Source organism: Coptis chinensis, chromosome 1 (assembly GCF_015680905.1).
Source record: "Coptis chinensis isolate HL-2020 chromosome 1, ASM1568090v1, whole genome shotgun sequence".
In the NCBI taxonomy this organism is placed as follows: Eukaryota; Viridiplantae; Streptophyta; class Magnoliopsida; order Ranunculales; family Ranunculaceae; genus Coptis; species Coptis chinensis.
In genome coordinates, this window is record NC_141456.1 from 86,386,927 (window position 1) to 86,531,105 (window position 144,179).

Sequence of the window (144,179 nt, forward strand, 5' to 3'; positions counted from 1 at the left end):
CAAATCCATCTAGATTGTGAACGATTACTTATACTTTATAAGGTATGATGATATGATCTTCTGTGTGTTCACACCATATCATCTACAACATAAAGTATTAGACACATGCATATAACTAATAACATATATAATATGCATAATATTTGCCCATATGATTCTCATTCAAAATATAAAGAATTAGAGTTAATACAAAAGTAATGCTTTTAGTATATAACCCTATCAAGTGTAATAGTAAATGGCAGATGTGTTTGATCGACTCCGGCTTCTTTGTGTGTCATTGAGATTGTAAGGTAAAGTGTGTCCATTGCACACTGGAGTAGCGAAACTTGAGCGGAAAAATCAGAGTGGTTTTTGTCTTGACATTTATGTGAGGAGCTACTTAAGGAAGCTATTCCGAGTTTTCATAAACGAACCTACTAGTACATTTCATAGTATTACTCATTGTATATATGTTTATTCATAGATGATTGATTATTATGCATATATTAGCTTAGATTTCGATTTGATTATTCTGTATCCATTGCTAGTGAGATGTATAGATAATTGAGACATAAATAAGGAAACAATAGTTTTATTTTTTAGTCATTGTAGTATAGATGAAGTTTATGAGTACCTTCACTGGAAAACTCTCACGAGGCTATAACTCGTCCACTAGGGAATTCCTAGTGGTTTAAGGCCTTGTTGCATATGGTCAATGCGATCTCACTCGGCGAAACGAGACTAGTTAGAACTCCATTTTTGGTCACTTATTCTAATTTCTTATATCTGCTTGAGGACAAGCAAAATGCTGTTTGGGGGTGGTTTGATAAGAGTCCAAAACTGTAGTTTTAACCCTTTAACAATATTGTTGTTAGACCAATTATGTAATTAATAATATAGGTTTATCACTAATTACGTGCTTTTGAGTATTTCAGGCTTTAAAGTTGAATAAATGTAAATTCGTTACTAATTAGGCGCTAAAAGGAGCTAAAGGGATTGCTATGAAAGTTCTATGAAGAAAGCCCAAGTTTCATGGAGAAAAAGCCCTTAAAGAGCCAAAGTCAAAGCTGTTAAGTGAAAGTCAAACCGGATTAGAAAGCTGAAGAAAAGTCAATATAACTTCAAAATGCCATATCTTTGGACTTAGACCTCGGATTTGGGCCCATTTTATATCAAAATGACCGGCTCAGAATGCTCTTTCCAATGGTCTAGACCTTGTCTGGATCAGAGTAGTATAAGTTGGTGAAAAATTGTGCTATAGTAATATGACCAGAATAGGAAGTCTTGGATTCAACAAATTGGGTTTTGGGCTCGATTTTTCGGCCCAAAACATGACTCCTCAACCCTTGCACGAATTTGAGGATCTAGCTCTTCTATATCAAGAGACAAAAGCTTAGCTCTTAAGCTATCTAGATCTAAACCTAGTTCTAGTTCATAAAATTTAGTTTTGTAATATAGAATTTGTTTTAATTCATTAAATTAGTTTTTATAGATTAATCTAGTTAGTTGTCAATTTTATTAGTTGTTAGAACAAGAATGAATATTATTTATATTAGCTAGACCTAGATTAGAAAATAAATTAGGTTAAACTCCAATAATTAGTTTTATTACCTTGTTTTTAATTTAGTTATTGAATCATTGATAATTATTCATTAGATTAATAAAAGTCAAGTTATTATTTTTCATTATGTTTTCTTATTATTCATATGTTAATGATAGTCTAATGAACTCTAGCTAAACCTCCATTAGAAGGGTTTGATGAAGTTTGGATGAAGACTTGATGTGTTAGTTAGAATTATTGTATTTAAGAGTTCACTGTAGTAGGTTAGTTGATTCGCCATGAGAATGGGTTGAACTTCCTCACATGCTAATTATTAGTTGGCTGAGATTGCCATGAATAATTAGGAATCACAATTAATCTTAATTGGTTATGATTGCAATAATCTACACTAGCATATTAGGAATTTATTTAAGTGAAATCAAATCCCCCTAATCTTTTCTCCATATTCTTCTCTATATTTTATTCAATTCATATTCAATTTCTTAGTTAAATTATTATAAGTAAATTCATATAATTAGTTTCATAGTGTAAATTCATCTCTATAAATATTGCTCTCACCATTGTTCCCTTTTGTTGATTAATTGATTTCTTTATATCTTGGTAGTTTAGGAGTGGAACGATTCCGTACTCTATATATTACATAAATCTATATGTGAGAGTAGGAAATAAATAATTGATACCGTAAGAATAAGGTTAAAGTAATCTAGTCGTGTTTTTACGAGTTATCAGCTGGAGGTTCAGCAATGGGTTGATGAGTGCAGGAGGCTGCGCTCCATTGCTGAACGAGCTGAGACTGCATCCAATGGTGGAGAGTGGCAATGTGTACGTGTTGTTGGATGATTATGTTGGGGCATTGGATAAGTATGATCGCCTTAAGATATCTATTGAAAGTGGGGCTACTGCAATGTGTCTGCTGCCGCGGATCTTTGCCGTAGATGCTAATAGACCATCCGATCGCCATCCCGACCAAGTCGTTGTGCCAATTTGTTTGCTCCAAAATTGTTCCTTCATTATTTCTGAAGTTGTTATTGATCAGGCTACCAGTTCGGGTGTTGCAGAGGGCGTTGATCTGGACCCTTTGAATGTTGATACTCTCTTTGTGTGAATTGATTCTGAACGTCTTGTGCTTGTCTTTGGGTTGGGAGGTCTTTGAACGTCTTGTGCTCATCTTGTTCTTGGGTTGGGGGGTCTTTGAGTAATACTTAAACAACTTTTGTTCTTGATACAGATACAATATTATTTTTTGATGGGGATACTCAAGTCGTTTTCCTGGGATAACCTGGGGGCCTTGGTATCTAACCGATTTTGTATTGAAGTAGAAATATTTAAATTACTTACTTGTTGAAGTTGGTTTGAAGTATGCATGTGATTGCTTTTGTTGCTACTGATTTATTGTTTGACGACCTGTGCTGCATTGTGCTAGTTCTGATGTACTGCTTGATTTTGCTAGGTTGTCTTTAAGGTACAGGTCGTAGAGCGCTTGAGTACGACCCGATGTCTTTGCATAGTTGGCACCTAGGCTTCGTTTTGTGTCAGGTATACGCCCTGATTCGTTCCTTTTAGGGGAACTTCTGATTGATATAATTAGCCTTTGAGTGGCCATTATATTTGAGTCTATCTTAAACCCTTTGTGAGGTCGTAAGTTAACTTAGGGTCCTTTTGGGGGTCCCCTAGATTGAATTTGTCTGATAATTGGCCTTTGAGTGGCAACTACAATTGAACCATACCTAACCCTGGCGTTGGTGTTAGGTTGGTTTAGGGTCCTTTTGGGGGACCTTGATTTGAATTGATTGGAGATTAACCACTGCGTGGCTGTTGTTGTTGAGTCGTTTAGAACTCCGTCTTTGACATCCGACCTGACATTGTGATGTCTTAGGTCGGGCTGTGTAGTGTGAAATGCAAGGTGTTTATGTCATGCATAAATGATAGTTGCACTCAAAATGTTGATGAGATCTCATTCATATTGACTAATGTACTTGGAGGAAAAAAAAGAAAAAAAAAAACTTATTGATAAAAGCGCTTGAGGAGAGCTGTATTCCAAGGTCGGGGAAGCCTATCACCGAGCTGGGTTTTGATCTAATATGCGCCATTTCCAACAACTTTGTCAACAATGTAGGGGCCCTCCCATGTTGGGTCGATCTTGGCTGGTGCTAAAGTCTTTTTGAGGACTAGGTCGCCAGCTTGGAAAGATCTTGGGATGACCTTCTTGTTGTAAGAACGTTGGATTGTTTGGTGATACCGAGCTAGGGATATTACAGCAGTTTCTCTACGTTCTTTTAGGAGATCAACTTCTTTTGCCAAGATGTTGTCATTGACTCCTGATTCAACAATGTCAGAACGTGTAGTTGTGATTGTGAGTTCTGATGGTATCACTGCCTCCGTTCCGAAGCAAAGTGTGAAAGGAGACTCATTTGTACTGGATCTAGCTGTTGTCCTGTATGCCCATAGAATGTTTTCTAGTTGCTCTGGCCATTGGTTTTTCTTGCTCTCTAGCTTCTTTTGGAGGTTTTCTTTGATGCCCTTGTTGGTGGCCTCTGCTTGGCCATTGCTTTGTGCATATCTAGGTGTAGAAAATGCTTGAGTGATGCGCCTTTTTTGTAGAAAATCCTTGACTTGAGTACCAGCAAATTGCGTTATGTTGTCCATGACTAGGGTGTGGGGTAGACCAAATCTAGTGATGATATTAGTCCAGATGAAGTTGATTACGTTTACTTCCTTGACTTGGACTAGTGGGATTGCTTCAACCCACTTGGTGAAGTAATATGTGGCTGCTAGGACGTATTTAAGCCCTGATTTCTTTTGTGGGATGAATGGTCCCATGATGTCTAGCCCCACATGTGGAACGGCCATGGGCTGGCTATGTTGATCAATTCCCTTGTTGGACTTAGGTGATTGTGGCCAAAAGTTTGACATTTGAGGCATTTAAGAACGTACCTTTTTGCCTCTATATGCATGCCTGGCCAATAATATCCTTAGGCAATTGATTTGTGTGCCAGTGATCTTGCTCCTGCGTGGTTGCCACATTCACCTTTGTGGATTTTGTCGAAATGAGTTGTCCCTCCCTTGGAGTTATGCACCTTAGGAGAGGTCCTCCAGCAGATTTGCGGACAGTCTTCCTTTAATAACTGTGTATTTTGGGGCTCAGAGTTGTATTGCACAGGCATGCTTTGTTTATGATAGGACCTCACCATGTAAGATAAACTTAAAGAATGGACCCATCCAAGATTGACTGATTTCTTCTTCATATGAGGGCTGGAAATCTGTGAGGCTGTTGATATTTTCTTTCTGGTAAGCAGGTAGTTCCAGAATGTCAATGTAGACTGTGGTCGGACATGCCTCTTGTGTTTTGGAGGCTAGGAAAGCCAAGCTGTCTGCATGTCTGTTGTCTTCTCGAGGAATATGGTCTAAGGAGAATGTCTTGAACGAGCTGATTATGTCATAAACGACTTGAGCATACTTTGCCATGTTTGCTCCGTTCGTGACATATTCTTTGGTGATCTGCTTGACAATTAGCTGGGAATCGTTGTAAGCTTTAAGTTTTGAGACTTGTAGTTGTTGTGCCATTTGGAGGCCTGTGATCAATGTTTCGTATTCTACTTCGTTGTTGGACGTTGCGAAATTGATTTTGATTGATTTCTGTAGCTGGGCTCCCTCTGGTGAAGTTAATACAGCCCCCAGTCCACTACCACTGCTATTGTATGCGCCATCTACGTGGAGGTGCCATGTGTCTGGGTTGGCTTGTTGATGGAGTGAAGTGATTGGCTCGGGTTCCCAATTGATGTCTTCGATGGGGAAATCTGCCAAGAAATCAGCAACGACCTGGCCTTTGCGAGACGTTCTGGGAACGAACTCGATGTGATGTTCTCCGAGTTCTTCGGCCCATTTGGCCATACGGGCTATCTTGTTGTTAGAACTCAATACCTGTTTGATAGGTACATCAGTGATGACCTTGATGCTGTGAGATTGGAAGTAAGGCCGGAACTTCCGAGCTGAGTAGAGTAAAGAAAGCATTGTTTTTTTCCATCGGAGAGTAGTGCTTTTCTGCATCTGCCAGCGTCTTGTTGGTGAAGTAGACCGGCTTTTCGATTCCATCGTGCTCGCGAAAGAGAATTGAGCTGATCGTGAAGTCGGTAGTTGTAAGGTACAACCTTAGTGTTTCTCCTTTTTCTGGTTTAGACAGGACGGGTGGACTTGATAAATAGGCTTTCAGGTCGGTGAAGGCTTTGTGGCATTCGTCTGTCCAAGTGAAAGTTGCTCCCTTTTTGAGTATTTGCAGGAATGGTCTGCATTTGTCAGATGCTCTTGAGATGAACATGTTGAGGATTGAAACCATGCCAGATAACTTGTAGATTTGTTGTTTTGTGGTTGGTTCTGCCATTTCAAGGATAGCTCGTATCTGTTCTGGGTTTGCTTCAATGCGTCTTTGTGAGACGAGGTAATCTAAGAATTTCCCGGCTATTCCAAATACGCATTTGGCTGGGTTGAGCTTCATCTTGTTTTGACTGAGTCGTTCAAAGGCTTCTTGTAGGTGGGAGATGTGATCACCTGCCTTTTCGCTTTTGACCACAATGTCGTCTATGTAGACCTCCATAGTGTCTCCTAGCAAGTCTTTGAACATTTTTGTGACAATTCTTTGATAGGTCGCTCCTGCGTTCTTCAAGCCGAAAGGTAGGACGTTATAGCAAAACATACCTTGCTCGGTTATGAAGGACGTCTTTTCCTAATCTTCTTTTGCAAGTGGTATTTGGTTGTACCCACTATATGCGTCCATGAATGACAAAAGCTCGTGGCCGCAAGTTTGATCTACCAATATGTCGATTCTTGGTAGGGGGAAGCTGTCTTTTGGGCAGTGCTTGTTGACGTTGGTGAAATCTATGCAGAGTCGTACCTGACCGTTCTTCTTTGGAAAGGCTACTATGTTAGTAAGCCAGGTCGGGTACTCGACTTCTCTGATGAATCCCACATTTTTTAGCTTTTCTATCTCTTCGTTGATGGCTTTTTGAAACTTGAGTGCTAGCTTCCTAGGTCGTTGTTTGATAGGCTTGATAATTGGATCTACATTTAACTTGTGGCTAGCGACCTGAGGGTCGATTCCTGGCATATCGATATACGACCAAGCAAAAACATCTTTATTGAGAGATAGAAATTTGACAAGTTTCTCCTTGAGCTTGGGGTCTAAGTCAGCCCCTACATATACAAATTTTGGGTCATCAGTTGTGCCCAAATTGACTTTTTCTCCTGGTTCTATTTGAGTTTGTTTTCCTTTGAGCTTTTCTGATGCCGCTGCTGGAGGGCTGGATGTTTGAGGATCCTGCCTCTTTGGAACGTCCTTGGCTTCGATGACTTGAGGCTTGGGTGAGGTCGTAGTGCTAACCTGATTGCATCAGTGAGCTTTTAGTTGGTTGCTTCTGAGCTCCATGATGCCTCTGGGACCAGGGTATCGTAGGACCTGGTGTAGGGTTGATGGAATTGCTTGGATTTTATGAATCCAATGGCGTCCTAGAATGGCTGTGTAAGATGACCTGATATCGATCACACTGAAGCGTGTTGAAGTTTTGACCATGTCCTCTTTTTCGCCAATGGAGACTGGTAGGATTACGTCTCTGATGGCATCTGTACGATCTTCGTTGAACCTATAGAGTGATGAATTGGACTCTATCATCACCGAGTCCGGTTGGTGCATGTCCTTGTATGTTTGATAGAATAGTATGTCGCATGAGCTCCCTAGATCGATGAGGACTCGTTTGACTATCCAACCGTTAATTTTGACATGCACTACCAAGGCATCATTGTGAGGTAGGCACACCTTGTCTAAATCCTCTTTTGTGAATGAAATTGTTATTGTCTTTTTAGGATCGGTGGGGTTGATCATCTCGGCTTTGTGTGAAAGGTGGTAGATTTCTTGGATTGCTCCCACTTTTCTGTGCTTCTCCCGACCTGAGGTTCCGTCGTTTGAGGTGTCTGTAATCATGTTGATTACTTTGTCCTCATCTTGGTCGGAGGAGTGTTGTCTCCTGTTGTGCCTTGACCGACCTGGAGACTTAGATCGTCGAGTTGATCTGCTCCTGCCTTTGTTTCTGTTGTTGGCAAGTCGTTCATTGCTGCAGCTCCTGCTTCTGTGGCGTTTGGCATCCAGCTTGTGCCTCAAATCGCTTTCTGGCAAGAACTCTTTTAATTTGCCTTCCTCCACTAGGTCTTGGAGGTAGTGTTTGAGGCTCCAACAATCATTGGTGTCGTGGTAGTGGAGTTTGTGGAAATGGCAGTATAGACGCTCTGGTATGGCTATCACCTTGTTGATGTTTGGTTTGAAGTACGGCGATGTATATATCTTCTTCAGGATTTGACTTGGCGTCTTGGAGAAGTTGGAGAATTCCCCTCTTTGTGTATGAGGGTTTGCTGGCATTGGATCTCTTGTTGTTATTGTTGTTGTTGTTGCTGTTTGAATATTGCTTGCTTTCCTTAGGGTTTGGCTCGTTGCTAACTGTGAGGACCTCTTTGCCTTTGCGCTTGGCCATCCACTCTTCGTACTTGATATATTTGTCGACTCTGTGATACAGGTCGGCTGAGGTGTCTGGCTTGTTGCGCATGAGGGACCCTGCTAGGTCGGAGTCGTCCAAGAGGGCGTTTGTGAACGCAGAAATTGTGAAACCGTCACTGAGTCCTAATTCCAGCTAGAGGAGGTCCTTCTTAAAACGTCCTAGGAAGGCTCGGATCATTTCGCTATGAGCTTGCTTGAGCTGGAACAAGGAGTCCAGGTCGGCCCGCTTTTTTCATTGTGGGCCATCGATTTTACAAAACGTCTCGCAAAAGGTCGCCGGGTTGTTAATCGAATATGGAGGGAGTGTGTAAAACTAGTCTATTGCTCCGTCCTTTAAACTGGCTGGAAAAAGTTTGCACTTCAGGTAGTCATAGTCAGGATGGCTGTATAGTGCTAGGATTTGGCTAAGCGGGCTACGTGCTCGCCTGGCAGGAGGTACCGTCGTATAACGGGAACTTTGGTTGAATGAACTCTGAAGGAGGTGATAGGGTTATATACTAAAAGCATTACTTTTGTATTAGCTCTAATTCTTCATTTTTTTAATGAGAATTATATGGGCAAATGTTATGCATATTATATATGTTATTAGTTATATGCATGTGTCTAATACTTTATGTTGTAGATGATATGGTGTGAACACACAGAAGATCATATCATCAGTACCTTATAAAGTATAAGTAATCGTTCACAACCTAGATGGATTTGGACAAACTATTAGTACGGTTGTATTATAATCTGGTATTAGTCTATCTTGACTATAGGATTACACTAGTACACTTTGTATGTATTGAACAGGACCAAGTGAGGTTGTTTCTCCTTATACTGACTATATAAGAGAACAAACGCCTCTGTTATTATGGATGCTTGTCCTCCTAATCCGGATATAATAATGGGCACTTACGTGCATTGTACATTACTTTAAATCATCAATGAGTGAGATTCATTTGTGAATCAACAAACTCGATGGATTGGGTAATGACATTGTATGTAAGGTGTGCTGTTGATTATAGAAGGAATCTGTGACCCGCAAGAAGTCGGGTTGATGATGTCCCCTTGAGAAGCTCAAAAAGATTGTCATGTAAACCCTGTAGGTGGATTTATTCCGACATGACAATGAGGTTGATTGGTACTACTCAAGGACATAAGAAGTTGATTAATGTAGTTGTCAGTAACTTGACTTAATCAACGGACATTCGATATCTTAAACATGGGGAGATCAACGAGCATATAATATGGAGCCCATAAACGCTGACACGTAATTTGGGATTAGGGCGGTAGTGCAACAATGGCCTTTAGTGGAATAAGCCATTTGTTGACGGACTTGGGCCGTGTGTTCTGGGCGAACATGGGAAGCCCAAGCCTATCAGGAGGCCTAACCCTAATTTCTCCTCATGGTCCCTATTGTAGCCTATAAATAGAATACTCTCTCTCTGGCTGAAATTAACCTATTCACTATTCATTGTTCTGAAAAAGAGGCAAGAAAAGTATATCTGAATTCGTTTCTGATCTTGAGAGAAAGAAGGGGGTTGGTAGATCGTTGTCCACACAACGTCCAATCTATTTTAAAGGAATACAACCGAAGATCAAGAGGTTGATTTCGGATTTCATAAAGCTTGGATTCTTAGAGTTATCTAAACCGATTCTCAAATGTATGTTTTCCAATCACAAATCGTGAGAACCCATTGATTTCGCTGCACGTGGTTCTCGCGGTTTGTAGAAATATTCATTCTGAAATAATGGTTCCTACAGGAGGTTGTTTGTCTCTGATATCTTGGATGAATGGTGATGCTTTGTATGTCTCCAGCATCTTCTGAGCGATCTAGATCGCGCTGGCTCTTTCACTTGACTTCTCTAGTTTTTTAGCGAAGTCTTCTAAACATTGATTGGTGGTGTTGGCTAGGGCTGCAACAATGTTGTGCTCCCCTGCTTCTGTGGTGCCATTATTGGTGTTGGAGTTGGCATTCTCTCGCACTGTCTGGTTTTCCTGTTGCAAAGTAATGAAGGCTTCTTGGAGTGTCTTCATCTGGTCTGCCAATGCTTGTAGGTTGGGCTCCATTGTGGTTTTGCTGACCAGCTTCGTGGGCTTAAGAAAAGAGTGGTTGTTCTTTTCTTAAGGAAACGAACCGGCAGATGGCGCCAATGTAGATGTTGGTTATTTTGGGACTACGACCTGATGATTTGTTGGATAGGAAGTGGCTACACTCTTCATGGGATAAGAGTTGCCTACATATCAAGTTTCTCGGGGTAAACTTGAATCCAGCCTTACGTAGTTCATCTCTCTCTATTTGTAGATGTGTGTCTTAACCGTTATGGATTGTAGATCCACCTTGTATGCTATCTTGATGATTTGTCATTACTCTGATGTTACAAAGTAAATGACTCCTTGATTGTTGCGTTGACTGAGCTCCAAGATTGCGCTAGTTGATATCTTTCCATGCATGGCTGTAACTGTTGCTGGTAACGACCTAGGTGTTGGGTCGTTGGTACGATCTGATGTTGTGGGATGAGCTGGAGTAAGACGTCCTGCCTTCTGGACACGTGCTCTGTAGTGTAGAATGGAGGGTACTTATAGTAACCATATATATTTCCCATTTTCCAACACTGACCTTCTCTTTTTCTTCTAACTTCGTCTTCTCCAATCCAGATAGTGCTAATAGAAAATTCATTATAGGGTACGAATCGACATATTGATTCTTTTTCAAATATTATCTAATCTACTATTTCTCTTCATCCTTTTATAATGATAACCAAATAAGGTGATAAATTCAAATTGTTACTAGTCGTCTTCATCAATATAAGTTTTATCAAGTTTCTTTTGCATACCTCATTTACAGACTATTCAGAATTTATAATTGCTTTGGTAACGTTTGGACTTTCTGTTCAAGATCCATTTTGCTTCTTCATACATGTAAATTTTTTGCCTTTGCAGATATAATTTCTTCTTCGCCTTCTACTGTTAGATCTAAAAAACGATTATTATCTCTATTATGTTTATACTTTAGGGTCATGGTTAGGGTATCGACTTTAATTTTAGTTTTTATAATTGAACTTTTTGGTTTTTGGTTTTGTTTTTGAGGTTTAATTAGGGTTTTGATTTTAGGGTTTAAGGTTTTGATATTTTGAAATATTATTAATTTTCTGTTTCAGAAAAAATGGCTAGACAAAAAATGAAAGGTCATTTTAAAGCAACAAATTAAGAGTGTGTTTGGTAAATGAAGCTGGAAAATAATTTGGAATGGAATGGATCGGAATTGGAAACCATTGGAATATATATCTTCTAAGCTATGAAATGTAAACACTAAAGAAACTAAGAAGAGAAGATTGAAAAGAATAAGTTTTATTGCTTTGGAAAGGACTCCATTAGAGAGTTTACAAGCTTGCTTACAAAAAATATCAATTAAACATGAACTAGGAATGGAATAATGCTAACTATGTGAATGAATGAATTCTTATATATTTTCCAAACAAAAAAAAATGGCATTTGCATTGTATGTGCACAAAAGTCTCCATTATTTATTCTAATGAAGACTTTTGCTTCCATTATTTTCACCATTTACTCATGTTAGGTCCTTGTTTTGTGGCATGCTGTCTTGTGCCAATAATTTCTTTGACTTTCTTCACTTGTTCAATAATGGAGAAACTCAATTGTGTGGGCTCGCGTGGTGGGCTCCACATGTTTTGACGAGTGGTGGGTCTGGATGTTGATTTTTTACAAAGTCTCATCTTTGCGTAGAGCTCGTCGTACTAATCGTTTTGACAGTTTACTTGCCGAAATCGGAGTCTAGGTTCAAAAGACATGAACGTTGGAAGTTTAATGATTTTTCTGCATGTTAATCCTGTTCTGACCTAGAAATGTCATGTTTGAGTCCCCGGGCTTTGGTCAAGCTTTGTTGAGCTTCATATGTGCTAAGTAGGAATATTTCAGGTACAAACACTATTCTGTTCTTAAATATTGGTTTTATCATCATTTTTTACGTTGACTGTGAAAACCTGTAGTGAAAACACGAAAATATAATTATTTCACGAGTATTAAACACATAATTAACTAAAATGTTATGTTTTTACGGGATTTTATATTACAATTTTGGGTATTTATGACATATCAAAATTTGTATATTTTTCTTGGTACCAGCCTACACTAGCTTTTTCAATTTTCGATATTCTCAACACTTACCTTTTGTTCATGTTGCTCCAAATTATTACTTCTCTTGTGCAACTTATATTTCATCAAATTCGTAGAGCCCACCATTAACTTTTCCCTTGTCACCTTGACTTTTGTATTAATACGTACTCAACGTGTTCGGGTTATTATTTTTCGAACGACACGCCCATAGTTCGAGAAGAATTGAAGCATATAAGAAAGAGAGAAGATCGAGGAGAACATTGTAAATCAGTCTAACCAATTCATATTAACCATTTCTTTGTCCTTGTGCAAACCCCGCTTACACTTCACGTTACTCGATTCGAACATTGAATTTTTGTTCCTTGCAGCATCTTGACTTGTCGCACCAGTTGTAGTTCTTTCTCTTCAATTGAATTCTCAAAATTTTGTCACGTTTCTTCACTGTTTATCGTTTTTTGTATTTCCTTAAACTTTAATTTGTTCTTCCATACACACTTCGCGCGGTTTCACCTAATATAAACACCCACCCCTTTTAGTTCTCCTAATTCATATTACACTTGTGATAGTCTGTTATCTCATTCCTTAGACAATTCTAATTCCAAGACCAAGTTAAGGTGGGATACATAATACTAGGTTATAGCTATATCTATATATTAATATTAAAGCTTCCACAAGGAGTATTTTTCTAGTTCTTTTAAAATTTCACGTCATCAATTTCTATTAAAACGGGAATTCTTCTTTTATTGAAAAAAAAAATTATATCACTTTTAATTTAAACGGGAATCATTCTCCTATTATAATGGGAATTCCTCTCATTTTGAAAAAATAAATCTAACACTTCTAATTAAAATGGGAATCATTTTCCTATTAAAAACGGAAATCACGCTTCTAAATTAAAATGGGATCCCTCCCCTAATTAAAAAATGGGTTTTTAAAACTTAATTAAAACAATTTGTTGAGAAATTATAACTGGTTTTTAAGACTTGATTAAACCAATTTGTCAGGAAATTAAAACGGGTTAACAACAAAAACAGAAATCACGATTTGTTATAAAATTTATATATGTATAGTTATAATTGTTGAGCAAGTTTTTAAAAGAGTATGTGCGTATGCACGGGTCTACTTCTAGTCAATTTACTAGATTTTGGACCCGGGCATACGCTCGGGATCTATTAAATATTTTGTGTGCTGAAAAGGCTTTACAAAATGTCTCACACAAATTTTCGAATCAGAATATATTTTTATTAAAAATAAATAGAAATACGTTAATGACCAGTGATTATGGTGCATAAGTACTTGGAAACTAAGGGATCAAATTGAGATAGCCTCTTCACTTTGTGGTTTAGGATATTAATCCGTAATTTTCAAATAGAATTATCTTAAACTCTATCTAGCTTGTATAATAGTTTTCTTAGATTTATGGTGATTTAGCGGCACATTTTCGAATAAGAATATATTTTTATTTAAAATAAACCGAAATACGTTAATGAGCAACGATTATAGTGCATAAGTACTTGAAAACTAAGGGATCAAATTGAGATAGCCTCTTCACATTGTGGTTTAGAATATTAATCCGTAATTTTCAAATAAAATTATTTTAAACTCGATCTAGCTTGTATAATAGTTTTATTAGATTTATGGTGATTTCGCGGTAAATGATCACCATTCGGCTTACGTAATGTGTACAAATCACTAAAACAGATTGATTGTTTCCATATCCTCAAAGAATACACTACTCCCACTTGAAAAGATTTTTCACATGAACGTGTCCTACGAACGGGTGTCATTATATTAAATTATTCTAAAAAATATTAGCAACTATGCATAGCTATGAGATATGAAAATTATACTAATTACTCATTTAAATTTCTTGACCACTCTCTATAAAAAGGAAGCACCAAACATTGATAAAATTCATCGACTTCTTTTTATTGTTAGGTTTAATAATAGAAGTTTGATTGAAGCTTTGTGAGAATGCCCAATATGACGAAGATAATATTGAAGCTACTTGAATAGCAAGACATTCCCAATTACAATAAAAGAATTATAATAAACACTATTTAAAATGCAAAACTATATTTGTTGAGACATTTATTCCCCCTACATATAATACAGATATGTTTTAGGATTATTAGTTCAATGCATTTGCATCCAGTTTTTTATTTTCCATTAATTATTCTTTGAGGTTAGTTTAATTGAGTACGTTGCATCCAGTTTCCAATTTCTCATTAATTATTCTTTGAGGTTAGTTCAATGCAATTGCATCAAGTTTCCAATTTTCCATTAATTATTATTTGAGGTTAGTTTAGTGCAATTGCATCTACTTATTTATGATTTCCCGTTAGTTATCCATTAAGGTTAATTCAGTACAGTTGCATCAAGTTTTCGATGTTTCGTTAATTAGTCTTTGAGATTAGTTTATTGCATTTGCATCCAGGTTCCAATCTCCCGTTAATTACTCTTTGAGGTTAGTTCAATACATCTACATCCAGTTTCTGATTTCCCGTTAATTGCTTTCCTAGGTTAGTTCGATAGTTTATAATTTGTTTGCATACATGTAAGAGTCTGTTTTTATAAACTCACTTTCGTTTTGGGTTCCTAATTACTCGTAATTGCTAATGTGAGAAGGCTAAAAAAGTGGACATTTATGCTTTGAGGTCGGTCGCGATCTTGATTACATCCGACTTCCGATTTTTAGTTAACAATTTTTTTAGATTATTTCAATGCATTTGCATCCAATTTCTGATTTCCCATTAGTTAATTTCTGATTTTAGTTTAATGCAGTTGCATCCAGTTTTTGGTTTTCCGTTAATTATTTTTTGAGGTTAGTTCAATGCAGTTGCATCCAGTTTCCGATTTTATGTTAATTGTTCTTTGAGGTTAGTTCAATGCATTTGTATCAAGTTTTTGATTTCTCGTTAATTATTTTTTGAGGTTAGTTCAATGCAGTTACATCAAATTTATAATTTACCGTTAATTATTCATTTAGGTTAGTTCAGTGCAGTTTCATCCATTTTTCAATGTTTCATTAATTAGTCTTTGAGATTAGTTCATTGCATTTAGATCTAGTTTCCAATTTCCTGTTAATAACTCTTTAAGGTTAGTCCAATACATCTGCATCTAGTTTCTAATTATTTATGCTTTGAGGTTAGTTCGATACAATTATATTCGGTTTCTGATTTTCCGCTAACTATTCTTTAAAGTTATTTCAATGCATTTGCATTTAGTTTCCGATTTCCCACCAATTATTCTATGAGGTTAGTTTAATGCAGTTGCATTCAGTTTTTTATTTTATGTTAATTATTTTTTGAGTTAAGTTCAATGCATTTGCATCCAGTTTTCGGTTTCCCATTACTTATTATTTGAGGTTTGTTTGATGTATTTGCATACCGTTTCCGATTTTCCGTTAAATATTTTTCAAAGATTTACATCCAATTTATAATTTCCCGTTAGTTATTCTCTGTCATTAGTTTAATACAATTTGCATAAAGTTTCCGATTTCCCATTAATTACTCATTGAGCTCAGTTATGTATTTGAATCCAGTTTTCGATTTTCTTATAATTATCCAATGTGGTGTGTAATACAAACTTCTACTGATCCATCTGTAGTATCCTTGCAAACATGACATAAAAAATAAATTATGCTTAATTTACTATGTGGGATCATCGAAGATTATCCAGTTTCCGATTTCCCGTTAATTATTCTTTAAATTATGCATGACTCATTATGTGAAATCTTCAAAGATTATCTACGAACGGGTGCTGTTATATTAATTATTCTGAAAAATATTTGCAAATATATAAAACTATTATATATTGATATTATATTGATCACTCAACCAAAATTTTTATAACGTGAAAATCTCACTCTCCATTAAAAAAAACATAACTCGCCTTTGATAAAACCCTTCAACTTCATTTTGTTGTTTAATAATAGAAGTTTGATTGAAGTTTTATGAGATTGCCTAATAAGAAGAAGTTCATATATATTGAAGCTACTCGAATAGAAAGGAGTTCTCAATCATACGGAAAGACATAATATAAACATCATTTTAAATGCAAAACTATACTTATCGAGACATTCCCATAATATATAACTCAACTATTTTTTGAGGTTAGTTCAATGCATTTGCATACAGTTTCTGATTTCTCGTTAATTATTCTTTTCGGTTAGTTCAATACATTTGCATCCAATTTCCTGTTAATTGTTCTTTGAGGTCAGTTCAATGCATTTGCATCCAATTTCTGATTTTTCGTTAATTATTCTGTGAGATTAGTTTAATGCATTTGCATCCAGTTTCTAATTTTTCGTTTATTATTTGATAAAGTTGTATTTGTATATAGTTTCTAATTTCCTGTTAATTATTGTTTGAGGTTAGTTCAATGAATTTGCAACCAGTTTCTGATTTCCCGTTAATTATTTATTGAGGTTTTGCATCAAGTGTATTTTTTGAGATTAGTTCAATGCAATTGCATCCGGTTTCCGATTTCCCGTTAATTATTTTTTAAGATTAGTTCCACACATTTGCATTATGTTTCCAATTTATAATTAATTTTTCTTTGAGGTTAGTTTAATGCAGTTGCATCTAGTTTCCGATTTCTCGTTAATTTAATCTTTGAGGGTTAGCTCAATGCATTTGCATCCAGTTTACGATTTTCCGACAATTATTTTTTGATGTTAGTTTGATATATTTGCATCCAAGTTTTGATTTTCCATTAATTATTATTTGAGGTTAGTTTAATGCAGTTGTATCCATATTTAGATTTTCTATTAATTACTTTTTAAGATTTGTTTAATAATTGCATTTGCATTAAGTTTCCGATTTTTCGTTAAATATTATTTGAGGTTAGTTCGATATATTTGCATCCAGTTTTCGGTTCCCCATTAATTGTTTTTTGACGTTAGTTTTATTCAGTATTATACATATTTTAAAATATTTGTCATTATTGTTTTGCCGTTATTATTATTATTATTTTCATTTTCTATTATATATTTTGTGATGTTATTTTTTGTATAATTGTTTTTAACTATGTTTTGATGTTGTGTTAAGGATATATTTGAAATAAATCAGTGCTTTATCATAGACACTAAAATTGTATGATTTGTAATAGGGAATTAGTTTTTACAAATCACCTATATTTTAGCAATTTTTTTTATTTGATCAAATATATAAGAATTGGAACACTAAAAGTGTTTGATTCGTAATAGGAAATTATTTTCTACAAATCATTTATTTTTTAGCAATTTTTTTTTTATTTGATCAGATATATAAGAATTGGAAATACACTCAAACTCTCCAAATATAAGAATTAGAAATACACTCAAACTCTCCAAATATAAGAATTAAAAATATACTCAAACTCTCCAAAGAGATTCCATGTACATGGAATTGTAGGCTATTAGAAAATACTATCTTTCATATTGCCACAGAGGATGGAGAAAAGGCTAACTCTCATATTAGAGTGCCACATAGGAGAGAGAAAATCCTCTTTTAAAGGTTCTTTATTTTATTTCTATATTTCCCTCTCTTTTCTTTTTACTCCCTTCATTGGCGCCAAACGTGAGGGAATGCTATACGGTTGGTACTTTCTCCTCCGACCAGGATTAAAGATCCCATTGAAGCGGCTAATCCCATGCATATTGTATGTACATCTGGTGGCACAAATTGCATAGTATCATAAATGGATACTCGGGGGTTATCCACCAGCAGGAGAGTTTATAAACAAATAAAGATTCTTGGTCTCATCCTCTATCTTGAGGTATACCGTGAGACCAATAATTTGGTTTGAAATCTCGCTATTAACCACTTGGCCTAAAAAAATTAATCTTTCTCGATAAAGTCAGTTGATTAGGACAAAATTTTATCCCTTAGGAACCGTACACGCACCTTTTTCTAAGCTTTTATTGCCTCTCGTTTTACGTGAAACAATCGGGAGACAGACCTAAACTATTCTTGCAAGGGGTTGTGGATATCTGGCATGATTTAACATCGATCTTTGGATACCTCACGCGCAGACTTGTTGAAGTAGTTCAACACATTGTTGTACGTAGAACAGATTGTGGCACCGCCCAAGGTATTTCTGTGAGTCCTCGAAATGGGATGATAATAGAAAGAATTTTTATCCAAACATTAATTGGTCGTGTAATAGGGAATTAGTTTTTACAAATCACCTATTTTTTAGTAATTTTTTTTATTTGATCAAATATATAAGAATTTGAACACTAAAAGTGTTTGATTCGTAATAGGAAATTATTTTCTACAAATCATTTATTTTTTAGCAATTTTTTTTTATTTGATCAGATATATAAGAATTGGAAATACACTCAAACTCTCCAAATATAAGAATTAGAAATACACTCAGACTCTCCAAAGAGGTTCCATGTACGTGGAATTAGAAGATACTATCTTTCATATTGCCACATAGGATAGAGAAAAGGCTAACTCTCATATTAGAGTGCCACATAGGAGAGAGAAAATTCTCTTTTAAAGGCCTCTTCTTTAGTATATAGATAGTAGATATATATATATATTTTTATTGAGTGCACATGTCCTAACATTTTTGTCCTGAATGCTTTACTAATTCCTTTTCCAGCACCAATTCTAGACACGGGTCCTTTTCCATTCCAAGTACAATTACTATTCCAATTCCAACTTAACTTGGACACTAGCTATATCGTTTTCGAAATCAAAACTATGGTTACTCACTTTCCTATTCCTGATCATGTTGGTTATGACTTTTGAACTTACCTTCCATTTCTCGCATCCAATTTACCTTTATTAGTCCAATTTCTTTTTTCTAATTTCTCTCCGCCACCAATTCCAAATTAGTTTGCAACCCTTTCTTTATTCATCATTCGTTCTTTATGTCAATATGTTTTCATCTCATTGCCACGTTAATTTTGCATTTCACACCAATATTTCGTTTACGGCCTTGCAAATCATTTTTATTCAGTATTTTCTTACGATTTTCCCGTAATTACCTTTTTCATTTCTTTGCCATATGGACTTCGTCCACATGCCAAAGAGGGGTCGATATTTCGACCTCGACCCCCACATATATACATGGCAAAGTTACATGTTTTCTCCCTTTATTCGCTTAATCGATAGGGATAAGACCCAAATTTACAATATCATAAATCAATGTACAATCTCATTAACTCATATGTCTAGGGATGAACATAAGCCACATGCATGACTTGCTATTTATGTACATTAATTTATATCCAGATTCGTTGCTTATTAAAGAGATAATTATCAAAAGTCATATTCAATTACAATTACTTTAGCTTCAAGAAATCTCTACTCTACACATATAAATATCAAACTATTTTTCATAGATAACTACATTCTTGAGACTTTATCCTATCTGATATTTAGGTACGTAGGCAACCAAAATGTACAGTCTCATCATTTTCTCGATCACAATCACTTTTCTCACTACTTTTATGCAATATTCATATCTTTCGTCATCACTTTGTGTTTTGATCATATTTGGTCGAAATAGTAATTGAAGCTGAAAAATAATTTGGAATAGAATGGAGTTGGAAACCATTAGAATGTAACCAGTAGAATAGAATTCAATTTCAACTTACAAAATGTGTTTGGCAAACTTTTGGAAATAATCGGAATTCGATTCCTACTTAAAATTTTGTGTTTGGCTGCCATGTAGAATCCTCTAACACTACCTTATCAGTAGAGAAATTAGCTTCTTGCCATGTTGATGTTATTATGCAATGACTTAACTTCATCTTTGCTTTGTTCCATCTCTTTGACATGCTCCATGGCACCTTGTTATTACCAAAGGTGATCACCGCTACTTGACTATCTGATTCGACCCACATACTTTTCCATTCCCTTTGTGTTGTCATATGTTCTATGGCTTCTAGTATAGCCCTCAGCATAGAAGTTGGTATTCACACCTAGTTTCCTCCACATGACAAGAAGGAAGTCACCTCCATCACTTCTGTAAGCGGCTCCAATACCAGTTGTACCCAGATTCACCTTCGACGTGGCATCACTATTGATCTTGATAAAACTGAAAGGCGGCAGATCCCAATTACAAGCTTTGATTAATGGTGCTTTCCTGAGTTTGCACAGCAGACCCCAACTTCTCAATAGTTGTAAATCTTCTATTGAGTTACTCATAACTCCTTTAGAAAGATGCCTAGTCTGATGTATAATCTTGATGACTTCCCTTTTGTAGATATTCAGATTAGGTGCTTCATTGTCAAAGACAATCTTGCTTCTGTGTCTCCACAACACAGTGATTCCACCGATGATTGCCCCAACCCATATATGCATGATATAACTACTTCTAGCCATGTTTAGTCTCATTACCAATGCCAAGTTGTCAAAATCTCTACTACATCTAAATTTCTCTACAATCCATGCCCAGAAAACCTTCGATAACTCACAAGACCACAAGAGGTGCTTCAAGTCTTTCGTTGTTTTGTGACAACAATAACTCTAAGAAATAAGTCTCACCCATCTAGTTTGTACCTCCTTGTCTGTTGCCGCATTTCTATTTCATAACTTCCAAGCATTTGCAGCCACTCAGGGATGAATGTAGTGGTTCCAAACTAACTTGTGCCAGGTAACAATAGGATTCTTACCTCGGATGTGTTCTGATAAGGACCCACAAATGTAATATAAAACCTCGTAGAGACATAGCATTTTGGTTAATTATGTGTTTAATATTCATGAATTAATTGTATTTTCATGCTTTTACAGGTTTTTGCAATAAACGTAAAAATGAGGATAAAAGCTAGTATTTAAGTACGGAATAGTGTGTCAGCATGAAAAATTCCAATTTAGCTTATGTGAAGCTCCATGAAGCCTGACCAAATCCCGGGACTCAAACAAGACATTTCCAGGTCAGAATAGGGTTAACTTGCCAAAAAAATATCAAACTTCCGACAAGCATATCTTATGAACTTGGACTCTAACTCCGACAAGTGAACCATCAGAACGATCAGTGCGACAAGCTAATGCCAGATTTTGCAGAAAATCAACTTTCAGACTCACCACTGGATAAAGTATGTGGGCCCACTATGCGGACCCACATAATTTGGTTGCTCATGACCAAGCTCACACGTCAAGCTATTATCATGTGTGCCCACGTAAATCAAGCTCTCAAAGTCAAGCTTCATTAAAATGATGGAGGAATTTTGTACACTTTTGAAATCAAAAGCCTTGATTAGTGATAAGCACCCAAAACTGTATTATAAAACCCCGTAGAAACGTAATATTTCGGTTAATTATGTGCTTAATTAATAATCATGAAATAATCGTATTTTCATGCTTTTGCAAGTTTGTGCAACCAACGTAAAAATGAGGATAAAGCCAATATTTAAGTACAGAATAATATGTCTATGTAAAGCTTTCCGAGTTAGCTCATGCAAAGCTCAAAAAAACCCGCCTAAAGCCCAGGAACTCCAACAGGACGATTCCAAGTCAGAAAGGGATTGCGTGCACATAAGCATCAGACTTCTGAAGCTCATATCTTTTTAACCGGGACTCCAATTTCGGCGAGTGAGCTGCTCAAACGATCAGTGTGACGAACTCTACGCAAAGGTAGAAAGTTGTAAAAATGCCAAAAGACTGGCTCGCCACTGGACACAGCGCGTGGACCCACTATGCGGGCCCACAAGATTGGATGAGTCATCATGCAAGTCAAGACAAAATGTGCAAATAATTGACACAAATTGACACCTTACATGACATTAATGAAGTTAAATAGATTTAGGTGCTAATAGTATAAAAAAAAAATGCAAGGTGTAAATTTGTTTTGATTTGGAGATAAGATAGAAGTTAATGTTATTAATGGTAGGAGTTGGTTCACATGGGTGAAAAGGGAGAAAGCTTGAAATGGGCTTATTGGTATTTCATTTTGGACACTCCATTCATTCCATGTTCATGTATGTTATTTTTCTAAGTTAAGTGTAATAGTGTTAATGGAAGCTAAGATAGTTTTCTTAATAAAATTTCTTCCTTTCTAGCTTTAAAATTCATCTCTTGCATTCTTCTTCTTCTTGAATTCAGCATACATCCAACATATCTTTGCATCTCTTTTCTAGGATCATGAGCTAAAACCCTCCCAAGGGGAAGGTTAATGATGCTCATGTGAGGATCAGTGCACGTTTTAGTAGTCCAGAATCACTACTTAGGAAAATAGGTTTTTTTGTGCATCCGGACCCAAAATGACTGAGTCTGATAAAGTTTGGAGTGCTGAGATTTTTTTGGAGACCCAGTTAACACTAGGTCAAGTCTCGTGAGAGATCCTATGGTAGCCGTCAGCCTGCTAGTTTGCCCAGCTGGTGTATATTTGAACTAGGAGTTGAAATGATATTCCAAATATGGAATGTCAATTCAACCCCTCATGCTAGCAAGATGAACTCAGAGATAAGTACATCTTACTAGGAATCGATACTCGACGCCGTTTTGAGTTTGTCTATGAGCTCAAGACAGATTAGAGATGTAGTGATAAGGTGCTCTAAAAGTTTGTAACTGATCTTGCATGAGTAAGTTAATCCTCTCCTTATCTTTCTCTCTTTATTTTAAGAAACAACTTGCAAATTTTAGATAACTTGTGTAGTAAGTAATTGTTAGGAAAAAGAAATATTCAAAATACCAAAATAAAAATCTTTCTCACTTAGTTCTCTAAGGTGCTAGATTTCAGTTGTTATATCATTCTTGTCTTAAGGTTGGAACGAAACCCTTACTCTAAACATACCGACAAAAACACGTGAGTAAGAAAAACTTGAGTTTTAACACGTAGTAGGTTTTGAAAATTTAATTTCATAAGATACTTAAAAGTGTTAGCATCAAATGTCGTCGCTGCCATCCTAAAGACGCAAGGACCATACGTTACAAACTGGAATAGCTCCAAGGGGAACCCCCCCTCCAATGTTTTTTTTTCGTTTTTCTTATTTCGTTTGCTTTTGTTTTTATTTTCTTTGCGTTTTGCTACTGATCACGTATTGTTATTTTGTTTCACATACCTTTGACTTGGACCTGAAACAGCAACTACAAAACTATATAAGCTCACTGCAAAAAAAATTTAAAAAAAAATCAGAGCTTTATAAGTGCGGATTTTAGTAAAAGAACAACCTATTCTTTGTCACTCTAGTATTGGGTTGAGTCCAGGCTCTGTGTTTTGAATTAGTCCAGTAACTTTAGGAGTTCAGGACATTCACGGAGTTGAACCGACGATTTCTTTTCTTTGGCGGACTTGCGGGACTCTTACAGGTTCTAATTTTAATATAATTCTGCATGATTCACATGTGTTTATCTATTATGTTGTAGGTAATGGACTATTATATTTGCGTCTTAGATTAGAAATATATATGAATCATATGAATACGCCTGTTAATATATATTTAATGTATATATACATGCCAGTGATAATGTTTAGCATATATATTACTTTATGAGTGGTTTAATATTGCCTAATACCATCTCTATACATATAAGTAGTATATCTTTGCCTATTAACATATTCATATCTATCAATGGACTATATTTGCATGTTGGCATATATACATTTTAAGTTATACACATAATAATTGCAATCTTTGGCTACGGTTGTCTGAATCACGCGTGAGCACAACGTGCACGTGAACAAGGCACTTGAATTAGTCGTACGTGTTTGAGCGTGTGTATGATCTAAACATTGTATACATACAAAAGAGCGAAGATTATGTTCATAGGCTGATGATACCCTAAATTCACCTTTAAGATCAGGTTTCCAAACCATATAGTCAGCCTCTTCAGGGCATATCTCAGGTAAGGGAGTGTGTTGGAGTTCAGCTGCATTAATGGTGTTCTGGACTTGGGCATGAATTGTTAAGTGCCATGTGAGATCAGTGCACTGACTTTAGCCCCACAACCCTTCAATTCATCAGTAGACAAGTTGAGTTTTTGTTTAAGAGATGACATAGAACCTACCCAATTGTCTCGCGAAAAGTCCACTCGATTGCCATTGCAAATTAATTAAACCACCCATTCAGCTCATCCTTCAACTCAATTAGTGTCCATTTAATACCTCCCCAAATAGAGGAGTTCACATGGTACTTGATCATCTCATTATCTCTTGTGAAGTATTTATGCCTCATGAACTGTGCGAAGTCATCTCACTGATTTAAAACGTGCCATCCCAATTTCATAAGAAGTGCTAAGTTTAGATCCTTGAGTCTTATAATAAACATCAACCCCCACCGCCCCGGTACTCTATCCCATGCAACAATGATTTTCTTCTTGGTAGTAGCTGTATTTCCTGTCCAAAGAAAGTTTCGAAGGAGCAACTCACACTCTTTAATGGAATTAGAAGGCCATTTATAGATGCTGAAGTTATAAATTGGAATGCTGCTGAGAACAGATTTAATGAGTATCACCCTTCCTTGGAAAGACAAGAGTTTCCCTCTCCAAATGGAAATTTTGTTCTTACTTTTTCAATGAGACATGCTACATGATTTTATTATTATTATTATTCTGCCTTGTATCAAGGGAACACCTAAATATTTCTCAGGGTAGAAACCTTGTTACATACCAAGAACGTCATTCACGCGTTGAATTCTCACCTCAGTAAGTCCTCCAAAAAAGAATCTGCTCTTGTTCATGTTCATGTTTTGGCCTTACGACCTTTAATAAACTGTAAGCAGTTGTGCTACCATCTTGATCCCATTTATTTCACCATTTAAGAAGATGAAAATATCATCTGCAAAGAGCAATTGAGATGGAGCATCAAAACCTTTAGCTGAAGCCATTGTCTGTATCAAACCCTTGTCCCTCAAATTCTTCAAACCTCTACTCAGTGAATCCTCCACAAGGGCAAAAAGAAGGGGAGATATGATCTCTTTGTCTGAGTCCCCTACCTACATTCATGGGCACAAATAAGTCATTTTTTGTTTGAAGGTAAACCTCAATGGCTCAAATCATGGGAGGTACCGAACAGGAGCTACTATAGATTTGTAAACTAGGTCCATTTATGTTGGGAGGTTATTTTGTACTCATGAACATACTCTTTGTAACCTTTTTTCTTCACATTAATACAAATTGCTCACCTTAGCTAAAAAAATGAATCCCCTAACATAATCCAACTTTTGGTTTATTTCATTTCATTTTATTTTTCCCTCCATTTTGTTACTTTTATATAGCTAAGAAACATATGCAGTTCTTTGTATCCCTAACACACACTTCTGTCAGAAGATTTACTGTCTATGATGTATTAAAAGCATGGAATTAGGTACATAATGGTTTATGTCACTATCTTCTTGTTCTGGATTTTTGGTAAGCTGCTAAGGCACATAATCTTCATTTACTTTGCAACTTGTCTCAGTTGACTGTTTTATTCCACTTATTTGCCTTTGCATATGCATCCAATACCACAATACATCCGGAAGCATCATTTGAATCGGTCAAGTTCTTATTAAAAATTCATTTTACCTGAGGGAAATTTTCATCCTTCTTCCAGTCTGCTAAGAAGCAACCTTCAATGAGGTATTGAGGTGTTACCTCAATGATATACACTTAACACTTGAGAAACAACAACCATTATTTTCAAAAATAACAAAAAATTAAAGGAAACAACAGCCATTATTATCTAAATGCATTTCATGCAAATCTAGGAAGAGTGACCGAACGCAACTTCACGGGCATGAAACACCATTGGACTCTCATTCAAGCTAATATCAACAAATTCCATGCTATTTTTTCTAAGATTCCAACATCTCCTCCAAATGGCTATAATGAAAATATGATTGTAATTATTATTTACTTTATATTTGTTATTTTGATTCACAAATACAATTTTCAATTCTAATTTAGTTTTTTCTTAATTGGTAGGTTGAGAAAGCAATAAATGCATATGGATGCATAATGGGGTTTGGAAGTGGATGCAATGCTACAATATGATGAAAGACTCACCCAAATGGAAGAGGCTACAATTGAGAAATGAAATGCGACGCACCAAAAAGTCGAAGTCAAACAGTGGGGAAGGAGGTTCATCATTTCCAATATTAATTGCGACAACTCAACCAATGGATTATGATCCACACCAAGTTGATGGGCTTGTGGATAGGCCTCTTGGAAATAAAGAAGAAAAGAGAAAAAAGCAAAAAGAGAAAGAAGAAGGTGATTCTAAAGTGGAGGAATCCGCTAAGAAACTTAATGATTTTCTTGTGGAACTTTCTAAAACCACCAAAGAAGGCAATGAATTGGAAGCTCAAAGACAATTGAAGAAGATGAGATGGAATCCGAAAAACTTCAATTGAAGAAAAATGCGATGGATTGGAAGCTCCAAATCCAAAAAGATAAACTTTAATTGAAGAAAGATGTGCTCCGAGTTCGAGAAGATGAAAATGATGTTAAAATACTAGGAAGGAAATTAGAAGGATTACATGAAGATGAACATGAAATTTAGCAACTCAACTCAAAAAGGCAAAAATTTTACAAAAAATGAATAATCGAGTTGCCAATATCACTGGTAGTAGTCAAAGTAATGCAAAGTCTAAATGATTTACTTCCTATTTATGTCTTTTAATTTATGACGTACTTTAATTTGAGTTTGTATCTTGATTTTAATTAGAATATACTTTAATTAAATATTTTCTTTTAATTTGAGTTACCTTAATTTAAAATTGATATTTTTTATCATTCTAAAAAAAATTTGGCAGAGTCTACTTTGTATTTTCAAAATTCTCATATACACAAATCCTTTCATAAAACCACAAATACATAGAAATAAACTTGGAACACAGATACATAGAAATTGAAACGATAAATAAAAACAAAGTCCAAATGAAGTCCAAATAGAAATACAAATAGAAACCAACGCCGACCACACCTACTCCACAAATGCATGCTTGACCAAGTCATTCTTCAATCTATCATGAACAACTTGTGAACGAACCCTCTCGACGCCAAATGCCCAACAAGATAGAACAAAGTCGCGTTCATCTTCAGATGCACCTTCTCTACTTGGCCTTTCATAGTCAGGAATATATTGCGGGATATCCATTTCACATTCATTTTCCACAATCATATTGTGTAAAATGATGCAAGCCCTTATAATAGTAGCCATGGTCTCCAAATACCATAACCTGCACAGATTCGCTAAAATAGCCTAACGCGATTGCAATATACCAAACGCCCGCTCTATGTCTTTTCTAGCAACTTCTTGCTTCTTTGCAAAATATTTGTTTTATGCAACAGTCGGCTTAGAAATCGTTTGAATCAAGGTGACATAATTAGGATATATATCATCAGCCAAGTAATAGCCCGTATCATTATGATACCCATTCACAGTGTAGTTACAAGGAATAGCTTCATCATTAACTATATCATCATATATTGGTGAGCGATCAAGCACATTAAGATCATTGTGTGAGAACCTGCCATTCCAAAAAAAAACATGCCAAATCCACGTGTCACGAGAAGCAACTGCCTCTAGAATCACTGTTTGTTTATGCACATGGCCAGTGTGAGACCTTTGCCGCGCGGATGGGCAATTCTTCCATTGCCAGTGCATGCAATCAATGCTTCCTAGCATTCCAGGCCATCCGCGTTCCTCAGACTCTTCAAGTAAACGTTGAATATCTGCAGCATTTGGTTTGCGCAAATATTCACTTCCAAAAATTCTAATAATTCCATCACAGAAATAGCGCATGCTTTCATGAACAGTTGGCTCAGCAATATGTATCATCATTAACTATATCATCATATATTGGTGAGCGATCAAGCACATTAAGATCATTGTGTGAGAACCTGCCATTCCAAAAAAAAACATGTCAAATCCACGTGTCACGAGAAACAACTGCCTCCAGAATCACTGTTTGTTTATGCACATGGCCAGTGTGAGACCTTTGCCACGCGAATGGGCAATTATTCCATTGCCAGTGCATGAAATCAATGCTTCCTAGCATTCCGGGCCATCCATGTTCCTCAGACTCTTCAAGTAAACATTGAATATCTGCAACATTTGGTTTGCGCAAGTATTCACCTCCAAAAATTCTAATAATTCCATCACAGAAATAGCGCATGCTTTCATAAACAGTTGGCTCAGCAATATGTAACATATCATCTACTAAATCAGCTGGAGACCCATAAGCAAGCATTCATATAACACCAATTACTTTGATTTTTGGGTGAATCCCAAACTTACCCGCATTATTAACTTTTTGTTGAAAATATGGTACATGATAGTTAAGATGATTGAAAATACGAATAAGCAATGACACCCCCATGAAATTGGCGTCGAAAGTCGTGGTCAGGGAATATAGAATTTGCACCGAAGTAGTTAGCATTTACATGAGCCATTGTTGCCTCATACTGACGATTCTTGCATATTCTTCCTTTCTTCAAACCACCATGTGGTTTATAAGAAGACTCCGCTTCTTGCTGACACAATAAACCCAGACGATGTCGGACTAAAGATAGAGCAATAGCCACTAATTTTTTACAACACTTAATTGCAGTGTTATCATTTGAAGAGCTCGAGCTCGATGAAGAAGAAGAAGATGAATGATCAATTGAAAAATCGTCAAGAGTTTCGGTACTTTTTTTTTTTTTTTTGCTAAGGAGATGAGTTTAGGATTAAAGGGAACATGAAAAATGAAGAGAGCCACGCAAGAAACACAGGGTTAAAAGATGATAGCACGCGGTGTGCGACACACCGCGCACGCAGTTTCTGGAAAACAACGTGGGCTTGGGCTTCTATGGTGGACGTCTATTACGCGGTTTTGTGAAAGCATCATGGACTATATGGTGCGGTTTATCCAAAACCGTGGCATTTGACGTCAACTTTTTGATATCACTCTTGAAATTGGTTAGTGTAAGTTTGGTTTGGTATCGCTCCTAAAGATGCTCTAATAATGGGTGATATGTAATAGTTGTCTTTATTTATTTATTTATTTTTATTTTATGTTTTTGCAATCATGTATTAGTTGTATTAGTTGTCGTTCTATTAATAAAAATTGTAATTAATTTGCTAAATCAAATTGATCAAAAGAAGTAAATTATAACTTATTAAAATGATCAAATGAACAATTCTAAATCACACAACATAATAATAATCGTCATACAAACTTAATATTATAAATCATCAAGTCCCCACTTCCTACATACGCCTCCTCTGCCATGAACTCCTCCTCGACTGTCTTTATTCTGAACTATCATGATGTACCGTAGTGTGATCAAGCTGAGCCTGTAACTCATTAACTTGGCATTGCAAATTGTCATAATCCACATGAGCCTGGGAAAGAAGTCTCTATCTCTCTCAGCATTGTAAGCGAATACTAAGAAACACGTGCCATCATTTACACGAATACTTGTCTCATATCTCCTGCGCAGCTCATCCTGAAATAATTATTCATTAATAATTTATGACATTTTCATAATAAACAAAAATAAACCAAGGCCAATAAAAATAATTACCAGAGGTAGATGTCCAATGTCAGGCTCTAACTGTACGACGTGAGTGTCATAAATAGAAGGAATAAGATGGTAAATCGTCTGGCAACTCGGATCACTCAAACTGAAAACGCAAGGCCATTCTGACTGAGGGGGATCTGGTGCTGGAACAAATGTGTGTACAGGTCCCTACTGAAACGTCGGCTGTGACGGCTGGCCAATCTAATATTCACGCCTGACACCCATTCTATTAACCGTATGAATGTTGCATGTACGACCCACAACTGGGAGCAAATGACCAATAGATATCTTAAACCAGTAACGGCAATACTGCTCATAAGTCTGCAATGTAACTAGGTAAGAAGCTACTGGCCAACTCCAATCAACGTTTCTTTTGATGACTTTATGTAAGGTCATGTCTTTAGCCTCTGATACATGGACAGGAGGATCAGGGGGGATACCAAAGCATGGTGTGAGCTGCCTGTAACATATATCCCCTAAATACCACTCTATATCGCTCTCGCAAGTGAATACCATCCTTCTATGAGAAATGAACAATGCATATCTGCAGTCATTCGCGTCGACGTGCACAGATGTCTGCCAAGGCCTCTAAACAATAGAAGCCTGTGTGCTAAGCTTTATCTGGGTTTAGACAGAAGTTATGTTATGACTGATCTCACTGGTCAAACGAGCTCGACGAAGTCTGTGCGAAGCCCTGAGCCTAGGCCTCTCATCGGTGTACTCTATGAGGATAGGATTTGCAGCACAGAAATACTCATAAAACCATACCTCTAAGAGAATGACAAACCCTCCAACCTGGGGACTAACTAGTGATAGCACCAATTTGCCGAGAAACCCTATCTAAACAACGCAACTAATTACAGTATATGGCTCCACCAAAATCAATACCGCCCAACTCATGCAAGTGCTCAAAATTGGCTAGATACCCTAAGTTAATCGTGGAATGGCCAAAAGGAAGAAACAAGACGCCCATCAAATACATACAGAAAACTCTAACATACTTATCGACATGTGCTTGACCATCATCAGAATCTGCAAGTGACAAATAGTTTATTAAAAACTACAACCCGACCATCATCATTAGTCAACGACGTAATGTCACTACAAGAAAACAAGTTTTACCCCACGGTTCAAAACCGTCTTTTTCCACGATTTTGGACCGTCGCAGGACTGTGGGTTTTTTGTGCGTCCAAAATAGTCTATCCACAATCATGACCGTGGGTAAAGCCTACCAATAGCGACAATCTTTGCGTCAGCTATTGCCGTCGGTATGGCCACGGTAGAAACCGTTGGAAAAATCCGTGGCAAAAGTTCACTTTTTCCTACGGTTTTGGTCTGTGGGAAAAGGTTAGTTTTTCCTACAGTTTTAGTACGTGGGATCTGCTGTTTTTGCTACGGCTATAGACCGTGGCAGTCATTTTAAAAAATAATAATAATAATAATTGATATTTCAATTCTTAAATCTTTTCACCTACAAAAGTTGCAACTATGATATAAATCAACCTTTGGCCACCCTTTCATGTGTTGCAAAAGCTTGAATTATCATTGAGACAAAACATTCAAACACATCTTAATCAACAAAAAAAATTGAGAAGTTCAATATCATGATATCATACTTCTTATATTCCAAGTACAAACGTATCATTACAAGTATTAATTGTTTAACAAATATAAAATTCAATGCATCACTACAATTATCCTTTTCATCACTTAGTACTCCTAAATGTTAATGTCTATTGAACCGTTGTCGAGCATTCAATTCTTCCACCGGACTTCAAAATTCTCCCTCGAATATATAATGTACAACGTTAGTACCCCACTGCTTCAATTTGCAAAAGTGCTAACAGTAAGATTCTTATCTAATTTGCGATGTACTCAAAGAAGTATTTAAACGTCGACAAACATGCATAACTAATAAAATGCAAAAGTAGTAGTTCATAACTGAAGAGCCTTTTAAGAACTAACTTTAGATGGCATCTGTGAAATTATAATTAAAAGATTTGGTAGCATTTTCGCAAATGCCACCTATAACTTTGATATCCTTTTTACATAAGTGTTTTTTGTGAAACGCTATTATACATTACGAATTGTGAGGTGCTTCAAATATCACATGCATGATTTATTACTTACATGCTGAATTGTAGATGTAATAGACTACATTCTCCGTCTACCGCTTTAGATGAGACAATAAGAATGCCAGCCCTGCAGATAATGAATACATTCAGCATGTAAGGTCCGTGAGTGGTGCAGCCCTACATCGAGATAAAAGTCACACGCAGACAGACATGCAATTGTACAGTTTCTTTTATATTGCTTATGGAAAGAAAGTAAATGATAGACGATTAAATGGGACAAGCAGGACTAAAAACCAACTTTTACAAGATTTTGGGGTGCTATAGTTGAAAAATGTAGAGGCCATAATTGAAAAAATGGAGAGGAACGACTGCAATAGACGCATAGCCTTTAGCATGGGGGTGACTCTGACTTGTGTGGCCAAGCACTTGACAAATAAAACTGAATACTGATGGGAGTGCTAGGAGGCATAGCTCAGAATATGAAGATATAGCGAGAGATGTATATATAGCTCAAGAAGAGAAGTATGGCATACAAAGGATTCAATTGTTCAACGGCTCACAATTCACCACCACCTTAATATTTCCCAGAGAAGGGTGAAGAAAAGTGAAAATTGTGTTTGGCTGCCTCGAAATAATTAAGATTATCAACAAGGAAGGAGAACTGCTATGGGAGTTGCTCCATCATTGTACATGCTATATGGAGTCTACAGGAACATCTTGATAGGGTGTGATGCTACCATTTCTTTGGAGGGCCTAATGGCTATAGTTGTTTTATTGTACGGTTTAGAGAAAATTAAGTCATTTTGAAGACGACGATAGAAGGACTAAAATCTGCATAGGATACAGGGCAGACCGTGACCCTATGAGTGATGGTTATGTACCTTTGCAATAAACTTTCTTGAGAATATGATGCAAAAACCTTCTTGCAATTTGTCCCAAACAAAACCACGCACACATACACACAAATCTATTAGAAGTGTCACCTAAGTTACAATCTTTTAAAAGAATATTTAGCTCCTTCAATTTCAATACCTGTAACTTTTCTCCCCTGGAGCTATCAATTGGTCTATTTCTACTTGACTCAGCAAAAGTATGCATGAAACAAGTCAAACAACATGTATTCGATTTCTCAAATATTCTCTGTCAAGGATGTATTTTGGAAGCATGTAGATACATACTTTAAGATACTTGCAGATAATGCAATGATGAAAGAGCAATCCAATTTATAATAATTACGAAGAATGCATAACTTTTGATGAAACAAATAAGTGACCAATCTGCAAGCAACTAAACTTGTGAAATCTAAAAAATAATCAACTGTCTTTTCCAGCTTCCACCCTCCATACTCTCCCGCCCACGGTGGAAGTGAGTGGTGGAACAATGTCAGCATTACCTTCATTCCATACGAGCAAACTCTTTGTATGATCCATTTATATCGTGCCAGTGCAGCATAGTTAACCTATACACCAATAAATAGACAAACAAATAAGTTACAGAAATATGTACACAAACTAACGTTCTTTTTGTTCTTACTGACTCGCTTAAATAGGTGACCGCCCACATAAATGCTTCCTCTAACAATATTTGCGGGGCGTAAGGGAAGTTTACAACTATAGCAATTGGATGAACTTACACTTTCTTTTAGACCATTTACTGGTTCCTCTGGCTTGATCCGTGACCAGTCTATTCCCATGCGGAAGACAGTAATACCAGTCTCCTTAGCAAGCTTCAATTCAGTATCAGGATCAGACCAAAATCTTAGTCTCTCCTCTCTGAAACCAATTCAAGGCCCAAATCAATTTACTGTAAATATATGATGTGGTATAATCTACTAAACTTAAAACCACAAAGTTCTATTAGCAAAGAAAATCCATCATAAGCACAAGCAATAAGAACATTCAACTCAGACTCATAACGGTTCAAGATAAGAACATATACTTACGGATGAGGCACATTGTGCCATGCAGCTACAATATGAATGCTTTCATCACCAGATGCAGGTTCTTCGTCTTCCTCTTCCTCTTCTGTATATTTTTGAAACCCTCTAATCATAGCTTCCATGGCTATATTAAGAGTTTTCTTCTTTTTACTCTTTTTAGGAGCTGGCTGAGAGGCACCATCACCACCAGCTGAACCCAGTACTGCATCTGCTGTCTGTGGAGTCTGAGTTTCACCAGAGTCAGAGGGTTGTTCCTCCGCAAACTGAAGCCAAGCATCATTAAGCTTGTCCTCCACAAGTGTCGGTGCTGTTGCCAGCCCAAAGAAAACCCGGCTTTCCTTTCCATTTTCTTCTTGTACAATATCAAATATCACAAATTCTACAAGACTCCTTAACACTTTAAACCATGCAACGGTAAATTTATTTAATTAAGTGCAAGCTATATAAACTGATTTTGACCACTATGAGTAATAAAGTCCGCATATTAAGTGTAAATATATAACCATAAAATAGAACAAAAACTAGAGTTTGAGACGTTACCGTTGGTTGGATTGAGATTTTCATTGAAGAAGTCAGCTAAAGTGTCGCTAGTTTCATCAATAGGTGAACGGAATGGCTTAAGATTCGTCTTCCTGTAACCAGTAAAGGAGAAGGCGTTGGCAGCAACAGTGACAGTTACTAATATACCGGCGAGTTTGGTTGTTGTAACGAAGAGTGCACTGACTAGAGAAACTCAAAACACTAAATGAGCTCACAAAAAGGCTCCAAAAACTACAAAAGCCTTGAACAAGTTGAACCAATCTTCCACTAACTAGCACTACTTCTCTCATTTGACAATTCACAAGAATTAGAACTTATCACTCCTGCTTAGTCCAGCTCATGTTGACATGAAATGGTACAAAACATAACTATGGTGCAACCTAACTTGAAGCACAAATATACCATGCTCCAAGGTGCAACTTGGTAAAATAAATCTGAAAGCCAATATTCTCGAAGCATTTGAAATATTTAAAGCAAAAGAGTTACATGTCTGATCTGCCCATATCATATAAGTTATGCATTCACATTAAAAATTCTATCCTATTCAAGTTATGAGTTTCTCTAGCTAATTACAGGCCTAATCTCTAGAAAGCACATAAATATACCAAATTAATGAAAATGCAAGACATGTTTAACTTCAAAATTCTATGTTTGTATATTGGAAATTCTAAAGCTAATGTCCATACATGTTTAACTTTTGATATGGTCATGAGCCAATGACAGAGAGTGATATGAGGACTCTCAAAAACAGTCAACGAAGAAAATGAGATTGAAGAGTCTAACGAAGAAGGCAAAGTAGGTCAGGTAAGGTCATGATTTAAAAATATTAAAATAATTATATGTGAGATTTTATCCAAATTGCTAAAAAAAATTATAAATTATTTTTTTTAGTGATCTGTAGCAAAGTATAGTACAGGTTTGGGTATGAAAAACACAAACCCAAAGCAGTCTTGTAGTTGTGGCATATATATACTCTGAATGGTCAACATATATATGTATGCGCCAGTTGCAATAGAATACCCAAAGCAGTAGTACCCTCTGGTAGTGACCAGAGGTGGTTCACATTAATTCCAATAAGCAACAGAGCAAGAGCCTCCCAATGTAAAACAATGTGGAATTAGAAAGACATATAAAACAGACAAGCACAAAAAATGATGGGGAACAACAGTAGAAAAATTGCGCTAAACATCTCTCCATTGTAACACAATAAATTCTTTAATCAGAAAAACGAGTATAGAATTGTTCAAGAACAATGTTATCACCTTTGAACGGGAGAGATGCCAGTGCACGAATATTCATCTCATCATTGGCCGCTCAAAATTCCCCATGTCTGCGATAGCCATATCACCTCGCTGATCAAAAGCCTTGCGCTTTTTCTTTTCATGAGCCACTCCATCGATGCTTGTGAAGCCTGACAGAAAAGATATATCGGAAAAGACATTTAACATTTTAAGTGACCAGAACATTGAAAAATAGAATAGAACTCACCAGAAAGACATCCAGAGGAATGAACTGTAAAAAGCAATAAGTTAAGCTAAAGTTTAATAAACAAAGAAAAAAACTTGAAATCGTTAAAGAGAAAGCCACATCTTTTTTATTTGGTGATAATTAAAGAAGAAGAAAATGGGAAGAAGCCTTTTTTTTTATGAGGAATAAATAATCAAAGACCATTAATACTGAGTAGTTGAAAATGCTCCCAGTGACCCACGTCAGTCCTCTTTTTTTCTCTGAGACGGACACATCAGATTTTACATAAAAAAAGAAATTCTAAGCATTTTTTTTTGTCGAATTCAATTGTTCTTAACCCAAAATAGATAAAAACTTATTTCTATACTCTTTTTTCAATTCTACGAAACACTCCCAACTCTCAAAACCCTCTCTTATTCTTCTCTTCTTCCAATTCCCCTGCATTCGAAAATAAACCAGAATTTTTCCACTAAATACCTTTTTGACTATTGGAAGTACAAAAGGAAAACCCTTCACGCCTCTTTTCCTCTCTCTAACCGAATAAAAACGATGGTGAAGAGAAGAGAAATCTCTCACCACTTTCTCTCTCGCTACAAATGAGCCGGCGACTTTTCGATATTATTTAGTTGATGTAATTTACGTTCTCCATAGTCGTAGTCTCAACTGTTCCCTTTTTCCCTTCAAAAAGAGATCTAGATCTGCAGGAGCTTCTTCTAATGAAGAGAGAGGACGAGGTTGATAATTCTATTGTGATTTCTACAAAGTCTTCCAGTGAAAGCTGCAACTCAGAGTCGGATACCAAAGTTGTTTCACTTCAGGAAGATTATGAGAACCTGGTGAAGAGAAAAGCAGAACTTGAGCAACAACTAGCTCAAATTCGAAAGAGGAAGGATGAAGGTGGTATAGAAAATAGAAAGTCCAGAGAAGCTAATAATGAGGTGGATAGCAGCAAAACCAACAAACAAAAATCGAAGCTCTCACGCCCAATTAGATTATTGTCCGAAAAGTTATCTGTAGCTCTGTCAAGCTCCTCAAACTTGAACCAGATAGACCCAGTATTCAGTCGCAAATGAAGCTTTAAGCTTTTCTCCTCCGAATCAGGTGCACCAAAACTTGTCACTTTTTTTTTTTTTATCTTTTGACAATTATCCCAAAAGAAATACCAGGGCAATGCACATAATAAAAGTAGAACAACGACTGCAATACCTATTAAAGTGAAGATAAGATCTCTGTGTGCTTTACCTTTTGAATTTGATATAGAGGAAAGTGGCAGACCAAATATACAACCAGCAGTACCTGTGCTCTCCGCTCCATATTCATTTACCACACCACCAGCATATAGAATTGTGAAATAAAAGCATTCAGTAGAATGAGACTTGAGTTTAGATTGGAAGTCTAAGACGCAGGCAGCGGATGGAAGATCAGGAAGTTGAAAGAGGGAGGTTTCTTACATATAGCTACATGCTTTAGGTGCTCTTGCTTAAATACACGAGTTCATTCTTTCAGATTGAAAGGTCTTCACCAGATTTGCACAAAGGAAATGGATGCATTTGTTACTGTTTGTAACAGGGAGTATCTTCCCATGGGAGGAAGTGTGAAAATGGTTGAAGAAACATTGAAGCTAGCATATGGAGAGAATTCTGATTTTATCAAAGACAAACGAATTGCAGCCGTGCAAGCTCTTTCTGGGACTGGTGCTTGCAGATTTTCAGAAGCGCTTCCGGCCTGAGTCACAAATTTATATACCTGTGCCAACCTGGTCAAAGTGAGTGCCTGAAAAACTTGATGTTCTTTTGACGTACTTGGTTTATACAGTTATACTGCATATACATTGTTAAAGGTTTGTAAATATCAAAAGATGTTTATCATAGCAATTTAGCTATAAGTAAACATTTTTCAAGAATAATCATGTGCAAACCTAGGGAGAGGCGCACTCCTTGCCAAATGTGATTGAAGACCTTAATATTGCACCTGATATTATTTGGCCTATCTCTGACCTATTCAAGATTCTAACTGATGCATTGTCTTAGTCATCATAACATTTGGAGAGATGCTAATGTGCCTCAGAGGGTCTTTCTTCCATTACTACCATCCTGAGACAAAAGGGCTAGATTTTGCTGCATTGATGGATGATGTTAATGTACATAAAACATATATAATAACCCCCTACTTTACATTCTATTGAAAATTCCCCCATTTGATAATTTCTCCTTTGATTTGTTCTCCTATATTTTCTGTAAAAAGAATTCTCCGAATGGCTCTTTCTTTTTGCTTCACGCATGTGCTCACAATCCAACTGGAGTGGATCCTACAGAGGAGCAATGGAGAGAGATTTCATATCAGTTTAAGGTAGGGCATGCCAGCGGAACATGACTCATACTCATTTTTATGGTTTATACACATATAATGTATGTTGTTAATTTCAGGTGAAAAGCCATTTCCCCTTCTTTGACATGGCATATCAAGGTTTTGCAAGTGGCGATCCTGAGAGGGATGCAAAATCCATCAGAATTTTCTCGAGGATGGCCATTTGATCGGATGTGCCCAATCTTATGCGAAGAACATGGGACTTTATGGCCAAAGAGTCGGATGTCTCAGGTATATCTGCAATAATATATCGAGTCTTGAGTTCATCTACTAAATTATACGTTTCTCATTACTGTTAAATTGTATTGACTTCTTTAGGAGGTCTTCACATTGTTTATGAGAATGACTATGGTCCAACGTGTTCTTCTGTGAGTTTTTTCTTGGGACATATGGATTTGAATTTAAGTTTCCTCATTGGTAAGTGCGTAGTGTAGTACCTGTTCATTTCTTTGATTTGCCTTGGTATATTTTCTTTGCCTTTGTGGTCGTCACATCTAAATAAATTATATAATGTCCTTCAATTCATTGTTCTCCATTTACTACTATCAGTTTTACCAGACAACCAGGAGCCGAGACTGCACCCTAACCCGTACAACTTAAAAGAAGCTTGAGAGCACAACACACGAGATGACTGTTGGGTCGTAATTGATGGAAAGGTAATTTCCCGTGAGTAGTAACTAACAAATCTTTATTTTCCTTATTAGTCTTTAACTCTTTATGTAGATTGCCATTGTTTTGATTGTTTTTTTACTATTGCAATAACCTTACCAACATTATTGAAGTTTCAAGTCTCTCACACACAAAAAAAAGATGCAATATTTTGTGTCATGAAACACTGCTGTGCGCCACTTATGTTTCTAGAAATGTTGTCTACAAAGAGTAATGTACATTTCTATTCCAGTGTAGATTCCCAGTGTAAGTTTATCTTCATATGTAAGTTCAATCTCATATTAGGAAATCTGAGCCTCCTGTAGAGTTACTACCTAAAGCACGACCATCATCTACGCTGCCAGCATACTTTTTTGATATGAATGAAACGAAAAGGCAGAAAACTGGTGTTAGTGAGCTCTAATCGATATGATAAAACAGAAAACAAAACATTTTCTTTAGGACTAGAGTACTATACTGGTGTTAGTGAGCTCTCTACTTCTTTGTTAGCCATGAACACCTTTTTAGTTGTCCTTTTTTTTTCATTCATTCGATATGGTATGTAACTATCATTGACAGATTGTGCTATTTTAATCACTGAATAGTTGAAAATTATAGGATTAGGTACTGGAGAGAAGATTGGAACTGGCATTCTCAGGGGTTCTGTCAAGTTCTTGGATGTTGTTTCTTCCGAAATGGTTCATGGAAAATCAAAAAGTTTTGCTTCGACTTCTATGAAGCCACTTGCATCAGAAAACCAGGTAAAGGAACCATCTATTGCAGTTGTTGCAACAGGGAGAAGGGGAAGTAATCCGTCTATTCATTCCAGTCACACAACGCAAAGCAGTACTAACACAGGAGTCAGGGGTTCTCTTCCTGAAGGCTTCTTTGATGGCATGGATATCGATGCAACAACAACTATTAATGGTTGAATTTGCACAGGCGATTTCAGAGTACAAAGTTAAAGCAGGACAAGCGCAGAATATCAGGAAATCCGAGCCTCCTGTAGAGTTACTACCTAAAGCACGGCCATCATCTACGCTGCCAACAGACTTTTTTGATACAAATGGAACGAAAAGGCAGAAAACTGGTAAAACAAATGATTTAAGTTTCCTTCTCTGAATGATTTTTTCGTCATCAACACCCAAACACTGGATTGAACTTCTGGTTTCTCTCCAAATATGGTTTTTCCAGGTATCGGGTCATTTTTATAGCCCTAATCGATATGACAAAACATAAAACAAGACATTTTCTTTAAGACTAGAGTACTATACTGGTGTTAGTGAGCTCCCTACTTCTTTGTTAGCCCTGAACGCCTTTTTGGTTGTCTTTTTTTTTCATTCATTCGATATGGTATGTAACTATCATTGACAGATTGTGTTATTTTAATCACTGAATAGTTGAAAATTATAGGAGTAGGTACTGGAGAGAAGATTGGAACTGGCACTCTCAGCCTCAGGTCCTTGGATGTTGTTTCTTCCGAAATGGTTCATGGAAAATCAATAAGTTTTTCTTCGACTTCTGTGAAACCACTTGCATTAGAAAACCAGATAAAGGAACCATCTATTGCAGTTGTTGCAACAGGGAGAAGGGGAAGTAATCCGTCTATCCATTCCAGTCACACAACGCAAAGCAGTACTAACACAGGAGTCGGGTTCTCTTCTTGAAGGCTTCTTTGATGGCATGGATATCGATGCAACAACAACTATTGATGGTTCTAATGTCAAGCAAATGGAGAGAACTCTTCCTGATGGTTACTTTGCCAATATGGATTTTGTGACTTACCAAAAAGGTGGATGGTTCATAAATCAAGCAAGTGAAGGATCCTCTTCCTGAAGGTTTCTTTGAGAAGGATGATGCCCACACAAAGAGGGATGTTGTTGGTTCAGAAGTCAAGCAAGTGAAGGGTGCTCTTCCTGAAGGCTTCTTTGATAACAAAGATGCAGATCAACATGCACGTGGCATTGAGCCTGTTAAAATTGATATCAATGAAGTTCTTCTTCTTAGTCTCGAATCTCCTGCATGCGTGTCTGATGTTTGTAATTACAATTTGCTCATTCAATTGTGTAGCACTTTGAAGTAACAGTACTTATTGTAACGTGTAAAAAGTCGGAATATTAACTTCCATTAATAATTTTACTGTGATCATGAGTTTTTAGCCCGGCTTAAAGCCTTTAGGACTATTTTTTAAAGGTTAAGTATTTATGTATCTTATTTTGTATAGTCATGTCTTTTTTTTTTTCGTTATTCTATCTGGTATTATTTTTAGAATTGTAGTTCATTTGATTCTCCATTGCACTTTGTGTTTGTGTGTGTATGTGTATGTGTATGTGTATCTCACGAATATTCACCCGATTATGTATGCACTATGTTAACTTTAAAAGGGCGGCATTTGTTACGTAGTGTCTTGATCTGTTTTCATTTAGTATATATCGTTGTTATTTGCGAACTGTATAATGCCATTAACTTTGGAACTGTTTGGTGTCTAACATTGTGTCTCTATAATATTATTATATTGATATCAATATATCAAATTAGCAAAGTCTGCCTTTCCGTTTCAGTGCTTGCTTCCCTGAATCCCTAAGCTTTGACACTTCAATTTTTTATCGGTTACTTTATTCTCTTTTTCTTCGTTACTCTATTCTCTTTTTTAAAAAAAATGTTTTGCAAATAAGTGTATCCAATCTATGTATGTAAGGTATGCGTGTTGAAGTTGATCATATTTTATATTGTGTTAATTTATCTGGCATTGAACTTTTATATCTGTTTCTTCTTAACTTTATCATGTTCTCAATGAGTTGGGCGTTTATGTGTTTGTCAAATTAATTGTGGTATAAGTTATCAATTTCTTTTTCTATTAGCCTTTTTAGATCTTCAGCTTTTCCTTTGAACAACATGAGAAGTCCATATTAGATATAGTCATGTCTCAAATAAATATTGAAATTTTCTAATGTTTACCATCTTTTTTAAACCTCATATGCAAGTTCAACCATTACTTTCATTATAATAGATATATACATTTCAAAAAAAAAAAATCCTCATGTAGGATTGAACAACAATTCTACAAATCCTATCAGGATGCGTCTTTCACATATTCGCCGGCAAGCAAGGAATAAGAGTTCTCAAGCTACAAACATATTACACAATGTTACAACTAGAGGTACAAATTTTTCTCTATTAATTATCTACATTATAATTTAGTGCATGTTGGTCTTTATAGTTTGCTAACACAGTCTATGTACGTTTTGTTACTTAGTTCACTACAATCAAAGCTCAAATACATTGTCTACGCGTAAAGCGTCAACACAAACTTCTAGGATTATCAAAGGGTTTTATAGATGCGTGAGAGGATTCATTCTGGATCATAACTTCACCCCTTACATGATACCCACTCCGACTATTTGTCAATATTGTGGAGCAAAACGATTTATTCACGAAACATAAATTTGTTGTTCTAAAGGTAGAATGAATCTTCCAAGCCCAACAACACCTAATGAACTAAAATAGTTGCTTCTTGATCAAGATGAATGTGGACAACATTTTAGAGAAAATATACGTTCTTTATTAGGTATTTGATGATTTTGAAAAACTAATAATTCTCAAGTTTGGTGAGAATGCTCCCAAGAAGCCACATTACCCCACATTATCCCGTTCTATCAATATAAATATATTATTTATTCAAGTGGATTTTAGGCTTTTGAGTTTTTAGCTATCTATGTAGCAAGTCCGGCCATAGGCCGGGCCAAATGGCTAGTTTAGTGAAGTTGTACTGAAAAAAGTCAGTTAAATTAATTTTTGTTTTTATATTTAAGTCAAGGTATGATTATACCAGTTTACGAAAGGAACCTCAACAATATTTTATGCACCCAAAAAACGCCCAAAAGTAAAAATTAAAGAAATTATTGTAATTAAACATTACCTTCTTAAATATAAACGAAGAAAACAAAATAAAGAGGAAACCCTAGGTTTTCAACCCCAAACAAAACTATAGGAAGAACTAAGAAGAAGAAAAGGAGGAGGATGAAGTAGTGAAGTACCAGTGCTGGAGGACGAAGAGCAACGATAACAGTTACAACGTGAACCAAAGTCGCATACTGTTGCCCGTAGGTGGGAGAGGTGGTGGCTGCGGTGTGTTTGTGTTGTCAAACTTTATCTTGGAAAATCGATCTTTGCCTACGGTTTACAGGGGCGAAAAATAACTTTAAGCCGGGGAAAGGCTTCCACATGAGAATCCAACGGATAAAACCGTGGGTAGCAAACACGGCCTAAATTGTGAACAACCGTAGGTAAAAGTTGCAGAACCACGCCATAAGACCTTGGGAAAACATGCGACAGCTCAAATCCGTGGCTAAAAATACCGGGCATCCGTGGCAAAAAGCCCATTTTCTTGTATGTGTATGCAACCTTAATACCATAAATCCTAACACCAGCAGTCTCATATGACTCCTCCTTAATGCCATAAATCTTAACACCAGCAGTCTCATATGACTCCTCGGTCAGACAAAGAAAGAAAGTCATCATTTGGGCACAACTCTGGAAATCAATGCTATATCTCAATGGATGACTTAATCCTATACTCAAACCAGATATCATACAAAAATCTAGTAGAGTGAAACTCAACGTTTCCTGAAGGAAGTGAAAAGTATGTGTATTATCTCACCATCTCTCAACTAAACCATTAATAACTCTCTGAATGTCAGTCTTATTATAAGGTATGTCAACTAGATGATCGAAGGGAGTCGCTAGAATTGCATCTCTAACATGGTTAAGTGCACCAACTTTTTTAATATCATCACACCACGTCTTAAGCGCACGTGGAGTGCACCGAACTCGATATTTAATACATCTCTGATATACGCAAAATGAAACTAAAATTTAAAAAGTAAAAATAAAAATGTACATATTAACTACTAAAGTTAAACAGTACTACTGCTAATATATAAAATTAAAATACATACCTGTTGTTGAACAACTCTTGACACATGATTATCATGACCTCCTAGACACCGGTCTAAGATGGCTGAAATCCATAGACTTTGCAGGAAATTCAAAATCGACTTGGTGATACTGAAGCAACAATGGATAGTTTGGCTCATCTCCTTGGTTTCCAACTTTAGAAGTTCCTGGTTAATCATCTAGATCACTCATAGGATTGCTCCAAACCAGTGCACTATTACCACTGTTTTGATCTTCCTCACTGTCACCACTCCATCTTGCTTGGTTATTATAGATATATTCATCGTTGGAATCCATCTTTTTTTAGAACTAGATAATTACCTATGTTGAAAACAAATGTGTGAAATGGCAACAGTCGGACTGTCGCGTGACATTTTATTTAAGCATAACACACGACAATGATAATATCGTGCGACAGTACCAATGGCGCTCGGGGTAGACCCTACACACAAATTTAAGGATACTTTCTTCAAATTCTAGCCTCAAACATGCATGTGATACTACCACCACCTTGAGATGCTCTGATAACTCCACATTTGCCTCCACCTAGAGATGGCTTTTCGTGAAATTTCGAATTGTGGAGGCAAATATGCAGGTGATACTTCCACCTAGATATGCTCTTAGAAGGCACCAGTTTATAAGAAGGCAAATAAACAATTTCCACTCGAGTAATCAACAATACAATTGTGGCAAGCGAATGCAAAATTTTGGATTGTAGAGGATGCTTACTATTCTCTTACATATATGTCAAAACCATTTTTCCAATACAATCAAAAGGAAACATAAACTCAAGTGTGAACTTGTGTCACACATAACTTCTAGCTCGGTGCTTCAATTTAGGTGTTCTTTGACTCTATTTGGGGTGTCTTTAAATGTACTATAAGATGAGCACGAAGTTAGGAGCACTTGACCCTAGCTTTGACTGTAGTTGACTTTTGTTGACTGTGATACAGTATTAGAGCATCTTTAGGAGTGATACCAACCTAGCATCAAACATCAAATTTTCAATAATTTGGTGTTTTTTCAACTTCAAGAGAGTCACATATTGATGAATTGAAAACACCAAACCAATCGGCCAATATTTGGTTATAGTTTTGGTGCTGTATCAAATCACTCACGCGGTTTTGCCAACACCGCGTGGGCTTGGGCTAGATTATGGGATTCAATTACGCGGTTTTACCAAAACCGCGCGAGAGATTGGGAAAGAAAAAAAATAAGAAAGTTGATCGCGCGGTTTTTGAAAAATCGCGTAAGCTTGGGTTTTTAAGATGGGCTTCACTAGCGTAGTGTTGGGAAAACTGCGTGGGATATATGTCGCGATTTATCCAAAATCGTGTTATTTGATGTCGAAAATTTGATGTTGCTCCTAAAGATGGTTGGTGTTTGGTTTGGTTCAAAATATAATGGCTTAATTAATGGCTCCTTTAAAATATAAGAGTTCGTCTAAGGGTGCGGGTGCACCCCATTTCTAAGAAGGCAAACCCTAAAAAATTAGACTTATTACAAATTTGCCACTAATATCAAAAACAAGTTTCTAAATAAGAAGGCTAACTATTGCAACTAAGGGTGTCAATGGTATCCGATTATCTGAAATCGAACCGAAACCGAAACCAAAAGTTCCGGTTCTAGGTCTTAAAAAATTAGACCCATTTAAAATGGGTCATTAAAAACCGAATCGAGAAAGAACCGAAACCGTTGAACTGAATAGTAAAAAACCCGTGGGTACCCAAATCGAAACCGATTATTATGATTTCGATATATAAAATTTAATATTATATTACATTAAGATAATCAAACTCATACATCATAATATAAAATATATTTTTTACGTGTAAAAATCTATTAAATATATATAGCATAATAGTGAATGTGTGTTGTTAACTGTATATTTTATATTAATATTAAAATATATATTTTAATATTATACGTCAAACAAGTGTATCATAGATTGTTAATAATAATGTCAACGTGTATATTATGAATTAACTAATACATTTTATATTTATTAACTTATGCACGTGTATATTTAAATATGATACACATGCTTGATATATATATATTGTGTTCATGTTAAAAATTAGTGATGAGATATAATTGTAAGATGTATGTACTCGCATGTTCGATTTAAAATGCGAGTTAATACACGTGTACAAATATATGTGTATGCACGTAAAATATATCAATGTAACAAATATATGTGATTGCACATGTACACAATCGAGTTAAAACAAGGAAACAAATATATGTGTATGTACGTAAAAAAAAATCAAAATTATAAGATTAGATATTTGATTATTTTAATTTTTATATCAAATGTTTAAATTATCACATGAATAGTAAATGTTTTAACGTGTATGATTGATACATATTCATAAATTGATGTAAATATAATTGTTAATACATCACTAATTATATATAAAATATTATCATATAGGAAAATAAAGAAATAAAAATAAAAACAATGCAAGTTTTAGTATTTAAATGATTGAAATTGTTTAATAATCATAATAAATAACTAGTTTTCAAACCCGTTCTATGAACGGGTGCCATTATATTAAATTATTATGAAAATTATAGTAACTATGTAGAGTTGTAGAGCTATGAGATATGAATATTATATTAGTTTTTACTTAATTTTTGATGTGGATAGCTATGACATATGAATATATGAATATTATATTGGGTTACACTAAATTTTTGATGTGATTCTTATGAATATCATTAATCAGTATATCTCTCACGTTGAAGAAAGAGATGCTGAAGTAACCTTAAGTTGAAATAGCTGTCACGTAATATTGCTTCAATCTAATTATTAGAGAATGATACTGGGCTACATTATGAATAAATTAAGATTGAGCATTTAGTAATGGTTTCTTGCTGTGTTAGCAAAAAAGTGTTAATCTTTTAAAATTTACATCCATTATCAGCTATATTTGGTGGTTTTATGTAAAGGAATTGGGAAATAAGTGATTGTGGACAAAGTACAGGTGTAAATTGAAGGTTGCCGGAAAATGTAGGATTTGAGGAGAAAGGTTATCCTGGGTTGCATTATCCCACAACTCTTTCATTGTACATAGAACTTGTTGTTGATTGGACATGATGTCTTTTTCAGTCTTTTAATGTAAATGGTGTAAATTCATAAAATTTTGTAATGGCAAAAAGTAAGAGCAACAAACAGCAGCTGCGTAGAAGAAATGTTATCACTGCATCTCTGTTGTTATTTCTGATTATGTATTAATCTTATGGGATAACGCGTAGTAGAAGAGACAATAACTGATTTTCATATTTCACCTTTCAAGTGAATTGAAGCTTTCATTTCCTCTTTCTATGCATTTTCATTGTTCTTTTCTAGGATAAAATAGAAGATGTTGTAAGGAAACCAACATGAATATTTTGTGCCATGGCACTTACCTTATCACCATACTAAAATCACTGGCCTCACTGTGTTGATGAACTTGGCTTGAGGTTTTATAAGGAATGGTGAATTTATAAGGAAGAGCAAGAATAATCTGATGCATTCTAGGCAAGGGTTACCTCCTTGTGCATTCTAAACACAATTTTTGGTAGTTCGATATACTTTACGTCTATCTCTCTGCTTGCTTATGTTTGCCTATGGAGCAAAGAATTACGCATTACTCGTTGTCATTTGCCAACAGGGCATAATTTTGCACTTGGGAGCAGCATTACTATTTTCCTTTCTATATTGGTACTCGAGTACAATCTTGCAAGCATTGGGCCTAAGCAGATATAGCTGATCAAACCCAGATGTTTGCGCGCGGCATGCTCCCTCAACTCTATGCTTTTGCTCTGAATTTGGCAATGCAGAGGTTTCTTCAAGCATAGAACATTGTGAACCCCTTAGCTTACTGGTTACATAGCTACTGGGATTTTTTTCTTGCATTTGCTTCTTCCTTGTCTATGAGCTTTCAAATGGGCTTTGAAATGGGTTATGATATATTGATTTGGTATCTGCTTACTTTTAATTTTGTTATGTTATACGAAACAGAAAAATGAGTTGTAACAACGCACAAAGAAATCATATAGAAAATTGCTTGATTTAAAAATTACTAAAGATATAATTTCATATATGTAAAAATGTCTAATAAGTCATCTCATCTCCAAGACTGAACAGATAATTACGTAGAGAGAATCATAATTCTACCATTCCCTCTTTATAATTGCCTTTAGATAATTAATATCTTCTTTCAGACTTTGAATTTCTTCTTCCTGAATTTGTATGCACTGATTTCTAAGCATGTCGTTCTTTTCTACAATCTCAAGTTTGTTGCAAATTTCTTCTATTTCTTCGTAGTTATAGTCTACTACTTCAAAGCCTATCTCACTTCGCAAAAAATCAATTGCTTTCATTGATGCTTTATTTTCTGAATCTTCTCGAGTTGTTGAGTTTCCTTCGAATTGGTGATTGTCTTTGATGTTAATTAAAGATTGGAACGTCAATTGATATTTGACATCTGTATTGATTTTCTCCCAATATTTCGTTGCAAAATTCTGGGTAATCTATCTTTAATATTTTGGTGCAATGCATTAACATATCTTTGAATTTTAGAGGGATAAGTTTTCAAATTGGATTCGCTGCATCAATTTATAGATCAATTTATTGTTAGTAAAACACTTGAAAATTACAATTAACCAAAAAAAAAATGAATTGTTTTGTAAACATGATTGGCTTTGCTCAAATTTTTGGAGCCAGTTTTTACTGAGGAACCATGTAGGTTTTCTAGATTAAGGTTGATACTATCAACTGTATGAATACGTGTTGTATCCTTAGAGATATTTCTAGAGCGTGAATTGGGTCATATTGGAGTGCTGAAATTCTATTGCAATAGGTACTACTTGTAGTTGTGATTGCTACACTATTACTTTGTTACATTCTCCCTGTTTATACTTATTTATATGATTCATTGTCATGCAGCTAGATGTGGGCTGAATTTTTGCTATGTTGTTAACTCCAGAGACTTGATTTTCAAGACATGGTGCTTTCATTACACTTTTTAGTAGTCAGAGCTCGAGATGCTGCTTTCAAGGTGTGGTAGTAATTCTAAGTGTTCAACACAAACCACGAGAATCAACACGTAACTCACACGTGAGTATATATCAACACAGAGCATTCAGAGCTCGAGATGCTGCTTTCAAGGTGGGGTAGTCCGAGAGAGAAATCAATAATACCAACACTAATACTAATGGTTCAGACTACAAATAGTTGAGCGTTTGAATATTGAAGCATTAGAAAATACCTTCTGAGTTACGTAAAAACAAGCAGTATGATCTCTTTGTAAGCATATAACCTGTCGATTCTTTGTTCGGTCGCTATTCATGTGGGTTTTTCCGTTTCCAAAAAGAGTTTATTTCCTAAAAGATACATATAGATTTCTCCGTTTCCAAAAAGAGTTTAATTCCTAAAAGATAGGTAAGTACTAAGATGTACAAAAACTTCTTATTTAGTTATCCCGATTTTTCAAACTTCTTATTTAACCACAAAATAGTGACATTACGCGGAAAACCAATTGTGTATCCTCGAGCACCACTAAATGTTGAAATACCACCATCAAAAAAGTTGAAATACTGTTTGTGCAAATCTACAATAGCTGTAATAGTATTAACCTGTCATATGAAGTGATGAACTGCAAATGCTCATATTTAATTTGGATACAAATCTAATGGTTATAGTACAACCTCATCCTCCATTGCATCTCAGCCAGATTTTTGTTACGTTTCACATCTTGCGAGTCCTGTGGTTCAATGAGTGGAAGGCATGCAAGTAAGAACTATCAAATTCAGAACTAATTAGATATTAAAGCTGGTGTCGGCATGATCAGACACTCATCAGCAGAAGCAAAAGGGTTTGGACAGCTTGAGTTATTTGGATTAATTATGACATAAGAACAATTGTCTTTAAAGATAAATTGAAACTTTTAGAGTTTACTTGTAAAAGCTCAAAGGAACTTTCAAACATATAAAAGAAAGCACCTCAATCCATTGATGGGATTATGGACATTGTAAATTATGTAGCACGGATACTATTACAACCTCCACCTACACAAAAGTTCTAATGGTGAACAGAAAACAAAGCATGCTAAATAGTGATCCTGCTCATAAGGGAAAGCATCTGCATACATGCACCAAGACCCAAGATACTCAAGGGAACACCTGGTCATAATAAAAAACAAAGCCAACCATCAAACTGAGGGATATGCAATGAAACTCATAACAAATAAGAAAACAAAAGTTACAAAGTAGGTAAAAACTCAAAATATATATACTGCTTTGAAAACAATCCTCAAGGAGATAACTAACATGCTTCATAAAGTCGGCGGTTCACATGCATATCAATAAGGATTGTAATCTAGAATGGGAACAGGAGAAACGTTTGCGACCTATTCAGAGATTAACATAGGTTGGAGACAAATCGTCCCACAAATATTTTTAAAAATTCATAGCTTCTCAAATCTGCAACATTTTAGGCTTAAACTAAGTTAAATAAGGATTAGTATAGTACTGAATCAATGCTGACACATATATGATAAAGTTTGGTTATTAAAATGGATATCTAATCAGAACTTCAATATAAGTATAATAATATTTTCCTAATCCAAGTTCATGTCTATGTTTTTTATTGTCATTATCTTTGAAATACTCAAAGACAAATACATATATGGGTTTCAAAAAAACCATACCTAATTTATTGTAAACGGAGCAGCAGAACTGGTGTGTCGAGAGACCGAAAGGTAGAAGAGAAAACTGCGAAAAGTGTAGAAAGCATAGTTTGATATGGTTTAATAAATATTCCAAACTTTCTAGTCAAAACATCTTGGACCTTGTAAGCAAATGTAAATGAACCCTTAGCTTTTCAATAGATTACCTGATAAATTGATTATCGGAGAGTGAGAGCGATTAAGGTTTTAATGGTGATAACAGAGGGCTTACTCTTCAATCTTCTGCGAACAATTGAAAGAAAAGTTTTAGATTAAGATAGTTGTCTTCAAGCAAGAGGCTAAAACATAGCTAACACAATTTGTTGCTTTGGTTTAAAGACTATCAAAGCTTATCTCTAATTTTCCAAGCCCGTATGTTGAGTGGAACCTAAACTTTGATAGAGAACCATATCCATTAGAGAAGTATATAGCACAAAAGTAAGAACCTAGTATTAGCCTATATATCAGCCTATCAGTGTAACTTATCCAATTACGCTCTAAAGAAAAAAATATTAGTGTATAGTTATCCAATTACGCTCTAAAGAAAAAAAAAAAACTGAACAACTCAAACTATTAGGGTGTGAGGCAACCTTTCCTAGTCTAAAGTGACTTGAATAACAACACATACGTCTAGATGAGATAAGATGAGATAAGACATGCAGTGTATTAAAGAGTTATTATTAAAAGAGACGAATTGAAAATGCTTCCATTTATGTTGGAGATACGTCAAACATATCTATATTGGTCAGAAATTCAGCTCTTAGTCCCTCGCCATCAAGTTTGCTTAGTAAGGGAAAACACATTGTGTTACACAGACCAATGAGAAGCAACTCAGAGGCCTTGTGTAATCTACACTTAGTGAGTGAAACCAAAGATAAATTACTGTGTATATACCTTTTACATTTTGTGCTTCTCATGCATCATGGGTTCACTGTTCACGAATCAAAAAACATTGTACATTCCACTTCATTATGTTCAAGCTATACCTTGTGCTAATGGTTAATTTTCTACACGTCCCAGTTTTTTTGTAGTTGATACTATTTTTGACAATGGCATAAAAACATATCAAGAAATAAAAGATGTTTACCTTTGAAGAAGAAGAACCCGATTAGTTAGCCTTTGCCGAAAGAAACCTGAATCTAAGAAGCGACGATGAGTTGCTCAAGAAATTGCTTCATTCTTCTTATGCGTGCTTGAACAAATTTTGACTTGTACTTGAAGTGGACAGAGCAAGCAACCTGAAACCAATGCCAAAATAAGTTATCATCTTCTTCCAAAACTATTTGTAAAAGAGAATATAAATAAGACATTCCACTCGTTAAGCAAAACTAAAAGAGATGCAAAAAAAATTGTATTATAAGGCAAACACACAGTTTATTCAAAACATCTTAATCCAGTATCCCATTCTTAAAAGAAAAAGAGTGAGATGGTAACTCACATAAAAAAATAGAGGTTTCTCTGTGTTAGTAGTAATCAATCATATACCGAAAAGCTTTATAGATAAAAATGAGAGTACCTCTCCCCAAATATGTTGTCAAAGGCGTTATCAAGGTGAGGCGGTGGACTATCCACAAACACCTAGGCTTTGCCTAAGTGGAGATTCTTATCGATTTTTTTAATTATTACTATCATTTCTATTGAATATAATAAGTTTTAGCAAGTCTCACTTCTCATTGTTTCAGGTTTAAACAAAACCTTAGAAATAATAATGTATAAGCCTATGAAAGAATCCGACAAAGTAAACTCTCATTATCAGATTTTTCAAGAATACCATAAGTTTAAACTCTAGTTATGGGGACAGATCGATTACAGAGACATTAGAGTAAGATGGAATGACATTGGAGATTATATATAACTAAATGAAAAACGGATATTTCAAATAACTGAAACTACATTAATTAAAATATTTGAAAAATGGGCATTGAAGATTACCTTTAATTGAGAAATGGGTTTGGTAGTTGTTGTTCAACATAAGATGGTGATTATGATGGCGGTTGAAGAGATGGAGCCATGGAGGAGTGCTACCTTCATTTGAAACACCATCAATTCAAAACATCAAATTCAATTCAAAAGTCAAGCAAGGAGACATGAAGATATAGAGAAGGGAGATTCGATGCCTTTCAACGGAGTAACATAAGAAACAAAGAACTAACATATAATTTTTTACTTCATTTACCGTAGGAGAATATGGGACAATATAAGCTTATCAAAGGTGATAGACATAATAGCATACCTTTTTCAAGAATGTTTGACTTTAGATAACTCATTTACAGGGTTTAATATACTGTACTCTTTGAATGAGATGGAAAGGATTTAATTTAATTAAATTATAAGTGAAGTGATTACCATTCAACCACATCCTAAAAATCAGTTTTCCTAAATTGTCATGTAAGATAAAGAATGTTATCAACTCTTCTAAAAATTTGACCCTCAGATTGATAGACGCACTTGTGATTGCATACCTGGACGGTGACAACCAAATTAAAGAAAGCAAATTCATAATTCACACGAATGTCTCAAGTTGTCCTTAGCTAACATTACAGAACTTGTCCTTACCATAAGTTGCACTCTGCACCTCAACACCCTAATAATTAACTAAAAGTAAACTTATTGAGAGTAAACTAACGTGACTTCCTACTATTACAGAATAAGCTCCTCTACATGAATCACAAAATAAAAAGTTTTTAAAGAACAAACAATGTCACCAAATTACAATATTATACAAAACAAATACCTAATGGTCGTTGCTCTATGGTTGCTGAATCCATTTCTCTCAGATTTGGTCCTTGCAACTCTTAGATATTTGTACAAAGTAAGCATACTGCATACATACTTAAATCTAAACAACATACATTGATAACTACGCTGTCAGTAACTACAAAAGGAAACTAAACACCTTTACCTCTTGAGAAATACATTGAGAGATCACCACAACTTAACTTGTCCTGCACAAAAGAGAATGAAACTGAGCATCTAGTGTTTTGTTAGGAGTTCATTTCAACTGATTGTTATTCTTCTTCTTTTTAGGCGAGGGGGTTCCCGTTTGCTTAGTTGGGGGCACTTATCTGCTGTATATATTTTCGGTGTATTTGCAATTGCACACTTGGCCCATCCCATCCCACTATATTATATTGTCCACTATATAATCTACATTACCAACCAAACTACCAAATAGACAAAAAAAAAAAGAGAGGACAAACCTGTTCAAACCTTTCTCTTCTTCTCTTTGATTCTCGGCAAGAACTTAACTCTTTTTCCCGACGAAATTCCAGAATTGCAGAACGGACAGCTGTTCAAGTTTATGAAGACTGTTACATTTAGAATTAGTAAAAGAGAAAATAATTAAAATGTCTATGGCATAAAGTGATCGAATAGCCTTGTCATCTGAAGAATCAGACCAGGTAAACACCAAAAAAGATAGGAAAATTTAATACCTGATAATTAAGTTTATTGTACTTTCGTAGCACAGTGAGACAAAACAACAGATGGCCCCAATAGGATTTGAGGTGGGGAATCAATTAGCGTAGGGTTTGGATTTGAGATAACAAAGTTTTTCATTATGATGCTGCGGTCAAATCCTATTTAACCCAAATGAAAAACACTGTTTTCTATAATCATTATCAAGTGTACCAATCCAATCGAGTTATAAGTGTGTGCTCAATAACTGTTTAAAACAGATGGATGAAGCAAAAGTGAAGAAGACCAATAGAAGTAAAACTAACAAAGAAACTTCATTAGAACAAAACCTTAAAACAAAATTCTACTTATCGTAAGGATTTTTTGAGCCTGAAAGATATCAAAGAAAACTCAAATTATAGGCTACCTAAAATAAATGGCAGGACAAACATGAAACCACCTTGAGGAATCAGCACAGTATCATGTTCATAACTTCCCAGGTAATAATCCCTTCATCGACTTGAGCTGCAATAACATTGACTATTAAAATCTGATGCAATAAGTCTTAAAACTATGCAAATGATTCCCAACACATTAGTCACTCAGTAGCCACCGTTTTCATACAATCATGAATCACATACATACTTCCTAAAAGTCATTCGCCGAACAGATAAATAATATTTATATTAAGCCTTGGGATACAGATAAATAATTCGATGGAGCTTATGATGCCAAATTGACATTTTAATATAGCACGTAAAGCTCAATGCAAAACGGTATATAAAGCATATCGATCATCAAAGTACAATGGTGCGGAGAGCAACAAATCATTAAATCCTTAGCAAGGTTCAAATTAATTGTCCCAAACAGGAGAGGTTCTCCTATACTTTATTAGGTTCTTAAACTAACCAATTCCAAGTCCACGCAGAATAACCAAATCTTAGTTTATAAGAAACGACTAACTTTTATGTAGTAAACAAAAGGTCTCAGACCGATCAAAATGATTAAGTCGTAAAAGGAAGCTTACTATTATTCATGGAATAGAAACACGGTAACCTCATTATCTAAAAAACTTCGGTCGGGGTATTAATTTGGCCTCGAGCTAAGGAAACTCAGATAATAGCACCTCCTAAAGGAACCGGTTCTAAATCATTTAAGCTCCTCTTGAAATCAACATTTGAAATTGTTGCGCCATATCTCATTGACACCACCCTATGTAAATTTAATGAAGGTCCACTATCATTAAATAACCTATAGAGAAAATTAATTTCTAATGCAAACAAACTTGTATAAAGGCAGGGTACGATGCAAGTCCTATTGTCCTAAACATTCAACTTTGTAAATCAGATTTCAGACCAACAATTCAACGTAGTAAAACTTCAAGGTTATAAGCCTGTTTTATTTTGGCTACGATCATAAATTAGACACCACAATGTCAAAGAAGTGTTTTTACAGCTTCAACATTATTATTGTATTGGTTATGTGCTGGTCCTGAGTTTTTGGAGGAAGAGATTTTCCTATAACTTATTGCTTATCTCTCAGATATCTTCTTTCCCACCCTTTTTAACCTTTCCCATTATTGTTTTGACCTTTCTTACTATACAATATAATGTAATACGCTTCATATAGATGTTATTGATAACAATATAGTGTAATGCATTTATATATGTACAATATAGACATTCTTTGTTTATTCAAGGTTTGACATCAAAGTGAATCGTGAATAGTGTGAGATCCCGGAGAAGACTACTCACCCATATTGAGGGTGTGCAAACCCTTGTTGATAGTTGTAAGTGACCGGTTGGTGGTAACTGGGGCTTCCAATGTAAGGCCTCGAGCTTTGCCCACTTGCAAAGTAAGGGGTCATTGCCCTCAAATGCCCTAGGGGAAATAGCAGAAACATAAAATTATACGTGCCACACGGAATGCAAAAAAAGCTATTGTACCTATACATTTTACACATACTGTAAGGGTAGCAATTAAATGATAGAAAAAGAGAATTAGTTCTGAGATGACTCTCAAACACCTATCGTATACATTTTACACATAAATGACATTTTTTAGCCTTCCATTTAGTAATCACGAAATAATAAGGAGGACATAAGATTACCATAAGGCGATGGAGGGCGAGGTCGTCCAAGTGAAGCCAAATTGCAATTCGCTCGTCTCCCGTCAATAACAGGACTTGGGTCAAGACAGGCTCTCTTGGCAACTTCGGGATCACGAAAAGTCACCTAAATAAATAATTTTTTTAGCAAAATGAAGAATAATAAGTCAATCAATTGTTTAAAATAAAAACAAAGGAATACTGACAAAACCATAGCCTTTGGATCTTCTAGTGATCCTATTAGTAATGACAACAGCCTCGAGGATGTCTTCGAACTGGTCAAAATAACAACACATGGTCTCGCTCTGGGTCTCCCAAGCCAATCCCCCAACAAAGACCTTGGTATAGGTTGTATCTCCAAAAGGGGAATTGAAGAGATGAAAGCCAGAACTGGAGCTCGATGGATCTGGAATCGATTGATAAGCCATGAAACGAAAACAAAAACAAAAGCAATAGAAAAAACTTGCCATATTAATAACAGGAAGAGGAGACCCGATTTTTTCTTCTTGAGAGAGTTTTTTTGTGAGAGACTTTGGAGTGTTTGATGAAGGTTGGGTTTTGTTTTATTGTTGATTGCTATTCTTCTATGAGATCGATTAAAACAAAAAGTGAAAGCTAAGATACATACCTGAGATATTTGAAACGAAGGTTTAGTGGGTTTTGCTAATACACTTTCTTATTTAGTTGTCTAGATTTTTCGTAACAACCCTGGGTACTTAATCCCCCTGGCTACTTAAGATTTGCTGATGTGGGCAGCCTTAGAGAGCTTGAAAAGGGACTGCTATTATATAATGTAGACTGAATGTGAGAGGAACTCAAAGTGACTAAGCAACCACTAAAAACTCAACTCAGGAGGGGGGAAAAAATGAAATTTCAGTGTTTTCTTTTTTATATTATGAAGAACTCAAAAACTTGTAGCAAGATTTTGTACCTTTCTCAAAAATTGGTAGGCTTGGGCCATTGATTCTATATCACCTCTTTGAACCTTCTATGCTTAGATTATGTTGGCTGCGTGAAAAAAAAAAATTCATCACCGTCATCGAATGGGGAGAGAATCTAAAACGCCAAACCCTTCGTTTTTTTCCTTTGAATAAATAGGGGTGGGTAATTGGAGTTAAACATAGGGGTTCAGAGAAGACGAAAGGGAAGAGATGGAGTAAACCCAAAAGATAGTTTCGGTGGGGTTTACTGTTTTGTTCGCCCCATGAAACTATGAAAGTTTTATTTCCGCTTTAGTCATATAAAGAAGGGTCTTGTACCCGTTCTTTCTCTTTTCAAGTATTATAGGCTTATCCTTTCAATTATAAGAAAATGTAATAGGCTCAATTATAAGAAAATATAATAGGCTACGTTTTTCATTTCCAACTTCAAAAGCTGACTTAAATAAAAAAAAATTCTTTCTCTATATTGGATGTTAATAAGCACAGGAAAAAGTCCGGTACTAAGTCTATGATCAATTTCCTTTGAGGCATTGATATATATATATTAATAAAACAGGGAATATAGAGGATGAGATCATATACCTGTTTGTGATCATTGGAGATAAAAGCAACAAAGAGGTCAAACCCATCATTTTTTGACACACCAATTTCACTTAGCTTCTTGCAAAGCATGTATACATTCTCCTCACTGTATAACAAACCAAACCCAAAGATTCAAAAATACAACAACAACAACGACAACAAACGCACATGCAAAAAGAAAGAAGGCTTACCAGTAAGAAGGGGTGTGATCAAAGTCTGAGATGTTCAAAGGAGACGAAGTGGTGACTGGTGGAAACTCAAGCTTTGAAGTAGCCATGTTTACTTCTTGGCATTATGGAGTTATAAATTGTGCTTCTTGTTATATTGGAAGAAAATGGTCAAGGAGTTAAGGTGAAAAATAGTGTATTACAGGACTGAAAACTTTGATGGATTCGTACCTAATGGAGCTCATTCTCGACCTTTTCAGAACCAATATTTGGCAAGGATCTAATAAAATAGGGGTAAGGGACCTCTCAAAAACCCTGCTTGCCTTTCAAAAAAAAAAAAAAAAAAAAAAAAAAAAAAAAAATCTTCGGCAAGGTAGATTAAGAATTTAGAGAAGGTCTCTGAAAATAATGATAGTCATTGATTAGATGATTAGATGGGAGACTTGAAAAATGGAGTGATCACTGCAGAGGGAGGGAGAATAACATTTTTAGGGTTCTAAAAATCCTTCGTGGCTCGAGACGTTTATAGAATGTTATTGGGGGATTTGATGTTTTGGTGTTTCAGGAGCAAGCGTTTGCAGATATGGGATAAAGAAGGTATGTGAATTACGGTCAATCTATTTGATCAGTCCGGTCCTTTTAATATCATTCTTTTGGTGTTTTAAAACGAAACAAAGATTCGGTGGGTTTTGCAAACTTTTTAAGTTGTTCGCTAGTTTTTTCTCCGTTTTTTTCTTAATCCATCCTGATTTCTCGTGAGTAAATAAGGTACTTAACAATTGACTCATTAGTTCCTTGTTGCACTACTGCAATCAACTGACTATATGGTCTGTACATACAAAAATCAGTGAAAGTAATCATATCATTAAGTTTTAAGCTTGTCTAAAACCAAAAAAAGTTTCGAAAAACATTATTAAAATAAAACTGGATATATACACCTTACATCAAAATATGACTATAAGTTTACATACAATTTAAAATATCACACAAAGCTCAATAAAAATCGATATAGAAAAAAAATATCATTTAGATTGGATTCAATTTAAAAAACGGTTTCAAGGTGCAAATTAATTAACCTACGAAAATTAGTAGAATGAGCAAACTAAGCTCACACTTTGCATTTGCCTTGGTTTCAGAATTAGTAGAATATAATACATTTTCTTGATTCCAACGTATAAGACAATCATTAAAGGTAAATATTTGGTTCCAAAATAGGCAAATTAAGTCAAAAAGAAAACAAACAGTACCCAAAAACAGACTCAGATGAGCTTAGTAAGCGAAGTATGTATGGTTTTATTTTCTTCCACTAATCTATCTCTTAATTGGCAAAGATATAAACAAAATTTCCAATTTTTGTGTTGAAAAAAAAAAAAAAAAATTTATTGACTAACAATTATATTTTAGTAAATTAAAATAGATTCAAATGAGAAAATACAAAGATAAAATGTTTTGAAGGAATACGGGAAAAAGATAAATGCGCATAGAAATAACTTACATTTTCGTTCGCCTTGCTATGTTAAACTTGTTGCTTGTAGAATTATTTTATTTGTTTGTTGGGATTTTTTTGATTTTTTCCCCCTAAATAATAAAAAAGGGTTTGGAGTGGCGGAGATTCGTTGTGGGGGAAGAAGTGAAGAAGAGAAATAAACCCATCGTTAATTTCAGTATTTCACCAATTAAAACTTCAAGAGTTTAGACTTGTTATCTTGTTATGCGAAATTCCTAATACGCAAGAACTTGGATATGGATTCTCATCCACCTTTCATTTATTTAATTTACTTTTTAAAGTCCATTGTCTTTATCGAGAAACACCTTAAAATCTCTGTTAAAGCTGGCAAAAGCGCATTCCTTGACAATAATGCGAAGTTGTCCTAAGATATGGCCTCCAGTAATTTCCAACTTTCTTTAGCGTTTTAACAACTGTGATGTGTTCATTTTTACAACAAAGCTCATGTTTTCTTTTACTATCAAGGAATGTTGCTGTTATAGTTTTCTTAGCATGGCATTTGCCTACAAAATAGAGAAAACAAATGGTACATAAAGAAGGGTCTTTGAGTCGAATTCTTTGTCATTTTCTAGGATACTGCGGATCAAGATCATGCCCACAGGAGACTTGTACCATAAATAGCTTGGAAGACATGGTAACTTGGGATTTGTTGGCCCACAGTTAACATTTCTTAATACACTTCATTTTGGGATGATCATTTTCTTTATTTTCCCTTAGTAAAGATCATTCTCTTCCTTTTGACTTGTTCCCTATTATAAACCAATTACTTTATCTACTTGACTACTTCTAAGAAAAATGATGAAAATTTATATGTTCTGTCTAATACATTTGGCTGTGTTTTAGTTAATAATGTCCTAATTAAGAAGGAAAATGCAAGAGAAAAGAAAAAAGGAAACCTATAATATGATGGGTCTCTATATAATGGACCCAGAAGAGAATTCCATCTGGCACCTATTCCACGTTACATTCAACAAATTCTTGCTTTGTATTACCTTAAAGCAGCAGTGTTAACATGTATGCTTCTCTGTTTCACATCATACAAACAAACACTCTGCTTCACTAATAGTTCAAGAGAAAGAGAACTTCAAGAACCAAAGAGAGAGAAATCCCATTTTTAAGAAGCCAAGAACTATAAGCCGTCATTATTGGATGAATTACAGCTAACAAAATCCTTCATCAAAATACCACCACCTTTTCCATCATCTTCCATCGACAATTTGTAAGTCTCGAAAAGAAGAGAAAACTGGTGCTTCTCGCCTCCTATTGTGATGCCTTCTTCTATGAGTATCCCTTGACACATCCTCACCATCATCACTTGATGTGTATGCGAATCGATGAAGACTGTCTTCTTTTGTCTTTGTCTTGATCCATGTCTCTTTCTTTTCCCATCCCCGCCGTCATGATTATTGGTATAATATGAAGGGCTAGAATCGATCTTGAGACCTTATGTCCGTGCTTCCTCTTACGGTGCCTTGCTACATGACCATTTTGGTCATGCCTTTAACATGATCACTTGGAAAGTCCAAGAGTGGAGTTTGATCTCAAAACCCGATCTTTGTGACTCTTCTTCCGACTTCGCTTCTTTCTCCTCGACCTTCCCGTGAGTCACTCTCATAACCATCATTCTTTAGCCATTACCCTGAACTTGATGAGCATTTCTTAAGCTTTCGCCTTGACTTCTTATCCTTTCCCTTCTCACGATGGGATGAAGAGTCTATTTTCGGTACTTCTTGTGGGCCCTTTTCTTCACCTTCTTTCCCCACCATCACTTTGTCACTTCGTCATCATCGGTCCTTTGCTTCACGATCGCCTTTTGCCTTTACAAATGGCCCGGCTTTTGTTCCCATTTCAAGTGAGCTTCTTTTTTCTCTTCAACCAACTGCATGAACTTCTTACTATCCATTTGGATACAAAAACAGGCTCAACAACTGCATATTTGTAAGATGATGACTGGAAGTGCATCTCATAAAAGAGAACGAAACAATGTTAGTTTTTTTGTCATCAGCAGTAGGTTTTACAATGAAAAGGAATCAATGCATTATCATGTGTATTATACAAACAAAGAAACTGACACTACATATCAATCAAAATTCAATGTCAAAGCATTGCTTCTTACACGCAGTTGGAATTGCCTTTTGACGGTAAGATATAATTTGAAGATTATTATTAACTGAAGTTACAATGACACGGATAGAATGACACGGATAGGTGTGTCCATATGCACACGGTGATATATAAAAACCTGGGGAATCTCACATACAATGTGTCCGAGAAGTGTCCAACACGGACACATGGATCCGTCACAGTTTATTTTTAAAATATGGCGAGTCCTTGTAACATAGCTATTAACAAATAGAGAATATAACAACAACGCATGCATTCAATGGGTATCCTTATTGCAGGTACTTCTATACAAGTGAATATGTTGAGATATCACATATCAATTCTAACCTTAACAAAAAAGCATGTTCCACAAATTTGGTTATAGTTGAACATGTACTGGTGACAAATCTAACAAATTAATCCAAACTACTTGTCTTCCCAATCTGCTACATTCAATGGCTTAGACCACAAATCTTAAATAGCATGGATAATAAGCCATTGCATAGATGAACCTCAACGACAATGTTCCAAAATAATAAAATATCAAATACATTATATAAATACACATGAAAGATTTCAAAAGCATAGAAAATCACATTGTAACGACAATATCTTTCTTACCTTATTCTATTTGCAAGAGATTGTCAAAACCACAGATCTGCCAATCGATTAGCTCCTCTTTCCGTCCTAATCAACTCAAAAATTTTGATTTGCAAACAAAAAAATATTCTTATTAATAGACTAATGGGCTCAACTCCCTCACTCGTGTCAAGTAGTCTAGACAAAGCATCGAGAGCATCGCGATAGTCTACAATTACTCCAAATGCATGTTCTTCATCTATCAATTCACACCTTCCCTCGAACCCGAATCGACCTCCTCAATACCTCGAACAATGCCTTCCAATGGTGCTCCCATAACAATTCCAACCGCTTCTGGCCGATAGAATGATATTATATAGATATTGTGCCTCCCAAGCAACCCCTCAAGATATCTCTAATATGCCTTGAGGAGTATTAACCAATACCGGTCTCAAATAGAGAAAGCTCAATGAAGCGATTTTCTTCAAAAAGAGACTGATTTGAAGAGAGTCTCTCACTTAGTATTTAAATTCGATTTTGTCTAATACGAAAGGTTTTTTTTATGGTGAGGAATTGTTTTTTTTATGGCGAGGGGTTTTTGGTTTAAATCAAGGGGTTTTTTAGGTTTAGGTTTGATCAATTTTCGGAGTTTAAATCGGTGGTTTCTCCTAATTTCTCGTGAGTAAAATAGGGTACTTAAAATTTGCAGACGTGGACACCCTCATAGCACAGCAAAAGGGACTGCTATTATATATATATAAAGATAAAGACACGAATTAGAACCGAAACCGATAAAAACCCATGGGTTTTTATGGTTTTGGGTTGGGTTATATAATTCTCATACTAAAACCGTTAAGAACCAAAACCGATAAAACTGCAAATAATAAAATCCAAACCAAAACCGCTAAAACCCGACCCAAAACCGACCCGTTGGCACCCCTAACTGCAACGCCGTGGGCTGGGGTTTGCCATCTTAGAAATGGGGTGTATAAATAACAGGAACCGATCCGTGAAGAGAACACCCACGGTTTAACAAAACGAATAAAAAGCTCCGGCCGAGGAGACAGAAAAGAGAGAGAATAATAATAATAATAATCGAATTATTATGGGACGACCGCCACAGACCGGAGGCCCAGCTTTCCGTTTCATGCCACCTGAGGTAAATCCATCTTCTTGTTTTTTCTTTAATTAATCCACTAAAAAAGCACTCTTTTTCTTCTGGTCAATTTCAACCCGTAACTAACTAACTGGTGTTGCATGTCATCTTTTTCATTATTAGGTGGCAGAGATGGAGGCTATTTTGCAAGATTCTAACTACATTGTACCTACTCGTGAACTTCTCTGCTCTCTTGCCGACAAATTTAGGTTCTTTTCCTTTTTTCTCCTTCCCTTGTCTTAATACTAACTATGTTATTAACTTGGGCTGGGTTCTCTTTTTCCTTTTCCTTTCAGTGGCGCTCCGGAGCGAGCCGGAAAGATTATCGTGCAACCCAAACAGGTAATACCACCACTGGATTCAATGTTATTCTAGCTGTCTATATAAGCCAAAGTTTTTGAGATTTCATTTACGACAGGTGTGGAATTGGTTCCAAAATAGGAGGTATGCTCAGAAGGCCAAAACTATTAAGTCTCCTGCCAAATTGTCTGTCTCGTCTATGCCTCGTGATGATTCACTTCCCATGAGGAATGCTAATAGTTCCGTGACTTTTCCTTCAGGTACATGCTTTTATCTTGTAGCCTTTTTTTGTTTTAGTGGATACAAGATTTTATTGGTTTACTTGGTTGACAACTCCCGCACGCTAACTTAACGTTGATAATCATTTGAGGTTAATACAATAGCTAATCTTAATATTAAATCTCGCACAAAAAGTATTTTTCGAGCTTCCTTAAAATTCGACGTCACCGACTTAAAAAACCAACCTAAAACTGGAATCCCTTTTTCCTTTTAAGAAACCAACTCAAAATGGGAATCTAACTCCTATTAAAATGGGAATTTTGAAAGGGAAATTCTAGAAGTTCTAATTAAAACGGGAATCCTTTTCCTATTAAAACAGGAATCACACTTCTAAATTAAGTCAACTTTTATTATGGGATCTCTCTCCCAATTAAAAAAGGGTTTTTAAAGTACAATTAAAACGATTTGTTAGGAAATTAAAGTGGGTTTTCAACTAAGACGTACAATTTTTTAAAATTCAACTTCATCGCCTATTAAAACGGGAATTCCTTTCCCTATTGGAAAAAGAAATACTACTAATTCTAAAAGAAAACTAAAACGGGAATCCTTCTACTAAAATGAGAATCACAATTCTAAATTAGGTCAACTATTAAAACAGGATTTCTCCCTCCATTAAAAACGGATTTTTAAAGGACAATTAAAACAATTTTGTCATAAATTTTTTATATGTTCTTGAGCAAGTTTTCAAAAGAGCCGGTGCGTATGCACGGGCGTTTTCTAGTGGAATGTTACGACAACATCACAAAAGAACTATTAGATTAAAAATATGTTGTAAGTTAGTAATTCATGTTAAGAAATTGCAACTATTACAAAACACACAACGTGCGTTCACACACACTTGTGTTTTTTAAAGTTACAAAGGACTGGGAAATTATCAATAAACTAAATGCTTTCTCTATACATACGCCTGTCAACAAAGGCCAAATTCAAAAAATAAAAATGACTTGTGTAGTAGCTCTCCTCATGTCCACCATGTGTTTTCCTCCCACATACAGGGGTTATCACCTGTGATGAACTTCATTGTTAGCTTGGAGTTAGTTGTTCTCTAGATGGTATGTGCTCTTTTCTTGCATGTATCTTGATCTCCATATTATAGAAAGCAAAAGCTAGAGTTAAGGTACTCTCTAGAATATATTGCTGATGAATGACAAGTTCTAAAAGTAAACTTGATTTGACAAACTATTGAGAAATGTGGACCCTTGAGTTTTAAGACACCATGCACTTCTCCGCTTCAGTTTTGTTCCATGTGTCAAGCTTTAAATGAGTTGAGCACTGTTGAAAGTACTTGGAAACCATTTCTATTATGAATTGTGGTATAGGCTGTACCTAAGTCTTATAATCCTATCTCAATGAGCCTCAGGATCAATTACTTTAGGTACTTTCCATACTGCTTTCTTGTTAGCAGCTGTAAAGAAGCACATTAGGTATATATATTAATATATGATTATCTGATTTCTTATGTTCATGTTTTTTACCATTGGATGCAGTAAGGAGTGGGTTGGATAATAATGCTTCAATGGAGTTTGAAGCGAAATCAGCTAGGGATGGGGCATGGTTAGTTGCTTTTATTAGGGTTTAAATAATTGTTCTTGTTTTCTATTAAGTATCTCCTTGGGATGAAATCACACTTTCCTTCAGTTTCTCATCTGTAGTTTGTCTCACTCCATACTTTTACTGCTCAGGTATGACGTCGCTACTTTTATTTCTCATAGGATGTTTGAGACAGTTGATCCGGTAATTCTCAGGTTTTCATGTTACCTTCATAATAAAAATGCTTTGTTTGACAGGCTAAAGGCGAAAAATGTGCATTAGTAGTAGATAAAGTTTCGTAAGACTTGTATTTGTTAATGTGGTCATCAAGATTCTATATTTTGATGATGAAGCTTCTGTAAATTTGATATTTTCAAGCTTCCATGGTGCATACACCAGTGAACTGAATCGTTCTTTATTATTTTATTTTTGTTTACTTTCAGCATTTAATATACAAATTAAAACGTGTGGGGGAGTCCGGGTAGTACGAAACATTTCTCCCAAAGAAATTCTGGTATTTTAGGAAAATAATTAATGTTAGTAGAGTTTGTTCACAAAAGGAGCTAAATCCAATTTATCAGGAAAATGACATTTAGGAGAATTGTAAGATTCAATCCAATCGTTCTTTAAAAGAAATTTAAATAATTTCAGCGTGTAGGGAGATAGTCACATTTACCATGACAGTTATTATGGGAGAGTCTCCTTCATCTTCAAAGTTATTAGTGGAAGCACTTATATAATTAACAATAAAAATTGATAAATACTGTTACTACTGGATTACACATCAAATTTCAATAATATGTGTTTTTGAAATTAATTCTCACAATCTGGAGAATGATATCAATAATGAATGTTAGTTTCAAAATAACGATTGAGATATGATGTATTAAATAGACCCTGGCATCCTCTTTAGTACTGATGGCCTCAAACTTTCTTAGTTACATGCAGCAGAACTGAACATTATCTTTACAATTAAACAACTCGGCGTTGTTTGCTTATAACTCATATGTAAAAAACACTCCAAAAATATAAGGAATGATCATAAATTCACAATTTGAGCAACAACAAAAGTTCACAAGTTATCTATCTTGCTTTTTACGTCAGCTTTGGAGGGGATATTTTAAAAGTTTTTTGAAGCGGTTTAGTGGTTGAGGCTCACTCGAGATATGCGTAGATATTTAATAGAGAATCTGATTAATAATAATACTTTTTTATTTCCTTAAGGAGACTGGTTGTTTGGGATTTTTCAGCTGAATTTTGAGGTAGACTTCACCAAATTTTTGGATACATCTTTTTTTGTTTCCAATTATAAAGTCCTAGTTTGTATGCCCATGCATATGCATTGGCTATTTTGAAACTTATCTCGAGTAAAACACATTAACTGGATGCTTTAATAACCCGTTAATATGGGTAGGACCTTGTTGACCTAGGTTACATTGACACTCCATATCGGACACGGATAAGAATTGTCGGACACGACAAAATATCAAAATTTGAGATAAATTACATGCAATATGTGTCCGACACGGACACGTGGATACGTATCCGACACGGACACGTGGATATGTATCCGACACGGATTTTTTTCAAAATATGGCGTATCCATGTAACCTAGTTGTTGACTTAATTTAGAAGTGTGATTTCCGTTTTAAACTTTTAATAGGTCACTCATACAATTGAATATTGTTTCTGCCTTGCCTTAGAATTCCAATTGGGCCCACAGATACTAAAAGAGAAGATTTATTTAGTTTACAGTTTTGAGATCAAACATATTGCATAGGCACACGCGCGCACAGTGCATGCACTATGCTTTTTTTTTATCGGTAAAATTAGGACATATATATTGATAAAAGAAAAACAATTACAAAAAGGATGAGATATCCAAACTACAAATAACTAAAAAAAAAAGAAAAAATTAAAAACAAAAATGATCATTCCCTAGGTTCTACACCTCGAAACCTACTACAAAGAAAGAAAAACATCGGAATCAGAACATGCACTATGCTGTCAAAGGCGTAAGGTGGCAGTGCCTTTGACCAATCAACATACGGTTTGACCCCCAAAAAAATTAAGATCATTCCCTAGGTTCCACACCTCGAAACCTACTCTACAAAAAAAGAAAAGCATCGGAATCAGAACATGCACTATGCTGTCAAAGGCGTAATGTGGAGGCGCCTTTGACCAATCAACATATGGTTTGACCCCCCAAAAAAATTAACTTATGTTTTATAGTAACATATACTACATGTCTACATCTCAAAAATTATGTTTCTTGCAGTTTGTTTACTCTTATGAATATATTCTTACAGTAATAAATCATATTTCATAAACATTTAAACACTAAAACTGTAGGAGTGTCATACAAATTACATAGTGGTAAATCATGCGTGCATTGCATTTCATAGCTCAGTTGGCTAATTATGTGTGGGTTTGTTGGGCTTAAGAGATTTGGAATTTTTTAAAGTTTTCTTCTCTAGTGGGCTTTTATTTTTTTAAGTTGCTTTTAGTTTAAAACGCCTATCCCGCCTAACCAACCGCCCCGCCTTATAAAAGGTGGCCGCCAAGGCAGCGTCACTGTTGCTAGGCAGGTCATGGGCAGACCTTGTTGAAAAATTGAATAACAAGTTAATTGTCATGTTACGAACGAATTTATTCATTTATTTAATTTGATTTTGTTTTAGAAGATGTAGATCTATTTTTAAGAGAGTTCCCAAAGATTATGTTGAGATGTTTAGTTATACATGGAATATGTTAAGCCACGCATAAAAGTATATATGTCTTGGGGCCTCTCCACTTATCACCTGTTGGTTTTAAATTGAATGTCCATCTTTAATAGATTAGATAGATTAGAAAAACGCACATCGTTCATCCAAACATGTTAGTTAGTAATAATACTTTTGTGAAGAGCGATGAGTAAATAACTTCATAAGTCACATAGTGCTCATAATTGTATGTCATAGCTAAAACATCCATGACAAGTGAACATTGTCTTGAGCAATCCTTAGAAAGGATAAAAAAGGTCTAGTAATGCTAAAGGGTATTTGCATTAAATAGGAAGAAATAGTATGTGGAAAGAAGAAAAGCAAAGAGAAATATGGGAAAGTTAAAATAGTGGCTTTATACACGCATAAAAAGTATATAAGTCATGGGGACTCTCCACTTATCGCCGGTTGGTTTTAAGTTGGATGTCCATCTTTAATAGATTAAATTGATTAGAAATACACACATCGTTCGTGCAAGCACGTTAGTTAGTAATAATACTTTTGTGAAGAGCCATGGGTAAGTTGCTTCACAAGTCACATAGTGCTCATAATTGGTATGTCATAGCTAAATCATCCATGACAAGTGAACATTATCTAGAGCAATCTTTAGAAAGGATAAAAAAGGTCTAGTAATGCTAAAGGGTAATTGCATAAAATAGGAAGAAATAGTTTGTGGAAAGAAGAAAAGCAAAAAGAAATATGGGAAATTTTGCAATTGGAAACAAACCTACAGGGAGTACAGGCTATATCAATTATCAAGTAGAAGTCTGGTTCTCCAAATTTTGCAAGAAACTCGGTCTGCAGCAGTTCCACCACCGCTTTGCGCCCTTAGCTAGTAGAGCCTCTGTTTTTTTTCTGAACAAGTCATTTCCAAATTTGGTCTCTTTTCATTGTCCATGCTGATAGACTTTTCCTTTAATGCTCAAATGCACTTTACTGGACTTGAAGGATTTAACTACTGCCGTAGAAGCATATTGCACCCGTATCTTCCTCCCTTCCAGCTCCAAAGCTTTTTGTATGCTCATGACAACAGGATCACTTTCAGTCGCATATTACTTATTTTTAGAGCTATGTAAACTTCTACATTCAGTCCATAGTGATCTCTGAAGGTGGATCCCCAGCCTGAAATTGCTCTACTCCCCCTTCACGCTCCGCTGTTTTCACCAGTATTCCCTGGCTTTACTTGAAGTCCCGCAAGTCTTTAACATTATTGTGCATATCATCCTTTGTTCAGACAAGTCTACTGAACTGCTCTCTTTATCTGCCAAAATAGTGCCCTGAAGTTTGATTTGCTTTACTGTAAATCTGTAAATCTGTACATATGTATTACTGTATTTTTGTTCTTCCATAGCACGATTTTTTCTGATTGGTTCAATGGGATGGAAGTATGTATTTTCTTTAAGTGTCTAGCTGGTTTACTTAGCAGTTATAGTCTCACTTGGCTTAGAAGGTTAAATTATCCCATTTCATTACTCTATTTAAAGGGTTTGTTTATGACTTTTGTACTTTCAAATCTCTAAAAAACAGAAGTCCAGTATTTTCTTATTTCTTAACTGGCTTGAATCTTAATCACTTTCCAAATGTTAGAGTCCAAATGATGAGTAAATCAAGTATATTCATGTTACTTCAAAGAATCAAAGGTTCTCAGTGGAGAATTATGTGTTGGGATAACAATGACGTGTCTATATTTTTAGTGGAAGATCTATAAGGCGGGGGAGATCCTATCCACCAAAAGTAAGCCATTAAATTCCTTTTGTAGATGCGTGAGGGACCATTTGCAAATTTTCAAATTAAAAACAAAAAACAAAAAAAAAGAATGTCAAGGTTAGGGATTTTCAAATGAGCAGAATTTGTGTGGGTATATGTTTGTGTATATATAGGGGCGCCATTATGTAGATTACACTTCAACGAACTTAAAAAAAAAACTCCGAAGTTAGAGATGTTTAAATGAAGAGTTTTTGTTAGGATGATCTCTTTCGTGGGGAGTTCATCCTCACAAAAACTTATTGGAGTTTCTTTAAGTGGAGTTTTTGGCTTGTGGGTTGACGTATATGACCAAGCAGTAGCCTTAAAATTTTCCTTTGATCTACGTGGTATGAAGCTCTTCTGTTCTGCCTTTTGTAAAATGGTCTCTAGTAATTGTGGTTAAGTATCTTTTCTTAATAATATAAGTATTGTTAATAGCCATTCTGATTCTCATTTTTCTTTTATATCTTGCTGGCTGTTACAGGAAGTCCGAGTTCGGTTCGCTGGTTTCGGGGCAGATGAGGATGAGTGGGTCAATGTGCGCAAGCATGTGAGACAGCGGTCTCTCCCTTGTGAAGCATCAGAATGTGTTGCTGTGCTTTCTGGGGACCTTATACTCTGTTTTCAGGTGTACCCTTGTGTTTATTTATTTATTTTTTATTTTTTTAATTTATCTGTTTTTACAATGTTATTCAGAATTTTAGACTACCAATTACATTGAAAACTTATTATGTTGCTAAATCTGTGTCCATTATCTGATACTCTTTAGGAGGGTAAAGACCAAGCTCTTTACTTTGATGCCCATGTCCTTGATGCACAAAGGAGGAGGCATGACGTACGAGGATGTCGTTGTAGGTTCCTTGTTCGTTATGATCACGATCAGTCGGAGGTACATATCTGTACTTTAATTCCTCCTTTTGTGCGTGTCTGTTTTCTATCCTGTATTTCATGTATACTAGGCAAATGAAGAAATAAATGGTTGGTGGGGTAGCAACAAACTTCATAATTTATTTTACTGATAAAAGAACAAAATTACGAAAAACAAATGGTAGGCAGGTATAAAAGTTAGAACTGTTGGGTTCGATTAGTGGACAAAGTCGAATGGACTCTTGGTTGCCTAGGTGAAATATCTTGGGGACAGAAGTCACTTAAAACGACAATTGAGAGAAGACTATCTATGAGAGTGGGCCGAGGGATGTGATGGGAAATCCCTATTTGGCCTGGCTGAGCCCACCATATCTATGTGGGTAGCCACATATTCAGGGGCACACTGCACAGTTTGAAATTCTTTTTGCTTCACACATCTTATAAAGCGGCTTAGGTTTATTTTTCCCTGTTCGAATCACCGCCAGCGCAGCTACCAAAACCACGCCACCACTGCTACCATGGCTGGTACTTTTCTTTCTTTGTCCGTTGCTTCTTCATATTCTCAAAACCCAAATTTCATTCCCATCTTCTTCATCTCCAGTTCTCCACCTTATGGCTTCAAGGAACAATGCTAAAGTAGCGGAACACCTAAGAAGAGGCAAGAATGGAGTGGTATGGGAGGTGGCATTGAGACGAAATTTAAATGATTGGGAGTTGAATATATATGGAGAATTCTTGGCAACTATTTATCATGAAGGGGAAGGGTTTAGGGAGGAGGATGGTGGAATGTGGATATGGGATAAAGCAATGTGTTCTCAGTTAAATCGCTTTATGGGGTTCTAACAAAGGAAATAGCACAAGGGGCATTGGAGGAGCATGAAATCATTTTTGATTTTCTGCATAAGAAGATATGGATGAGCTCAATTCCTTTTAGAGTTGCATTCTTCATTTGGATGACATATCTAAGGCGGATCCAAACTATTGACAAACTCAACTCGAAAGGAATGGCTATTGGCAATGTGTGCTCACTATGCAAGGATGTAGAAGAAAATGTGGTTCATCTCCTTTTTCTTTGTCGGGTGGCAAAACGGGTGTGGGAGTTGTTCTTTACATCATTCCATAAGCCTTGGATCCCCCTCCCTGGGCAATATTAGGGAGGCTCTTGGGAGTGACTTCTTCAACGAGTTTCTTACATTGCCGAGCATTTTCCGAAGGCAATTCTCTGGTTGGAGCGAAATCGGAGAATTTTTTAAGGCAAGGAGAAATAATTGTGCAAGATCTTAATGGAAGTTAAAAGAGATCTTGTATGATTGGTCGAGGAGTGATGTTCACTTTAGGGAGTTGAGATTTCAAGATTTTATTGTGAATTGGGATAACTCTGACTTGTAATTGGTGCTGGTGATGGGTAGTTGGTTGTGGTGCTGGTGATGTACTAGAAGAAAAATAAAGGTGAAGAGAAGTAGGGAAAGATAAAGGGTATGAGATAACGGGAAGATTAGGAAAAAGGAGAACTAGAAGCCGATAGGTGATGGTGGCGATGACATGGTGTTGGTGGTATTGGCTGAAGTTGCAGTGGTGTGGGGTGACATCATTTGTGGAGGTGGTTGTGATGGGAGTGATAGTGATGGCGTAGTTGGTGAGAGACTGGGCGCTAAAAAATAATAGTCATGTTCACGCTCGATGAGTTTGTAAGCTACGAATGTGTGCCGTTGATACTGTTTCTTTTTTTCTTCAAAAACAGACTTTCAAAATTAATCAATTTTAAAAAATAAAACTAATTACATTATTACAATGTTCAAGTCTTATTCACGTGTGACGTCGGATTAGATGGACGGAACACTCAAGAATATCTAAAGTGTTTGTTAATCTTTACAACTTAGTGAATTGGAAAAATATAAAATCCAAACTGATTGGAATGTTGGATCAGTTTTTTCCTTTAAAGAGGAGTGTGATCACGAATGACTCATGGGCCGAGTGGTAGCTGAAGGGGGAGGTGCGATTGCACAGGTCCCCAACTCTTAAGGGCCACAAAATTTGGTATTACACATCCAATAAACAAGTTCCTTGTATTCAAATACTTAGCAAAACCTGAAAAGAGCCATATTTGCTGACTGTATATTCAATTACGACTTTCTAAAATTGTACTCATCATATAATTACTAGTAGTTAAGTGACACTTGGTTAAAGAAAATCCGAACATCAAATCCCTATTTTTATTGTTACATATTCGTTTACTAATTGACCTTTTGCTATCATCGTATTTAATAGCACATCGACTAACCAAAATTAATATCTCTGATTCTCTATTCAATTAAAATCACTCAACCCTTAAGAAAGGGGAAAAAAAACATAAACGCTCTTCCATAATCTCTATCTTTTTGTTAGTTTCTCAAGTTTGGTACAACCCCCCCTTAATCTCGTTTTTTTTTGCTCGGTAAAAAGTGATATTCCATTAATAAAAGAAAAGTAGGCTGAGAAGGCCTACATTACAAGAGAACAACCGAAAAATAAATATTTACAAGCGATGAAGCAAAACATAAGAAGAAAAAAACAAAAAACCCCAGACATGCACCGTCATCCCATATCTAAAAACATAAGACGATCCCATCTAGCAACAAAAGACTCAAAGAAGCATCCTCTAAACTCTTTGAAGACTTTAGACCACCGAAATAACAAAGCTTTTATCGAGAGAATTGTCTTCTTATGCGAAATAGAGATGCCATCAAAGTGAAGACGGTTTCGCTCTAGCCAAATGCCCCACATGATCGCAAAAGGTAATAAGCTCCACATGCGTTTTCCAGAAGAAGAGAAAGGACCATGACTCCAACCTTTAAGCAAATCCAATACCCGGCCCGGGCATACCCAAGTCATTCCAGACTAAAAGAAAAGCAGACCATATTTTCCAAGGAAAAGGACAACAAAGAAGTACATGATTCACCGACTCACCCTCTTTTCTACACAACTGACAATAATTGACCAAACACATTTTCCGACGCCTAAGGTTATCAATGGTAAGGATGCGTTCCAAGGAAGCACACCATGCAAAAAAACCAATCTTGGAGGGAATTTTGGATTTCCAAATTATAGTCTGAGGGAATTCAGGAATGGGGCTAGGACTATTAGCATTAGACAACCAAGAAATGATAGAAAAATAAAATGACTTAACCGAGAAGATACCTTTATTGCTGGGACACCACACTCTTTTATCACCATTTTGTGCATTTGGGATAGTCACATCAAGCCTTGCCATCAGTGAAGCTAGGTCTCCAATTTCCTAATCATTCAAAGCCCTGCGCAGTCCAAGATTCCAAGATATGCCTCTCTCAGATCTAACCATACAATCAAAAATGGGTTTCCCTTTAAACCTGGATAGACCAAACAACAAAGGAAAAGCAGAGGCTAAAGCCCCACCTCATGTCCAATGATCCTCCCAAAAAAGAATCTCATCTCCTGTTGCAAAACTGTATCGAATATCTCTTAAGAACAAAGGGACTACCTTAAGAATTGCCCTCCACACTCCACACTCCACACTCATAAGGTATGGAAACCGGACCAATCCCACCCAAATGTCTCTCTCCAAATCGAGACACAACCACCTTCCTCCAAAGACTATTTCTCTCTTCCCCAAAACACCATAACCACTTACCCAAAAGCGCTTGGTTGAACGCTACCATACTACGCAAACCCAAACCACCAACGTTTTTAGCCAAACAAAGAATCTCCCACCTTACCAAATGATACCTATGTTGCTCTTTGGAGTCATCCCATAAAAAATTCCTAATAATGCTCTCAATCCTATTAGCAACTCTCTTGGGAATGACAAAAAGAGACATAAAGTATACTGGAAGAGAGGACAAAGTACTCTTAATCAACACCAAACGACCCCCTTTCGAGAGATACCTACACTTCCACCCTGCCAACTTATGTTGGAATCTCTCAATAACGGGGTCCCAAATATATTTAGAACGCACGTCGGCCCCAAGAGGAAGACCCAAATATGTACAAGGAAATGAATCCGCTTGACAATCTAACACCGACGCAAGACGGCTCAAAAAGGGAACACTCCCCACACCATACATTTTACTCTTGGCAAGATTCACACGAAGCCCAGAAACTGCCTCAAAACAACAAAGAATGCCCCTCAACCACCTAACCTGACCCACTTCTGCTCCAAGAAAAATCAAAGTATTATCAGCAAATTGGAGGTGAGAAATGCGGACCATGTCACTACCCACTCTAAAACCTTCTAAGATACCCCTTGAGTTGGCTCTCGAAATCATTCTACCGAAAACTTCCACCACCAAAATAAAAAAGAGAAGGGAGAGTGGATCACCTTGCCTAATGCCTCTCGAACTCTTAAAGAAACCTGCTGGAGATCCATTTACTAGGACTGAAAAGGATACCGACGATATACACTTCCACATCCATCTTCTCCCATTTCGCCCCAAACCCCATCCTCCCTAAGACATAGTCGAGGAACCTCCAACTAACATGATCATAAACCTTCGTTAAATCAACTTTACAAACAATACCCGGCTCACCACTCCTCTGCTTATCATCAATAGTCTCATTAGCTATGAGGATTCCATCGAGAATCTGTCTATCGCTAATGAAAGCCCCTTGCTCTTGAGAAATAATTTTAAACAAAACTTTTTTCATCCTCAAAGACAAAACCTTAGATAAAATCTTGTAAGCACTCCCAATCAAACTAATTGGTCTCAAGTCACTAATATCATCCGCGTTACTAACCTTAGGAATAAGAGCAATGAACGTGCTATTCAAATGATGTGCAAGGAAACCCATATCAAATAAGTCTTTCACCATGCTCATAAAATCCACATGAACAGTCTCCCAACACCTTTTGTAAAACTCAATCGGAAACCCATTTGGTCCTGGGGCTCTACCCCTAACAATAGCTGCCTACACCTCATCCTCCTCAATAGGACCCTCTAGAGATCTTTTCTCCTAATCGGAAATGCTATCCAAACACAAATCGTCCACCGTCAGTCTAAAGCGACCAGGTTCAGTATACAAATTACTATAGTAACCCACAATACCTTCTCTGAGGTTATCCTCTCCTGTAATTTCACGCCCTTCTATTCTCCAAAAAATTAACTCGGTTTCTAGCTTTGGCCAGTTGGTGGAAAAATTTAGTACATTGTTTGTCCTCAATTGTCAACTTTACCTTTGCTTTTTGTTTCTAAAAAATTTTCTCTCTTCTTGCCGAGACTTGAAAGTCGGCTCTAAGCTTATCCCTCAAATTTCTTTCTTCATCGGAAAGAAAATCCACTTCCTCTTTCAAGTCTAACTCCCTAATATCCTTGAGAAGCTCTTCTTTCCACCTATCCATTCTCCCAAAAACCTCTCTATTCCACACCTTAATCTTTTCTTTAAGTGCCTTCAACTTTTTTGAAAAGATAACATCAGGTTGCCCTGCAAAAGAGAACGAGTTCCACCAATCCTTAACATTCTCCTCAAAATTAGGGTCGTCAATTTACATGAGTTCCAACCTAAAAGGGGTAGGTCTTCGCGACCTACTTTTATTATCAAGGACAATGGGATGATGATCAGATGCCGAACTAGGAACAACATTCTGAGACAAACGAGGCCAATCTTCCTCCCAATCAACACACCAAAAAACGATCAAGTTTAGAGAGAGAGGGTTATCTTGCCTACTAGACCACGTAAATTGACCTCCCTTAAGAGGTAAATCCAACGAGTAATAAAATCATGAAAACTCACCATCCTCGAATCAATATGACAACCGCCTCTCCTATCGCTCGACAGCCGAAGGACATTAAAATCACCACCTATGCATCACGGGTAAGCACTCCCAAAAGCAAAAGTATCATCCAATTCGGCCCAAAATTCTTGAATATTCAAACCATTGAACGGACCATACACACCGGTCACAACTTTACGCGTAATCTCGCCCCTAAAGAGGCAAATGACTGATACTATAAAGGTGCCCACTGCAGTTTCAAATACCTCAACCTTCCCTTTGTCCCATAAAATACACACACCTTCTCTAGTGTCGACTGCCGGAAGAAAATGCCAGCCCACATCAATAATACCCCAAATGTCATCTACCACAGACTTTGGAAACTCTTCTAGCTTGGTTTCCTGAAGGATCACCATGCTAGCTCTCGTTTTACGGATACAATCTTTAATCGACGGTCTCGTCAACACACTCCCTAAACCTCTTACATTCCACGAAAGGATCTTGTGATTCATTTAAACACATTAGATTTCCCTCTTCTAATACTACCTTCAGCATCATCGCCATAATTAATAGACGATGTGAGTCTCTTCAACTCCTTTTCAAGTTTATTTCTCCCCCCCCCCCTAGTACTCTTCACCCCACTGAACTTACAATCGTTCCCCGCTGCCCCGACATCATACTTTCTACTCATAACAGATCTTAGAAGTTTCATAACCTCACCTCTTCTACTAGAAAAAGATAAGCCAACCACTTTTGCAATCTCTTCCATGTTATCAAACAACCACTCCACTGTCACTTGTTCACTATCTGGTGTCACAGAAGGTCCCCAAGCAATGGGAATAACACTCATGGGACTGCCTCGTTCCATCTCTATAATATCTCCACCTTGTATATCTAGATTAATCAATCGCTGGGATCAACTTCTCTATTGTTGATTTCCCTATCTAGGCTGATATGAGAGACCCCATTATGATATGACATCGCTAGAGCCAACGTCATATCTCTGAAATATGATTTCTGTGCCAGGCCATGATAAACAGGAGAGTTGGAAAATCTAGCTTTAGTTGATGGTTCGGCTGAAATAGGAGAGTCTGATGTATGCATAGCCTGGTGATTAAAGAGTGGATATTCCGGCAATTGAAATGCTTCCTGCAAAGCATCCACTGGCATAGTATCATAATCAAACAAAGAAGTGAGTAAACCGAAACTATTAGTCAAAGGGAGATTCGACACAGGGGAATGAAAAGAAAAGTAGGATCAGGTATCCCTAATGCTCGAGCCGGTGATTGGAAGTGATTAAAACACTGAGGTATAGCTCCATCTCCTTCCAAAGAAAATTCAGGATAGAGCAAAGCTTGCATCTGATGAGAAGGATCTCCCTGAAGCTTGTCGTACGCCAAGTGAGTTTTCACTACTTCCATCGAATTGAAGGTTTTGCGTCACCAACTTCCTGCCCTTGTACAATAAGGGATATTGCAGAATTTTCTCAAAGCTGATGCCTCTCGTCTTCTTTCAGTCTTGATAAGAAACCAATCGATTTGTTGAGGCATATGGATCATCTAAAACATTCAGTTTTTTAGAGACACTTATATTATATTTCTCCAAGTGAGAGTCACGAACAATGGAGGGAAGAAGAGAGACTTGTTTTTCGAACTTAGCTTCTTTTGCAGTCTCTGTAACAGCTTCTTGTTGCTCAGATGAGACACCATCGAAAATATTTGCTACAGTTGTGCTAAAACTCTTTCTGGGGCTCGAGCTTGATCTCTTAGCTTTCTTATAATGATCAGTTTTAAAACATCCTTTTGGGCCAGTATTTATAACATCAGTACATTTTGGGCCCCCACAACTAGCTGCCTCTATAGTGGACTAGATACCTGTGTGTGCATATTTTAGCAAATAGATATGTATCACGTGGTAGCATCTTCGTAAGGCTTCGGATATGGTCTTGGTGTGGGTAGAAAGTACCAGAACACACTTCAAGTCCAAATTCTCTTACTTCCTAGGTTCGGAAGTGAAATAAGAAGAAGAGGTTCGGAATTGGTTGGAATAGGCTCGGAGAACTAGAGGTTCGGAACCGGTTGGAGTAGTAGGCTCGGAGAACTGGAGGTTCGGATCTAGTTCGAGTTGTAGGCTCGGAGAACCAACTCCTGACTAGGAACACCAAATCCGAACTACTAAGTTTGAAACTCCAACTCCCAATCCAACCTAAAACATGTTTTTCATTGTTTAAAGTCAATAAAGGAGACCTATTTGACTTGGGAAACATGGGGCTTCTAGAAGAGTCAAGATGAGACTTAACAAGAGACGGTCTCCTAGTTAAACACTAATTGGGAAACCTCATCTATTCATCAAGATGATACTTAACAAGAGACGGTCTCCTAGTTAAACACTAATTGGGAAACCTCATCTATTCTTATAAATAGAATAGTTGAACTACGCTTTGAGTTTGATTCCTATACACGATATCGTGGGCGACCATTAAAGAACGTGGTTCAACTCATCATCTTCTAAATCTCTTCTTCTTATTGATTCAATACTTCAAGTTGTTCTTTGATCATCAACAAAATATTTGTGTTTCTTGATTAGGAAAAATCATCACACACCTGATTAATACCGTCTGTGGGACTATCTGAATTGATTTGATTTCTTGGTGAAATTTTTTCGTTCTAGGTTCTCCTACCCACCGATTTTTTTTTTTTTGGGTTGGTTGTTCTTTAAAAATATATATATATATTTTCTTCACTTTGATTCAAAATCATGGTTACTACAAGAGCCGATCACGAATCAAAGTAACGAGGGGAATAACGAGATCAATAACCCACATGTTACTTCCGAAGACAATCTGAACGTAGAGGGAGATCGTGGTTTTGGGCGAGTCGTGAAGAAAATGAGCCTAACAACGATACTCCCCAATCTGCCATAACCAACCAAGCCATCATGGATCTTTGTGATGGCGAACGTGGTCGACGGGGAGGCTCGTTTGCGTTTCTTACAAGACTACTACCGCGACGCGGGAGGTCGTTCACCTCCAAGAGTTGTTGCCTCTTGATGGAAACGCGGCGGTTCCGATCCCACCGAAGTCTCGACCACAGTGAGGTTACGTCCCTACACCTTATATACCTTACTTATTTGGGTATCATAGCGACCAACCGTTCGGATTATAATCCGTGGATCCATGATCCCACCCAACACGGGCTCACACTTCTCTTTCTCTTGGTATTCAAGTTCTCCGAGGTACGAGGATGGGCGTCGAATGTGTTTGCCCGAATCCACAACTATTAAGGTCAACCTCGCACGAAGAAGACTTTCGGTTTCAAGGAACTTTCATTGCCTCGGAATCCACCGGTTCCCGATCCAGTTTGCAAACTCCTCCACTCGATCTCGAAATCGAACCACGTTATCATCAAGATGAGAACTATGAGAGTCTAGGTCCGAGGTACAAACACGAGAGAACTCAAATTCATGAACCGACTACTCTTTACACAACTTCGAAGCGAAATACTAGAGGAACTACGAGGTTCAAACCAACCAAGATGGATGAGTCGGTTGTTCGGGGTCGAATCGAGGGTGACATTGGAACCCCTTTTCACGACATGTTATGAGTGGATACATCCCCCATGATTATAAACCAATCGGGTTCTCTAAATTTAATGGCAAAGGAGATCCAAATTCTCTCGTGCTTCGGTTATCGTCAAGCATGGTGGGTCTTTCTCACGAAAAGATCATTATTTGTGCCGTATTTTGCTTCAAGTTTGGCGGACTTCGGCACTCATCGGTATTAAAGGCTACCCAGGCGAAGATTCACGAGTTTAAGGTGCTATCCATCAATTTCATTCGCGAAATTCGATTCTGACCGACCTACATTAAAACCCGGCGATGATGCGCTTTGATATGAAAATCGAAAGGACGAAGCGTGTCGGGATTTCACCAAAAGATTTAACGAGGTTCAATTGCATGTTGACAACGTTGATGAGACCACTCGCCATTGTGGCCTTTAGAAAGGATTAGATCCCGCTTCCCGCCTTACATACACGTCTTTGAAGAAAAGCTACAAACATGACGAGAGTTACGGTTTCGGATTGATAAGTATCGCGAACCGAAGAAGACCTATTGGGCGGGGACTCTTCTCATAAAAGAGTGATAACCGGTGTCACCTCCACTCTGTTGGTAGGAGTTCGATAGTTATTATGATGATAGGAAGTCCAAGGAACCACGATCGGACCCGCAAGTCCGTCGACGAAATTCTATCCGGATAAGTCCAAGAGGCAAAAGGTTAGTGACCGTCGGGAAGTGAAAGCAACTACCCCCGGATAGGGACTTTACCACTTTAACTCATCACTACGAGGACATCTTCGATGCCATCAAGAACAAGAACATGTTAAAGAACCCTCCAAAGATGAAACCCTGCTTTTGGAGCTAGGAATACAAACGATTATCTTGTAAGTTCCATAAACAGTGGTCATGGAACTAAGAATTGTAGGTCTCTTAAACATGGAATTCGGGATCTCGCAGTAATCCGTGGGTTACTAGATGAATATAAGGGTACTCGATTGAGAATACTACCGCAATTCGACACCAATGTACCGCAATCGCGAGGCGAGAACGGATAAGGTAGTGATTCACACGATCGGGGGGCAATTCTAAACGCCCATTTGAAGAGTTGAGTAGAGGCAAAGGTACCGGGAAAGACAGTGAAGCATTTGCGAAGCATTAACAATGTCACTTCCAAACCGACCAAGGAATCTAACTCCGCGGTTGTTTTCAATCGATGACGACGCAAAAGGGGTTTCTTTCCACACTTTCGGATCGTTGGTTACGTCTTAGAAGTTCTTTGGGTGTGATATGCATAGGATCCTAATCGACCACAGGAGTTCTCGCAGATATACTTTACTATCATGCTTTCAAACAAATGCCGATTCTAGAAACGGAACTTCATCCCGTGAAATCTTCTTTGTATGGATTTAATGGTGACATGGCCGATGCAAGGAGAGATTGAATTGACAATCAAAGCCGCCGACGCCTCTAAATGTCAACTTCACGATTGTCGGGGAGTTACGCAATATAATGCTATTCTTGGTAGGAGTTGGCTTCATCGGCTGAAAGCGGTTCCAAGTACTTACCACCAAACCTTGAAGTTCCCTCACCAAGGCAATATCGTGGTGATCAAAGGAGATCAACAAGCTTCCAAGCGATGCTATCTATGCGACTCTTCTAAAAATGGTTCGAGAACCGCTCGATAATAACATCAGGGGTTGGTGCACGCCAAATAGCAATTACTGAGCGAGTCTCCCTCTCAAGACATAGTGTTGGCACCTTTGGATATAATTCCATTAGATTCTATAGGGCCGGATGAGAGGAGGACTCCCCAACATTAGAACCAACACGAAGTCGACATAGGAGATGGTTCCGAACCGCGACGAGTCTCAATTGGCACCATGTTGGACCGAGACTAGAGAAGAGTTGATAAATTTCTTACAAGAATTCGAGATGTATTTGCTTGGAGTTATGAGGATATGCCCGAATTGATCCCTCCGTCATTAAGCGCCATAAGCTCAATTTGGATCCAAACGTCGTGCGGTTAAGCGAAACTTCGAAAAGATGGGTCCCAACGTCGGAGGCTATCGACAAAGAGGTGGATAAATTGCTTAAGGTTAAGTACATACGAAAAGATCACATACCCTACTTGGATCTCTAACGTTGTAGGCTGTTAAGAAAAGAATGGGAATCGCTGAACGCGTGTGTCGATTATACGGATGTGAACAAGCAATCGTAAGAAGGATTGTTTTCCTCTTCCTCGTATTAACACATTGGTCGATGCCATGCCAATCGCAGGACATGAGATCTTCTCTTTTGTGATGGCTTTTCGTTACAACCGGATACTCATGTACCCTCCTCGATCAAGAGCATACTACTTTCATCACGGGGGAACATATTGCTATCGGGTTATGCCTTTTGGTTTAAAAATGCAGGGGGCGCATCAACGCTTTGTCACAACGATGTTCAAAGATCATATCGGTGATTTTGTCGAAGTCTATGTTGGCGACCTCGATCAAAAGTAAACGTAAGTCCGATCATCTTGTACACCTTCGTCGTCTTTCCGGATCCCGAGGAAGTATCGGATGAAACTTAACCCAGTTTAAAATGTACCTTCGGTGTTACCTCCGGAATTCTTAGGACATCCGGTTACTAAACGTGGAATTGAAGCTAACCCGACCGGATCAAAGCTATTCTTGATATGCCTTCTCAAGGTCTCCGAAAGAGGTACAATGGTTGGTTGGGCGTCTTGCCGCGACTTAATGTGTTCATTAGTAGAAGTTCGGATAAGTGTCGGGTTACGTACAAGTTACTAAGGAAGAATATACGCTTTGATTGGACCGACGAATGTGAGATGGCTTTTAAGGACTTAAAAATTATTTGTCCTCCCCTCCCGCTCTCATTACCCCAAGCAAGGAGACGCGTTTTAGGGTTATACTTAGCCTCTTCCGAGCATGCCATCGCCATCATTATTATTAGTACGAATTGATGAGAGGAATATCGAAAAGCCTGTCTACTTTGTTAGAAGAGCCCTCCCGGATGCGAAAACACGATATCCGAAGATTGAGAGAATAGCTCTAGCTCTAATCTTTCTTCGAGAAGCTACGACCATACTTCCAAGCACACACCATCGAGTCATCATCACCGAGTATCCTTTGAAGTCGGTCTTGGCAAGACCCGGATAGGTAGGGACGTCTCTTGAAATGGTCCATTCAATTAGGGAATTTGACATTATTTATGTCGAAATTTACGAGAAGGGGCAAGCTTTGGTGAGTTCTTGATCGATTTTCCTCTAGATACCTCGGCCGAACGGTAGCGGTTCGAAAAGTCACCTCCTGCTTTTATGGAGTTAGGCGAACCTAACTTCACTTCCTCATAGTCGTTCGACCTTGAGTCATATCCCAGTTGGAAGTTGTTAAGTAGATGGATCTTCCAATGACCCGAGGAAGCGGTATTGGTGCGGTACTCTTGACTCGAGATAACACTAAGTTAGAAAAAATCGGTGCATTTGGGGTTCAAGGCATCTAACAACTAAACCGAAGTAACGGCTATGCTAGCGGGCTTGTCTATGACATTAAACTTAGGGATCTGACATCTCACAAGATTCGATTCTCAATTAGTTGTCAGGCAACAGATTGAGGGTGGTTCTGGCTTCGAGACCCTCGTATGGCTCAATACTTGGAGTTGGTTAGATCTCTTTACTTCATTTTGAAGATCTAAATTTCATTAATTTGCCTAGACTAGACAACGGGCATGCCGATTCACTTGCCTACTTAGCTTCTTTGCTTGGGGATATTGAAGCTCGTTCCATTCCCGTCGAATATCGGTCGGTACGCCTAGTATTGAAAAAGAATTAGTTTGTCTTGTGGCTCGATTTTGCGAGCTCCAATGGGGACTGGATGGATCCAGTATCGTTCTTATCTTTTAGATGGCACTCTTCCCAGAGAGAAGACGAAGCCTGAAGTTGTTAGCCAAAGTGGGGCGTTATTTACTTGTTGGTGAGAACTTGTATAAGAAGTCTTACTTAGGACCTCACCTGCGATGTGTTACTCATGCCGAGGCTCATACTTTACTTGAAGAGATACACTCGGAGAATGTGGAAATCATCTTTGGGGCGATCTTTGGTACTCAAGATACTCCGTGGGTACTTTTGGCCTTATATGCTTAAAGATCGCGGACGCTTATGTCCTAAGTGTGATGCTTGCCAAAGACATGCTAACTACATCCATGTTCCAAAGAAGAACTCCATCCTCGGCATCTCCGCGGCCATTCGCTTCAATGGGAATGGACATTGTTGATCCCTCTACCTATAGCTCCCCGGTAACATGAAGTTCCTTTTAGTTGCAATGCATTATTTTACTAAGTGGATAGAGGCGCCCTTTAGCGAATATCGGGGAGGTTGATGTCACGGGTTCATCCGAACAATATCATTTGCGGGTTCGGATTACCTAAAGTCATTCTTTTTCGATAATGGGACACAATTTCGGGCACCAAAACACACGCTTTTGCCGAGATGGGGGCATTGTGCAACTTTTCTCTTCTCTGGATATCCTCAAGGTAACGGTCGGTAGGAAGCCTCTAACCGTTATTTTGGATAATTTAAAACGGAAACTTCGTGGAGAGAAGCGGATTGTGGGTTAAGGAGTTGCCTAAAAAGTACTTTGGGCCTACCGAACAACTCCTCGACGCTCGGAGAATCACCTTTCACTCTCACTTATGGTACCGAAGTCCCTTCCCATCTTGAGATGAGGTCACTACCCGAAGTCGATTTAGTACTCACCCCGACAATGAGGAAATTCTTTGTCGGAATTGGACTTGTTGGATGAAAAGAGAATCTGCACGCCTTTACGACCGGCATTTTATCGGCACCGGTGAAAAGGTCTTTTGATAAAAGAGTACGACCTCGATCTTTCAAGGAAGGGGATTTGGTCCTCCGTATGGACCCTGCACCTAAGAAGTTAGGAGCTAATTGGGAAGGTCCGTATGTCGTTGATAGGATAGTTGGCAATGGTAGTTACTATCTTAAATCCATTGATGGTGAAGTTTTTGTTAAACCTTGGAATACTGCAAACTTGCGCAAGTATTTTCAATAGAAGTTATCTTTCTCTTTGTTAGAGTGTTACCCATGGAACACTGCGAATTTCCGCAAGTATTTTTAATAAAAGTTATCTTTCTCTTTTCAGAGTGTTGTTTCTTTTAATTTATTATTTTTATGTTGGGTGCGAGATCCCATATGTTGGCCACAATTGTATCAGAACCTTAAGAAAGCTTTCTTTGGATAATGAGTGAAAGATCTCATATGTTGTTCCATGTGTGTGCTTAAGAAAGTTTACACTTAGCTTGGATTTTATCTAGCTAAGCGCAATTCTAATGCCTTATGCTTATAAGTGTCGTTTTATGCATTAGATATCAGATCATTTAAGGACTCTACAGGAAATAATACAGGGGCACACCCTACGTTCCTACAAAGTCTTATTTCTTAACAAAACTACGTTCCTACAAAGTCTTATTTCTTAACAAAACTAAAGGTTTTTACAGGAATTGACACAGGGACAAACCCTATTTTCCTACAAAACCTTGTTTTTCTAAGATTCGGAATATGAATTTGTATAAAATATAATTCTGTATACATATTTATGCAAATAAGGAGAAAAGAACAACACTTCCTAGCTAGCCTGGAACTTCACGTTTGGAACTTGTCCAAGTTCCAAACTCCACTTCCTAGCTAGTCAGGAACTCCACGTTCGAAACTCTACTTCCTAACTAGTCTGGAACTCCACGTTCGAAACTTGTCCAAGTTCGGAATTTCATTTCCTAGCTAGTCAGGAACTCCACGTTTGATTGCACGCATACTTGATTATTTTGAATCAAATTTAGCAAAGTTTCACTCAAAATAAATACTCAAGTATAGATAAGCATTTGAGTCAATTGCTAATAGATAAGTAAATTGCAACTTAATAGCATTTTAAGGATTTACTTATCGGGACAGAATCAGGTTTCTTCAGAGCTACAAAGCGAAGTTATCGATCAATTCCTCGCCTCATGCACATCTGATCATGGTCTTCTTCTTCGAACCTACTTCCAAACCTTCCCCTTCGGAACCTTGTTGATACTTTTGTGAGGCCAAATCATCCTCTAACTTCTCTTGAAGTTTGTCAACATCAATCTCAAGATCGGGATACAGGACGTCATCATCATGAGGGAGGGTTCCAGATGCCCAAGCTTGATCGAGTTTCTCACCATATCGCTTGTCGTACTCTGGTTCAAGAATGTCAAGCACGCGACAAGCGGTGGAGATACCATTCTTGTATGCTTGGAATCACCACATCAACTAGCTCGGTGTAGAATTCGTTCACCTCCTTTTACGCTTCTTTCATGAACTTCGAGAATCGAACCGGGCAAGCAAGGAATTGGAAGGAGATGCAAGTTGATCTCTCGGTAGCTCAAGCTCTGCGTTAGCTTTGCTTAGTGATTCTCCCAACTCCCCATTTATCAACCGAGCCTATCAACTCTAGTTAGATTAACGCGGCACTTTTGTTAACTTCGGTTAGCTCGGATTTTAAAGGATCCAGTTTCTTTTGTAAAGCCGTGGCTTTATCCTCATAATACATCTTCGTTCTTCAACGTTGCAAACTTCGCCATTCAAACGGTTTCGATCGGCTTGCCATGCCTCGCGGCGGTAGTCAAAGTGGGAAGCTCGTTAATTTAAGTTGTTTTTACTTTAAGAACTTCTTGATGCTCAAGTTTGGTGAATTCAAGGTCTCTTTCAAGATTCTTGTTCTTCTCTCTTCTTTCTAAGATCTCTCTACGAGCGGCTCGACTGCTTTCGATCTCGTTATTATAGTTAGCATGCTTGCCAAAGACATGCTAACTACATCCATGTTCGGCCGAAGAACTCCATCCTCGGCATCTCCGTGGCCATTAAAACTCATGGGAATGGACATTGTTGATCCTCTACCTATAGCTCCCCGGTAACATGAAGTTCCTTTTAGTTGCAATGATTATTTTACTAAGTGGATAGAGGCGGTTCCTTTAGCGAATATCGGGGAGGTTGATGTCACGAAGTTCATCCGGAACAATATCATTTGCGTGTTCGGATTACCTAAAGTCATTCTTTCGATAATGGGACACAATTTCGGGCACCAAAACACACGCTTTTGCCGAGATGGGGGCATTGTGCAACTTTTCTCTCTCCGGATATCCTCAAGGTAACGGTCGGTGAAGCCTCTAACCGCGTTATTTTGGATAATTTAAAACGGAAACTTCGTGGAGAAGCGGATTGTGGGTTAAGGAGTTGCCTAAAGTACTTTGGGCCCTACCGAACAACTCCTCGACGCTCGACCGGAGAATCACCTTTCACTCACTTATGGTACGGTGAAGCCTTCCTAATCGAGATGAGGTCACTACCCGTAAGTCGATTTAGTACTCACCCTCGACAATGAGGAAATTCTTTGTCGGAATTGGACTTGTTGGATGAAAAAAAGAGAATCTGCAGCCTTTTACGACGGCATTTTATCGGCACCGGTGAAAAGGTCTTTGATAAAAGAGTACGACCTCGATCTTTCAAGGAAGGGATTTGGTCCTCAGATGGACCCCCGCACCTAAGAAGTTAGGAGCTAATTGGGAAGGTCCGTATGTCGTTGATAGGATAGTTGGCAATGGTAGTTACTATCTTAAATCCATTGATGGTGAAGTTTTTGTTAAACCTTGGAATACTGCAAACTTGCGCAAGTATTTTCAATAGAAGTTATCTTTCTCTTTGTTAGAGTGTTACCCATGGAACAACAACTTTCCGCAAAGTATTTTTAATAAAAGTTATCTTTCTCTTTTCAGAGTGTTGTTTCTTTTAATTTATTATTTTTATGTTGGGTGCGAGATCCCATATGTTGGCCACAATTGTATCAGAACCTTAAGAAAGCTTTCTTTGGATAATGAGTGAAAGATCTCATATGTTGTTCCATGTGTGTGCTTAAGAAAGTTTACACTTAGCTTGGATTTTATCTAGCTAAGCCGCAATTCTAATGCCTTATGCTTATAAGTGTCGCTTTTATGCATTAGATATCGGATCATTTAAGGACTCTACAGAAATAATATCTGAGGGCACACCCTACGTTCTACAAAGTCTTATTTCTTAACAAAACTACGTTCCTACAAAGTCTTATTTCTTAACAAAACTAAAGGTTTTTCTGAGGGAATTGACCACGAGGACAAACCCTATTTTCCTACAAAACCTTGTTTTTTCTAAGATTCGAATATGAATTTGTATAAAATATAATTTCAGTATACATATTTATGCAAATAAGGAGAAAAGAACAACACTTCCTAGCTAGCACGGAACTTCACGTTTTGGAACTTGTCCAAGTTCCAAACTCCACTTCCTAGCTAGTCGAACTCCACGCTCGAAACTCTACTTCCTAACTAGTCCGGAACTCCACGCTTCGAACTTGTCCAAGTTGAATTTCATTTCCTAGCTAGTCGGGAACTCCACGTTTGATTACAGACGATACTTGATTATTTTGAATCAAATTTAGCAAAGTTTCACTCAAAAATAAATACTCAAGTATAGATAAGCATTTGAGTCAATTGCTAATAGATAAGTAAATTGCAACTTAATAGCATTTTAAGGATTTACTTATCGGACGTAATCAGTTTCTTTCGGGAGCTACAAAGAGTTATCGGTCAATTCCTCTTGCCTCATGCACATCTCATCATGGTCTTCTTCGAACCTACTTCCAAACCTTCCCCTCCGGAACCTTGTTGATACTTTTGTGAGGCCAAATCATCCTCTAACTTCTCTTGAAGTTTGTCAACATCAATCTCAAGATCGGGATACTGGGGCGTCATCATCATGAGGGAGGGTTCCGGATGCCCAAGCTTGATCGAAGTTTCTCACCATATAAACGCTTGTCGTACTCGGTTCAAGAATGTCAAGCACGCGACAAGCGGTGGAGATACCATTCTTGTATGCTTTAACCGACCACATCAACTAGCTCGGTGTAGAATTCGTTCACCTCCTTTTACGCTTCTTTCATGAACTTCGAGAATCGAATCGGGGCAAGCAAGGAATTGGAAGGAGATGCAAGTTGATCTCGGTAGCTCAAGCTCTGCGTTAGCTTTGCTTAGTGATTCTCCCAACTCCCCATTTATCAACCGAGAGCCTATCAACTCTAGTTACATCAACGCGGCACTTTTGTTAACCGGTTAGCTTCGGATTTTAAAGGATCCAGTTCTTTTTGTAAAGCCGTGGCTTTATCCTCATAATACATCTTACGGTTCTTCAACGTTAAACTTCGCCATTCAAACGGTTTTGACGATCGGCTTGCCATGCCCGGCGGTAGTCAAAGTGGGAAAGCTTCGTTAAATTAAGTTGTTTTTTACTTTAAGAACTTCTTGATGCTCAAGTTTGGTGAATTCAAGGTCTCTTTCAAGATTCTTGTTCTTCTCTCTCGGTCTTTCTAAGATCTCTCAAGCGGCTCGACCCTGCTTCAATCTCATTGGCTAGTCTTTCATTCTTCCTCTTGCTTATATCATAATCACCTTCTAATCTTTTAATCTTTTGGTTGGATATGAGGAGTTGCTTCGTCAAGTCACTTTTCTCTCTTGTGAATTTATCCATCGTGATCCCGATTCTTACGCAATGAGCATAAGTTGTGGACGATCCATGCTAGCTTCGCAGCGGTTAAGGAATTTACAATTTATGTATCGAGCTAGCTAGTGTATATAAACAAAAAGACAACCGGAAACGATGTAAGGAATTGAAGTACAAAATGGTTACCTTCAACATATGTCGACACATTATCGTTCCAGGCGCCCGTTCTTGGTACTCTTTTATGTTTTGCTTTCTCTTTGGGAAGCCTCATAGATTCAACCAATCCCAAAGCAACTCGTGGTCCTTAAAAGCGTATCTTGGTCGTAGAATCAAGGGATTCTCACGGTAATCCAAGCACTCTCGAATCTGGAACAAATGGGTTTGGAGTAAGTTTAGAGTTCAAAGATGTCGATTTAGTCTTTTTCCTTAAGCGAATGTCCTCATCTTGGGAAATTGGAGAAGGAGATTTCCTTTTATTCACTTCAATGGATGGAGCACGGTTATTGTCGGATACAATCTTGGTAGAGTAGGTTTGTTCCACATTTTTGAGGTTCATTATCAATTCGGATCGGATTGCATGAAGTCCACATTTTCAATATCGGTCAAAGGGAACTTCGACATTACTATCTACCCCCCATAGTGTCACCACCCACTTCAACATTTGACTTATTTGTATCATAAAACGTAAAGTTGAAGGTTCGGTGTTTCCACTGTACTCTTGATTCCCCGAGGATTGACAAAGACTCTAGACTTTCGGTTCTAATGGGATTTTCATCTTCATCGAGAATGATAGCGTTGGAAGCTTGCCCAATTCCTCGTTCGGTAAGTTTTTGTTATAGCCTTACTCACCTTCTCACCTTCGCTTACTCACCTTCATAACCCTCGACAACCTCGGGGAGGAGGTTTATTTGATTTGCTCGAGCTCCCTTTTTATGATAGAATTTGACTTGGAAATAAGACCAAGGACCTTCTTTGCCATAAAGGCCTCCCTTGGGTGCGAAGTTGTAGCGCTTTGGGTTCCCACCCATATACCCAACTCCGGGCTCCAAAGCTTGCAACTCCATTGGTGACATAGTCGATACTCACGAGATTAATAATGGGTGCGGAACTATGGACGCTTGGCGTTTCGGAGTTTGGGAGTGCAATAAGGGCTATCCGCAAAGATCTCGTTCCACAAGAGTTAAAGAGGGGGTCCCACGTCCACTCTCCTTTTGACAAAGAAAAGCCGGACCGGATCCTCTTTTCGATTATTATCAAAGGTGACATCACCCCATTCACCACCGCCACACGGATAGCATATTTACGCCAGTAGTCATCGTTGTTTTTACCTTCGTATAATATGACGCGTTCAACTCCTGGTTTAGCAGAAAGAGTGCAGTCTCCATTATTTAGGATCATCAGTTTATAGAAGTATGATATCACTCCGCAAGTCACCAATATATTGTGCTTTCGTCCCAATATGTGCATGTATGTGACATTGCGAACAAACCAAGGCATTACTCTGTTGATCGAGACTTGGAAGTACTCAAGGGCATCTGCCATAAACGAAGGCAAGGGGAGTCGGAGTCCAGCTTTCAGCAGTCCAAGGAATATCAAGGGATTTTCATCGGTTCCAAGGTCGGCAGTCCATGGATATTCAATGTTGATTTCTTTTGGAATTGCAAATGTGTTACGGATCTTTTCCAAATCCGAAATATCACCGAATGGGATAATATTCCAATCAAAAGTGGGGATTTTAGTTTTCGGCGCGGTCGAAAGAGAAACAGCGGTAATTGCTTTATAACCTGGAACTGCTATAGCAATTGAACCTGAAACGGCATTGCCCAGTACTGAATCCGAAACTGCCTTGCTATTTAAAGGACCCGAAGCTGATGGGTGAGACATTGAAAGTAAAACTTTAGACAGAAAAACGTGGCTGTTGGCACCCAAAACTTCAAGTTCTTCTACACAAACCTTAGCACACTTTGGACTCAATCTCTCAATCAATCAAAGAAAGTACAGGTTCAACACCTTGTGTCTGGCAGTCTGCTAATGGAGAAATTATCACAGAAAAGTTTAACTATAAATTTGAGGTGGTAATGGAGGCTCACAGGAGGTTTATATAATGTTCAGAACTATAAAAGAGCTATACAAATAGAAAGAGAAAAGGAGTTCAGCGAGGAAACGAATTCTAGTTGAAAGAGAAAAGAAGTTCAGCAAGGAAACGACTCCTTCCACAAGTATAAAGATTCTCCTTTATTCTCTCTTCAGGATGACTTCCGGATGATTGGTGGGCTTCACATCTCCTGCTCAAGTATTCCCAACTCCGGATGAATGAGTGTGGTTCTGAGTTATTGCAAGCTGTCGCCTGATGAGACGCAAGTGCGATGAGACCCAACTCTCGCTTTAGCGCAATTCTTCACTGCTTGTCTAAGTTGATCTGTTGTAAGAGATTTGACCCACCAGGGCTGATACCGTTCATCACCCCAGAAGATGTTATGGCCTCGAACGGCAATGTCATGTTGTTGGGCAAACTTAACCATTGCATCAGAAACAGAATAGTCATCCTTGCCACGGGTATTTTCAGTACTGTACCATTTCATCTCATTTTCAAAGACGGTCACGGTGAATCTGGAGGTAAACCAGTTCTGATATGCTTGGTTGGTCAAGATATCCTTAGTTATGGCTGATCCAAAGGGGAAACTTGCTGAGTTTTGTCTGATTGAGACCTTTGCTCCAGCAAGAATTTTACCTTGAGAGTCGACAGCTTGGATTTTAACCTTTCCCTTACGCGCCTTCTCGATACTTTGATCTTGGTGTGATCTCCATTGCTCCTTGGTGAACGGCTGTAACGAGACATTATCTGCCCATATCTCCACACGAGTGTTGTTGCTCTCAAAGTAAAGTTCAGCAGGACCTGAGGAATCAACCGTAAGGCCCCCTTTAAGCATAGACCAGCAGCCTGACTCGGCGAAAACTGTACCTGCAGCAAGAAAATTGGCGAGAATTCGCGTTGGGCAAAACTTAAAGGATGAAGGAAGAAGTTAACGAAGGGTATCCTTTTGTTATATTTGTTAAACAGCTCAATTTCGCAAGGCCCAGCTCAAGTTTCGCAAGGCCCAGTTCCGGGTTTCACTTCCAGTTCCGGGTTGACAAGTTACAGTTCCGGTTGTGGGCTTATGGGATGTGAGCCCAAGTTCAGGGGTCCATGTCCGGACTTAAAGAAAAAAAAAAGAGGTTACAGCTCCGGGTCACATGTCTGGACCTAAAAAGAGTTACACTTACGGGTTATATAATATGAACGTGCCCGAACCTAAAAGAGTTTCATGTTCAACAATTCAAGTTTCGCAAGGCTCGGTTCCAGGTTGCACTTGCAGGAGTTCAAGTCCGGGTCATCACAAGGCATTGTATGTCCGATTTCACCAAGTTCCTAATGTTCAAATCCGGATCATCACAAGGCATGGTAGGACCGGTTTTCACCAGTTCGCCTAATATACAAGGTTCGGGGCATGGTCATGGCAGTCCGAATTCTACAGCCTTCCTTGCACTAAAGTAATGCGAAATTTTGCCGATACATTTTACCCTCGCCTTTTTCCTTAAGGGTTTGATTCACAACCCATGAATAAAAAGGGGGCATCTGTGTGCATATTTTAGCAAATAGATATGTAGCACGTGGTAGCATCTTAAAAGGCTCGGATATGGTCTTGGTGTGGGTAGAAAGTACCGAACACACTTCAAGTCCAAATCCTCTTACTTCCTAGGTTCGGAAGTGAAATAAGAAGAAGAGGTTCGAATTGGTTGGAATAGGCTCGAGAAACTAGAGGTTCGAACCGGTGGAGTAGTAGGCTCGAGAACCGGAGGTTCGGATCTAGTTCGAGTTGTAGGCTCGAGAACCAACTCCCCGACTAGGAACACCAAATCCGAACTACTAAGTTTGAAACTCCAACTCCCAATCCGAACCTAAAACATGTTTTTCTCGTTGTTTAAGTCAATAAAGGAGACCTATTTGACTTGGGAAACATGGGGCTTCTAGAAGAGTCAAGATGAGACTTAACAAGAGACGGTCTCCTAGTTAAACACTAATTGGGAAACCTCATCTATTCATCAAGATGATACTTAACAAGAGAGCGGTCTCCCTAGTTAAACACTAATTGGGAAACCTCATCTATTCTTATAAATAGAATAGTTGAACTACGCTTTGAGTTTGATTCCTATACACGGATAATGTGGGGCGACCATTAAAGAACGTGGTTCAACTCATCATCTTCTAAATCTCTTCTTCTTATTGATTCAATACTTCAAGTTGTTCTTTGATCATCAACAAAATATTTGTGTTTCTTGATTAGGAAAAATCATCACACAATACCAAAGAGTATCAGACCTGTTAAGGGCTTTGGTGATAGGCCCATCAGTTAAGAAACCTTCATCCTTTAGATTATAAAAACCCAGCCCATGAGCAGACTCATCCTTATTTAGACGTGTCCAATTATCCTCCACAAACACATTATCCACCTCAACCACATTATCAAACTCCCCAAACTGCCCTCAATTTGAATTTCAAAAGGGTTTCCCCTCAATTCTGAAACCCAGTGTTCTAAAAAAACGCTAGGCGGTAGTCGGGCGGTGGGAGAGCGCCTAACCTTCTAGGCAGTGCCTAGACGGGCTAGGCGCTAGGCAGTTTTTTTTCCTAATATATATAGTAATACACACATACTACAAGAAATGAAGAAAATCATTTACCATAACTCAAAAAATAAACACAAACAAAAATACTTATTACAAAAATGCGTAATAGTTGAGGAATATTGACTTCATATAAAAACATACTCTTTATTAAGTGGCATATAATTTACATTAGACTTACATCTTTTAAACTCATTCAAATCTTAAGCCTACACAGGCTTTTATTTTTTGACATTGAATCATTCAAAAAAAAAAAAAAAAACTTGCCTGGACCGCGTAATCGGTCCGCCTAGACCTGCCTAGTCGGTCGGTCCACCGATTTTTTAAACGACTAGGACCTAGGCGAGTCGGTTGGGCACCGCCTAGGCGGCTGCCTAGACCGATTTTTATAACAGTGCTGAAACCCCTAGTTTCTCTACTGACCCATCTACATCAGTACCCTGCAAGTCAGCAGCATAGGTGTATTGCCGCAGGCCCTGGGTATCTTTGGTCTTCAAGTTTGAAAGAAGAGAAACGTAACAGTTGTAAATGACTGGGTTTTAGGTGGGTCAAAATGTAGGCCCATCATGTAACCTTGTTGTGTTGCTAAAAGAACATGTAGTGAGAAGGTAATATCACCCTACCTTTTTACTCTAGTCATGGAGTTGCTAGGCGGTCTTTGCAAAAGAGTGCACGCTCTAGAGGCATTAAATTCCACTCGAAATGCAGGAAACTCTCTATAGTACATCTCTGCTTCGCTGATGATGTAATGGTTTTCTGTAAAGGCGAGGTGGACTCTATAAAGATGTTCTCTCCTCGTTTACTAGTGCTACAGGACTGGACATAAATGTTAGTAAAACCACATTGCTAGCAGGGAGCATGAGTGATGCAGGAGGCAAAGTACTTGCAGACTTGCTTGGTGTTGCAATCATAAAGCCTCCTATAAAGTATTTGGGGCTTTTATTGACCTCTACAAGGCTTGGAATTAGGGAATGTCTGCCCTTGGTGGAGAAGTTAACTTCCAGAATTATTGACTGGAAGAACAAGACACTTTCTTATGCAGGGAGACTCCAATTGGTACAATCAGTACTATCATCTTTTCACACATATTGGGCACAATCCTTCATACTCCCCAAAACTGTGTTGAAATATGTCTCTAGAGTTTGTAACAAATTCTTATGGGCTGGTCCAACTCTTAGAAGGAAGATGCATCATGCTTGCATTGAAATTCTTAGACTCAACAAAGATGAAGGAGGCCTTGGTATCATTGATGCCAAAGTTTGGAATAGAGTTGCATACTGTGGACTCATATACAGGCTGGCGAGCAAGGAAGACTCTCTATGGGTCAAATGGACTTGGATGCATCAGATAAAAGAAAAGCACTTTTGGACCATGAGAACACCTACTGATTGTTCTTGGGCATGACGAAATATCTTAAAGTATAGGACATATGCTTTAAAGTTCTGTTGGGTCCTCATTGCCAATGGCGAAACTACATCCTTTTGGCATGACCCATGGTGCTAAGAAATTCCACTTCTGTCAAATGCTCAAGCAAGATTGCATTTTGCAGTAAATGACACAACAAAGGTTGCAGATTTCATTGTCAATGGTCGATGGTCCAATATCATCACCGATTTACCTCAATGTGAGCTCAAATCTATGATAATAGGAACTCCTATTAATTCTTTGCTACCAAATGATCAGTTAGTGTGGACTGCTACAAGCAATGGAAAATACACTGTCAAATTTGCCTATGCAGCCCTTAAGGCTATTCGAAGGAAGGTAAAGTGGTTCAGAGTTGTTTGGGGTAAGCTCGTCATTCCCAAACACTCCTTTACTACTTGGCAACTTTTTGCAGGTGAGCTTCCTACTCAAGATAAACTGATGCAGAAAAATATCTTGAATCACTCGAGTTGTTTTTTATGTGACAGTAATGCCAGAGAAAATTCACATCACTTGTTTTTCGATTGTTCTTTCTCAAAACAAGTGTGGTCATATGTGAAAGCTCTACTTGGTTGGGGATCTGCGGTTAAAACTTCTGTGTCAGAATGGTATGATATCTTTAGAAGGTGTAGGAGTGTCTCTAAAGAAGGTGAAATTGCAAAAGCCTTGATATGTGCAACAGTCTACTGGATTTGGCAAGAAAGAAATGCTAGGAGGTTTAGAAATCCGAGTACTACGCCTCAATTACTCTACTGGAGAATGGTCAAGACTATGAAGCTGTATTTGCAATGTGCAGTCAAGGATGCAACTGATAGTATTGGTACAAGAGAGTTTATGCACAGAATAGGTCTGCAAGTGAACTACGTCCCCTCAACGTTCATTGAATGCTCATGGATCAAACCAGGAGAAGATGAAGTTATGTTGAACCCAGATGGATCAGTCACTGCCAGCAGTTGTGGTTATGGAGGTGTCCTACGGAATAGAGAAGGAGCTGTTCTTGGTGCTTACACAGGGAGCTCACTCAATAGATCAGTCACGTTTCAGGAGCTATTGGCTGTTGAGAAAGGACTTGAGTGTGCACTTCTTATGAACCTTAAGAAAGTGAGAGTAGCTACTGACTCGTACAGAGCAATGCAGATCATTCAAGGTAAGGAAACCATCCCGTGGTATTGCCTGAACCTTCACGCATCTATTACCCTCCTCATCAGCCGACTGGAGAAATTCAGTATACAACACACATACAGGGAATGTAACAAGCCAGCAGACTACTTGTCAAAACTATGTAATATCAATTATGTAGTTTTTATGTATATCAATCACCCTCTTGATGCCAAACTATCAGAAATGATAGATGATGACGCAAGAGGCACTATGTACCAAAGGTTTCAAAGTTAATACAGGTTGGGGTCTACCTAACCTCGTAACCAATTCGAAAAAAAAAACACATGTAAGAAAACCAAAGAAGTTGGGCCCAACTTAACTTTTATTGTTGGTGAAGTTGCGACAAGTGAGCTGGTTTTCAAGCCGAGTGTGCCATTTTCTTAGAATAATCATTGCAAAGTACCTAAACTCCCTCTAGATAATCTGATTCTAGTAAACCACCAACGGTGTAAAGAGGAAGAAATAGTCAAAAGTAAGTTGAATGGAATTTTCCTGTAGGTGGACCAAACCTTTTTGAAGAAGTAAGATGGTTTGGGACGTGATGGGAATTAAAGTTTTATTTATGTGGACACACGTAGAAATAGTGGGTTCAAGTAAGTTGGGCCTTCTGTTTTAGCTCGGTATAGTGAATGCCCTCAAATCAAGCTGAATGTGGTGGCTTTAATTTATGGGAAGCAATTAATTACCGGGCTTGGGTGCCCGAACCAAATTTGAGTTCCCTTGGTCCACTCTTGATGCTGGTAGAAAAGTAGTAGTAAAACGTGTACATCAATTTGGTTAGAGATATCTGAACTTTTGGTTACTTAAATCAATGGTTGGCTAATTATCTGCATCTCTTTTCCAATCCAGGAAATTGTGCCTCTCAGAAAAGTCTGTCGTCGGCCTGAAACTGATTACAGGTTGCATTTCCTGCATGCATCAAAGGAGCAAGCCGGCATAGAACTAAAGAGTACAGGGAATCTTCCTTCAATCAGCACTTTGAGGGATATTAGTTCTGTAAGTGACAAGACTCAAATTCAAATTAAACAGGAGGGAACTGCAGACTTTCCGGTTATGACTTCAATTTCTTCTCATCCGAAAGAGTCCACTACCATGGAAACTACGCCAATCACCAAAGATGGAGATAGTAATGATAACACCAAGATTGCACAAGACTACCCTGTTGATGATGCTGCATTGCCCTTTGGCATTGCCTCCAGCACTGGCAATGGCTCTGGCAGTGAGAATATGGAATTAGGAATATAGTGGGGAAGCTAGATATACAATATCGTTTTCTAATTTGTTTTTTGTTGTTCTCTTTTCTTGTTCCCCTTTCCATATGCCTTTGTTGTGTTATGAGATTATATGAGGAACCAAAACAAAGTGTCGAGTAACTAGAGTAAATATACTGCTAAGAATATTTAGTAAACTTTGGTCACTTGGTAAACTTGCAATACCTTTTGTACTATCTAGATCAGAGACTGGTTTCAGATCTTGCACAGTATGGGACTTATGAAAAAAAAAAAAAAAAAAAAGTATGGGACTATGACAGGGAACAATATATTTATCAGAACTATTGAGTCTTTGTGAAGGTGTGGTCGAGATGAATGATTTGTATGATTTAGGAGTCACGCCACTGCATCTTTATGTTTCTTTTGTTAGGAGAAGCCCAAAAAGTGCTCTCGAGATGGCTGCTTACTGGATGACTGAGTATTATTCTTCATCTATCAGATTGTCGATTATTAGGAGTTTGGTTTTTATGATTGCATAGTACCATAAGGGTGATGATGAATGCGCTTGCCACTTTTGATCAGGTACTTTTACTATTGGAACTCCTCAGTGTGTTTTTTGCGATAAAAAGATTATGCGTTCTGTACAAGTTCATGTAATCTCTTACATGAGGTTTAGGGAAACAGAGAGAGGGGTTGGGTAGTGAGGATGCTGAGGCCGCGGTGAGGGAGAGAGATTAACGGCACAACTCTGGCTAAGTCGCTAAGTCGGGTGCTAAAATATAAAAATACTAGAATTACTGCACAGCAGGGCGTGAGCGTGAAGAGAGAGATGAGATAAGCGTGAGCGTGAAGAGAGATGAGACAAGGGAGAAAAAGAGGCTGGGTATGGGTGAAGTAGAGAGACAGGGCCAGAGGGGGAGTGAGGTGGGTTGGGTAGATAGTAACCAAACAACATTTCGGCCCCCTTTCCAGATGGTAAAACTTGATCTCAGAATTGCCTTGAATGTAAGAGTAGATGAATGCCGCGTTTTTTTTTCACTAAATACCGCGCTTCATTCATTCAATAGCAATAATTGGTCCATTACAAAGTTACAATTACTAATAAATGATGGGATAAGCTCCTCCAAGTGGTTCACAGCTCACTTGGCAAGCTGATGAGCAAAAGAGTTTTGATCTCTCTTAAACCAAACTAAATTACACCTACCGACAGAACAATTATCTATAACTAGTCCCTCCGGTCTGATGATTACATTTGTTCTGATGATTACATTTGTTTCATTCCTCCTTTTTGTAATGCAACAAGTACTATTTTAACTTCAATTTATGTGAGGCTTTAATACAGATGGATCTGCTTAACCCCAACATCATTTTTTTTTTTAAAAATTTTATCTAGATTGGGCACATGGGAATATGGTCTCTCTCTTACGTGGTTCTCATGCATCTCTCTCTTCTTTTTTATTGTTTTTATTTTAGTTTGGTGGGGCCAAAAAAAAAAAACAAACCAGCTCAAATGGCTAACTCGCCCACGTGTCAAAAAGAACCGGGTAGATAAAAGGTCAAGTATATCCTTGACACGAAATTAAAAATGGCTCGGGTAGATGAAAAATCAAGTATACCCCTAGTGCGAAATAATAAATGGCTCGACTCAACCAAAACGACCCGTTGTATATACCTCAACATAAGCTATGAACAATCACTGTTCGTATGAACAATCATTGTTCATACCTATTTGGGTTTTTCATACCTTAACATGAGCTATACTCATTGTTCATACCTATTTGGAGTATGAACAATCACTGATTATACCTCAACATAATGTATGATCAGTAAGAACACCTATTGGAGTATGAACAATCAATGTTCATACCTCAACATGAACTATGAATAATCAATGTTCATACCTCAACATAATGTATGATCAGTAAGAACACATATTGTTCATACCTATTTGGGGTATGAACAATCAATGTTCATACCTCAATATAAACTATGAACAATCACTATTCGTATGAACAGTGATTGTTCATACCTATTTGGGGTATGAACAATCACTGTTCATACCTTAACATAATGTATGATCAGTAAGAACATTTATTGGAGTATGAACAATCATTGTTCATACCTATTTGGGGTATGAACAATCAATGTTTATACCTCAACATAATGTATGATTAGTAAGAACACCTATTGGAGTATGAACAATCATTGTTCATAGCTATTTGGGGTATGAACAATCACTGTTCATACCTCAACATGAGCTATGAACAATTATTGGTCATATCTATTTGGGGTATGAACAATCAATGGGATATGAACAATCAGTGTTCATACCTCAACATAATGTATGATCAGTAAAAACACTTATTGGAGTATGAACAATCATTGTTTATACTTCAACATATGCTATGAACAATCATTGTTCATAGATTAATATATTGTATGAGCTACGTTCACCTATTTGGGTATGAACAGTCATTGATCATACATCAGCATAAGGTATGAACACTTATTGTTCATAACAAAACAACAGAAAAGGTAAAATCAGAAAATGTTTATTTCAAATCTGGGCTATTTGTCCTTCAGAGTGATTAAAAGAAACACTGGTTGTGAGAGTTATTTTCACTCGAAAATGGGCCTTAGGGACCAATTTCTTGATATATATATATATATGGAGAGGGATACACCCACTCCCTTACTAGCCACTCCCTATCCGGACCACTCATTCTCTTAGAACCAACTAACCAGATCTAACATATCTACCCAACTAAAACAGCCAAAATAATGGGGGTAAACTGGTAAATTACCCTTTCCATCTTCTAAACACAACAAATTAGATCGACTATTCTTCTCCAGCAACCCTTCTTCTTCAACTTCTCTAATCTAGCAACCAAAATAATTATTACCGAAAAAAACAACACTACAACATAAGTATAAGTATAACCAAATTTGGTGAAATAGCCAAGCCACAGTGATAAACATTTCCATCCAAATCTACAACATGGTATTTCCCTTTGAAACAAATGACATCTCCCAAAGTAATATCATGATTATCATCTGTGTCTGGAGAGCCCAAGCCTCAGTTCCAGAACGAAATAAAAGCCAAACTACAATTCCCACCTTCCATCAACGCCATAATTGTGAAATCACTACTCAGAGATGGATTTCCAAATGGAACTACTTTGACAATGGTATAATCAGCGAGGTAATCGATCTGATCCCATGGGAGAACATCGTTATAATCATTCAGAGAAGTCGAACGGTAGTAAAACAGAGATTGCAGTTGAATTTGAGCTCTAGTTAATGGATTCAATAGACTAATCAAAGGGCCAACTTCTTGCCCATTGATTGTAGTTTAAACCCCTTAATAGTATTACATTTATGCCAATTATGTTTATGATAAATAAGAGCTAGTAATGTTTACGTGTTTTTGTGTATTTCAGGTTTTGAAGCTGTTTATGTGCTTAAAAATGTCATTTTGAATGGAAAACGAGTCAAGATGATTGTTGAGGAAGTTCTACGTTTAAAGCCCAGGAATCATGAAGAAATGCCTTTTTCAAGCCCAGTCAAAGCTGGGAAGTCAAAGTTAATTCGGGTAGAAAAAGAACAGAAAAGTCAACAGAACTTCAAATGGGCGTATCTTTGGACTCAGGCCTTAGAATTGGGCCTACTTTATGTCAAAACGACCGGCTCGGAATAAGCTTTCCAATGGACTTAGTATTGCCCCAATCAGAGCTGTAAAAGTAGACGAAAAAGGCACTAAATTAATTTCTAGCAGCTGTGGCCTCTTTATACTTAACCTAATGGACTTTGGGCTCACATTAGAGGCCCAAAGTCCCCCTTTTTGGCCCATACACGAAAATGTAACCCTAAGTCTCTCATATACAAAAAGGGTTAAGGCTAAACAAAACTTGGCTACTTTCCTCATTAGTTTAGTTGTAATTTAGGGTTCTCTCTCTCTCCCTTTTTTTTTAGAATAGTTTAGTTTAGTTTAGGTTAAGTAGTTTAGGGTTTGTAGCTACCATTAAACCATCAATAAAGCTTTAGTTATTATTCAATTCCTTTTATTATTATGTCTTTAGTTTATTGTTTTAGTTTAATTAATTTAATGACACAAGGCTAAAACTTTCATTAGAGGGGGTTAATAAAGCCACATGATGATGATTTTGTTAGTAGTTTAGTTATTGTTTTGCATAAGAACTTCAAGTTCTTCGTTGTGAGTGTCTAGAGATAGAGCTCATAATGGAGAACTAGAGTTTAAAGCCACCATCAAAGAGATTTGTGGTGGAGCTAAACTCTCATGCTAGTGAAGCCTTGATCCGAAACAACTTGGTCTTCACTAGGGATCAAACAATCGATTCGATGACTACCCATAAACTACCCATCCATAAGGTGAACCCCAACGCTATTTTTTATCACCAATAACCTCTGGAAGCTCAAGAAAATAAGTTCTACTATCAGCTAAATTGTAAAAATTGCAATGGGTATCAAATAAAGTGTTGTAATTGTTATAATGAGAAAGCAATAACCATGGACTTTGAGCGAGTTGACTGTGGGGTTTTCGTAGTAATATTGCTTGCCATGTTGGACAAATTTAGCGAACTCAAAGGTAATCAACATAGCTTGTCAGCTTAGTTGTGATGAAACCTAGTAATTCATGAGGAATTTTAGAAAGAGAGTCGAGGATGTTTTTTGGGGAAGAAAGTGCTGAGAAGTTGGAGAAGAAGGGTCAATCTAATTTGTTGGGTTTAGAAGATGGGAAGGGTAATTTACTAGTTTATCCCCGTTATTTTGGCTGTTTTAGTTGGGTAGATATGTTAGATCTGGTTCGTTGGATCTAAGAGAATGAGTGGTCCGGATAAGGAGTGACTAGTAAGGGAGTGCTCTCTCTCTCTCTCTCTCTCTCTCTCTCTCTCTCTCTCTCTCTCTCTCTCTCTCTCTCTCTCTCTCTCTCTCTCTCTCTCTCTCTCTATATATATATATATATAAATTGTTGTCATCTTTAAAATGAAATCTAACGGTCCAGAAAATAGTATTTTTTGCAATTATCTTTTGTCTAGTTAGAGATTTCCAAATGAGTTGAAATTTTGTCGAGATGATGTTTATGGTGAGTAAATAATATCCACAAAAAATTAAATTTGAAATAATTTTCTAGGTGAAGTTTTAATTACGTACTTATTTTAACTTAAAATAAGTATGTACTTCTAAGATCCGGACTATATATATAAAGTGTTGGTGTTATCCCTCACATGAGGAAGATTGGCAAAACAGGTATTGTTCGTGTGAAGAGAAGAGGGTGCACGTGCGTTCTCATATGCCTTGTCCAAAGGGCGCACACACCCTTGCCTAAGAAAAGAAGATAGTTTTTTTTCTCCTCTTTGCGAAACAATGTTATTGGAATGTGATCAAGAAGGAGGTGCACGCCCTCCTATACCTATTCCAAAGCGTGCTCACACGCTCTTGCCTCTACATACTAAGTTTCGATATTTCGCTAGAAAATCGAGATCGTGTTTTCACACCGAAATTTCAGATTACTATAAAACCAAAGTTAGGTTTTTAGTAATAGAAGTCTTGAATAGAAACCCAATTTTGAGAGCAACAAAAATTGAGAGAAAACTCTTGCAAAAAGAAAAAGCTTGTACGGAGAGAAGAGAGATTTAGTAAGTTTGGAGAGACTTGAGAGGAGTGATTATAATATTCCTTCCCACACTTATAAAAGGATTTGCTCTTGTGGAAGTAGGCATCATTAGCCGAACCACGTTACATCTTGTGTCTCATTGTGGTAAGTTACTTTACATTGCTATTGTTTGTTTGTGATAGTTAATTTCATAGCTTAGGTTGTGGTTGTTTTTTTTCTGAAAAGTTTGCTAGGGTTAAGGCAGACCCCCACCTGTTTATTGCACATAGAGAAACATTACATACCCTCCCTAAGAGTATGATCATTAGAGGGAGGTATACATAACATAATGCATCAAGGCTAAAACACTTGGGATTTCTCCCTACACGTACATTCCCGAAGGAACAAACTCTAGCAAGAAAACCACAATCAGCAACCCCATCAACCATAGCATGAGGGACCGTCTGCCTTCAATCCACAAGCCCCAAACAAAGACAGAGAGCACATACCACTAAGGCAACCTATTGATAATCCATGACGGTATTGCGGCCGTTCGACCTAGATCATTACATGGAACATACAAAGACTACAGCAAGCATGAAGCCCTCACAAAATGAGATTAATCATTACACATACCACAAGCAAGTATTCATAGAAATCATCTAATTTGATCTCTTACTTTCTAGCCTTGAATTGCTTTACTATCTTAGGATGATCTTTCCTAAGATGAAGTTGCGCTTTCTCATAGTCACAAAAAAAACACCCGCATGCGCAACACACGTATGTGAGTCCCAAAGTGTCATCCCAAAACTCTTTCGTATAATCCTCAAGATATCTCTTTTTGGTTTTGGTTAGTGACTTTACCATCTTCATCATTGCGAGAGTAGGCTCAATTTCTCCAGAAGAACGCTCTTGGATTCTTTTACTTCTTTTTGGCTTTACAGTGGACCAATCCTCTGAAGACGTTACATGCCTCGACCTGCTTTTAGGCAAGTGGTCATTAAATAATTCTTCCTCACAATCTGATAGGTCATCCATATCATCGACCTCGTCATTTTCAACAACTAACCCTTCATACATATTTCTTTCTTGGCTTTTGGGCAGTTGGGGAAAAGGAGTAATCATATCTTGGTGCCTCGGGATAGGTGTGACCATAATGCTCTCCTCGAGTTCTCTTTGGTCCCCAATAACACCACCTTGCACCTGTGTAATATTGGTTTCCGTATGTGTACATACCACTACACCTGGTGAGATCAAATGAAAGTTACTTGCAATTGCTCCCTGCAATTGGGGAGCAGAGTTCACTTATGCTCCTCTCAATCTAATTGGTTCATTGTCCTTTGGAGTTTGAGGCTGAGGAGCCGACCCTAAACTCACTCTAAGCAACCCCTGAGAGATTGGGGTTTGAACATGACTACTGTGAATCACCATAGCAGTTGAAACTGCTTCTTCCTCACTCACACGATTTGTCTCTGTATCCACACCACCAGGAGTACTTTGAACCAGTGTCTGCCCTTGCGAACTATTACTCCCATTGGGTAAGCAGCCTTTTTGCTGCCCTTGAGCTGTTTGAGCCCTTGCTACTTGTTGCTCTTGAGTTCTGGATACCGATTGATTTCTTTCCTCTCTCTGTTTCGTTCCAACGACTGCGATCGCCCATTTTCCTTCGTGGTCCACACCCTCGTACTCCTCACACCACATTGTTGTGTAGTATGCCCAAATCGATTACACTTTTCACAAGATTGGGGCTTCCATGGGTACTCCAGAGGTATAACGATTTCTCGATCCCCAACTTTGATTTTTATGGTTTCTTTGTACTCATGATTCACTAGAAATTCAATACAAAACCGAGCAAAAGACAACCTTTTCCTCTTAGCAGTAGCATCATCCATAAATTTTGGTACTCCACCTACCAAACTAGCTAGGCATGACAATCCATCCAGTGTCCACATCTCCTTGGGCACATTCATCAACTTTACCCAAAGTGGTATTGTAGCCTCCTTGCTCCTGTAGTTGTTTACCTCTACTGTCAAAAGCTTTATCACGAACACTCTCCCTGCAATAAAAACTGGGCCTTCATCTAAAACCATTTGTCGATCATTTGAGCATGTAAAATTCATATAGAACACTTCCTTATCTGTCGTGATGTCAAACTCTCCCTTTAGTTTCCATTTCTTTCCTAGGAATTCTTTTACCATCGGAAAAGATAGCCGTTTATCCAAGAAATATTCCACCAAATATTCATCCCATTATTTTATCCCTTGTTCCACTAGATCCTCTGGGACTTGAGCAACCCCATCTATGATTATGGGGGAGAACAAAGTAAACGCTACAGTAGCTTCCTGAGCTCCATTTCGACCAAACAAAGCACTCCACCTAGATCCACTCCTATTAGATTGGGCAGCATCTTGCTGATTGTTACTTGTAGCGACCATCTTTAACAAACAACCTTTCTTCTTACACACCTCAGAGAAGTTTCTATTTTAGGAAAAGAATGAGAGGATGAGATAGGATAAGCACAGAGCACCTAGCGAAATTTTTCTATAAGAGGGTGTTTTGGTGCACTAGATCACAGAAACAGAGTACTCTTAAGTTACTCCTGTTTCTCCACTTAAGGTCTCCATGGGAGCAGTCCTTGGTTTTAGGTTGTGGTTGTTGGTTGTACTGAAAGTTTAGATTTTTGATGGAAAACTTGTTTTATTGCAAGGACTTAACACAACCCATTGAGAATGGAGGAGCAAAACTAACAGAAGTATCCGATGCAAATTGGAAGATGCTTGATAGAAAAACTATTGGGTACATTTGACAGTGGATTGACGATAGTATCTTCCACCATGTATCCCGCAGAGACTACCGCTTTCAGCTTGTGGAAGAAATTGGAAGACCTCTATGAGAGGAAGTCTGTAGGTAACAAAGTGCTGCTCATTACGAAGTTTGCTAACTCTAAGTACAAAGAAGGTTCTTCAATGTCTGAATATCTTAATGACGTACAAAATACCATCAATTAGCTGCATTTGATGAAGATTCATATGGGTGACAAAGTTGAGGCTTTGTTACTATTGAACTCTCTACCCGACAGTTGGGAGACTTTGGTAGTTTCTCTTGGCAGAGCCGCTACGGATGGAATCGTTTCAATACAAATGGTTACCGGGGCATTGTTAAATAAGGAGACAAGAAGTGGTTCACGAAACAGCTCCTCTCACTTAGAGATCTTTGCCACAGAGAAGCGGGGGAGAGGTAAGAGTAGAAAACCATCTCATTCTAGAGGTGATGGCAGAAGCAAATTTAGTGGTAAATCTAGAACTCCTAAGACAGAGAGACAATGTTACTATTGTGCTACTAAGGGTCACTTCAGATATGAGTGTAGAACACTGAAGAGTCCGGGATGAGAAGAATAACTGTATACATTAAGACATGGTAAAAAGAAACGGAAGAACAAGCCGAGATACTACCGCAATAGCAGACGATGATCTAGTGGAGATTGTGTCAGATTGTGGTAAGTGCTATGTTAGTACCTCATGCCAGGATTCAGAGTGCAGTGGGTGATAGATACCGGAGCGTCCTATCACGTCACACCGCACATGAGTTTTCTTCACTACCTACAAATGTGGTGAATTTGGTGAGGTGAAGATGAGTAATAGTGAAGTCTCGAAGATTATAGGCATTTGTGATGTTCATGTAGAAACCAATGTTGGCTGCACCTTAACACTCAAGGATGTAAGACATGTCCCTGACATTCAGCTAAGCCTAATTTCCGCTGGAAAGTTAGATGATGATGGTTTCCAAAGCTCGTTTGGTAATGGGGTATGGAAACTAAGCAAATATTCCTTTACAACACACAAGCTAGTTTGTGTAAAACAGAGTTAAATGCGGCATAAATAGAAGCTTCCACCGAACTATGGCATAAGAGACAGTGTCATATGGAAGAGATCGAAAGGCATGGAAGTTCTTGCCAAGTAAAAGGCCTTGCCAAACATCAAAGGTACGCATTTAAATAGATGTACTCATTGTTTGGTTGGAAATCAACATAGGGTGTCTTTCCAAAGATTCCCTTCTCATCGAAAGGAGAATGTCCTTAAGCTAGTACACACAGATTTATGTGGTCCTATGAAAGTGAAGTCCCACGGGGGAGCTTTGTACTTCTTGACTTTCATTGATGATGTATCAAGAAAGATATGTGCATATAGTCTGAAGACCAAAGATAAAGTTCTCAGTATGTTCAAGACTTTCCATAGCATGGTGGAAAGAGAGACAAGGAAGCCTTTGAAGTGTATTCATTTTGATAATGGGGGAGAGTATATTGGGCTGTTTGAAGAGTATTGCAAGAGTCATGAGATTCATCATGAGCAGACAGTTCCCAAGACACTGCAACAAAATGGTATAGCTGAGAGGATGAACCGTACCATTGTAGAGAGGATGAGATGTATGTTGTCTCACTCTAAGTTAACAAGAAGTTACTGTAGAAGCAATGCGCGCAGCCGTACATGTGATCAACCTATCGCTTTCGAAGCCTCTGAATAGTGATTATCCAGAGAGAGTATGGTCAGGTAAATATGTTGATTATGGATACCTGAAGGTATTTGGGTGTAGAGTATTTGTTCATATTCCCAAGGATGAGAGATCAAATAAGCTTGATGACAAAGCCAAGCAGTGCATTTTTTTGGGTTATGGGGATAAGAAGTTTAGTTACAAACTTTATGATCCGATCAATAAGAAGGTGATCCGAAGTTGAGATGTTGTATTCATGGAAGACCAAACAATAACAAACTTTGAGAATGGTAAGAAGCTATAAGCTTTCATTGATGATTTTGTTGATTCAGAACCAGAAGTTCCTACTGTGGAACGAGATGCATAAGGCATTGAGAATGCAGAGAACCATGGGTTTGAAGCTTATGATGATGATCCTATTGCTTATGATGGGATATAACCTATTGATATAGAAGATGCAGATGAAGTGCATGAACCACCACCTGAGCAAGAAGAAGTGAATCTTCCTGAGCCACAAGAAAATAAGGTAAGGAGGTCCGAGAGAGAAAGACAAGCTTCAACCAGGTATCCACCACATACATATGTTTTGCTATCTTATGGTGGAGAACCTATGTACTTCAAAATGAGAGGCTCTTGAAGGTACATATAAGGAGAAGTGGTTGAAGGTTATGCAAGATGAGATGAGTTCTTTGCACAAGAATCACACTTATGACTTAGTTGAGAAACCGAAAAGAAGAAAAGTTCTCAAGAATAAGTGGATCTTCAAAGTCAAGCATGAGGAGAATAATCTACTTCCAAGGTACAAAGCTCGCCTTGTTGTGAAGGGATTCGGTCACAGAAAATGTATTGACTTTGATGAAATTTTCTCTCCTGTAGTTAAGATGACTTCTATCAGGGTGGTATTGGGTTTGACCACAAGTATGAGCCTAGAGGTTGAGCAACTAGATGTCAAGACAACTTTTCTTCATGGAGATCTTGAGGAAGATGTCTACATGGATAAGCCAGAGGGGTTTGACGTCAAATGCAAGGAACATTTGGTATGCAAGTTAAGAAAGAGTTTGTATAGTTTGAAGTAGACATCGAGACAATGGCACATGAAGTTTTAGTCCTTTATGGTGAAGCAAGGTTACACAAAGTCTGCATCCGATCACTATGTTTTTGTTCAGAAGTTTCCAGATGGGGATTTCATAGTGCTCTTGTTGTATGCAGATGATATGTTGATAGTTGGTCAAAACATCAACAAAATATTCAAGTTTAAGAAAGACTTGAGTAAGTCCTTTGAGATGAAGAATTTAGGTAAAGCAAAATAGATACTTGGTATACAGATCACTCGTGAAAGAAAGAGTGGGAAGTTGTGGCTTTCTCAAGAAAGCTATATTGAGAAGGTGTTGAAGAGATTCAACATGGACCAAGCGAAACCAGTCAGTTGTCCGCTTGGTGGCCAATTCCACATGACCAAAGATATGTGTCTAAAGGGTGAGCATGAGAAGTAAGAAATGCAAAAGATTCCTTATGCATCCGTAGTTGGCATCTTAATGTATGTAATGGTGTGTACAAGACCGGATATTGCTTTCGTCATTGGTATGGTAAGTTGATTTCTGTCAAATCCTAGTAAAGAGTATTGTAAAGGTGTTAAGTGGTTATTGAGATATCTCAAGGGCACTTCCAAGGCGTGTTTGTGTTTTGGTGGAAGTAAGACCTTACTTGAAGACTACACAGATGCAGATATGGCAGGTGATGTTGACTTTATAAAGTCCACTTCCGGTTATCTGTTTACTTTTGCAAGGGGAGCAGTTTTTTGACAATCGAAGTTGCAAAAGTGGGTTGCCCTCTCCACTACAGAAGTCGAGTATATTGCAGCCACTGAGTGTTGCAAAGAGATGCTATGGATGAAAGAGGTTCTTCAATGAACTATGGCTAAAACATAAACAGTTTGTGGTTCTGTGTGACAGTCAGAGCGCCATCCATTTGAGCAAGAATTCGAGTTTTCATTCTAGATCCAAGCACATACATGTGCGTTATCATTGGATTAGAGAAGTTCTCGAAGAGAAACAATTGTGCATTGAGAAGATCCATACCGACAAGAACGGATCGGATATGATGACCAAAGTTTTGCCGAAAGGCAAGTTTAATGTTTGTTGTGCTACTGCCATAATGGTAGCACACTCCTCCTGTTGATTTGGGAATACGTGGAGGTATCCCCCTTCATAGCTTGGGAGGGGGAGATTGTTGGTGTTATCCCTCACATGAGGAAGATTGGCAAAACAAGTATTGTTTGTGTGAAGAGAAGAGGGTGTGCGCACGCTCTCATATGCCTTGCCCAAAGGGCGCACACGCCCTTGCCTAAGAAAAGAAGATAATTTTTTTTTCTCCTCTTCGCGAAACAATGTTACTAGAATGTGATCAAGAAGGACACGCGCGCGCGTGCCCTCCTATACCTGTACCTATTCCAAAGCGTGCCTGCGCTCTTGCCTCTACATAACGAGTTTCGATATTTCACCAGAAAATTGAGATCGTGTTTTTACACTAAAATTTCAAATTACTATAAAACCAAAGTTAGGTTTTTAGTAATAGAAGTCTTGAATAGAAACCCAATTTTAAGAGCAACCAAAATTGAGAGAAAACCCTTGCAAAGAGAAAAAGCTTGTAAGGAGAGAAGAGAGATCTAGTAAGTTTGGAGAAACTTGAGAGGAGTGATTGTAATCTTCCTTCCCAAACTTATAAAAGGATTTGCTATTGTGGAAGTAGGTATCATTAGCCGAACCATGTTACATCTTGTATCTCATTGTGGTAAGTTACTTTACATTGCTATTGCTTGTTTGTGATAATTATTTCCATAGCTTAGGTTGTGGTTGTTGGTTGTAGTGAAAGTTTAGGTATTTTATTGGAGTAGTAGATTGTTCAAATGCAAACTATCTTAGTGGAGTTCGATTGGTATTGTTTTCCCCAACATAAAGTCTCTCAGACTCGACAAATGCCAACTGAAGCTTGACTCAGGCTCTACTATTGCACTCATCACAGCTCGATTGTCACCTCTAACTTCCACCTCCTTGCACAACCATTCTTTTTATAAGTATATATTAAGACCACATACTTCGGCAACTTTAAGTTCTGCCTCTTCCACATCTCTAACTCGATATCTTTTGTGAGCAGCTCCTGCCACTTCTCTTGTTGAGTTCAGAATTGCGTCTGCTGTTCCTTGACCTGATGATCTGCCAAAGGCAGCATCAAAACATACATAAGCTCTTGCATTGTGTATATCCTGATTTTTCTTATTTATTCTACTACTATCATTACTACGTCTGTTTAAAACTTATCAGGTGGTATTAGGTGGGAAATTTAAATTTTGACCCACCAGGTCGGGCCTGCACATCTCCTAGTAATGAAAGGCAAGTTTTCCCGTTGAATGTGCGGCTCTTACTCTCTTAGTCGAGGGTTGTCAATACTCAATACTCAATACCCAATACTCAACACAATAATACTAACCTTAGCCACCAATGTTTGCCATCATATCCCACTTACTTGGACTCCTAAAGTTAGCAATATTACACTAGTACTCTCTATTGGCACTTCTAATTGTACAAACATTTTTAGCTCATTGGGCATCACAATTATTCAAAATGAAGCAGTTAACAAAAAACTATTCTCTGATCGAATTTTGAACTGACGGTACTTTCTAACGGATTGAAACCTTTTGTCCTTTTTTTTTTGCAACGCGATCGTCAACTCTAATTTCGTTGATAAAGGATTTTGTACTATAGTTATCACTGCAAAATACGCGGTGTGATTTACAATGCAAAATTAATTTTACAGTGCAAACGGTTATCTCCGAGAAACGAAATTTGCAATGTATTTATGTATGCCGGGACACAAAGTTCATTTTGTTGTAAAATTTGGTTAGGGGATTAACTATGGCTCTTTTTATTTAATCGGTCATGGACATATCCTGATCTTACAAGAGGAAAGACACCTCCAACGTTATAGGTACTTGGTCTATGCGGAAAAAAGATTGTGGACATATCAGTATGGCACTACCAACTTGATTAACTATAGCTTTGATTCGTACTATATGATGGAAAGTATTAGTCAGAACAGATTATAGTGTTTCCAAGATGTCCCTAATTTTTATCAATTTCATATAAAATTTTCAGTATTTTTCGGTGTGAAAATCTCCACAATGTCGAGATCTTTTAACGCCTTCGTAGTGAGTGATGGACGCTTGTTGGATGTAGTCAATGTGGCACCATCACCATTACGTATATGAATTTCGTTGGGCAATAAGTTCAGAATTGAATGCAATACTTTGCTAATACTGTATACACATGCGCTCAGGTTCTCAGCTTCAAGTCTCCAACTAGCATTTTCTTTTACAGGACAGCATCATTAATATGTGATCAGCTGGCTTGTGCAGACAGTTGCACTGATCTTTTAATACTTGGTTTCAGGCAAAGGAAATACAAGCATTCCGCATCCTCTACTCCAGTTGATCAAATTCCATGGAAGGTTTTGCGACAGAAAATGAAAGGATCCATGGGATCAACAGTCACAGGCTTCTTAGAGGAGGAAAGCCACCTTCCCCCAATACCCTGTCACCACGCCAAATGGAGTCTCTTGTTGCCATATGTGACACCTTCATGCCATCCATTGATATGCACGACACTGGAGACGAGGATCTACGTAGGTTTTACATGACTTCAGCGTCCATGATTGGAGTTCCAGAGCATGTAAGTTATGAAACTATTACTCGGTTTAATTTCAATTTTACTAACACATTACATGTTTGTATATCTGAAAAATAAAACCAATCAATTTAATCACGCAGTATGGAGGATATGTGTGTGGGAAGCTGAAGAATCCTAATTTGGGTCTGTTATTCCTGGCATTGTGGCTGTTGTCGACTTGGTACGGAACATTTTTTATTTGTGGGACGGCTAGCCTTTCAAATCGATTTCCCTACTTTCAGAGGTTCTCTATGGTTTCCCAGAAGAGGAGAGAGGAGATCGTTGTGTCATGGTCAATGAGCTACTTCAGCATATTGAAGATGCTCTACAAGTCCCTCAAATTTCTCATCTCTAGAATTTTCTTCACTTTGGTGCGTAACACTCTTAGAAACCACACTTTTGATTATTAATATAAAATAATGTAAGTGGACATACATTACGTTCATTTTTGTCGGTTCTCATATGCCACTTGCACACAAAGAGTGTTATAAGCTCCCCTCCCATAAAGACTTGTCTTCCGTCTAACTGTCCAGAAGGCTAATAGGTTAATAGGCTATCCAGAAGGCGTAGATATTGCATCCACCTCTGGTAGTTTGCAGGCTTTTCGCTTCCCAAAACGTGTGCTCTAAGACGACCAATTCTAGTTCACCTTGCATCTTCCATAAGTCATGATTCATTAACGATGTTGAAAAGGATTCAGAATTAAATTTAACTATCGTCTTCCCTGCTCAACACAAGTCATTACTCATTAGTCCTTTCTTGATTGCTAGCAGCTCCAACCCAAATACTGAGTTTCCTATCCACTGTGCGCCTGTGCAGTAAGCAACAAGAACATCTCTCATCATATCCAGTTACATCTCTTCTCGGACTCCCATCAGTTTTTAACTTATGGTATCCTGATCAAGAGGTATCCATGAGTCCATGACCAGTAAATTGGAGGTGCCTCATAGAGTATAGCATCCAAACTCAGTCAACTAGAATTCTGTAGCATAGCGATATTGCGTTGCACATTCTTCTCTGTTTCCTGCTTCATACCACTCGTTAGCTGCTCTTTCAATCTTCTCCAGTTCCTCTATGTCCAATGTATTCTGAAGAATTAGGCTTGATTCCATCTATGCAAGTCTATAACTGTAATGCCTTGTCCACCATACTTCTTAGGCTCTCTCCGTCCCCCTCCCATATATGATGAACAAAATTGTACTGATGTAAAAAAGAAAATTTCAATTATTCGGTAGTTACATGAAAAAAACTGAGATTGGTTGTGTGGTTGAGATACCAAACAGCTACCTCATCTGCAGTTCCTGTTCCAAATCGGCGTAACTGCTTTTTAATTGAATGTCCTGACCATAATCCGGAACTTACACATAGCCCTGTTGCTTTTGTTATAGTTGGAGGCAAGATCATGGCTCGAACGTAGTAAACTGGAATGCTTGCTAAAACAGACGAGCACTCCAACAAAAGAGAAAAAAAGCACTCCAACAAAAGTTTTGTTCCAAGTTCTTGAAGCAAACATGTTCCTAAATAACCCCCTCCCCTAACCACATATACACAAGCTAGTTATAGGCAAACAGTCTTACAACATAGTTTGATACTAACCTATAAAGCCTTAAACCCTGAACCCACCAACAAAAGTAATCAATAAACACAGAACCGCACTGACTCCCAAACATAATTTTTGAACACTCACATGCACACCACACTCATGGGCTACTTGATGCTATCATAAATCCTAGCTATTGTATTGCTAACATTTATCACATTTTTCTATGGATTCACTAGGTGGATGAGAACCATAAGAACCCATCGTGGAAGGCCATTGGCTACTCTGGACCAGACCCAGAGTTTGTGAATTCAAAGGGACATGAACACAGGCTTGAAAGAGATCAATCTGAAAGACCAGGAGGATATGAAAATGTGGAACAACATGGACCTCTATACAAAGCCATTTTTGACATGGGAAGTCCGAAAATACTTCTAAAAGATTCCCTTGAAAATTTCGGATTCACAACCTCCATTAGTCCTGATCAAACTTTAGCAATCCATTGCGACGTGGTTGTTGTGGGCTCGGGATCAGGAGGTGGTGTAGTTGCCGGTGTCCTTTCTAAAGCTGGCTACAAAGTACTTGTTCTGGAGAAGGGCAGTTACTGTGCGAGACACAATCTCTCCCTTCTTGAAGGTCCATCTTTGGATGAAATGTATGAGAGATCGGGATTTCTCTCAACTGATGATTTGAACGCTTTGATCCTTGCAGGCTCTACCGTAGGCGGAGGCTCGACCATCAACTGGTCGGCCTCAATTCAAACACCAAATCATGTGATCAAGGAATGGTCCGAAGAGTATGGACTTGAACTTTTCAGTGGAAAGTCCTACAAGGAAGCACTGAACATCGTTTGTGAGAAAATGGAAGTTCAATCGCATACCAAAGAAGAAGGCTTCAATAACGAGGTTTTAAGGAGAGGTTGTTTGGAATTGAATTATCCAGTGAATAACATCCCATGCAATGCCCCATCAGATCACTATTGTGGTTGGTGCAGTTTGGGTTGCAAGGATGGAAAAAAGAAGAGTACACAAGAGACATGGCTCGTCGATATGGTTAATTCAGGTAACGGCGTAATTCTCCCAAAATGTGAAGCCTGGAAAGTCTTATACGACCAAAAGGTCGGATTTAGAAAAAAATCCAAGGGGGTTGTTTTCGACTTCACTGACGAGAACGGTAAGAAAGAAAGTCATGTGGTGATGTCTAAGGTGACTATTGTTGCATGTGGTGCGCTAAACACACCAGCCTTACTAATAAGAAGTGGCTTAAAAAATTCAAAAATCGGAAGACACCTTCATATTCATCCGGTGATCATGGCGTGGGGATACTTTCCTACGAATGCTTCTTTAGTATGGCCCGATGAGAAGAAGAATAGCTACGACGGGCCCATAATAACGGCAATGTCAACAACTGTTGCAAATTTTGACAGCTCAGGTTATGGTGCTGTGATACAAACACCATCGTTGCACCCAGGAATGTTCTCAATCCTGACACCATGGGTTTCAAGTATTGATTACAAAAAGAGGATGAGTAGATACTCTCGAACGGCTCATATTTTTGCTTTGGCAAGGGATAAAGGATCAGGCGACGTTCGTCAATTTCCAAACTCCTTGACTTATCAGTTCGATAGTAAAGACGAAAAGAATCTGATGAATGGGTTGGAGAAGGTGCTTAGGATATTGGCAGCTGCAGGAGCTGAAGAGATAGGAACACATCACCTGAAAGGTGATAGACTGAATGTGAAACACGCAAGTACGAAAGAATTTGAGAAGTTTATCAGTGAAGCAAGTACAAGAGGAATTAAGGACCTTTCCAATCCAATTTGTTCTGCACATCAAATGGGAAGTTGTAGGATGGGAATTGATCAAAAGCATTCAGTGGTCAATCAAAGAGGAGAGACATGGGAAGTTGAAGGTTTGTTTTTAGCAGATTCAAGTGTATTTCCAACTGCCCTGGGGGTAAATCCAATGGTAACAGTTCAAGCCATCTCTTACTGCACTGCTCAATCGATTCTTGAATTCCTCAGGGTCAATAGCAGAAATTAGATAGTTCCCTATGGGGATCGCTACATATTATTTTGGCAACTATTTAGCTACTTTCATTATTGTAAACCATCTGCTCCCTGAACAAGCTGCTCACTTGAGAAGTTCAGAGTCTCTGTAACGTCCAAAAGACTCACTTGAGAAGTTCAGAGTCTCTGTAACGTCCAAAACCAGTCTTTTATATTTTCAAGATTTAATAAACTAACACCTTTACCCCATTTTCTGTGCGCATTTTATGAACTTTTCAAGATCACCGTAATTTGTAAGACGCGGGTGTATGAGTTAGGTTGCTCCTGACTCCCATTTATCCGTGCAAAGAATAATGTAGGAATTGTTGGAAGTTAAGAGGGGAGACTCTCTCTGACGATGTTTCTACGTGAAGTCTCAATCTGCTTAACTTCTCTCTGCATATTTGATGTTGACACGTAATAAATTAGTAGACTTGGTCAATCATTCAAAATTACTGATAAAGAATAATGGTTCTCCCTTGTCCTTCCCCAGTCATGGGAGTAATCCTGGTGATCGGTAGTGCTCTGCCTTAACCCTGTTTGCACGTCAGGGATCTAACAATACAGTTTTTTAGAGTTACGTCCCTAGCAACTTTGCCAATTAGACTTCCGTCCCCAAGTTCACAGCAGCTGTCACTGACTCCACTCCGTCCCTTTGGTGCATGTGTAACAGTGTAAGTACACATTTACCCCTTAATAGGTAAAATGACCACAAAACCCATTGACTCTCTCAGGACCAAACACTTACCAATTGCCACATGCCCACATGGCATCATCATTTTCACTTAATCCAACGAACACAAATGTTTTTCCTAAATGACATCCACTACATACTCCTTCTAATCTAAAATGACCAAAATACACTCACTCATGTTTGCCTCATGTGCCACGTGTCAGCATCGTCACTCAGTGATGTGTTAGCACCTTCACTCATGTTGACCTCTTTTGCCATGTGTCATCATCACACAAACATCTTAAGTTAGTGGACCAATATCTCAAACCACTCTATCAACTTTTTTTTTCTATTTTTTTTTCAAATAAAATAAAACAATAAATAGAACATATATTGTTCATCTTCTCCATCTCATCCCCACCTATGTGGTGGTTGGAGCTCATGTGTACAAGTATAATGACCTACCCCCACAAAATTAATGACTACTAATGAATTTCAAGCTCAAATTCATCTCTCCACGAGATAATGACCTACCACCCATCATTTAAATTCCATGAAAGGCCAAAATGATTTCACACCAAAAAACAAGTTAGAACCCAAATAAGGAAATCCAATTCACACGCATACACATACCCATCTATTGAAGATTTTATGGTTAGCTTTTTAAATTCATGTTTTCGGTATGCATTTAATCAATTTTTTGCAAATATAGGTATCTAAATCCCATTAGTTCAAATTAAATTCTTGACCGCTGTATTTTTTTTTTAACATAGTTCTTTGAACGAACTTGATTACCAATCCACGTACCAATGGTCAAGCTTTGTGGATCCATCTATGGTAAAGTTTCTGATCGCTCAATTGAATCCGATCCCATGTATATTGAGTTACTCACTTTCACCAGGTTCTCAAGTGAACTCAATAAAATAGGAATCACACTATTAAAAAAAATCTCAATACACCCACGCCAATAGTTTAAAACAAATTCAAATCTTCTCCAAACCTCTCCCACCACCATCTCCAACAATTTCAACTACCGAAAACATCCAAAAATCCAAGAATTCAAACTGCCACCACCCCCACCACGCCATCACCATTGTTTTTTTAGTGAGGTTGTCTCAAATTCTTTCCCCACCTTATTCAAACCCACAAATCCTATCAAAACTCCAATAGCTCAAAGACGAAGAATTTTTCCGGAACAAGCTTTTCGTGCCGACCACTTTGAGCCATTTTATAGTGAGGAGATGATTCGTAGAGATTGGAAGCATTTGTGGTATACGACGAACGATTTTTACCACGAGGATTTGGTCCAACAATTTTATAGGTCGAGGGAGTTGGTTGGAAATAATTTTTTTGTTAAGATGAATAAAGTAAGGCAAGAAGTGGATAGAAATTTGTTGGCACGTATCTTCAGAATGGAGGAAGGACGCACTCTTGTGGCCACAGTGCAAGAATCCCAAGTTAGTGGGATCGAGGCCATGATGAACGAGACGGTTTTGGAGGGCCAATACAATGCGAGTTTGCATTGTGTTCACCAGTCGTCTCTGCGAACCAATCAGCAGGCTGTAGGTCAGTGGATTGGGAGGAATGTCATTGGAAAGGAGAAAGTCAGTGACATCAACCTAAATTGTCTCCACGTGCTTTGGATACTCCAAATGAGAGAGTATGATTTCTGTATCCTCAAGTTTTTGATTACTATGATTAGAGGAGTCGGGAAGAGTATTGCACCTCTCCCTGTTCTGATAACAAAGATCATGATAAGGTTGAAAGCGACTCCGAAGTCTGATCGGATTTGCCTGAAAAGGCACAAAAATCCTACTATTTATACGGAGTGTATCAAAAAGACGTGGAGGTTGCTTGAAGAGAGGGTAGTTGAAGAGGATGAGTCGGAGGATGAGAAGGACACGACATGTTTTGATGCCGATGCCTTGGAGAGGTGTAAGTCTGATGCAGAACGCATGTTGGTGCTTCATTGTGGCATGTGTTCTCTCAACATTATTTGTGGAGATCTCCGGACTCAGCAAGCTACCATCCATCGTAACAATGAGACTCGCGCCCAGCGCGAGGATGAGCGTTGATTGTATTTTTAATCCCACCTACCCGAATTGTTTGGGGGTGGTATTATTTATTCTAGCTCGATTTTTATATGAACCTCAATTTTAGAAGTGGTTTTGGAGTCATTGTTGGGAATATTGCCGATATCGGCAGACTATGAGTAGATATGGTGGTAGGATGAAATCTAAACAAGTTTAGAAGTTACTATTCTAAATTCAGTCTAAAAGATATTAGGTTTGTTTTAAAATCAAGAATATGGGTTGTTTCCGTTTTCGGTTTTGGAAATTTTTTGTTTCCGGAAATTGCCTTAAATTTTTTTGACAACTTCCCGATTCGGTTTGGAAACTCAAAACCTATATAAACATTATTCATTCTCCACACAAAACTCACATTTCACTTTCATCTTTCACCTTTCACTCCCAAATTTTCCTTCTTTTCCTTAACTTCAACTTCAAACTCAAAAGGCTCGGCCAAGGCTCGATGGAGCCACCCGTGCCCAAAACACTGTAAGTCTAGTTTTCCTATGAGAGCGACCGCACCCTCCCAAGACCAAACCTAAGCGCGACCTGCGCCCAAAATACTGTAAGTCAAATTTCACTTGAGCGCGACCCGCACCCTTCCCAGACCAAACCTGAGCGCGACCCGTGCCTAAAACACTATTAGTCCGATTGCACCTGAGCGCTACCCGTTCCCATACAAGGCTTAGGTTGAGCACCCCCGCGCCCTGATATCCGTACGCACGAAAAATTCTAATTTTTTGTGGGTTGTTCCAGGATCGTTCCAGCTGTTCTAGAGAGTATTTTTGTGATGACATCCCCTCATATCATACAGGAACAGTCTTTTAAAGTCTTGTTCCAAAGTGACTCTTATGGTGCTTGGTTTCGCGAGGTTATCATACACGTAGGCTGGGAACCGCTAATGGTAAGACCTGATGAACTTTATTCTCCCGCACTTATATCTTATTTTTATGATCATTGTAAGTTCTTTGATAGACCAGATAACAAGTGTTCTCCATCACCATCGGGGATGAACCGATGGAAATTTCCAGGTTCTTGCTAGCCTTTGTTCTTGGACTTGCTAAGCCCGCTAAAATACAAGACTCATGGGCCTATTTGGTAGATAATATGTACATGTATAACAATGAGGATTTGCATGAGCATTACGGGGAAGGAATCTTTAGGATAGAGGACCAAGGGGATTATAAAGTCGCCCTTGGTAGCCTATCTATGAACGTGGGCATTGTTATGTTTTGGATCATGCTAAACATTAGAGGGGAATGGCGTTATTCTTCTGTGAATGACGAAACTTGTGATATTTTCCTTGCTTTAGCTGGGGGACGTACACTCTACGATATTCCCCAGACCCTAATGTCTAGTTTAGCCCGAGCCCATAGCAAGAGGCATAAGTACCTTCTTATACCTGTTTTAATTTGCCGTATTATGCTATGTTTCTTCCCTATTTTTTGTGCCCACTTCACGGATTGGGTTGGGTCGACATTATGAGACCCACCAATTGTATTATTCGATCGTTCCATGCAATGACTTTGCAAAGGTGGAGGATACAACCTCATCAAGTTGCACCTTACATCCCATCCGACCAAGTGGAGCTTGACATGTTAGCTATGGTAGACGATAAGTGGCGTGAAGCCTAGCAAATTACCATGGCGTGGCACGATGCGAAGGAACCTCATTTCTTTATAGAAGATGATGAGGATGATGAGTAAATGCGAGAGAGGAGGTAAGTTTTAGTTTCAGTAAGTGTCTGCTTATGTCCCAAGTAATTTGATTCTTGTTAACCCCATAACGGGTGGAACTCATATAGGGTTGCATCTATTTTTCTTTTTCTATAGGAGTATGTTTTAACCTTGTTTTGCAAATATTCCAAAATTTCACGCGTTTCCATGGCATTTCTCTACCTTTTTTTATTTAAATACTTTGAGGACAAAGCATGCTTCTTGTTTGGGGGCATAGAAACACGTGTAATTAAGGCATCTGTTAGGAAATAGATATGTACAGTATGCACTTGTTTTCTAGTAAAAATTAAAAAATTTCAAAAAAAATATAAATAAAAAGTTATGCTATACACTTAGGAATATTGGTATTGTTTTCTTTCTCTATGCTCTGAATAATCTAGAAGTCTCACGTAGCTTTTGCATTAGAATTACTTTTAGAAACTTAGGTTAATATGTAGGTAATAATCTTTGCATCTATCTATAAATATATTACATGAGTATCTATGATTGTTTGGTAGTAAGTTTCTGAAATCTAGGCTAGAGTACTTATTCTACAAATCCTATGAGAATATAGCCTAAAGCCTTATATGAGTGAAACATTTGAGAAATGACACAAGGGAGAAGTAAAATCCGGATAGGGAAATCATACATCCACTTGCTTGATCACTATACCATATCCTAAGCGAGAATTTAGGCCCTCTTTGGATCGATATAGCCAGAAATTCAAACCTATGAATTATTTTCCGCTAGTCGCCCCTCTGAGCCTTTCTTTAGCCTTTCATAAATTGCAAATCCTTTACCCTGTTACAAAAACAAAACAAAACAAAACAAAATAAAATAAATAAAAAATAAAAATAAATAAAAATCAGCCTGCCCATTCTTTGAATGAGTCTGAGAATATAGATGAAGAATAGAAAAGAGAAAGACTTTTGAAATCAAGAATTTGTTAGTTGCTTCAGATAAGAAAAGAAAGTTTCCATCCAAATAAAAAAAAATTAATTATAAATAAATAAAAGAAAATAAAGAGTTAGAACTCCAAAAATAGAATCAAATTAGTCAAAAGCCAAAGAAAAAAAAAAAAAAAAAAATATGGCTAAGGATGGAAACAAAGTGTAGAAGCAAAAGTAAAGAACAAGGTTTTCTCTAGTTACATAATATTAACACTCTATTATCTTAGACTTGTCCTTTTTAAATATCCATTTCCTTCATTCTTAAACCATCTCCTAATCCCCGCAACACCTAATAAAGACCTCTAGCTCAATTAGAAATAGGTTAGTATGATAATAAGTGGCAGATGTGTTTGATCGACTCCGGCTTCCTTGTATATCATTGAGATTGTAAAGTAAAGTGTTCCCACTGCACACTGGAGTAGCGAAACTAGAGTGGAAAAATCAGAGTGGTTTTTGTCTTGACATTTATGTGCGGACCTACTTAAGGACGCTATTCTGAGTTTTCAAAAACTGACCTGCTAGTGCATTTCATAGTATTACTCATTGTATATATGTTTATTCGTAGATGATTGATTCTTATGCATATATTAGCTTAGGTTCCGACTTGATTATTCTTTATTCATTCCTAGTGAGATATATAGACAATTGGGAGCATAAATAAGGAAACAATAGTTTTATTTCTTAGTCGTTGTAGTATAGATGAAGTTTGTGAGTACCTTCACTGGAAAACTCTTATGAGGCTATAACTCGTTCACTAGGGAATTCCTAATGGTTTAAGGCTTTGTTGTATATGGTCAATGCAATCGCACTCGGCGAAACGAGAGTAGTTAGAACTCCATTTTTGGTCACTTATTCTAATTTCTCATATTTGCTTGAGGACATGCAAAATGCTGTTTGGGGTTGGTTTGATAAGAGCCAAAAACTGTAGTTTTAACCCCTTAACAATAATACTTTTAGACCAATTATGCGAGTAATAAATAAGAGTTAATGCTGATTATGTGTTTTTATGTATTTCAGGCATTGAAGTCAATTATGTGCAGAAATGTGTCACTTTGGTAAGATAAAAGAGCAAGGGTTGGTTGCTAAGAAGTTCTGTGATTAAAGGCCAAGATTCAAGGGGAAAAAGCCTTTGTAAAGCCCGGTCAAAGATGAAAAGTCAAAGTTAACGTGGGCAGAAATAGCACACAAAAGTCAGCAAAACTTTCAAAGACCATATCTTTGGGCTTAGACCTCGGAATTGGGCCTACTTTATGTCAAAACGACTGTCTTGGAAAGAGCTTTCCAATGTTCCAATCTTTGACCCAATCAGAGGAGCAGAACTGGACGAAAAATCTGTTAAAGTAAAATCTAGCTGAAAAGGCCTCTGTAGACTAAAGAAATTGGATTTTAGGCTCGATTTTCCAGCCCAAAACATAGCTCCTCAGCCCAAGCACGAAAATGTGGATCTTGTCTCCTCCATTTCAAAGCACAAGACTTAACTCTTAAGAATAATTAGTTTAGGTAGCAAGTAGCCATTAGATAGTAGTTTAGATCTAGATTTAGTCTCCATTAATTAATTAGTTTTCATTTACCTTGTTTTTAATTTAGTATTTGAATCAATTGTTATTTCTTCATTATATTAATAAAGTTAGTTAGTTCTTCATAATATAGTTTCATTTCATTAAATCATTGTAGTTTCAATTCATAGATATAGCTATTTACCATTATTAGTTTCAATTAAATCTTGCATGAGTAGATCCATTTAGTTCAAATAAGCAAAGTTATAATCTTTATATCATGTCTTGCTTAAATTTATATATTAATGATAGCATAATGATTCTAGGCTAAACCTCTATTAGAGGGGGTTGAAGAAGCCTTGATGAAGCTTGATTTTTGTTATGCGTAGAATAGTCGTGATTTCCCATTCCATTCTAGAAAACGATTAGTTCACCAAGAGAATGGGTTTGATTGTTTCACATGCTAGATGTTAGTTGGTAGAGATTACCAAGAACAACTAGGGATTAGGAAGAACCAATTGTTATGCGAAAGCAGTTCAATTTGGATTACGACAATTTTTCGTTAGTTAATTAAGTCGAGTTAAGGTGGAATCAATCCCCCCTAATTCTTTATCTAGTATCAATTTAGTATTCCGTAGTCGTATAATATCATATCTTGTTAGTTTAATTTGTATCGTAGTATAAATTTCATAAAACTCTCATTAACTTTGGATAGATTGATAATCTTAGGAAACACGAATTCTAAAGAACTAGGAGTGGAACGAATCTTTCACTCCAGCTCTATTTCGATAGAATCGAGAGTAGAAATCTTTGATAAACAATTTAGAGACACAAGTTTAGTTTTAGTTTTACTTGCGTTTGGTTTAATCGCTTATTCGTAGGTAAAACTATTCATTTTACTTTTATCAATACCTCAATATAATGTATGATCAGTAAGAAAATCTATTGGAGTATGAACAATAATTGTTCATACCTATTTGGGGTATGAACCTCAACATGAGCTATGAACACTCATTGTTCATATTGTTCATACATCAACATAATGTATGATTAGTAAGAACACTTATTGGAGTATGAACAATCACTGTTCACACCTATTTGGGTATGAACAATCACTGTTCATAACTCAACATGAGCTATGAACACTCATTGTTCATATGAACAATCACTGTTCACACCTTAACGTAATTTATTATCAGTAAGAACACCTATTGGAGTACGAACAATCGTTGTTCAAACTTATTTGGGGTACGAACAATCATTGTTCATACTTCAACATGAGCTATGAGCAATCATTGTTCATACCTATTTGGGGTATGAACAATCAATGTTCATACCTCAACAAAATGTATGATAAGTAAGAACACATATTGGAGTATGAACAATCATTATTTATACCTTAACATGAGTTATGAATAATCAATGTTCATACCTCAGCATATTGTATGAGGTATATTAACCTATTTGGGTATGAACACTCATTGTTCATAGCAAAACGATTAAAAGGGTAAAATTGGAAAATATTTATTTCAAATATAGTCTATTTGTCGTTACAAGTTATTTTCACTCGAAAATTGGTTTTCTGGGTTATTTACACCCAAAAATTGTCCTTGAGAGTGATTAAAAAAAACACTGGTTCTGTGAGTAATTTTAACTCTTAAATGGGCCTTGGGACCAATTTCTTGTATATATAATAGCAGACCCTTTTGGAGGTCTCTAAGGCTATCCACGTCAGGTGGGGGTATTAAGGAAAAATAAAAGAAAAAAATGGGAACAAAATCTACAGAAAATTAAGCGCAAAACAAAACATTGTTCTATTCTATAACACACCGTACCTCTTTCCTAAACCCGTTGGTTTTCTTCCTCTACCATCCAAAGATTAGTCTAAACCCAATGCTCTTCAGTTCTTCTTCTTCTTCTTGTTCTTGTTCGAAAAACCGAAACATAGGTTTCTAACGTTAGTTACTGCTTTATATTTGGAAACACAATCCCTACAAATGATATCGCACAAAGGGTTTCGTTCTCAAGAATCAATCATATCTTTCAAACTTCAAACCAAAGGATTTCATATTGATGATAAATTAAGAACTATACACAAATTTGAAGGGTTTGAAACCAAGGAGGCCTGTAAGAAAGTCCAGCAGCTATTCTTCCATTATTTTTCTATCTATCAAAAGTTTGGTGGAAGGTACTTTTTATTCTTTAACTATCAAAAGTTTGCATTGATTCTCACTATTAAGAATTAACTACTTTTAGCTATTATTTTTAGTATTTTTGACTACGTAGTTAGATTAATTCTTCCCTAATACTTTTTTTAATTGCAAATGCATTACTTACATTCTAATCCTTCGCCAGAAAATAACAGTGATTCCAAATTTTAATACTCCATGCGATTATTTTCAATACTACATTTGTAGTAGGGACTTTAAATTATTAGTATGGTTAAATAGTTGCTCCTGAAATAAAATTGTGCATATATTGTTACTTATTGGTGCTTTTTCAAATTGATGGGTAGTCAGGCATGTTGAAGCTTCCCTTTCATCTATTTGTAGATAGTTGTATGCACTTTTCTAGACAATTTGTTTACTTATCAACTAGCACTCTTAGAATAAGTGTGATATATATGTCTTTGTGTTGGGAGTGGCTTACATAAACTAATTTCAATGTTTACCCAAGACTGTGTTTTGGTTCATGTCATCAATGAGGTTCTATTTGCATTTAATGTTGGATTGCTCTTTCTTTTTTTCACTATATATATCATCTATATGGTTTGATAAAATTAATATGTAGTAATTTCTTGCAGGTGCGACAACAATTGTTAAAGGGAAATGCATTGGGAAATTAACACTGGATCTCGGTTAAATTACGAGCTGACTAAAAGATGTATATCCTCAGGTATGTGCAACTAATCCAATAGAATGGTATTTAAAATGCTGAAGAACCAAATAATCCAATAGTAGTATTAATCTCTATATACTATTTTGGGTGTTTATGTAGAATAGTTTTGTAGGATCGCTTGGTGTTTTTGATGTCTTTATTGGTTCACCTCAAATTAGTTGTCTTTATGCACATCTGCCAAATTTTTTTATTGACCATTCAACAAATTTTTAGGTGCTATATTCAATTTTCGGATAAAAGGAAGATGTTCAAAATAAATAGCAAAATGAGTGCGATTGCATTGACCATATGCAACAAGGCCTTAAACTACTAGGAATTCCCCAGTGGATGAGCTTTAAGCCTCGTGAGAGTTTTCTAGAGAAGGTACTCACAAACTTCTTCTATCTAGTACAAAGGGTCTTGTTCCCTTATCTATTCTTAGAAGTCTATACATCTCATTAGCGGGGAATAAGGACAAGCTCCTTTGAACTTAGAATAACATATGTATAGTAATTTAATCATCTAAAGACAAATGCGCAAACATGAGCAATGAAATGCAAAAGCAGAGTCGCTTCCGAAACGTTTGGAGAACGTCCTTAAGGTGGGTTCTCTCAAATTCTCTGATAGATTCACTCAAGTTTCATTCTCTTAAATGCAGCGGCCAATTATATTCCTTACATACACGAATGACGTCCAAAGGAAACCAGGGTCGATTGATCACACTTGCCACTTACTATCACACCATCCTATTCCTAATTGACCTAGAGGTTTTATTAAGAGTTACGGGGCTAGGGTGATGGTTTAGAAAGGAAAAGGAAGGGGAAAACATAATATGATAAGTTGGGAAATTGGGTCTTTGTGGTACTTGTAACTAGAGAAGAACCTCGTTTTTTTTTCTTCCGAATTGTGATTCATTCTTTAGCCCTTTAGCTTTGTCACTCCATATGATTTTGAAATTTTGGGAGTTCTGATCAGTCCTCAAATATGTGTTTTATTACCTTTACAATGCTTTAAATATGCCCTTCAAATGCTTAATGAACAGACAACTTATAACTTTTGCTACCATTTGCAGGATACAGGCCATTTAGGACGTATATTCCTAAAATGTGCATTTTAGCGCCAAAAGGTTTGTTATTGACACTGCTTGGGAAGATTCTAGCTTAGGAGCAAAAGTACCAGAAAGTCAAAGTCAACTCTCAAAGACTCAAACTCAAAGCTAAAAGATATGGACTCAGGGACTTAAAGTCAAAATCAAGAATTCATTAGTATAGGCTTAGGTCAAAAGCCCACAAAGCTTAAAGGTTGTTTCTAGAAGGAAGGTCAAAGATGTAATTGGTGTCCTATATAAACCAAAAAGATGTAGAGAATTAGTTATCCAATATTTTAGGGTCCAAACCATTTGGTTTGTTAGGAGTAGAAACCCTAGAGCTAATATTTGGTCAATAAGAGTAGATTAAATATTTTAATTTAATAGTGTAATTTGTTATATCCTTAATTTCCATTTTTATGTTCTTCAAGCTTTAAGTGATTTAATACAACTTTTCAATATTCTCTTTAATACAAGTTTTCATTCTTCTCTTCAATATAAGTTTTCTCTACTTATCTCTCTTTGATTCAATCCCAACACTAGTTATACTCATTTGACAAGTTCAAATGAGTATGACTTTGTGAGCAAGATATCCATCAAAACCAATTTCATTCCATGTTTTGATTCAACAACAAGTTAAAAGCAATTTTTAATCCATCTACAAATCAACCAAGAGTTTCACATTAAGAAGTAATTTCAAATACCCATTAGAAAGTAGGAGAGAAGAGGTACAAGTCTAGGTTTTTCCAACCATCAAAACCATCCTCCAAACAAAGAATTCAAGATGAACAACACAACCCTCGACACAAATACTCCCAACTCTTCAAATGGCGCCGCTGCTGGGGACTTAAATGGGGGGAGGAAGATGGAGAAAAAAATCACTCATTGAACCCTTCTTCTCAATCTTAATTTCAATTTTTTTTTTTTTTTTTTTTCTTGATTTCGTTACTGATGTTTCATTTTTGCATGTTTACATCACACTTCTACGCAAACAGAGCTCGAGAATAGCACGAGACGAATCACCGGAACTTGCTGGAGAAAAAAGTGTGCAAACGGAGTAAAATAACCCACGCGACACCTGTTACCAATGCCCCCACGCGCGAAACGCACTCACACATGTCAGACACACACCCACATACGACACACAACCACAAATCATTCACCTGCACCCATATATGACATGCATCCACGCCTCATTCACCCATGTCGCACCTCGATTTTCTCCGACGAAGATTCCGTTGGCTCGGAATCTTCATGTGTAAGCCTACTTTAATTATCCCTGTTCTTTTTAATTCAACTGTTAGTAGATAAAAAGTAGATAGATTTGCAAAGTTTTGAGTTTTCAAAACCAAAAATTCAATTAAAAAAGCATTTTTAAAATTAAAAGTTTTTATTAATTAAAATGAATTAGTAATCCATCAGCAAGGTTAAATATTAACATTAGTTTAGTAGTATGCTTAGGTTTTATTTTCTATTAATTGTTGTTTATGTATGATTAGATTAAGATAATATCATATAGTTAAGTCAATTAAAATACAAAAAACTTAATTAGGATAAATACAAAATAGTTTAAGTTTTGGAAGTTTAGTCTTTTGGTTAAAGTTTTCTTACCAAGAGTTGGGTATTCAACCAACTTGGACTGATTAGATGTGTGAGGCGAATAGTGTAATATCACGCTCACACATCTCAACCCAACTTGGGTTCCAATCTTTGACAAATACTTTCCAAACTTTTACATATTATGTTTAATTAATCATTAGGGAAGAGTTAATTAGCTAAACGTAGTTAATTTTTTGTGTTTACCGCTTTCATTGTTTTAAGCCCATGATGGCAACTTTGTTTTAGGCCCACGAAGGCAACCAATTGTATCTTATTGGCTTTGCCACATTTGGACCCAACTTGTGGGTCTTAGTTAGATTAAACTTGTAACCGTAAGGAAAAGCTCGAATGTTAGGTTGACACACAAGACACCAAACATTTCGTCAACCCCACCACGTCGCCTTCACCCCAATTGTAAGCACAGCTTGGGCGGTAATTTCTAAACCTCCTCGCTACAAAGTGTAAGAGGACACTTGTGTGTTACTAAGCATGTTTGCATGATTGTGTGATTTAAGTTTCAGTCTAGTCTTTACATTAACACTAAGGTTAAGCCCGAGCCTTAAAAGAATAAAAAGTGGGATTAAGCCCCACTTTAGAACGGACGTTGCGTGAACTATTTGTCACATAGACCAAACTAAAAAGATAAAATCAATCAAGCCAAACATCTAGCATGAACAAAGAGAGTAGTGAATTACCAAATTCTAGTGGACCAACCACCTTCCTCACTCCCCTCCCTAAAAAATACCATGAGTGAGATTATTGGTGGCACACCATCTGGTGAAGTAACAATCTTCTCCCTCGACGGGTGTAGTCCCCAAAACCTAGTTTTGCACCCACTGTTAAATTCAAACAGGGCATAGTTTCCAATCTATAGACATTGCATGCAAACTTTTCAAAAACTTCAAAGTTACAAATGAATTTCTACAGGTTGTGCATCATTCTTGTTTAAGTATCCATGTCTTATCAATATACATCGCAACCGTCATGGAATTATAATACAAACCGAGAACCTTATTCTTGTTATGGTAGTCTGTATCATTGGGCATCTCAATGCACATCATATATCAAGTTCAAGCCTCCTATAGAATATTCTTACGTTTATGAACCTCAATTTTCAAATTTCCATAGTACCCAATACACCCCAGAGTTTTCTAATCATGCAGACAATTCATGGAATTTCACCACAAATAGTCAACCATTATTCATATATCCACCCGGTTAGTCAGAATATAGATTCAATAACAGTCCATTGCCATTCATATCACCATCCAAAGATGCCTAAAATAGGAACCGACGGGAACTGAGACGTCTAACAAAGTGTGGCTCAAGAAAGAAGTAAGTGGTAAGAAGGAAGAAGAGAAGAAAGAGAAAGAGCAGAAAAATGCCCAACCACAAGAAAATGGGAAAACACAGGAGGTAAGGTCAGAAGTGCAACAAGTGCATGTTGTACCAGATGAGGAAGTAGGCTGGGAATCCCCTACCAAGAGGCATCGATGTAAGGCTAGAAATTTACAAGGGCAAGGCAGCACTATGACTGAGGTGGAGACAGTTAAGGTAGGAAATGACCGCATGGAGATAAGGGTAGAAGGGGACGAACAAGGAAAGGAACAGAGGGATAGAAACATACAACAAAACTCAAAAAAAGAAATGGGTACTAAGACTAAAGAGAAATCAGCAGAGAATATAGTGGAAAGGGAAACAGAGGGGCAAGTATAACAAGGGAAGACGGCCTCAAGAGAACTCAATACCACAAAGGGAAGTAAATCCAGTGGAAGCACCGGTAATAAGGCAGCTACAAGTCCAAGGGGAAGACAAAAAACAGTGGCTACCAAGTACGGTCACTCTAAGCACGCCAACACTCGAAAATGAATACAGTCTATTAGAATTTTAGGGCGGTGAATAAAAAGTTTAAGCAAAATGAAATAAAATAGTTGATTAGGAAGTATCATCTGAAGATTGTAGCATTAGTGGAAACGAAAGTCAAACAAGCCAAGATGGATGGGATTGTGAATAATTGCTTCTCGGGATGGTAGGTGGCTCATAACTATGAGTTTAGTGACATCGGCAAGATATGGGTTGCATGGGATCCACAGGAGTGTGGAGTGAGTAATATAAGGAAAGGGTTACAGAGTATCACTATGGAAGTAAAGCTACATAATGGCAAGGTATTTGAGCTAACAGTTGTGTATGCAAGCACTAACTCTTATACTCGACAACAGCTATGGGATGAGTTGATTAATATCTCCAATACCACTCGACTTTGGATGGTCATGGGAGACTTTAATTCTTTCTTACACTCGCATGAGAGAGTAGGGGGCACACAGACAAGACCGCAACACTTTGCTGATCTCTTGCAATGTGTCACCATTACAGGGCTCAGGGATTTGAAATCTAAGGGGAATACGCTCACATAGAGTGATAAGAGGGAGAACAGAATTTGGCGGAAACTTGATAGGGTTATGGTTAATGCGAATTGGTTTGATGAATTTGAAGACCATGAAGCGGAATTTCGGAACCCAGGTGTAGCGTCTGATCATTCTATTATGGTAGTATATCCTATAAAGCAAAGACATGAAAAGAAGAGAATTTTCAGGTTCTTCAACTTCTAGGTAAAGGAGGAGGGATATATGGAGGTTGTAAAACATGCATGGGGTGCTAAGTTTGGGGGCAATCCGATGTACATATTCATGAGAAAGTTGAAAAAGGTGAAGGGGGAGTTGATTGCATTGAATAAGGCTAGGGTGGGCAATGTAGTGATTAAAGCGGAAACTACTAAGATGGAATTAGATACTGTGCAAACAAAGTTACAAGGAGACCCACTAAATAATACGCTGATTAGGGAAGAGAGGGTGAATATTCATCACCATGTGCAGGCATCTATAACTGAGGAAGAATTTCACAGACAAAAGTCGAGAGATCAGGTGGTTACTGGTGGGGATAACAACACTGCTTAATTTTTAAAATCTATTCAGGCTAGGCAAAACACTAATAAGATAACTTGCTTACTAGATGGCCAGGGAACTGCGATGGAAGATGTGGGGCAGATTAGGGCAGAATGTGTGAAATACTATGAGAAAGTATATAGGCCAAAATGCTTGCCGGATATGAATTTTTAGGTGTTTGAACAGATACAACCAAGGTATCAGATTACACATGAGATGAAGGAACAGTTAAAGAGGGCAGTCACTAGGGATGAGATTGTGGAGGCTCTTGCCAGTATTGACAGTGACAAAGCACCTGGAAGGGATGAATTCTCTTCCTTTTTCTTTAAGTTTGCATGGGGTACTATTGGGGATGATCTAGTGAAAGCCATACAAAGTTTCTTCAGAGCAAATAGGATGTTGGGGGAAGTGAACTCTACTTGCATCACCCTGGTCCCTAAAGTACAGAGTCCCACTTTTCTTGGGGACTATAGACCTATTGCGTGTTGCAGTGTGGTGTATAAATGCATTACAAAGATCATAACAGCTAGAATGAAGGGATTTATTAACTTGATTGTTTTAGATAACCAATCCGCTTTTGTGCCAGGAAGAAGGATCCAAGATAACATCTTACTCTCCCATGAGCTGCTGAATAACTATCACAGGGAGTCCACACCACCAAGATGTGCAGCCAAGATAGATTTGAAGAAAGTGTATGACTCTGTTAGATGGGAAGCAGTTATATTTGCACTATGCAGGTATGGCATGCCGGAGGAGTTCATTAGTTGGATAAAAGTATGCAATGAAAACCCATCTATTATATCATGGTTAATGGTGCGCCTTATGGATACTTTAATGGGACACGTGGAATACGACAGGGGGGGGGGCCCTATGTCTCCTTATCTCTTTGTCATAGTCATGGAGTTATTCACAGAGATTATGCATCATAGTGCAAGGGAGGGACAATTCAAACTACATTACAGGTGCAAGGAACCACTCATTACTCATTTGTCATTTGCTGATCACTTAATAGCATTCATGTATGGGGAGATTGAGACCACCCAATGCTTAAAGGAGAATCTAAAAGTGTTCAAGGACTGTACTGGGCTTGAAGTGAATATACAGAAAAGCCAGATGTTTTTCTCGGGAATGGATGAAACACTGTGTGAGTCTATCAGAGAGGTTATGCAATTTGGGAAACTTGCAGGTTAAATATCTAGGATTGCCTTTGATAACGACAAGACTTTCACATGTTGATTGTCTACCTTTAATAGACAAGATGTCAAAGAGAATACAGAGTTGGAGGGGGAAGCTGCTTTCTTATGCTGGTAGAATGCAACTGGTGAAGTCAGTCCTAAGTAATCTGACTGTCTACTGGTTTGCTTCCTTTCGTATGCCGCAGAGTATTCTGGATGTGGTAAATAGATTATGCAGAAACTTTTTATGGACTAGGCCTGATTGTTTGCAATCACATATGTTAATTAGATGTGAAGAAGTATGTTTTCCTTATGAGGAGGGAGGACTAGGAATAAGAAATGTTAAGACAGTGAACAGAGCAGCCATTCTCCGACATGTGTGGCAATTGGCGAGCAGGAAAGATAACTTATGGGTAACATGGATCTGGCAAAACTTAATCAAGACCAAGAACCTCTGGAGCATGATGATCCCACAGGACTGTTCACATAGCTGGAGAGCAATACTAAGAAGCAGAGAGGATGCAAAGAATATAGCACAACACCAGATTAGGGATGGGAGAAACACTATGATATGGCAGGACCCTTGCCACCCCCAAGGCATATTGAAAGAGTGGTTTCCTCAAACTTATCTCTATAACTAAACTTGTCACATTATCGCGACTGTTTCGAATCTCATCAATGGAGAAGAATGGAATATCCCTCAACACTTGGAGAATCGGTGCCCAGACATAGTAAAAGATATGTGGGAGGGAGTTACCATCAAAGGGGGGATTGACGAAGTGGTATGGACTGTATCAATGTATGGTGAATTTCAGCTCAAAGACACATATGAAACCATAAGGAGGAAACTTCAACCGAATGACTGACATAGAGTAATTTGGTTTACAAATCGTATTCCAAGGCAATCCTTTATAGGGTGGATGGTAATGAATGGAGCACTTAAAACTTTAACCAAGATGTATGACTGGAAGGTGGTACCATCGAAACTATGTGTACTGTGCTGGAGGGAAGATGAAACTGAGATACACTTATTTTTCCATTGTAACTTCACAAAATATATATGGATCCATCTTCTTTCATATGCAGGTTATAATAGGATGTTGGCAGTAACTTGGGAAGAAGAAATCCGATGGGTACTCAAAGAAAGCAAAGGGAAAGGGGGAAAACAAGATGCATTGAAACTGCTACTGAATGGGTTCTTCTATTGGGTTTGGCAAGAAAGAAATGAGAGAATCTTTAGGAACCAACACATCATATCAAAAGAGATCATTCACAAGATCATTGGAGATGTAAAGATCAAACTACATGCTGTAAATTTCAAGGTCAGAGAAGGACCTAAGCGGCAACAGTTCATGGAGACTTGGAATGTCAGAACCACCGCTACTCAAGAGAAGAGAGTGTACTGTAGTTGGGAGAGAGGAGGACCAGATATGTTAAATCTTAATACAGATGGCACGCTACAAGGGACGCTCGGTGGATGGGCTGCTGCTATTAGAGGCCCAACAGGAGAAGTCATAGCTGCTGCTCATGGTAGGTCAGAATATTAGGCAATTGCGTGGATAGAATTGCAAGGATTACATCAAGGGATGAAGTTAGTGAATGCAAAGAACATCACAAGGTTGTGAGCACAAACAAACTCCACCAATGTAATTTCATTTATGAAGACAGCTCACCCGTGGCAGCTGAAGCACATAATCAGAGATATCCAGTTGTTGGCTCAGGAGTTAGAAACTTTTGAGTTAGTTCATGTGTACATGGAAAGTAATAGGCTAGCTGATTTGTTAGCATCAACTATACCTAATGATAGATTTATTGAACTGATCCCTAGCTTATTTTCAGAAGAGATTAGGAAAATTGTATAGGATGATGCTAGTGGGAAATAGTACTTGATATGTAATTGACTCTAGACCGATTTTATTTATGAATAAAGGGGTAGGGGACCCCATTAACAACCCCGCTTGCCAACCAAAAAAAAAATCACATCACCATCCATTTCAAATTCATATTCCACTCCACCATCTATCACATACCAACTTTACCAAGCAATGGTCAAGCAAACAATTCAAATACAACAAATAGCAAAGGCTTTATGTTCTCTCCAATCCATTTCAATTGATACCACATCTGAGAGTAATATTCTTCCCACCAGTGTAGAAGCCAACCAAAAAGAGGAACAAGGTGTTGCTATAATAGAGCCAATTGCTAAAGCCAATCCTGATTTTAATGACCAATTAAAACCATATCACCATCCACCTGACTATCGTGTGAATTCCATATTCTATAATGATAACTATATGCATGAGAACATGATAAGAGCCCAAAACTGTAGTTTTAACCCCTTAGCAGTCATACTTTTAGACCAATTATGTGAGTAATAAGTAAAAGTTAATACTGATTACGTGTTTTTATGTATTTCAGGCTTCAAAGTCAATTATGTGCAGGAATGTGCCACTTTGATGAGATAAAGGAGCAATGGTTGGTTACTAAGGAGTTCGGTGATTAAAGGCCAAGATTCAAGAAGACGAAGCCTTTGTAAAGCCTGGTCAAAAGATGAAAAGTCAAAGTCCACGCAGTAAACAAACAACAAAGTCAACAGAACTTCCGAAGACCATATCTTTAGACTCAGACCTCAGAATTGGGCCTACCTTATGTCAAAACGACCGGCTCGGAAAGAGATTTCCAATGGTCCAAGCCTTGACCCAATCAGAGGAGCAGAAGTGGACGAAAAGTCTGTTGAAGAGAACTACAGCTGAAGAGGCCTTTTTGGACCGAAAGAATTGGGTTTTGGGCCTGATTCTCTGGCCCAAAACATGGCTCCAAGCCCATGCACGATTTTTGGATCTGGATGTATAAAAACAAAAGCTTCACTCTTTGTTAATGGTAGATAGTTAGACCTAAAGTAATATATAGAATTCTAGATCTAGTTTTATTAATTAATTAAGTTTTAGTTCCATTACAATTCTTGTTTTAGATTAAATTCTTGAATGATTGTTCTTGATTGATTAGATAAATAAAATAGTTATTATTCAATTTCGTTCTTGTCATTTCCATTCTAGATCTACTTTAAATTCTTGTTCTTATTCCATTCCAGCCATTAAATTAGATTCATTATTGTTTAATTAAGTAAATCTCAATTTCTTACATTATGTTTAGTTTAGATTCAATGGAAAATGTTAGTTTGATGACTCAAGGCTAAAACCTCCATTAGAGGGGTTGATGAAGCCTTGATGAAAACTTAGTGGTTAGTATAGAATTGGTTGTAGAATCTATTCCACTCTAGAAGGTCGTGTTTCGCCATGAGAATGGGTGGACGACCTCACATGCTAGTTAGTATCCCAGGAATGCCATGAACACTAGGGATTAGACTCAAAATTCTTGCCGTGAAAACGTAAGAATCGAGATACGACAATCTATACTAGGTTATTAAGTTGGATTCGAGGTGGATTTAATTCCCCTCTATTTCTTTATCTAGAGTCAAACAATCGTATTCCCGTAGCTTTCATAGATTAACTTTAGTTTATATTATATCTTGTTATTTAAATTAACGCGTCTTATTAGCATAACATTTCGTAAAGCTCTCATTGACTTAAGACTGATTTCTTAGACTTAGAAGACAATCCATGCTAGGGAACTAGGAGTGGAACGAACTTCCTACTCCACTTAGTGCAATTCGCATCGAGAGTAGAAGCTTTGATAATTGAGTGTAAAAGGATAGTTTTAGCCTACTTACGGATTGAATTCGTTCATTTCGTAGGTAGACTATTCATTTTATAGTAATCAAATGGCGCCGCTGCCATCTTAGTTACACTTTAGCATTGTTTTCATAGTAGAAGTAGTCATTTTTAAGTCCCATTAAACCCACCCACCCTTGTTTGTTTCATACCGTGGTTGCCCATTTCAGTGACAAATTCGAGAGAAAATACCCTGAGGCCGCTTCAAGGAGAGCGCGACCAGCTAAGTTCTTGGAATTTCGTCTACCATCGAAGCCCGGCATTCATACCAAGCGACCAGCTCAAACACTGGAACTTCGACTTCACGAAAGCCGACCATTTGGAGCGACCAAAAACACTGTAATCTGAAAATTACTCGGAGCGCGAGCGCGCCCAGTGTTAAAATTTCCGGATTTCCACAGGTTTGATTTGAACTTTGATCTTTCATATTTTTCAGTGTTCGAACCTGCTATATACACTGAACAAGCGTAAGAAGACGCTATTCATAAGCGAAGCAAGGACGCAATCAGGTATTCCTTTCTTCCATACCTCGCATTTCCAGTTAGAGGTTTTCTACTAGTATATCAGAATTGTTTGGAGTGTTGCATGTTTAGTTAAGCTCAACTTAGTCTTGCATGAGATTAAGGTCCGGGTCGAACAAAACAACAAACGTAATTACACGACAACAAACAAGTCTATCTAGTACACCACCCACGACACCTCTAACTACTATCACACACACCATACCTGACATAATGGTTGAAGAAAGAGAGACTCCTCTCTCCGACTTTTACAAAGCCTTGAGCGATAGCCCTAAATCGTGCATCGCTTAGCAGCGGACCCATCGGGGATTTTCGAATCCCCAAACATATTTAATTTGTTACCCGTTTTTCATGGGTTAGACCATGAAAAACCTTACCAAAGATCGTGGGATTGAACAAGTCCTTACAACATTCCATCATCCTACGGTAGGTGCGGAACAAATTAAACTGAGGGTATTCCCTTTCACATTAGCCGATAAGGCGGCGTCTTGGTTAACTGCCCAAACGCCTAATTCTGTGGACTCGTGGGCTAAACTTGTTCAGCTGTTTATGGAACATTTTTACCCACCCCTAAAGACGGATGAGATGCTTTCAAAGATTCATTTTTTCCGACAGAATCCTCATGAATCATTTTCTGAGGCATGGAATCGTTTCACCGATCTCCTTATAGAGTGTCCACATCATAACTTAGCTAAAGACACGTTAGTTCGTGCCTTTTTCAAAGGTCTTCTACACCACCATAAAGAAGTCCTTGACATAATGAATGGGGGTAGTTTCCTAAGTAAAGGAGCCTCGGAGGCTTACAAATTTTTAGAAGACCAAACTAAACGGAATAATAATTGGGGGGGTAGTGATGATATCCCCCGCTCAGCTAGTTCTTCTTCAACAGTAAAGGCCGCCGGTATGTTTGAGACGAAAACCGATCCAGAACTTAAAAATCTAATCGAATCTCTAACTAAAAAAGTAGAGGCTATTTCTGCTCAACAAAAGCCTATCCCCGTCATGAATGTAAACTCCAACCCATGTAATTTATGTTTGAGTCCAGAGCACCCTGACGATTATTGTCCTCTAGCTTATGAACAACAACCATCAGAACAAGATAATGTTTACTCTATTAATAACTATCCTATTCCTAACGCCCCTTGGAGACAACATCCCAACTTCAGTTGGAGAAATAATCAACAAGTAACACCTCCAGGGTACAATAATCAAAACGTTAGGCAAGCAAACAATTATAACCAAGCTCCACCTAGGCAAGGACAAGGACAAGGACAAGGTCAAGGGAATTATAATAATTATAACAACCAAAGCGCGAACCACGACAAGGTCAAGCACAAGGTCGAAATAATTATAATAATTATAATACCAATAGAGGTATCGTTCCGGTTAATAATAATAACTATCACAACCCACCCATAAATAATCATCGAGAGAGATAGTTCCAAATACACCACCCGTGACTACTACACCTACACAACCGGATCGTATCGACGCCTTTATACAAGTTACCCAACAACTTTTCCGCATAATGACTCAATCAAACCAACAGATTTTACAATCCATAAATCAGGGCATACAACAGTTAAGCCCAAGCGAAAGCCCAACCAAAAGGCGTGTTTCCGGGACAAGCAATACCAAACCCTAAAACACCAAACACAGCCTTTGAGGTAAACGGTAATTCTAGTACGGAAACTACAATTGTAGGTGACCTAAATGCCATCACCACTCTCCGCTTCGGAAGAGTGGTTGATAACAAAGTAACTACGCCTATAGTTACCTCATCCGTAATCCCTACACCAGATATCGAACTAGATACCGCAATAGAAACTGAGGAGCCTACCACGGTAGAGGTACCAATTAAATCACAACCAAAGAAACCGAAAGCCAAGGTTACCGCGACAAGTAGAGCCATATCGCGAAATATAGCTTAAACCACCGTTCCTCAAAAATTAGCCATGCTAACTAGGGATACAAACTTTGAGGAAATTAGGAACGCGTTTTCAAGAATCTAACGATAAACCTTCCTTTTCTCAAAGCTATTAAAAAGCTACCTAACCACGCTAAGTTTCTTAAAGAGTTGTGCACTACTAGGCGTAAGACCAATATACCTAAAGACGCTTTTTAACCGAACGGTTCCCAACTTTATCCGAAAATAATGGAATTGTTAAGTACAAGGACCCCGGTCGCCCCATCAGTAAAATGCACCTTAGGAGATTCCCACACGACGACCGCCTTTATTAGACACGGGGCGAAGTGTTAACTTACTCCCCGTATTACTTGTATAAACAAATAGGTCTACGGAAAATGCAACCTACAAAAAATAACGCGTTGCAATTAGCGGACGTGTCAATTAAGTATCCTAAAGGTGTAGTGGAAAAACGTGCTTGTTAAGGTTCAGGATTTCTACTATCCTGGCGATTTTGTTATCCTCGATACGTAAGTCGCTAATGACTCAGACCGATCATCTTAGGGCGCCCTTCTTGGCAACCGCCAATGCGTTTATAAATTGTCGCGATGGAAAGATGTCCTTATCTTTTGGCCATCTTTCCGTCGAGGTAAATGTTTTTAAAATGATGAAACAGTTACCAGATTCGTCTGTAGATGGGGAGGTTAGCATGATCGAGAGTTTAGCTCAAGATTATTTTAACAACACGTTTCCTGAAAACAATATGTACAAATTCCTTTCTTTTGGAACTTCAGATTTTGTAAATAACTCCTACTTAGAGGAAGTCAACACCATCCTGGAGTCCACACCAATTGTAGACCCGTCGGTTGCTCCATATACTGATTACGAAGACTTGCTACCTAAGCAAGTCTTCATTACGCAAGATAAGGACACTTATGAAACATCAACGGACATTCCGTCCACACGGTCTTAAACCTCTTCCCGGAGTTAAAATATATTCAACTTGATCCGGATGGTAGTCACCCGATAATTATATCTTCTCTGTTAACTAAGGATGAAGAGACATGTTTAATAAGGGTGATTAGGGAACATCGGTCTGCGATTGGTTGGTCCCTAGCCGATATTAAGGGAATTGACCCTAATGTTTGCACTCATCATTATCCATTTGGAGGATAACGCGAAGACTTCTCGCGAACCTCGCCACGCTTGAACCCCGCCATGAAAGATGTGGTTAGGGAAGAAGTCTTGCGATTACTTTCGATCGCGGTATTATATACCCAATCTCCGATAGCGAATGGGTAAGTCCCATTCATGTAGTTCCTAAGAAATCGGGAGTTACCATGGTAATGAAGCGGGAAGGGTGACTATGTTGTCACTCAAGGTCCTATGAAATGGAGAATCTGTATTGATTACTGACGCGTTTAAATGCTATGACACGAAAGGATCACTTTCCCTTACCATTTATAGATCAGATGCTAGAACGTCTAGCTGGTCATGCCTTTTATTGTTTTCTGGATGGCTACTCTGGCTATTTTCAGATTATTATTGATATTGATGACCAAGAAAAGACAACCTTCACATGTCCCTTCGGAACATATGCCTATAAACGAATGCCTTTTGGCCTTTGTAATACCCACAGTACCTTCCAAATGATGTATGCTTCATATATTTAGTGACATGGTAGAGCGCTTTATGGAAGTGTTCATGGATGATTTTTCTATCTATGGAGACTCCTTTACAGAATGTTTGTCTAACCTGTCTAAGGTCTTGACACGGTGTGAAGAAAAGAGCCTCGTTTTAAATTGGGAAAAGTGTCATTTCATGGTCAAAAAGGGCATAGTACTAGGTCATATTGTATCTAGTGATGGCATCGAAGTAGATAAAGCCAAACTAGATAAGATAGCGACCCTACCTAAACCACGGACTGTCCGTGAGATTAGAGCCTTTCTAGGCCATGCAGGGTTTTATAGGCGTTTCATTAAAGATTTTTCGAAAATAGCTAGGCCTTTAACTAACCTGCTTTTGAAGGATGCAATCTTTGATTTTAATTTTAACTGTAAACAGGCTTTTGAAACCTTAAAAGCCGCCCTAACCACTGCACCTATTATACAGCCTCCTGATTGGTCTAAACCTTTCGAACTCATGTGTGATGCTAGTGACTATGCAGTTGGTGCTGTCTTGGGACAGAAACTAGATAATAAGTCCACTGTTATTTATTATGCTAGTAAAACATTAAACGACGCTCAACGGAATTATACAACTACTGAAAAAGAATTCTTAGCTGTCATTTATGCTTTAGATAAATTTCGTCCTTATTTGGTTGGTTCTAAAACTTTAGTTTACACGGACCATGCAGCCCTTAGGTACCTTCTTGCAAAGAAGGATGCTAAGCGAGATTAATCCGATGGATTCTTCTCCTGCAAGAGTTCACATTAGAAATAAAGGACAAAAGAGGGGTCGAAAACGTAGTTGCCGACCACTTATCTAGACTTACAAAATGGCGATAGTAGTGATTACGAGTCCATACCGGGACTCTTTTCCGATGAGCATCGTATGCTATTTTTCATCACCATGGTATCGCGGACATCGTAAAATTATTTAGCGGCTGATGTTATGCCTTATAATTGGACAAGAAATGAACGTAAGAAGTTCTTGGCGAGTCAAGTTATACTCTTGGGATGAGCCCTACCTTTTAAGTATTGTGCGGATCAGATTATTCGTCGTTGCATTCCCCAGTGGGAATATAAGGAAGTTCTATCGTTCTGCCATGACAAAGAGTGTGGTGGCCACTTTAGCGGAATGAAAACAGCCGCTAAAGTTCTTCAATGTGGATTTTATTGGCCTACCCTTTTAAGGATGCCCAAGTGCATTGCAAGGCGTGTATTCGTTGCCAACAACTTGGGCTTAATCACGGCGTAATATGATGCCATTAAATCCAATCTTGATAGTAGAAATTTTTGATGTTTGGGGTATTGATTTCATGGGCCCTTTCCCTGTTTCCCACGGTTATATTTATATTCTAGTTGCCGTGGACTACGTGTCTAAATGGATAGAGGCCCTAGCTTGCCGTAGCAATGACCATAAAACCGTTGTATTTTTTATTAAAGAATATATTTTCTTCACAATCGGTTTGGCATTCCTAAAGCCATCATTAGTGATGGTGGAACACATTTTTGCAACAGAGTTGTTGCATCCCTTGTTGAAAAGTATGGAGTTACACACAAAGTAGCAACTCCTTATCATCCACAAACTAGCGGACAAGTAGAAGTTTCTAATAGGGAAATCAAAAAGATTTTAGAAACAACAGTAAACCCTGATAGGAAAGACTGGTCGAAGCGTCTATCGGATGCCTTATGGGCATATAGAACTGCTTTCAAAACTCCTATAGGTATGTCTCCCTTTAGACTTGTATTTGGGAAACCATGTCATTTGCCCGTTGAATTAGAGCACCGTGCTCTGTGGGCTATAAAAAGCCTTAACTACAATATTGATGAGGCGGGTGTCAAACGCAAGTTACAATTAAATGAGCTTGAAGAAATCCGTAGCGATTCTTACGATCTCGCGAAGGATTATAAAGCTAACATGAAACGTGTTCATGATAAGCATATCTTAGCAAAAGAGTTTGTGGTCGGACAAAAGGTTTTGCTTTACAACTCCGCCTACATATTTTCCCGTGGAAACTAAAACCCGTTGGTCCGGTCCTTTTAAGTTATCAAGTCACCCCTTACGGGGCAATTACCTTGGTAAATCCCAAGGACAACAGTACCTTTCAAGTTAACGGTCACCGATTAAAACATTTTCAACGAACTTACGTCCCTCGATATAGAGGAAGTCCTTTTACAGACCCTATATATGAGGAATGACCCTTGTCATTGGTGTACTTCCTTTCACTTCCATTTAATGGTAAGTACACCATTAAGGTAACCGGGCCCTCCCTATATTATGGAGTGTGTGGCTGTAAGTACCGGATCCTAAGTCCACGGTTCACATATTTCACGTTTTCCACTCTTGCATGTTTTCTCGGATTTTTGAGTCATGTTTCTCTATGGTGTGAATTATGTCTTTATTTGCTTAATGTTTTTGCTTATTAAAAAAAAATAAATAAATAATAATAATAAATAAAAAAATAAAATAAAATAATAATAATTGTTTTCATTTTTGGATATAGATATATATCTAAACCCATAGAACTAGCAATCCAACAAGTCTTGGGAATCTGACTTTAAACGACCCATGTTAAAACAAATTTTGTGTTTAAAAATTTGTTTGGGGGTGGGAACTCAGTCTTTCCATCCGGATTGCTCGAACTTTCTATTTGTGTTGCTTAGGTCAATTAGTATAGTTCATTGGGGTTGACGTCATCTAATTTAGTGTTCATTCGTTCGCATAACTTACGTCATGCACGCACTTTGAGGCGTTTTCCACTATCTTATATGTCACCCACGGTCGGAATAGAGTAGTTTATGGATCAATGGATTGGAAATTCTCTCCTGATCATTTCCATATCTCATTCGAAAAATCGGACCGATAACGGCCGGAAATTTAGTTTGAAGTTAAGCTTTAAAATCGGCGAAAGTCGAAAAATCGAAATGGGCTTGGGCCCAACTCACGCTCACCTACAGCGCGCCCGTGCCTCCTTTCCAAAACCCAATCGCGAGTCCATCTTCTCCAACCGCTTGTCACAAATTTAAATTCAAACCCTAGCAACCAAAATAAAAAAAATAATAAAAATAAAAATAGAATACATCAAAATAGAAAGACCACCCACGCCCTTTGTGAAACACCAACACAATCTCCAACCGTTTCCACCAAGAAAACACCCACCAATTCAAGTTTTCAAACCTGCCACCGTAACCACCACCGCCACCACCATTGTTTCTCGTTGTTTTTTATCAAACTCGCCTCCCCCACAGGCTACAAAAACCATTAGTTATCTAAGAAACTTCAATGGCGCTACGACGAAGAATGTTGCCGGAGCACGCGTTTGAGGCCGACCATTTCGCACCATTTTACGACGCCAATATGATTAAGAGGGATTGGAACAGACTGTGGTATTCGACAGAGGAGTTCTATCACTATGATTTGGTAGAACAGTTTTATAAGAAACGAGAATTGGAGGGAAATAGGATTTTCATTAGGATAGCAGGAACGAGGAGGGAAGTAACGAGACAGTTGTTGGCTGAGCTATTAGGAATCACGCAGTAACCAACCTAGATCGACCATTCAGGAATCCCAAGATAATGCAGTTCCTGCTTTGATGAAAGATACGGTCATAGAGGGTGAATACAATACGATATCTCATTCGTTAAGCGGGGCGACCACGAGAACCAATCAACCGGGTGTAGCTCGGTGGATTGGTAGGAACGCCCC

The 144,179-nt window shown here is 37.7% G+C and overlaps 7 protein-coding genes and 1 non-coding gene across 10 annotated transcripts; 4 read left to right on the forward strand and 4 right to left on the reverse strand.

Annotated features, from left to right (window-relative positions):
* Positions 1-27,988: 27,988 nt before the first annotated feature.
* LOC147525621 (uncharacterized) lies at positions 27,989-28,315 on the reverse strand. The gene has a single exon (XM_086580122.1). It carries the CDS (start codon positions 28,313-28,315, stop codon positions 27,989-27,991), a length of 327 nt encoding a protein of 108 aa, XP_086436248.1.
* A 4,483-nt stretch (positions 28,316-32,798) lies between these two features.
* On the reverse strand, positions 32,799-34,493 carry LOC147525622 (beta-glucosidase-like SFR2, chloroplastic). The gene is made up of 3 exons (XM_086565483.1): positions 33,648-34,493; positions 33,339-33,477; positions 32,799-33,164 (listed from the first exon to the last, which is right to left on the reverse strand). Exons 1-3 carry the CDS (start codon positions 33,764-33,766, stop codon positions 32,835-32,837), a joined length of 588 nt encoding a protein of 195 aa, XP_086421609.1. The 5' UTR covers positions 33,767-34,493; the 3' UTR covers positions 32,799-32,834.
* Positions 34,494-36,014: 1,521 nt separating this feature from the next.
* Positions 36,015-40,824, forward strand: LOC147525623 (uncharacterized). 2 transcript variants are annotated; one of them, XM_086557007.1, is made up of 8 exons: positions 36,015-37,416; positions 37,896-38,000; positions 38,078-38,249; positions 38,337-38,435; positions 38,568-38,674; positions 39,285-39,427; positions 39,609-39,756; positions 40,080-40,824. In XM_086557007.1, exons 6-8 carry the CDS (start codon positions 39,362-39,364, stop codon positions 40,331-40,333), a joined length of 468 nt encoding a protein of 155 aa, XP_086413133.1. In that variant the 5' UTR covers positions 36,015-37,416; positions 37,896-38,000; positions 38,078-38,249; positions 38,337-38,435; positions 38,568-38,674; positions 39,285-39,361; the 3' UTR covers positions 40,334-40,824. The 2 variants fall into 2 exon arrangements, with proteins under 2 accessions (XP_086413133.1, XP_086413143.1); XM_086557017.1 differs by having other exon boundaries at positions 37,221-37,416; positions 38,577-38,674.
* On the forward strand, positions 37,192-38,185 carry LOC147525624 (aspartate aminotransferase, mitochondrial-like). The gene is made up of 4 exons (XM_086580126.1): positions 37,192-37,345; positions 37,682-37,791; positions 37,896-38,000; positions 38,078-38,185. Exons 1-4 carry the CDS (start codon positions 37,192-37,194, stop codon positions 38,183-38,185), a joined length of 477 nt encoding a protein of 158 aa, XP_086436252.1.
* A 14,657-nt stretch (positions 40,825-55,481) lies between the features above and the next one.
* On the reverse strand, positions 55,482-56,266 carry LOC147525625 (putative RNA-binding protein ARP1). Its single transcript, XM_086565495.1, has 3 exons — positions 56,045-56,266; positions 55,842-55,965; positions 55,482-55,612 (listed from the first exon to the last, which is right to left on the reverse strand). The coding sequence occupies exons 1-3, from the start codon at positions 56,264-56,266 to the stop codon at positions 55,482-55,484; spliced, it is 477 nt and encodes a 158-aa protein (XP_086421621.1).
* Positions 56,267-62,692: 6,426 nt separating this feature from the next.
* On the forward strand, positions 62,693-101,713 carry SHH2 (DNA-BINDING TRANSCRIPTION FACTOR 2). 2 transcript variants are annotated; one of them, XM_086557029.1, is made up of 9 exons: positions 62,693-62,876; positions 62,997-63,082; positions 63,170-63,215; positions 63,292-63,433; positions 64,940-65,006; positions 65,135-65,186; positions 69,975-70,118; positions 70,260-70,379; positions 101,099-101,713. In XM_086557029.1, exons 1-9 carry the CDS (start codon positions 62,823-62,825, stop codon positions 101,135-101,137), a joined length of 750 nt encoding a protein of 249 aa, XP_086413155.1. In that variant the 5' UTR covers positions 62,693-62,822; the 3' UTR covers positions 101,138-101,713. The 2 variants fall into 2 exon arrangements, with proteins under 2 accessions (XP_086413155.1, XP_086413149.1); XM_086557023.1 differs by lacking the exon at positions 101,099-101,713 and adding an exon at positions 97,297-97,880.
* A 10,319-nt stretch (positions 101,714-112,032) lies between these two features.
* Positions 112,033-116,278, forward strand: LOC147525627 (long-chain-alcohol oxidase FAO4A-like). The gene is made up of 4 exons (XM_086557039.1): positions 112,033-112,092; positions 112,206-112,484; positions 112,583-112,852; positions 114,261-116,278. The coding sequence occupies exons 2-4, from the start codon at positions 112,257-112,259 to the stop codon at positions 116,061-116,063; spliced, it is 2,301 nt and encodes a 766-aa protein (XP_086413165.1). The 5' UTR covers positions 112,033-112,092; positions 112,206-112,256; the 3' UTR covers positions 116,064-116,278.
* A 21,210-nt stretch (positions 116,279-137,488) lies between these two features.
* On the reverse strand, positions 137,489-137,592 carry LOC147525628 (small nucleolar RNA R71). The gene has a single exon (XR_015206472.1). It is a non-coding gene; the product is annotated as a small nucleolar RNA R71 (small nucleolar RNA).
* Between the last annotated feature and the right edge of the window lie 6,587 nt (positions 137,593-144,179).

What these genes read in the sequence shown, in the direction of transcription:
- SHH2 (XM_086557023.1), top strand. Translation starts at nt 62,823, where the DNA reads ATGGGACGACCGCCACAGACCGGAGGCCCAGCTTTCCGTTTCATGCCA. An exon ending in TTCCGTGACTTTTCCTTCAG is followed by an intron (nt 63,434 to 64,939) that starts GTACATGCTTTT and finishes CATTGGATGCAG; the next exon opens with TAAGGAGTGGGTTGGATAAT. An exon ending in TCAGCTAGGGATGGGGCATG is followed by an intron (nt 65,007 to 65,134) that starts GTTAGTTGCTTT and finishes TTTACTGCTCAG; the next exon opens with GTATGACGTCGCTACTTTTA.
- LOC147525621 (XM_086580122.1), bottom strand. Translation starts at nt 28,315, where the DNA reads ATGCTTGCTTATGGGTCTCCAGCTGATTTAGTAGATGATATGTTACAT.
- LOC147525627 (XM_086557039.1), top strand. Translation starts at nt 112,257, where the DNA reads ATGGAAGGTTTTGCGACAGAAAATGAAAGGATCCATGGGATCAACAGT. An exon ending in TGATTGGAGTTCCAGAGCAT is followed by an intron (nt 112,485 to 112,582) that starts GTAAGTTATGAA and finishes TTAATCACGCAG; the next exon opens with TATGGAGGATATGTGTGTGG. An exon ending in CTAGAATTTTCTTCACTTTG is followed by an intron (nt 112,853 to 114,260) that starts GTGCGTAACACT and finishes TGGATTCACTAG; the next exon opens with GTGGATGAGAACCATAAGAA.
- LOC147525625 (XM_086565495.1), bottom strand. Translation starts at nt 56,266, where the DNA reads ATGGCTTATCAATCGATTCCAGATCCATCGAGCTCCAGTTCTGGCTTT. An exon ending in GATCCAAAGGCTATGGTTTT is followed by an intron (nt 55,966 to 56,044) that starts GTCAGTATTCCT and finishes TTATTTATTTAG; the next exon opens with GTGACTTTTCGTGATCCCGA. An exon ending in TCGCCCTCCATCGCCTTATG is followed by an intron (nt 55,613 to 55,841) that starts GTAATCTTATGT and finishes TATTTCCCCTAG; the next exon opens with GGCATTTGAGGGCAATGACC.
- LOC147525623 (XM_086557007.1), top strand. Translation starts at nt 39,362, where the DNA reads ATGGTTCATGGAAAATCAAAAAGTTTTGCTTCGACTTCTATGAAGCCA. An exon ending in CACTTGCATCAGAAAACCAG is followed by an intron (nt 39,428 to 39,608) that starts GTAAAGGAACCA and finishes GAATTTGCACAG; the next exon opens with GCGATTTCAGAGTACAAAGT. An exon ending in AACGAAAAGGCAGAAAACTG is followed by an intron (nt 39,757 to 40,079) that starts GTAAAACAAATG and finishes TGAAAATTATAG; the next exon opens with GAGTAGGTACTGGAGAGAAG.
- LOC147525624 (XM_086580126.1), top strand. Translation starts at nt 37,192, where the DNA reads ATGGATGCATTTGTTACTGTTTGTAACAGGGAGTATCTTCCCATGGGA. An exon ending in CATTGATGGATGATGTTAAT is followed by an intron (nt 37,792 to 37,895) that starts GTACATAAAACA and finishes TTCTGTAAAAAG; the next exon opens with AATTCTCCGAATGGCTCTTT. An exon ending in AGATTTCATATCAGTTTAAG is followed by an intron (nt 38,001 to 38,077) that starts GTAGGGCATGCC and finishes TGTTAATTTCAG; the next exon opens with GTGAAAAGCCATTTCCCCTT.
- LOC147525622 (XM_086565483.1), bottom strand. Translation starts at nt 33,766, where the DNA reads ATGGAAGCTATGATTAGAGGGTTTCAAAAATATACAGAAGAGGAAGAG. An exon ending in TGGCACAATGTGCCTCATCC is followed by an intron (nt 33,478 to 33,647) that starts GTAAGTATATGT and finishes AATTGGTTTCAG; the next exon opens with AGAGGAGAGACTAAGATTTT. An exon ending in TAAATGGTCTAAAAGAAAGT is followed by an intron (nt 33,165 to 33,338) that starts GTAAGTTCATCC and finishes ATTGGTGTATAG; the next exon opens with GTTAACTATGCTGCACTGGC.